Source organism: Salmo salar, chromosome 18, assembly GCF_965601325.2.
Source record: "Salmo salar chromosome 18, fSalSal1, whole genome shotgun sequence".
NCBI classification, from domain to species: domain Eukaryota; kingdom Metazoa; phylum Chordata; class Actinopteri; order Salmoniformes; family Salmonidae; genus Salmo; species Salmo salar.
In genome coordinates this window covers 21688214-21832392 of record NC_138308.1, presented here as the reverse complement: position 1 = coordinate 21832392, position 144179 = coordinate 21688214, and the positions used below count along the sequence as shown (strand labels likewise).

General features: G+C 41.3%; 1 protein-coding gene and 1 pseudogene across 3 annotated transcripts; one reads left to right on the top strand and one right to left on the bottom strand.

Annotated features, from left to right (window-relative positions):
• Positions 1-50229: 50229 nt before the first annotated feature.
• LOC106577076 (DDB1- and CUL4-associated factor 7 pseudogene) lies at positions 50230-51242 on the bottom strand (annotated as a pseudogene).
• A 34585-nt stretch (positions 51243-85827) lies between these two features.
• Positions 85828-143314, top strand: LOC106577029 (protein tyrosine phosphatase receptor type E). 3 transcript variants are annotated; one of them, XM_014154690.3, is made up of 22 exons: positions 85828-85961; positions 86046-86101; positions 111790-111937; positions 125869-125940; positions 126124-126217; positions 126620-126684; positions 127277-127413; positions 127594-127684; positions 128896-128972; positions 129101-129137; positions 129312-129409; positions 129963-130082; positions 130220-130383; positions 130958-131093; positions 131184-131333; positions 131456-131549; positions 131768-131844; positions 131944-132078; positions 139240-139365; positions 139596-139747; positions 140805-140940; positions 141142-143314. In XM_014154690.3, the coding sequence occupies exons 4-22, from the start codon at positions 125874-125876 to the stop codon at positions 141214-141216; spliced, it is 2031 nt and encodes a 676-aa protein (XP_014010165.1). In that variant the 5' UTR covers positions 85828-85961; positions 86046-86101; positions 111790-111937; positions 125869-125873; the 3' UTR covers positions 141217-143314. The 3 variants fall into 3 exon arrangements, with proteins under 3 accessions (XP_014010165.1, XP_014010162.1, XP_014010169.1); XM_014154687.3 differs by having other exon boundaries at positions 85828-86101; XM_014154694.2 differs by lacking the exons at positions 85828-85961; positions 86046-86101; positions 111790-111937; positions 125869-125940; positions 126124-126217 and adding an exon at positions 126354-126503.
• The last annotated feature ends 865 nt before the right edge of the window (positions 143315-144179 follow it).

The following is a 144179-nucleotide window of genomic DNA, read 5'->3' as shown; positions in this document are numbered from 1 at the left end:
TTTTGTGAGAAGACCGATTTTCTGTTACCGCAGATGCGGAAGTGGGACATCAGCGGATGCAGTGGATTGTGACACATCCAATGCAAAAATGTATCTCTAGCTTAAACTGACAGAATGTTCTGGGGATTTGTTTATTATAATAATTAGATTTCCGTGGGGACATGAACATCGACTCTAGGGGGTTAAAATCCATATTTACCTGAACAAATAATTAGATGGCCTGCGTGTGGACCAGAATGAGACTTTCTCCTCACTATTAATTGTTCCTGCAGTGAGGAATTACCCTCTTCAAAGAATGTTTTTTTTAATTTATCAGCAGATAATTGTCATCTGCAGCCCAAAAAGCAGTAGTATGATTATGCAAATCAAGGAGCCAAATTAGTATTTTTCACAGATACGATTCAGTTCCTGATGTTAACCAAAAAACGGTTAGTTCGCCAACAGCCCATCACTATTCTGAAGCACCAGTGTTTACACAACCCAGAGGAGGAGCCATAGGAGGTCTGATCTAATCTTGTCCTTTATCTTAAATGCTCAACATTCAATGCTCAACATCTTTTGTTGTAAATGCAGGCAGGCAGTAAATTGACATTTCATACAAACTAGAGAGGGATGAGACACATCACGGAAAGATACAGCTCTAAGATTTTGGAGACTTTCTCTAAAAGTAAGGGTTTATCTTTTTTTTTTTTTTACTTTGCTGGAAATAGGTGGGAAATGTTTTGAAGCACCAATTGGATGAAAATAAGAAAAAAAGAGCTTAGAAACTTGGCAAAAGACCCTCTGACCAGACTATCTACACTTATGTCTACTGTTTAAAGAAAGTCAGCAACCCTGTTCTGGTCATAGTAGAAGAATATCCCAGGCTAATCTACAGTGTAATTCTCAATGGGATTAACTTGTGTGAGGTTGCACTGCGAATAGCTATTAGTGCCAGATTTCAAGATAGGGTTGTTGTCTTTGCCAATGATACGTCTGTGGGATTTTGTCTGCTTTGTTTCTCTTTTTCAGAAAATATGGATAGTGCCTTTTCTTCCCAGGCTATTGTTGACATGCCAATGATGTACTGAAATGAGCTTCCTCTTCCTATCTTTCTTCAATGGAGTCCTGGCACATGAATTGGTCCTCAATCCTGTCTTCCACAACCTGTCTGTGGGTGGTGTGGTTTTTGTACCCTTGTAACTGAGAACACACATTTTTTATTTTATTTTACACTCTTTGAGTGTCTGCGTGTCTCTGAAGTCAGAGGAGATTTTGTGGTTCCCACAGCGAATGTGATCAATTTCACTAGGGTCTGACCCCTTTTCATGAGCCAGGCATATTCTATATCCATGCTCTCTACGAGCCAAATAAATCTAGGGCTTACTGGAACCAACCCTGCATCCCCTTTTTCTGGACGCTTCAATATTCAGTGACACACTTATTTTTCACTCCTTCCAAGCGATGCAAATCCATGGAGAAACATTGTCTTGGCCAAAGTTGATAAACAAATATAGACTGGTTTTACTTGAGAATTTATTTGCAATGGTTTTACTTGATAATGTGTCGTGCTGGATGGAAAGGTGAATGGTGAACGTGACCGCAGTAAAAGGCTTTATTCAGAATGCCTCACTCAATAAGGTCTTTGTTCTGTGTACATAAAGCCAATGTAATGTAACCAAATGCTACTTTTATTGAAATACTTTTATATAACTTGAACGCACCAGCAGACTGTCGGCTGGCTTGCTAAAACAATAGGTACCACGGTACACCTGCTGGGTGCCGTCGAATGGCTGCTTCTCTCGCCATTTCAACATGTAGCATTGGCCTAGTGAGACATTGAGAGAAGCTTGCTAGCTGAACCAGTCACACTTCATATGAAACAAATGGGATGCCATTGCTAATAATATTTTACATTTAAGTCATTTAGCAGACGCTCTTATCCAGAGCGACTTACAAATTGGTGCATTCACCTTATAATATCCAGTCGAACAACCACTTTACAATAGTGCATCTAAATCTTTTAAGGGGGGGTTAGAAGGATTACTTTATCCTATCCTAGGTATTCCTTAAAGAGGTGGGGTTTCAGGTGTCTCCGGAAGGTGGTGATTGACTCTGCTGTCCTGGCGTCGTGAGGGAGCTTGTTCCACCATTGGGGTGCCAGAGCAGCGCACAGTTTTGACTGGGCTGAGCGGGAACTGTGCTTCCTCAGAGGTAGGGAGGCGAGCAGGCCAGAGGTGGATGAACGCAGTGCCCTTGTTTGGGTGTAGGGCCTGATCAGAGCCTGAAGGTACGGAGGTGCCGTTCCCCTCACAGCTCCGTAGGCAAGCACCATGGTCTTGTAGCGGATGCGAGCTTCGACTGGAAGCCAGTGGAGAGAGCGGAGGAGCGGGGTGACGTGAGAGAACTTGGGATGCCATAGCATACACTGACCTCGTTTTCTCTATAAGCTATCTAGCCACTGTAGTAACACTGTGTCATGACTCTCCTGGCTGAGGATCCAAGGCCTCAGATCAGCTTGGCAAATGGCTGATAGCTAGGCCGGTTTTGATACCTTAATACTCTGTCATAAATTAGGGAGGAGGGTAATTTTTCTCCTGCTCTCCAGTATTACTAAAGAAATGTCCTTTGACCTCAAAGACTTTTGGCGCCCAAACCTTTTTCATCCAAAAAGTGAACATTGGAACATTATTTCTATCATCCGAATGTGGGGAAGGATGACAGTTGACCTAAAGAATAATCATGTCATATTGTTTATTATTTTGTGACGTCATTAAGGATGCTATCAATAGACCCCCTGGTCTAGAGTATTTTAACTTGGCTGATGGCCAATGTATTACGCTATGTGAACACAAAAAAAGATGGACCGACAACATTCTGGTCAGAGGTGCTAAGTACACTGCAGCCGTCATTATTTTTGGTGTACTGTGTCGGTACTAGGACAGCTTCAGTCTCAGCAGGAGTTGCCTCAGTCTAACCAGGAGTGTGTCTCTGCTATTACTCAGTTGGTTCAGTACATTGAGATACAGGCAAAACATGGATGATCACACATCTGAGATCATATAATTAATCTCATCATCTCTAAGTTTTTCACCGTGGGAAATTAAAATGCATCAATCCTGAGTCTTTCCGTGGGAAATTCATTTTTTACTGAACAGCTGGCAACAACAAATTTGCAAAATTGCAAAAACCTACATGAAAACTAGCTGGTAAGATGTTAAATACCCTGTAGTACAGCTCCAATGACGCACAAATATATGAAATAAACTGTCAGTGATTAGAAGATTTTTAAATATCATCACCAATGACTAATGAATAGGTATTACAGTACAGTATTACCTTCCAGCCAACCATTGTCATTCCAATTTGTCTGTTGGTATCTTATTTTCATACAACCTTAATTTCCCCTGAATAATTGTCTAATTTGTAATGATGAAATAGCGTCCAAAAAGCCATTGTTGTATGTTGACATGGAATACTGTTCTGGCTGAGTCTCTCTTCATTATCTAGTGTATTTTATGTAAGGTAGATTTAAACATGTATCCTGCATTTTCATTTATCAATTGCTTCTACATTCCGTTTGCATGGTCATTAATATCTGTGCGAATCAGAGGGGAAAGGGTCGTTGCTTCATTAAACGCAACAAATAACAAGACAAAATCCACATCTAGATCTCTGCTCATCTTCTTCAAGGGGATTTGCAAAATCAAGCTTCACAACGAAATGTGTCTCTGCTTACAGACAACGAAGAAGTCAGACATCAGGAAATCCTTAATTCTATACCCCATCTAGTGAAAATGTAATATTATATGTTTTGTTTAATTTGCCAGATCCACCGGAAATATCGACAACATCTAAAAGGACAGAACATTAGAGAGCGAACCCTTACTGCCAGTTTTTTGGTGACCTCGTCCACGTTCTCCCCCTGTGACATTTATGAATGAACTGTAATTTATTCTGTACCTGTATATAAGTGTCAGGGTTGATATCAGCAGCACGACCTCACTAAAAGGGCGATAACGGCACGCTGACAGCCTCCTCGTCACTTCTTCTCCTTCCATCTCGACACATTGTTATTTAACATCAATATTGAAACAGGACCTCCGTGGCATTTATGCAAGAGAGAGTATCACAAGGGAATGGGTGAAGATGAGGACTGAAAAGAGATCCCTTCATGATACCCAGAAACTCAATTCACTCCACATTGCTATATTTACGTAGTAATATATACCCTTTTTCCTGTATTCAAATAAAACCATAGAATGGTTTTGGGTACTGTAAGAATAGCAGACAAACCTCTCGGACCGGTACATACAGTGCCTTGCAAAAGTATTCAGACCCCTTGTGTAACGAGTGCGCTGAGAATTGGGAAGCAAGTTCAGGGAGTGAGTGTTTAATAAATAAATGCAACTAAATACAAAACAAGAAACACAAACAACGCACAGACATGACACTGGAACAGAAACAATGATGCCTGGGGAAGGAACCAAAGAGAGTGACATATATAGGGAAGGTAATCAAGGAGATGATAGAGTCCAGGTGAGTCTGAAGACGCGCAGGTGCGCATAACGATGGTGAAAGGTGTGCGCCATAACGAGCAGCCTGGTGACCTAGAGGCCGGAGAGGGTGCACACGTGACACCTTGGATTTCTTCACATTTTATTGTCTTACAAAGTTGGATTAAAATGTATTTAGCTGTCATTTTATATCTACAATATACACAAAATACAATAATGTCAAAGTGGAAGAAAAATTCTAACCTTTAAAAAATGTATGATTAATAAAAAATTCAATCTAGTATAAGTATTATAAGTATTCAGCTCCCTGAGTCAATACATAATATAAACACCTTCTTGGGTAAGTCTCACAGAGTAAGACCTTTGTACACCTTGTATTGTGCAATATTTACCCATTATTCTTTTAAAAATTTCTCAAGCTCTGTCAATATGTTTGGGATTATGGCTAGACAGCAATTCTCAAGTCTTGCCATAGTATTTCAAGCTGATTTAAGTCAAAACTGTAAATTGGCCACTTACTGTAGGAATAGTGTATATTTGTCCTTGTGTTGTAGGTTATTGTACTGCTGAAAGGTGACTTCCTCTACCAGTGTCTGCTGGAAATCAGACTATACCAGGTTTTGCTCTACACTCTTAGAAAAAAAAGGTGCTATCTAGAACCCAAAAGGTTTATTTGGCTGTCCCCATAGGATAACCCTTTGTAGAAACTTTTTTGGTACTAGGTAGAACCTTTTGGTTCCAGGTAGAACCCTTTCCACAGAGGGTTCTACATGGAACCCAGAAGGGTTATACCTGGAACCAAAAAGTGTTCTCCTACGGGGACAGCTGAAGAACCCTTTTGGAAGCCTTTTTTTCTAAGCGGGTAGGATTTTTCCTGTGCTTAGCTCTATCCCATTTTTATTTTTATCCTGAAACTCCCAAGTATATGCTGATGTCAAGCATACCCACACCATGATGCAGCCACCACCATGCCTGAAAATAACGAGGCAGTTACTCAGTGATGTGTTGTGTTGAATTTTCCCCAAACATTGGGCCTTGCATTTAGGCCAAAAAGTGTATTCCTTTACCATGTTTTTTTTGTTGCAGTATTACTTTAGTGCCTTGTTGCATACAAGATTCATGTTTTCGAATATCTTCATTTTGTATATTTGTGTTCTTTTCACTCTGTCATTCAGGTCATTATTGTGGAGTCACTACAATGTTGGTCCATCCTCAATTCTTACCCATCACAGCCATTGAACTCTGTAACTGTTTTAAAATCACCCATGGTAACATCCGGGAGCAGTTTCATTCCTGTCCTGCAGCTCAGTTCAGAAGGATGACCGTATCTTTGATGTGTCTGGATGGTTTAATACCTAAACATCAGCTTAGTTATTAACTAGACCATGCTTAAAGATATTTTCAATGTCTGATTTGTTATTGTTACCTATCTACCAATCACTGCGCTTCTTTATGAGGCTTTCAAGAATCTCTCTGGTCTTTGTAGTTGCTTGACTGAGGGACCTTACAGATGTTGTATGTATGGGGGACAGAAGAAGGGTTAATCATTTAAAAAGTGTTTTTACTGTCACGACTTCCGCCGAAGTTGGTTCCTCTCCTTGTTCGGGCGGCGCTCGGCGGTCGGCGTCGCCGGTCTTCTAGCCATCATCGATCCACTTTTCCTTTTCCATTTGTTTTGTCTTGTCTTCTCACACACCTGGTTTCATTTCCATCATTACATGTTGTGTATTTAACATGTCCTTGTCTAGAATTGTTTATTGTAAGTGCTTGTGCATGTTATGTCTGGTGTGCGACGGCACCCATTGATATATTGTTCTGTTTTCCGGTGGTTTTTATTATTAAACTGCGCCGTTGTAAACACAGTTTTTGCTCTCCTGCGCCTGACTTCTCTGCCGCCAGTACGCACCCCTTACATTTACTCCGAAACTAATTTAGGCTTGCCTAAACAAAGGGGGTGAATACTTAACGATGTCTAATACCATACTTAATACATATTTTAGTTATGAAATATTTTATGAATTTTCAAACAAAAAAATGTATTTGCCTCCAGCGGCGGCCCGCAGTCCGGAGCCTCCAGCGATGATCCACGGTCCGGTGACACGAAAGCGGAGGGATCAGCTGGCGGAGCGGGGGCTATGCCCCGAACCGGAGCCGCCTCCTATGCTGGCGGATACCTGGGATGTGAAGGAACCACCTCCGATGCAGGAGGATCCGTGGGATACGAAGGTTCTTCGTCCTGCACCAGAGCCGCCACCGACATTAGACACCCACCCTAACCCTCACAGTTTTTTTTTGTTGTTTAAGGTTGTGCGTTCGGAGTCCACACCTTTGGGGTGGGGGGTACTGTCACGTCCTGACCATAGAAAGCTTTTATTTTCTATGGTAGAGTAGGTCAGGGCGTGACGGGGTTTTGTCTAGTTTATTTATGTCTATGTTGGTTCTAGTTTCTTTTTTCTATGTTGGGGGTTTTGTCTAGTTTCTGTATTTCTATGTGGGGTTCTAGTTTCTGTATTTCTATGTTGTTGTTTTTTGGGATGATCTCCAATTAGAGGCAGCTGGTCATCGTTGTCTCTAATTGGGGATCATATTTAAGTTGTTGTTTTTCCCACTAGGTTTTGTGGGAGATTATATTCAGTAAGTGTATGTTGCACCTCTTCATCACGGTTTGTTTTGTTTTATTAAGTTTATTTGTATGTCTTGCATAGTTTTACAGTTTAAATAAAATGTGGAACGATACACACGCTGCGCCTTGGTCCCATTCTTCAGACAGCTGTGACACTTGTATTGCTCAATCTAATTCATGCTGATAAAAAAATATATATCCATAGGCCTATTGGACACATGCTCAAACTAACACACTTTGATAGACGTGTAGGGGCAATCTGCAGTTGCTACATCCATTTTTGGACTTTTAAATTGATTATTGATTAATATAACTTAAACACGCCTCATGAGCTTAGTTTAACTGTCAGACTCCATGAGAACCCAAAATATAAGCTTTTTAAACATTCTAAATGTAAACAAACACTGATTAGCATCATAACATGGTTAAAGCAATAATGTTGATATCATGGTTGGTCAGTCCTCGCATCCATAGCTCTGTCTATTAATCTGAGAGTGTTTCGATTTCTCCAGGCCCATCCCTCAGCTTTTTACCAAAACAGAGGCGTGGCACCCGTTTGTTATTGTTTCATCTGTGGATTTGCCCTTTAAACAGCTGCACATTATCAAGATATCAATGTGTCACCACAGATAGGTAAACAACAGGCCTATAGCAAATGCAGCACATTCATTTTTCACATGTACTGTAAATAGCTCTTTTCAGTAGTGCTCAAAGTATGCCATTTTATGAGCGTAGCATTTATTTTTCAACTCGAATCAATGATCCCAATCAGTTCTCCATGACAACAAAATCATAAACAACAGAGTATGGCTGGCTAATAAATCCTTAGTTTTGGGGTTATGCTCAGGTAAAACAATTTGCCTAATCCATACTTCCATATTTCCAAGTCCTATTCTTGAAGATCAAGGTGTTTAACATTTATTGGATTTTTTTATGTAAAGATATAACTTAATTATATTATTGTACGTAGTAGAAAGAGATGGGCTAGAAGAAGCCTTCATAACAAACCTATAAAGTAAAATTGAACATCCATATATGGCCAGCTATGTAAACTTTAACATGGATTTATCCTGTAATAGATGTCGTTCAATTGGTAACATACATTTTTGTCTTCTTCTAATGCCTCTTAAGGGGAAAGTAATCTAAAAGTAACTGAATGTAATGAGATTACATTATTGAGTTTGGGTAATCCAAAAGTTATGTTTACAATTTTGGACAGGTAACTAGTAACTAATGGATTACATTTAGAAAGTAACCTACCCAACCCTGCAAATAACTACTGCTGTACACACCTTTTCTATTTATATACTGTCAATATTGTCGTTCTGATTTTTCTTAATTTCTTTCTTTTTCTGGGGGTGGGAGATTTGTATTGCTAGGTATTACTGCACTTTTGGAGCTAGAAACATAAGCATTTCGCTACACCTGCAGTAACATCTGCAAAATATCTACGCGACCAATACAATTCCATTTGATTGATTTGAATCAAGTAACAGGGTTGACGATTTCATCTTAAATCAGCCATTAATCCCCTTGTGACAGCGAATGGAAGCTTGTTGTGTGCAACAGGGATTGGCAATTGAAAGCAAGCTTCACAAATAAAAATGTAATTGTTAGAACAGGTCTAGCCTGTCTATCTATGCATAACAGGGTTGATGTGTTATGCTTGATCCACTCAGTTTCCTACCACAAAACACCAGAAAATAGTCATAATAGGGTTGAACTCAAAATGAGGGACAGACGTACATGAATCACTAATCACATTAAATAAATAATAAGAAACAAAATAACTAGGGCTTTACAATGATGGTGAAAACTTGGATAAATGTTGGGGTTAAGTGGGTTAAAATCTTCCAAGAAGTCAAAGGGTGCACACAGGGGCATGTCAAAATGCTGAATTTTGGCACTTTAGCAAGTCTTTATTCATATAAAAAATTTGACTGACTGAATTCTTCATGTGGTCTATATTAAAGGGCACTTTAATATAACAGGCTTTTACATTTCAATATTGGTGCACAATTTCTACTTAAAACATGAAAGGGACACAAAAAGCACTCATTTCGTGGAACGACCCCGGTGCAAAGTGAGAAAAACCTCTTGGTTGCTGACAGCGCCTGAAGAATTTCCTCATTTCTGTCTTTGATGTTTTCTGATGAGACAGATTTCATATCCTCCAATTGATTTAAGGCTGGGCCTGTGGGCCTGTGCTTTATTTCGGATAGTAAACCTGGAGAAGAGAGGGGATGGCTGACAATTATGACAGCCCCTCACAACATCATATCCGATTTGATTGGGGAAATATTATATTATAAAATATGATGTTAGAGGTGGGAGCCATGAAAATGATCTATTGAAGGTAACAGAACACCAACATGAGGCCCAAGATCAAATGGTTCAAATTAGTTGTCATGAGTGTATGTGTATATTTCCACAACACTATATCCACAAATGTTTCACATTTGTTAGTTTTTATCAGAAATGATTTCTTATGAGTGCCTTCGTGTGAGTGTAAATGTTATGTTCGTCGTAAGAATGAGACCAAGGTGCAGCGTGGTAAGTGTACATCTTACTTTTAATAGATGAACACCGAACAAAACAAAGAAAAATACAAAACGAACATAAAGTTCTGCAGGCTTCACAGTAGCTATACAAAAACAAGATCCCACAAAAACCCAGTGGGAAAAGGCTGCCTAAATATGATCCCCAATCAGAGACAAAGAAAGACAGCTGCCTCTGATTGGGAACCATATCAGGCCAACATAGAAATACATAATCTAGAATGCCCACCCAAATCACACCCTGACCTAACCAAATAGAGAAATAAAAAGGCTCTCTACGGTCAGGGTGTGACAGTAAAATATTACTGTTCTGTTTTAATTAATATATTTATATATTTTTACTTTATATATATATAATATATATATATATATACTGCTCAAAAAAATAAAGGGAACACTTAAACAACACAATGTAACTCCAAGTCAATCACACTTCTGTGAAATCAAACTGTCCACTTAGGAAGCAACACTGATTGACAATAAATTTCACATGCTGTTGTGCAAATGGAATAGACAACAGGTGGAAATTATAGGCAACAAGCAAGACACCCCCAATAAAGGAGTGGTTCTGCAGGTGGGGACCACAGACCACTTCTCAGTTCCAATGCTTCCTGGCTGATGTTTTGGTCACTTTTGAATGCTGGCGGTGCTTTCATTCTAGTGGTAGCATGACACGGAGTCTACAACCCACACAAGTGGCTCAGGTAGTGCAGCTCATCCAGGATGGCACATCAATGCGAGCTGTGGCAAGAAGGTTTGCTGTGTCTGTCAGCGTAGTGTCCAGAGCATGGAGGCGCTACCAGGAGACAGGCCAGTACATCAGGAGATGTGGAGGAGGCCGTAGGAGGGCAACAACCCAGTAGCAGGACCGCTACCTCCGCCTTTGTGCAAGGAGGAGCAGGAGGAGCACTGCCAGAGCCCTGCAAAATGACCTCCAGCAGGCCACAAATGTGCATGTGTCTGCTCAAACGGTCAGAAACAGACTCCATGAGGGTGGTATGAGGGCCCGACGTCCAGAGGTGGGGGTTGTGCTTACAGCCCAACACCGTGCAGGACGTTTGGCATTTGCCAGAGAACACCAAGATTGGCAAATTCGCCACTGGCGCCCTGTGCTCTTCACAGATGAAAGCAGGTTCACACTGAGCACATGTGACAGACGTGACAGTCTGGAGACGCCGTGGAGAACGTTCTGCTGCCTGCAACATCCTCCAGCATGACCGGTTTGGCGGTGGGTCAGTCATGGTGTAGGGTGGCATTTCTTTGGGGGGCCGCACAGCCCTCCATGTGCTCGCCAGAGGTAGCCTGACTGCCATTAGGTACCGAGAGGAGATCCTCAGACCCCTTGTGGGACCATATGCTGGTGCGGTTGGCCCTGGGTTCCTCCTAATGCAAGACAATGCTCGAACTCATGTGGCTGGAGTGTGTCAGCAGTTCCTGCAAGAGGAAGGCATTGATGCTATGGACTGGCCCGCCCGTTCCCCAGACCTGAATCCAATTGAGCACATCTGGGTCATCATGTCTCGCTCCATCCACCAACGCCACGTTTCACCACAGACTGTCCAGGAGTTGGCGGATGCTTTAGTCCAGGTCTGGGAGGAGATCCCTCAGGAGACCATCCGCCACCTCATCAGGAGCATGCCCAGGCGTTGTAGGGAGGTCATACAGAAACGTGGAGGCCACACACACTACTGAGCCTCATTTTGACTTGTTTTAAGGACATTACATCAAAGTTGGATCAGCCTGTAGTGTGGTTTTCCACTTTAATTTTGAGTGTGACTCCAAATCCAGACCTCCATGGGTTGATAAATTGGTTTTCCATTGATTATTATTATTTTGTTGTCAGCAAATTCAACTATGTAAAGAAAAAAGTATTTAATAAGATTATTTCTTTCATTCAGATCTAGGATGTGTTGTTTAAGTGTTCCCTTTATTTTTTTGAGCAGTGTATATATATATATATATTATAGACATCACCAAATGTATAATTTGTACAACTTTTTAAATATGTAGTTATGTTACATTTGACTTTGTTAAACCTAGCAGTACTACTTATTTGTCTGAGAGTGAGGCGGCTATATAGCATTTTGCACAAAACAAACATTATTATTACTCTTTGAAATTAAACCATAAAGTGATTTAGATTTTAAACAAATACAGGTCTGTCATTGAACAACCCCATGCCATGATTAGGTTGTGGAAAAACACACCAATCTCTTTCATAATTTCTTTAAACAATAAAAGCAAATTTACCAACATTTCTGAAAATGGATATACAGCATTTTGAAATGAAACTCTTCATGTGTTCACTCCTAAGTCGTTGATGGTATTAACCAAAGCAAGGGTCATGAGAGCGTGTAGTTAAATCTCCCTAAATCCAGGGAGATTTAGCAAGAAAGATAAGATTATTCTACATGAATGTGAGAACATGATCAAGTAATCTTCAAATTAAATATTTATAACATTTCTAATCCATACTGCCTTTCTCTTTTACAATTCCTGTGTAACCATCATCTGCCTCTTCTCCTTTGTAATGTTAACCATGCTGCATCTGCCTCTTCTCCTTTGTAATGTTAACCATGCTGCATCTGCCTCTTCTCCTTTGTAATGTTAACCATGCTGCATCTGCCTCTTCTCCTTTGTAATGTTAACCATGCTGCATCTGCCTCTTCTCCTTTGTAATGTTAACCATGCTGCATCTGCCTCTTCTCCTTTGTAATGTTAACCATGCTGCATCTGCCTCTTCTCCTTTGTAATGTTAACCATGCTGCATCTGCCTCTTCTCCTTTGTAATGTTAACCATGCTGCATCTGCCTCTTCTCCTTTGTAATGTTAACCATGCTGCATCTGCCGGTATGATTCTTTCCAAGCATGTAACTCTCACAGGCTGTTTTTGTGGAGAAAATTGAAAGGACCGGAAAATAATATGGCAAAAAAGTACACTGGAAGTTTCTCATTATCATACCTGAAAAGAGAGGAGAGGGAGGGAGAGAGAGAGAGAGATGTGCTAGAAGAGAGAGAGAAACAAGAAGACAAATGGGGAGAGAGGTGAGAGAGCAGGAGAGAAAGCAATGGACTGGGATGTGAGTGAGAACAAGACTGGAGAGAAGTGAGCTTCAAACATCCCTATAGCCTTTGCATTTAAGTCCCTCTGTGCTCTTTCCAATCTCACGACCAATACTACACATTTAGAGGTGCCCCTTCAGCCCTAACCCCTCTCAGCAGTCTACTACTCCCAAGTTGGGAACTCTCATTATAGACCTTAGATCGTACTGGGCTAATGGTCAGTCACCGCTAACTGAGGCTGAAGGGTCAGGGGTCATAGAGATATGGATATCTTCCTTACTACTTTTGTCGCTAAGAGGGATTCAGATGTAGGTATCTTTTAGAGAGCTCTATGACAAATTATGAGAGAAAGACAGCGCTATGGAACGGAATTTGAATAGAATTGTTGGAGTCTTTGGGCCATATTCAGTGGAAACCGATAACAATGCTTCCATGTTTGAGTTGTATCGATAACCATTTGCATTTTACAAATGGTAAATATTGTTTTATTAATTAAATGTGCCCAAATGTTGCAATGCATATTGCAAGTACAATGTTGTATTTTTGAACCCAGAGGAACTTTATGTAACTTGTCATGATACATTGACACCGAGACAATACAGCAGAAAAAAATACAATTGTACTACTGTTATTATCTTACTCTCTCCTACTTCAATAATAAGCTAGCAGGCTTGCATGTTTGTGGCATTCTCTAGTATTGACTGATATTGTCTATAATATTGATCCTAGGGCATGATCCAATTTTCTAAAATGTGTGTTACCAAACATGGAACGGTTCAGGCATTAAATAACTACTTGGCAACAATCCTTTGCTGTGTGTATTAGTCTGAGTCAGGTACAATACACAGGCGAGTCCCCAGGGCACACGTTTTAGATATGATCTGAGCTGCTCATATATGCCAGTCCTTATTAAACTTGACTGTATATTATACCCCTTTTATCTTTACATTTTCTAGCTGTTCATTCTGTTAAAAACACATTCAGCCAATCAGACTAAAACTGGAACGTAATCAAGGCTGGTTTGTTGCATGGTGAGGACCTGGTGTCCAATTTCTAAATGTGCATTAACATTTTGTCACCTTATCACTCAAACACAGACCTGCTGAGCTCATATATTTCTTCACACAAGGTTTTTAATTAGTGAATTGGAATTAAATTCATGATAGGAATTAATAAAACATAAGACATTATTATATTATTGTGTTGACCTATTCAGGGTATTAGAGGACTTGTTATTTCCAATACTGATATCTCTACTGAGTGAGACATCGTTTTAGACATACATGTCAAAACGTCCACAGAAGGTGGCGCCTCTCCCCGTTCGGGCGGCGCTCGGCGGTCGTCGTCGCCGGCCTACTAGCTGCCACCGATCTCTGTTTCTGTGTCATTTGGTGATGTCTGTTTAGGTTAGCACCTGTTTTGTGTTAGGTCATTAGTGAGGTATTTAGTCTGTCTGTTTTTGGTTGGGGTTTGTGCGGGATTATTTTGTGTCGTCTTTTAGTAGGTTGGGGATTTGTTTTTCCTCTGCCGCTGTCTGTTTGGGCATTAGGGTTGCTGGGCTGCATCCCGACTCATTCTAGGATTCTATTCCTGTTGTTGGATTTTTGTACCCTGCCTTGTTTCGGCATTTTTGGACTTATTCATTAAATGTGTGTTTCACGTACCTCGGTCTCCTGCGCCTGACTTCACCCCTCCTGCTATTTAGTTACGTTGACAATACATGTGTTTGTATAACCATCTTATGCAAAGTTTCTGGCTATTATACAGTATACAGTGCATTCGGAATTACAATATTCAGTCCCCCTGACTTTTTTTCACATTTTGTTACATTACAGCCTTATTCTAAAATAGATTAAATAGTTGTTTTCCTCATCAAACCACACAATACCCCATAATGACAAAGCAAAAACAGGTTTTTAGAAATTGTTGGAAATGTATTAAAGATGAAAAACGTAATTATCACATTTACATAAGTATTCAGACCCTTTACTCCGTACTTTGTTGAAGCACCTTTGGCAGCGATTACAGCCTTGAGTCTTCTTGGTTATGGTTCTTGGTTATGGTTAAGCTTGGCACACCTGTATTTGGGGACTTTCTCCCATTCTTCTCTGTAGATCCGCTCAAGCTCTGTCAGGTTGGATGGGGAGCGTCGCTGCACAGCTATTTTTCAGGTCTCTCCAGAGATGTTCGATCAGGTTCAAGTCTGGGCTCTGGCTGGGCCACTCAAGGACATTCAGAGATTTCTCCCGAAGCCACTCCTGCATTGTCATGGTTGTGTGCTTAGGGTCATTGTCCTGTTGGAAGGTGAAACTTTGCCCCAGTCTGAGGTTCTGAGCACTCTGGAGCAGGTTTTCATCAAGGATCTCTCTGTACTTTGCTCTGTTCATCTTTCCCTCGATCCTGACTAGTCTCCCAGTCCCTGCCGCTGAAAAACATCCCCACAGCATGAGGCTGCCACCACCATGCATCACTGTAGGGATGGCGCCGGTTGGGATGGCTGCCGTTTTACGGGCTCCTAACCAACTGCGCTATTTTGTTAGTTTTTTCACATTGTTTGTAACTCATTTTGTACATAATGATGCTGCTACTGTCTCTTATGACCGAAAAGAGCTTCTGGACATCAGAACAGCGATTTACTCACCTCGAACTGCACAAAGATGTTTTATTTAATGAGTCTGATGCGAAGGACATACAGCTTTGTCAAGACAAGGGCCAAATCCCAATCATTCGCGTGAAGAAAAGACGGAGGAAAAGGGGAAGGAGGGCGAGGTGCCATGTAACAATTTGCAGATGAGTAGGTAAACCACCACTTCCCTCCATATTATTGGCCAACGTGCAATCATTGAAAACAAACTGGACGATCTACGATTAAGACTATCCTACCAACGGGACATTAAAAACTGTAATATCTTATGTTTCACCTACATGTGGCTGAATGACGAAACAGATAATAAAAAGCTGGCTGTCTTCTCTGTGCATCGGCAGGACAGAGCAGCTACGTCTGGTAGATGAGGGGAGGGGGTGTGTGTCTATTTGTCAATAACTGCTGGTGCTCAATGTCTAATATTGAAGAAGTCTTGAGGTATTGCTCCCCTGAGGTAGAATACCTCATGATAAGCTGTAAACCACATTATCTACAAAGAAAGTTCTCATGTATATTATTCGTAGCCGTCTATTTACCACCACAAACCGATGCTGGCACTAAGACCGCAATCAACGAGCTGTATAAAGCCATAAGCAAACAAGTAAATGCTCATCCAGAAGCGACGCTCCTAGTGGCCGGGGACTTTAATGCCGGCAAAATTAAATCTGTTTTACCTCATTTCTGCCAGCATGTCACATGTGCAACCAGAGGAAAAAAAACTCTAAGACCACCTTTACTCCACACACAGAGACGCATACAAAGCTCTCCCTCGCCCTCCATTTGGCAAATCTGACCATAATTCTATCCTCCTGATTCCTGCTTACAAGCAAAAAACTAAAGCAAGGATTACCAGTGACTCGCTCAATACGGAAGTGGTTGGATGACGCGGATGCTACTCTACAGGACTGATTTGCTAGCTCAGACTGGAATATGTTCCGGGATTCATCCAATGGCAATGAAGAGTATACAACCTCAGTTACCAACTTCATCAATAAGTGCATTGACGACGTCCTCCCCACAGTGACCGTGCGTACATTTCCCAACCAGAGGCCATGGATTACAGGCAACATCCGCACCGAGCTAAAGGCTAGAGCTGCCGATTTGAATGAGTGGGACACACACATGCCCTCAGACGAACCATTAAAATGGGCGAAGCATCAATACAGGACTAAGATTGAATCCTACTACACAGACTCTGACGCTTGTCGGAGGTGGCAGGGCTTGAAAACATATTACGGACTACAAAGTGAAACCTAGCCGCGAGCTTCCAGACGAGCTAAATGCCTTTTCTGCTCGCTTTGAGGCAAGCAACACTGAAATATGCATGAGTGCACCAGCTGTTCCGGACGACTGTGTGATCACACTCTCCATAGCTGATGTGAGCAAGACCTTTAAACAGGTCAACATTCACAAAGCCGCAGGACGTGTACTCAATGCATGCGCGGGCCAACTGGCAAGCGTCTTCACTTCACTGACCGAGTCTGTAATACCTGCATGTTTTATGTTTCAACAGACCACCATTGTCTCTATACCCAAGAAAGCGAAGGTAACCAGCCTAAATGATTACCGCCCTGTAAAGCTCACGTTGGTAGCCATGAAGTGCTTTGAAAGGCTGGTCATGGCTCACATGAACACCATCATGCTGGAAACACTAAACAGACTCCAATTCGCATACCACCCCAACAGATCCACAGATGATGCAATCTCAATTGCACTCCACACTGCCCTTTCCCACCTGGACAAAAGAAACACCTATTTGAGAATGCTGTTCACTTACCACAGCACAAAGCTCATACTAAGCTAATGACCCTTGGATTAAATACCCTCTGCAACTGGATCCTGGAGTTCCTGATGGGCCGCCCCCAGGTGGTAAGGGTAGGCAACAACATATTTGCCACGCTGATCCTCAACCATGGGGCCCCTCAGGGGTACGTGCTTAGTCCCCTCCTCTACTCCCTGTTGACCCAAGCCTGCGTGGCCAAACACGACTCAAACACCATCATTAAATTTGCTGACGACACAACAGTGGTAGGCCTGATCACCAACAACGATGAGACATTCTATAGGGAGGAGGTCATAAACCTGGCAGTGTGGTGCCAGGACAACAACCGTTCCCTTAATATGAGCAAGACTAAGGAGCTGATCGTGGACTATAGGAAAAGGAGGGCCGAACATGCCTCCATTAACATCGATGGGGCTGAAGTGGAACGGGTCGAGAGTTTCAAGTTCCTTGGTGTCCACATCACAAACGAACAATTGTGGTTCAAACACACCAAGACAGTTGTGAAGAGGACACAACAACATATTTTCCCCCTCAGAAAGATTTGGCATGGGTCCCCAGATCCTCAGAAGTTATACAGCTGCATCATCGAGAGCATCCTGACCAGTTGCATCACCGTCTGGTATGGCAACTGCTCGACATCTGAAGCTAAGGCGCTACAGAGGGTAGTGCGTACGGCCCAGTACATTACTGGGGCCAAGCTTCCTGACATCCAGGACCTCTATACTAGGCGGTGTCAGAGAAAGGCACAAAACATTGTCAAAGACTCCAGCCACTGTAGTCAAAGACTATTCTCTCTGTTATTGCATGGCAAGTGGTACCGGAGCACCAAGTCTAGGATCAAAAGACTCCTTAACAGCTTCCATCCCCAAGCCGTAAGACTGCTGAACAATTAATGAAAATGGCCACCCAGACTATTTACATTAACCCCCCCCCCCCCATTTGTTTATACACTGCTGTCCTGTCACTCGCTGCTTATTATCTATGCATAGTCACTTTACAAATTACCTTGACTAACGTGTACCCTGCACATTGACTCAGTACCAGTACCCTCTGTATATAGCCTAGTTATTGTTACGTAACTTTCTTATGTAATTTTTTTTCACTTTAGTTTATTTAGTAAATATTTTCTTAACTCTATTTCTTGAACTGCATTATTGGTTAAGAGCTTGTAAGTAAGCATTTCACGGTAAGGTCTGCACCTGTTGTATTCGACGCATGTGAGATGAAATTTGACTTGATTTGGCATTCAGGCCAAAGAGTTCAATCTTGATTTCATCAGACCAGAGAATCTTATTTCTCATGGTCTGAGAGTTTGGGCAAACTCCAAGCGGGCCTTCGTGTGCCGTTTCCTAAGGAGTGGCTTCCGTCTCTCCACTCTACCATAAAGGCCTGATTGGTGGAGTGCTGCAGAGATGGTTGTCCTTCTGGAAGGTTTTCCCATCTCCACAGAGGAATTCTGGAACTCTGTTAGAGTGAATATTGGGTTCTTGGTCACCTTCCTGACCAAGGCACTACTCAGTTTGGCTGGGCGGCCAGCTCTAGGAAGAGTCTTGGTGGTTCCAAACTTCTTCCATTTAAGAATGATGGCGGCAACTGTGTTCTTGGGGACCTTCAATGCTGCAGAATTGTTTTGGTAACTTTCCTCAGATCTGTGCCTTGAAACAATCCTGTCTCAGAGCTCTACGGACAATTCCTTTGACCTCGTGGCTTGGTTTTTGCTCTGACATGCACTGTCAACTGTGTGACCTTGAATAGACAGGGTTGTCAAATTTCAAATTTCAAATCAAATCAAATTTATTTTTATATAGCCCTTCGTACATCAGCTGATATTCTCAAAGTGCTGTACAGAAACCCAGCCTAAAACCCCAAACAGCAAGCAAAGCATGTGAAAGAAGCACGGTGGCTAGGAAAAACTCCCTAGGAAAAACTCCCTAGAAAGGCCAAAAACCTAGGAAGAAACCTAGAGAGGAACCAGGCTATGAGGGGTGGCCAGTCCTCTTCTGGCTGTGCAGGGTGGATATTATAACAGAACATGGTCAAAATGTTAAAATGTTAAAATGTTCATAAATGACCAGCATGGTCAAATAATAATAATCATAGTAGTTGTCGAGGGTGCAACAAGCACGTCCGGTGAACAGGTCAGGGTTCCATAGCCGCAGGCAGAACAGTTGAAACTGGAGCAGCAGCACGGCCAGGTGGACTGGGGACAGCAAGGAGTCATCATACCAGGTAGTCCTGAGGCATGGTCCTAGGGCTCAGGTCCTCCGAGAGAAAGACAGAAAGAGAGAAAGAGAGAATTAGAGAGAGCATATTTAAATACACACAGGACACCGGATAAGACAAGAGAAATACTCCAGATGTAACAGACTGACCCTAGCCCCCCGACACATAAACTACTGCAGCATAAATACTGGAGGCTGAGACAGGAGGGATCAGAAGACACTGTGGCCCCATCCGATGATACCCCCGGACAGGGCCAAACAGGCAGGATATAACCCCACCCACTTTGCCAAAGCACAGCCCCCACACCACTAGAGGGATGTCTCCAACCACCAACTTACCGTCCTAAGACAAGGCCGAGTATAGCCCACAACGATCTCCGCCATGGCACAACCCAAGGGGGGGGGGGGGGGGCGCCAACCCAGACAGGAAGACCACGTCAGTGACTCAACCCACTCAAGTGACGCACCCCTCCCATGGACGGCATGGAAGAACACCAGTAGGCCAGTGACTCAGCCTCTGTAAAAGGGTTAGAGGCAGAGAATCCCAGTGGAAAGAGGGGAACCGGCAAGGCAGCGACAGCAAGGGCGGTTCGTTGCTCCAGCCTTTCCGTTCACCTTCACACTCCTGGGCCAGACTATACTTAATCATAGGACCTACTGAAGAGATAAGTCTTCAGTAAAGACTTAAAGGTTGAGACTGAGTCTGCGTCTCTCACATTGGTAGGCAGACCATTCCATAAAAATGGAGCTCTATAGGAGAAAGCCCTACCTCCAGCCGTTTGCTTAGAAATTCTAGGGACAATTAGGAGGCCTGCGTCTTGTGACCGTAGCGTACGTGTAGGTATGTACGGCAGGACCAAATCGGAAAGATAGGTAGGAGCAAGCCCATGTAATGCTTTGTAGGTTAGCAGTAAAACCTTTCCTTTCCAAGTCATGTCCAATCAATTGAATTTACCACAGGTGGACTCCAATCAAGTTGTAGAAACAGGATGATCACTGGAAACTGGATGCACCTAAGCTCAATTCCGAGTCTCACAGCAAAGGGTCGTTATTGGTTTGTCATTTTTGGGTATTGTGTGTAGATTGATGAGGAAAAATGTTAATTTAATAAATTTTAGAATAAGGCTGTAACGTAACAAAATGTGGAAAAACCTCAAGGGATCTGGAGACTTTCAAATGCACTGTATATATGCAGTGGCAAGAAATTATGTGAACCCTTTAGAAATACCTGGATTTCTGCATAAATTGGTTATAAAATGTGATCTGATCTTCATCTAGGTCACAACAATATACAAACACAGTCTGCTTAAACAAATAACACACAAACAATGATACGTTTTCATGTCTTTATTGAACACACCGTGTAAACATTCACAGTCCAGGGTGGGAAACGTATGTGAACCCTTGGATTTAATAACTGATTGACCCTCCTTTGGCAGCAATAACCTCAACCAAACATTTTCAGTAGTTGCAGATCAGACCTGCACAACGGTCAGGAGGAATTCTGGACCATTCCGCTTTACAAAACTGTTTCAGTTCAGCAATATTCTTGGGATGTCTGGTGTGAACTGCTCTCTTGAGGTCATGCCACAGCATCTCAATCGGGTTGAGGTCAGGACTTTGACTGGGTCACTCCAGAAGGCATATTTGCTTCTGTTGAGGCATTCTGTTGTTGATTTACCTCTGTGTTTTGGGTCGTTGTCCTGTTGCATCACCCAACTTCTGTTGAGCTTCAATTTAGCGTACAGATAGCCCTACATTCTCCTGAAAGATGTCTTGAGAAACTTGAGAATTCATTTTTCTGTTGATGATAGCAAGCTGTCCAGGCCCTGAGGCAGCAAAGCAACTCCAAACAATGATGCTCCCTCTACCATACTTTACAGATGGGATGAGGTTTTGATGTTGGTGTGCTGTGTCTTTTTTTCTCCATACATAGTGTTGTGTGTTCCTTCCAAACAACTCAACTGTAGTTTCATCTGTCCACAGAATGTTTTGCCAGTAGCGCTGTGGAACATCCAGGTGCACTTTTGCAAACTTCAGACGTGCAGCAGTGTTTTTTTTGGACAGCAGTGGCTTCTTCCATGATGTCCTCCCATGAACACCATTCTTGTTTAGTGTTTTACGTATTGTAGACTCGTCAACAGAGATGTTAGCATCTTCCAGAGATTTCTGTAAGTTTTTAGCTGACACTCTAGGATTCTTCTTAACCTCATTGAGCATTCTGTGCTGTGCTCTTGCAGTCATCTTTGCAGGACGGCCACTCCTTGGGAGAGTAGCAACAGTGCTGAACTTTCTCCATTTATAGACAATTTGTCTTACTGTGGACTGATGCACATCAAGGCTTTTAGACATACTTTTGTTACCCTTTCCAGCTTCATGCAAGTCAACAATTCTTAACCTTAGGTCTTCTGAGATCTTTTTTGTTCGAGTCATGGTTCATTTCAAGCAATGCCTCTTGTGAATAGCAAACTCAAATTTTGTGAGTGTTTTTATAGGGCAAGGCAGCTCTAACCAACATCTCCAATCTCGTCTCATTGATTGGACTCCAGGTTAGCTGACTCCTGACTCCAATTAGCTTTTGGAGAAGTCATTAGCCTAGGGGTTCACATGCTTTTTCCAACCTACACTGTGAATGTTTAAATGATGTATTCACTCTAGACAAGAAAAATACAATAATGTCTGTGTTATTAATTTAAGCACTCTATGTTTGTCTATTGTTGTGACTTAGATGAAGATCAGATCAAATTTGATGACCAATATATGCAGAAATCCCGGTAATTCCAAAGCGTATATGCCACTGTATATGTTAAGGACAACTTCAAGGCATACTGGTAATTACTGTAATAGTGAGGCTCCTGCAAGAAATCCAAATACACATTCGTGCAGTCGAGGTTATTTTGCAGTCTTATCCCGTAAATCATTATCAGATTGCATAGGGCCCTGAGTGATGTCAAACACATCACCATCTATGACATCTGAAAATGACCTCTGCCACAACTCCAATATGAACTTCATGCTTGTGTTCAATATTACTCTGTTAAGCCTCTGTCTCAGCATAAAAGGTCTCTGTATAGATAGTTATTATCTCTATAATGATGATTGCATTTCCAAATGAACAAGAGCTCCTCAGAATCGGCAATTATGTAATTACTAATCAACCCATGACTGGCCTCCTGATAACAAGCAGCCAGCACCAAGTGGAAAATGTTAGCCCCTATGCTTCAAATGATATTAAAGAGCTTTAAGTGCATGGTGTCTTGCTACCAATACCGATAAAGTACTTTTAGCATTATCTGGTTATACTAATGGTACCACTCAAGCTCTGGCTGAAGAGCAGTTGATAATAATAGCTACAGCTGTAGGATCTTAATTTGATCACCCTGTTCCATGAGAACTTGTAGGATATTTGAGGTTTAAGAAAAAGCTTCTGATGTTTTGTAATTTTCCTCTTTGAAATTTCAGACTTGATTTTCCCTGTATGTACCATCAACCCATACAAAAATTAACATGAATTATAATCAACATAATAATGCACACTTCCAGTTGCTGCAGGTTTATTTTCCTGCTGTAGCAAACTGGCTCAAATTATGATCCTATATTTGTAGTACTCCATACTGCCAAGATTGTGTGTAGGAACGGACCAAGGCGCGGCGTGAGTATCGTTACACATCTTGTCACAACGGGTGGCTTGAGTAATCAGGACAGGTGGAGTCAGGCGCAGGAGACGGATGATTCCGGGAATAAAGTTTAATAAAATATTCACACGGAAAAATATGCAAAGAACGGAGTGCAGGGTGTGCAAAAATAAAGGCACCACCCTTTAAAGAACGTTCACCAGAGACGCAGCCCAAAAACAATACAACATAACTCCAAGAGGGAAAAACACAGAACTTCATAACAAACAACCCTGACAATGAACAATCCCGCACAAACCACAAACCTAACTAGCTAGCCTAAATACCCTTCCCTACTAACAATTAACACAAAACAGGTGCGTAACTAACCTAGGCCTAACTAAAAGAACGTGAAACATAAATCGGTGGCAGCTAATAGGCCGCCGCCGACGAGCGCCGCCCGGGCGAGGAGAGGCACCACCTTCCTTAGGTGTCGTGACAGTACCCCCCCCTGACGCGCGGCTCCCGCAGCGCGCCGACGCCGGCCTCGAGGACGCCCTGGAGGACGAGTCGCAGGGCGATCCGGATGGAGGCGGTGGAAGTCCTGGATGAGCGTAGGGTCCAATATGTCCCCCACCGGTACCCAGCATCTCTCCTCCGGGCCGTACCCCTCCCAGTCCACGAGGTACTGCAGACCCCTCACCCGGCGCCTGGAGTCCAAGATGGACCGGACTGTATACGCCGGGGGCCCCTCAATGTCCAGGGGGGGGCGGAGGGACCTCCAGCACCTCATCTTCCTGCAGCGGACCAGCTACCACCGGCCTGAGGAGAGACACATGAAACGAGGGGTTAATACGATAATAAGAAGGAAGTTGTAACCTGTAACACACCTCGTTTATTCTCCTCAGGACTTTAAATGGCCCTACAAACCGCGGACCCAGTTTCCGGTAGGGCAGGCGGAGGAGCAGGTTCCGGGTTGAGAGCCAGACTCTCTCCCTGGGATAAACACTGGGGCCTCACTGCGGCGAAGGTTTGCACTCTTTTTTTGTTGTCCCCTGGCCCGTTCCAGTGACTCCTTAACGGCGTTTCAGGTTTCCCTTGAGTGCTGGACCCAGTCCTCCACCGCAGGGGCCTCCGTCTGGCTCTGATGCCAGGGCCCCAGGACCGGCTGATAACCCAACACACATTGAAAAGGTGACAGATTGGTCGAGGAGTGGCGAAGAGAGTTCTGAGCTAACTCGGCCCACGGCACGAACCTCGCCCACTCTCCTGGCCGGTCCCGGCAGTAGGACCGCAGAAACCTGCCCACATCCTGGTTTATCCTCTCCACCTGCCCATTACTTTCGGGGTGAAAACCTGAGGTCAAACTGACCGAGACCCCCAGTCGCTCCATAAATGCACGCCACACCCGGGACGTGAACTGGGGACCTCGATCCAAAACGATGTCCTCAGGCACCCCGTAATGCCGGAAAACATGGGTGAATAGTGCTTCCGCGGTCTGCAGGGCTGTAGGAAGACAGGGTAAAGGGAGCAGACGGCAGGACTTAGAGAACCGGTGCATAACGACCAGGATTGCGGTGTTACCCTGAGACGGCGGGAGATCGGTGAGGAAATCCACCGCCAGGTGGGACCATGGTCGCTGTGGAACCGGGAGGGGCTGTAATTTCCCTCTAGGCAAATGCCTAGGAGCCTTACTCTGGGCACACACCAAACAGGAGGAGACATAGCGCCTCACGTCCTTCACCAAGGTGGGCCACCAGTATTTCCCACTAAGACCACGCACCATACGCTCAATCCCCGGGTGACCCGAGGAGGGTAGCGTGTTCGCCTACCAACCGATTGCGGACACCGAGCGGGATGTACTTACGACCCACGGGACACTGAGGAGGAGTGGGTTCCGCCCATAACGCCCGCTCGATATCCGCATCCACCTCCCAGACCACTGGTGCCACCAGGCAGGAGGCTGGAAGTATGGGGGTGCACTCGGTGGACCGTTCCTCAGGGTCATGGAGACGAGATAGTGCTTCGGCCTTAGTGTTCCGGGAGCTTGGGATGTACGAGATTGTGAACTGAAATCTCATAAAGAACATCGCCCACCTGGCTTGACGAGGGTTCAGTCTCCTCGCCGCCCGGATGTACTCCAGGTTACGGTGGTCGGTCCAGAAAAGGGTGACGCGCCCCCTCAAGCCAATGTCTCCACACCTTCAGGGCTTTTACCACAGCCAGCAACTCCCTGTCCCCCACGTCATAGTTACACTCCGCCGGACTTAACTTCTTAGAGAAGAAAGCGCAGGGGCGAAGCTTCGGTGGCGCGCCCGAGCGTTGTGATAGCACAGCTCCCACCCCAGCCTCGGACGCGTCCACCTCTACTATGAATGGCAAAGAGGGATCCGGATGCGCCAGCACCGGCGCATCGGTGAACAGAGCCTTCAGCCGACTAAAGGCCCTGTCCGCCTCCGCCGACCACCGCAGCCGCACCGGGCCCCCCTTCATCAGTGAGGTAATGGGAGCCGCCACCTGCCCAAAGCCCCGGATAAACCTCCGATAGTAGTTGGCAAAACCCAAAAATCGCTGCACTTCCCTCACCGTGGTGGGAGTCGGCCAATTACGCACGGCCAAAATGCGGTCACATTCCATCTCCACCCCGGACGTGGAAATGCGATATCCCAGGAAAGAGATGGCTGGTTTGGAGAACTCACACGGGCGCAGACCCCCCTCCTTCTTCTTCACAAAGAAGAAGCTTGAGGAGACGGGTGAGTCAGATGGCCGAATGTATCCCTGCCTCAAGGATTCAGTGACGTATGTTTCCATAGCCACTGTCTCCTCCTGAGACAAGGGATACACGTGACTACGGGAAAGTGCAGCGCCTACCTGGAGATCTATCGCACAGTCTCCTCGTCGATGAGGTGGTAATTGAGTCGCCTTCGTTTTACTGAAGGCGATAGTCAAATCGGCATACTCTGAGGGAATGTGCACGGTAGAGACTTGGTCTGGACTCTCCACCGTAGTCGCACCGACGGAAACCCCTATGCATCTGCACAAGCACTCCCTTGACCACCCCTTAAGAGCCCTCTGTCTCCACAAAATCTTAGGGTTGTGAGTGGCTAGCCAGGGGATCCCTAGTTCCACCAGAAACGCCGGGGAATCAACGAGGAAGAGACTGATACTCTCCTCATGACCCCCCTGCATTACCATTACCAGAGGCACGGTAACCTCCCTGACCAGACCGGACCCTAGTGGTGGACTATCTAAGGTGTGCATGGGGAAAGGTTGGCCCAGCTGAACCAAGGGAATCCCTAACTTAGTGGCGACCCCACGGTCCATAAAACTCCCGGCCGCACCTGAATCGACTAGTGCTTTAAGCCGGGAGTGAGGGGAAAAAGTGGGAAAGGACACTAATGCATACATGTGACTGACAGGGGGGTCTGGGTGAGGCTAAGGTGTCAAAGAAGTGCTCTGCCTGCCATCTAGACTCCCGGGTGAGCTCCTCCAGCACCGGTCCACAGTGTGTCCTCTGCGACCACAGGCGGTACAGGAGAGACCCCCCCCCCCCCCCCTCTGGCCTTCCTGGCGGCAGCCCCCCCTATCTCCATAGGCGTGGGAGCAGGAGGGCTAGGGGGTGGAATGAGCAGGGCCCGGTTCGGACGCCCACGGGCTGGAGGTGCTGGTTGAGGTGCCGGCTGTTGAACCGGCTGGTTAGTGGGGCCGGAAGCGCTTCGGTCCCATCTCTCTAGGCGCGCCAGCACCTGGTCCATGGCAGTACCCAGACGGTGGAGGAGGGTGGAATGTTGGTCAATCCGCTTCTCTATGGACGGGGCTGGTGTTGAAGCTCCTGCTGACTCCATGTTCTGGTGCGGGATTCTGTCAGGGTGGCTTGAGTAATCAGGACAGGTGGAGTCAGGCGCAGGAGACGGATGTTTCCGGGAATAAAGTTTAATAAAATATTCACACGGAAAAATATGCAAAGAACAGAGTGCAGGGTGTGCAAAAATAAAGGCACCACCCTTTAAAGAACTTTTCACCAGGGACGCAGCCCAAAAACAATACAACGTAACTCCAAGAGGGAAAAACACAGAACTTCATAACAAACAAACAACCCTGACAACGAACAATCCCGCACAACCCACAAACCTAACAAGCTGGCCTAAATACCCTTCCCCACTAACAATTAACACAAAACAGGTGCGTAACTAACCTAGGCCTAACTAACAGAACGTGAAACATAAATCGGTGGCAGCTAATAGGCCGGCGACGACGACCGCCGAGCGCCGCCCGGGCGAGGAGGGGCGCCACCTTCCGTAGGTGTCGTGACACATCTTTTATTTGAATGTGAAACTTTGCAAGACAAATAAATAAACTATAAACAAAACACAAACCGTGACAACAGAGGTGCAACATGCACTAACTCAAAAATAATCTCCCACAAACGCAAGTGGGAAAAACAACTACTTAAATATGATCCCCAATTAGAGACAACGATGACCAGCTGCCTCTAATTGGGAATCATACGAAAACCCCAACATAGAAAAAAGAAACTAGAACACAACATAGAAAAATTTAACTAGACAAAAAAAAAACAGTCACGCCCTGACCTACTCTACCATAGAAAATAAGAGCACTCTATGGTCAGGATGTGACAGATACGTCCTCATTGTTGCAGATGTTTGAAGTGTGTTCAACATCCTACAATGCTTTGATGACCTCTGCAAACTGATGGAGGGATTCCAAAGCAGAGGCTGTTATTTGAAATTCATGTCATTGATATTATGTTCATCCATATTAAATATGTTCATCCATATTAAATCAATATTAAATATGTTCATCCATATTAAATATGCATTCCAGATATTTGGGCCAAAGTAACTTTTTATTTGAAGTTATTGTGTATTGTGTCTTGTGTTATTCATAAATTAGATAACTCCATGATGTTATTGTGTGTTGTGTTGAAGAGAGGGTAAAAGGCCTCTTGTATTCACTTGTCATGACGGTGACCCTTAATAACCTCTTAAGTGTTCCACATTTGTCATGCTAAATGACCTTAGTTATGTGTTCCTTCTCCTAAATGGCTTGTCCTTAGTTCATATCCTATTATTGTCAGTCCAATAAATCCCATTTATGGAAAAGTATCAGAAAGGGTCTGATAGTTGGGGTCAGAGATTATTGGCGTAAAAGCAATTTGTTTGGAAGGTTTGGAGGTCGGATTGCATATTTCTTTTCAGGACAGATTCAGACATGCTTTTTGTACTTTTGTGTGCGTGTGCTTGCATATATACCTATCAAATGTATATTTTCCAGTTGTACTGCATTTCCAGACATAATCAAATACATATATCATCATTCTTGAGTTCGCTCTTGTTCACTGACATCAGTGACTGAATGTGTTGCCTCTCACATTCTCAGCATTTCTTATTAGGTGAAGATCCATAGTGGATGAAGTCAGAGCCCACATCTGTTTATGCAGAAGCCCTGAGTGCATCCCCGCAGCCATCTCCCTCCTCCCTACACGGGTTATTCAGTTAATCAAGCCCTGGATTCGGAGATGCTGTCTGATACGAGCCACGGCATGAATAACATGTACTGTTTTGCATAAGGATTAAACAAACTGGACAAATAGTACTGCAGCACATTTCGAGAAAGATCACACCTGGCATTTCCAATGCTAGGCTATATTCTCGCTGTTGCCTTTAGGGAGGGTGTCAGTGAGTTGTTAGTCTATAATGCTGATTTGTAGGCTATACATGTGGCCCTTTTAGGATGGATCTTTGTGTTTTGAATGAAGATTGAAGGCTTTTCTAAAGTCTGTTGTGTAGTTTGCAATGGGTGTGTGATGAAAAGAGAGATGCTTACAGATGGATTAACTCTGGGCTGTCTCCTCTACGGAATACATTTGTTATTAATGATCATTTGTTTGCATCACAAGATGCTTTACCAATACTCCAATCTTACAGTGTTTTATAGACTTTTCAAAATATCTGTTTATTGGACATATTCCAGCTAGTCCCACAAACTACTGTAGTATACTTAAGCAATAAGGCCCGAGGGGGTGTGATATATAGCCGTGGTACACTACATGGCCATTCAGCCGCAAAAGCATTAGTAAGGTCGAGCACTGATGCTGGTCAATTAGGTCTGGCTTGCAGTCTGCGTTCCAATTCATCCCATACGTGTTCGATGGGGTTGAGATCAGGGCACTGTGCAGACCAGTCAAGTTCTTCCACACTGATCTCGACAAACCATTTCTGTATGGGCCTTGCTTTGTGCACAGGGGCATTGTTATGCTGAAACAGGAAAGGGCCTTCCCCAAACTGTTGCCACAAAGTTGGAAGCACAGAACCGTCTAGAATGTCATTGTATTCTGTAGCGTTAAGATTTCCCTTCACTGGAACTAAGGGGCCTAGCCCGAAACATGAAAAACAGCCCCAGACCCCAGGTAGCGTTCTCCTGGCATCTGCAAAATCCAGATTTGTCTGTCGGACTGCCAGATGGTGAAGCGTGATTCCTCACTCCAGAGAACATGTTTCCACTGCTCCAGAGTTCAATGGCAGTGATCTTTACACCACTCCAGCCAACGCTTGGCATTGTGCATGGTGATCTTAGGCTTGTGTTCGGCTGCTCGCCATGGAAACCCCTTTCATGAAGCACCCGACGAACAGTTCTTGTGCTGACGTTGCTTCCAGAGACAGTGTTGCAACCGAGGACAGACGATGTGTGTAGTATAGTATTCTACAGTATACTAAGAAATTCTTTACTACACATGATCAAGGGATACTACAGTGTGGAGAATCATATTCCACAATATACTACAGTTTACTTCAGACTTCAGTAGAATTCTATAGTAAGTACTATATTATTCCATAGTAACCTATAGTAATTCTTCATGTGGGGTATTTTGATAATGAATTCTGACTCATGTTTTGCAAACCATATGGTGTAGTAGTGGAATATCCTTGCACATGGCAACAGAAATGTAAGAATCTCCTTACCTTATATTAATAAAGCACATTAAGACCTACAATTACATTTCTATAAGAGTAGCTTACAGAGACATATTTATGTAGGTAAAATAAAAAGTCAAACATCAAGCGCTCTCCCCTTGGCAAATACTATGTACTTCTATTCAACAAACTGTGTGTTGGAAAAGGACACATTAGTAATAGAATACTAGATTGTCATTTTCTGAGTTTGAAAGTTTATTTACCCCAAGTTGCAGGTTCATTTTAGACAATGACATGGTTCTTTTCCCCCGACTGTGTCCGATCGGTCGGGAGCCTACTTACGGTCATAATCACCAAATGAATTCATCTCATTTTATAATTTGTATTTGATATGTTCACTCGCCCTACTTTTATTGAAGTCATATTTTTTGCAGGCCTGATACAAACCCGTCTCAGATTGGCATTTTTGTGCTGTGTTATTGATAGAGGCTCAACATTATAGAAATTGGGTAATTTTGAAATCGCTTTGCCTGTGTATAAATATGTTATTTTGCCTTTAAGGAACTAAGGGGAACTCCAACACAAGCTTGTAAGTGTGCCACTATAAAGATGACAAGACTCTACTGTAAAAAATATTCCTCCTTTAGGACTCAAGTAATTGCTGTGTAAATTACATTCCCTGTGAAGGTTTGAAATCACAGCCAAGATTTTGTTTGATTCTGTATATCGTTCTACGTTGTGTGTTTGGAGGTACGGTATGTTTTCATTTTTACTTTCCAGTGTGCTCACCATACCACATCCTTGCCACATACCACTGTTCCTCTGCTTTCTCCCCATTGCCCTGATGCTCTCTCCCCTGCTGTACTTGACATTGATAGCACAGCATGCCCTCTCTTGAATCGATAGCTCTCATTTCACACCTCCGCTGAGGAAATGAACACGGTTCTCAGACATGCCACTGTTCTAAATTGGATGACAATAATAATAATTTATCAAATGTATATTGCGCTTTTCACAATCTTAAAGCACTTTAAACAAAAAGCAAGAAAAAAAGCAATATCTCATCATGAGTAGCCTAGTTATATTTAGCTAGATCAACCAATACATCATCATTAGTAGCCTAGTTATATCTTGCTAGTGTGACGGCCCCTCCCGGCTCTGTCTACTGGGTTTTACTGTGCTTACTTCCTGCAGGAGATTGGTGGGTGGAGTAGGAGAGGTGGGAGGAGCTGGGAGGGTTATCAGTGCTGATGGGGCACACCTGTGAAAGCTCAGCTGTTGCTTAAAGCCACTGTTTCCCCATTCAGCAAGAGATTCCTATCTCCATGCATACCTTTGGTTGTTTTGTTGTGACTTTGGCAGTTGACACCTAATTTACTGACTTTCAAGCCTCATCTGATTATTGGTGTGTGTTTACTTTATTTATGGAATTATTTCATTTTGTTATTCCTTTACTCAGTGTGTGGTTTCCCATTGTTTGTTACAATCTTGAGCCAGGTTGTAACAAGTGGGAGCCCCCACTTGTAGTTTGGCTGATAACTGTTGAACTTCTTGGAGAGGTATAGTATGCCACAGGATGTTCAATTTCCTGGCTATCTGACTGCAGCAGAACCGCCCCGGCCCCCACATTACTAGCATCCATCTGCAGTTTAGAAGGTTGCCCCAGCCGAGGACGGGCCAACACAGGAGCAGTACTGAGAAGAGCTTTAGCATCCTCAAAGGACCGTTGACATAATGGAGGCCAGACAAAGTCAGAGTTTGTCAAGGCAACTGTGACATACCTTGGTGAAGTTGTCAGTCAGGGGGAAGTACGGCCGGGACGCGTTAATGTTTTGGCCATTGATCACTACCCACCTCCAACCACTAAAGATCTCCAGCAAGTTTTAATGACTCCAACCTAAGTGTATGTAAACTTCCGACAACCCACTCACCTTTTTACACTCGACGCAGTGTCCGAACCAGAGGTTGATGCGGTGGTGTCTGTACCTTCAAGCTTTACCCCTCGAGGTTCGTCATATTAAGGGGGCGGACAATGTTTTGGCAGATGCATTGTCTCGTGTGCCCTCTCCTTAGCCTTCCTGTTTAGTACTGTGTTTGTTCCATGACAACTTGGTCTCTCTTCTGCTCCTTTTCCTAATTTGCATCCAGGCACCATGGTTGCTGGAGGTGTGGGTTAAGTGATGGACCTGGGTGGTTGGACGTCCAGGGAGTGAAAGTATGTTTGTTTTGTTTTTATTAAAACATTTTGATTTTGTTTCAGGGGCATGGGAGGTCCCTGTTTTATGGGTGGGGGTGTGACTGCCCCTCCCTGCTCTGTCTATTTGGTTTTGCTGTGCTTACTTGCTGCAGGAGGTTGGTGGACAGAGCTGGGAGGGTCATTAGTGCTGATGGGGCATAAAGCCACTGTTTCCCCATTCAGCAAGAGATTCCTCTCTCCATGCATACCTTTGGTTGTTGCAGTTGACCCCTAATTTACTGACCTTCATGCCTCATCTGATTATTGTGAGAATTATTATTTTATTTTTTAACTGGGCAAATCCATTAAAAACAAATTCTTATTTACATTGACTGCCTACCCCAGCCAGCTCTGGGCCAATGGGACTCACAATCACAGCCAGGTGTGATACAGCCTGGATTCGAACCAGGTACTGTAGTGACGCCTCTTACACTGAGATGCAATGCCTTAGACCACTGCTCCGCTCAGGAGCCCACTTTATTTATGGAATAAATTCATTTTGTTATTCCTTTACTCAGTGTGTAATTTCCCATTGTTCCAATCTTGAGCCAGGTTGTAACACTAGATCACGCAATACATCATGAGTAGCTTAGTTATATTTGGCTAGGTCAACCAATACGTCATGAGTAGCCTAGTTATATTTTGCTAGGTCAACCAATACATCAGTAGCTTAGTTATATTTGGCTAGGTCAACCAATACGTCATGAGTAGCCTAGTTATATTTTGCTAGGTCAACCAATAAATGAGTAGCTTAGTTATATTTGTCTAGGTCAACCAATACGTCATGAGAAGCCTAGCTATAGTTAGCTAGATCAACCTATAGAGTCCAAGTATTTGAGTCCATGCATCTTCCAAATATGGAGATTGCAGTTCATGGCTTGACCAGAGGAAGGTGGTCAGGGAGACGGTTGAAGAGTCTTAAGTGATGCAATGAACCTTTTCAATTCACTGGCAGAAAGAGCCTTCATCAATGATGGTTTATAGCTCCACACATGCGCTACAGACACAGACCCACATGTGATAATGTTTTGCCTTTGAAAGGTATACATTTACCAACATTTCCCCCATTTGCTTTTCACTCAGTCAAACCCTGAATTCTAGCTTCATAGATTTGCTACACCACTTACAAACTAAGATTGTTGCCGTAAACTGCAATGATTAGCTACGTAAGTCAGATGTGACCTCGCCACAAGTTGTACATCATTGGGTTTCCTCAATGTTTATTTTTTTCTATCCAACAAAGCCCCTCTCCCCTCACGGAATATGAGCAGGACTGATGGCTTTATTTATCTAACATTTAGGAATTCAGTGAGGGCCTGTGGTCAATTCTCTCTGATTGGTGCAGTAAGTGTGATGCATGAGCAATGGGACTGTCTTAGTAATGAAATCCCTACCTGCGGGTGGCTAAGAAGGGGAGAGGGATCGATAGGGTTAGCCCACTTGAGTGATGTGGACGGGCCGTATAATGAACACATACAGTGCTGTGGGAATTTCCGACCGCTGCGGAGATGGAGCGTTGATTGCCTGTGTCACTCATCATTCCTGTACTAACCCCTGTAACCTGTACTGTCTTAGCTTCAGACCAGTTCAATATGACTGAGCTGAAGCAGTAGGTCTCAGCTGTTCAGGGTTGTCATATTTGAGTAACAGTACATGTAAGGCTATGTTGGTCATTGTATAATTCTTTAAGTGGCATATAACGTCAATGTTGTATCTGTGTTGAGCAGACGAGCTGACTGCAGTCGCTGCCCTGGTCGCTTATTTTGTCATGTGCTGAACACTCAAATCAGTTATACCCACTGAACTTAGGAAATGCTGCAACACAGACACACCGTAAATATGTGTGCATATTTGTATGCGTACACATCTGTCTGTGCTCCATTGGTTGATAAAAAACCCTCACTGCCGAACACAGGTATTTGCATACAATTGATTGAGCCCCACACGTTGCGCTGTGCCCCTGTGATGGTAGTAAAGCCTGTTTGTATTCAGATAAAATGTTATACATAATGTGATTAGTCTCCATGGAACTGGGAAAGAAAATGGGCCTCATGCCATTATTAGGCTCTCTACTCAAATACTAATCTGGAATGGTTTATTTAGCACACAGCAACGCTTATTGTATTTTGGGGTTGTATTGTGTTGTTCTTGAACTGCTCTTGAGGTAAAAGTTAGCTGTTCCTTGCTCTCTGCGGTGTCTCAACCAGCCGTATTATTGACCTACCTCCCAGCACAACATCTATCCTTTCATTTTGTTCTCTTTCCACGTTGTGGTCGGTTTCCCCATCAAACTCATCAGGCCTGAATCCTAGCTACTGCATGTACACCGTTTCCTTTACCTCCACTAGGTCGGACATCAACTCTAAAATTACAGAACAATTCTCTTGGTTTTCCTGTTAATTTCCTGTTTATTGGTGCATTGGAACAAGCCCCCTACGGTTTCCAGGCCACAGTAGGGGGCTTAATAATCAAAGCTTGATGAGTTGGTTATTTGAATCAGCTGTGTACTGCTAGGACAAAAAACTAAACGTGCACCCGGGGGAGGGGGCAAATTTGGGAAGCCCTTAGCTAGTGTGACATTTGGGTCTGGCTCTCACTCAAAGCCATATGTGGTGCTGTATTGCTATTATAAACTGGTTACCAACGTAATTAGAGCAGTAAGAATACATGTTTTGTCATACCCGTGGTATACGGTCTGATATACCAAGGCTGTCAGCCAATCAGCATTCATGGTTCGAACCACCCAATTTATAATGCAATTTACACAGCATCATTAATCTGCCTTGGGCCTGTGCTGGGTGTATGAGCAGGATACCTGTGAATCCTTAGTTACTAAGGATGAGCTGGATCGATAGCCAGCGGAGGCAGTCGAGGGTCAGGTGCCATTGTGCTTTAAATTCCATAGGAAAGATAATACAGGAATCAGGCCTGATGATTTGGCTAAGGGACCTTGGTCTGAGGTCAACCACAAAGTGGAGATAGTACCTGCAGTCTCATCTATGTATTATGTGCTTTGCAGTGTTACAATGTACAGTATATCTAAACCATTTACTCTGTACTATGTCAGAATATTTACAACAATCATGACAAATGGATTACATTTTGCTCAGTTTGTGAAAGGTTCAGGAAATTAATACAATCCTAAGTGATGGGCAGAACAGTACAGTATACAGTATGATGGTTTTCACTCCATATGAGAATGGAGAGTCCCTCACTATCATTGAGGAAGAGCAGCAAGAAATCCCTCTGTCCTTCTACTTTACAGTATCATGGGATTACAATGGGACTTTGACTTCGTCCATGCCATTGGTATTCACTTACTCTCCCTCCCCATGTCTAAAAAGCTCCACCTAAGGCACATTCATGACACACAATTCCCTATAGTATATTTGTCAAGTACACAGCATTGAAGTGGGTTGGTTATAAAGCCATCTTAAGAGACATATCCACTGTATTAAACCCTTGAATATGAAGCAATGAGTCACTCTACATGTTATTTATAAAGAATGCAGCACAAGTGATAAATCGTATCCACTGCAACTCCGTTGTTACTTAATCATTGGAAGAATGTGAGGTTTTCTGTTCTGCTGACTGCTGATGACTGCATCCGTTAAAGTTTCCTCTCAAACAAGTCTTATCAATATTTAATTGCCTCTCTCCTTTGTCGAACACATCCGAAGTTCACCTCAAGTGCAGAGGACTTGTAGAGGATGTTATTAGCTTCCTTGACTACAAGTGTTCTATTATAGCGGTATATCATTACGTTAGTAACCTTTCTTCTCACTTTTTCAGAAACATGATTAAGATTATTTCCATTCATATAATCATAAACCCTTTTTCTAGTCGAGCAGAGGGATTGATTATTCAAATACTTTGACCAAAAATCACACGAATATGTACTCTTACATTATAAGGCTTATAGAGAAAATGGATGCTAGTGTGCCAGCCAGTCAGAGTAAAAAGCTGTCCCTGCACCTTCTGTAACTACTGTACATACAGTAGCCAATGGCAGAGCAGGAAACACAAACCCGGGTCGCTATCGTGAAAGGCAAATACCCTATGCATCGTGCCAATAGGGTTAACCCACTTGGTGGGAATTGTAATGTGGCTCCCATAGCGAGAGACACAACAATGCATAACCAGAGTGCGACTCAGACATGCAACAGAGGACTGTGACTTTTACATTTGACTTTCAACCATGTCCTGTCGGTCAGAGAAATGTAGTCGTGTGAAGCCATTGACAATTGGCTCATTTGTTTATAACTTGTTTATGCATTTTCCAAGTAAATAATTTGGTAAAAAAAAAAAGTATGGGCACATGAATGGCAGAATGAGCATTTGAAGTGCACAACATTTGGAGCTACATGGAATCAGGATTTGGCTATTATGTAAAGTTAGCTGAGCCAGTCTCCAATCCAAATAAAACAAAACGGATGCTAACAATGCTGGTTTACACATGAAATGCTGAGTAAATACCTCTCATGTAGTAAAATTCGAGCTAATAACACTGAGTTACCATGATAAGGCAGTTGCTGTTCTGCCAAGATTCGTAGCTGACTGCTGTAGCTACGACGTTAATGCGTAGGACAAATGTCAGAAAGTAGCGAGCCACACTAGTGCCAGCTGTCAGAGTTAGAGACATGCAGATTTCTGAGGACAGTCTCGTAACTTTGGTGAAGGAAAACTTGATCAGCAAACAGGCAAACTAGCTACCGTAATGGTCATTAAAATAAGCTAGTAGTAAGCTGCTAACTAGAACAAGTTTGCTCAGCTGATTGAGCAGGGTTTGCCATAGTAGCCAGTGTGTCTGTCGGTGTTCCATAGCGAGTCATGGGGGAGTGCAGTAATTTTCAGAAGTTTAGAATTATAATCATATGAGTTCTATGTTTGGCAAGACAGATGGTTCCTGGCAACGAGGTCGCATTAGAATGATGCCATCTTTTGGGAGACAATACCGAAACTGTGGGTGGCACATTCTACCATGGCAACCAATCACAACTTTGAGATCAATAATCTGCATCTTGGACCTGAACAGTGGAGAGGGAACTATTACACATTACTATTTGTTTGTGTACTGCAAAGTCACTGTGAGATTTTCAAGGTGTATTAGGCCCTAGAGAACAGATACATAAAGCTGACCGTTTTTCCTGGAATCTGTTAAAATATCCAACCATTTAATTTGCTCTTCCTCCATAAGAGGGATACATTGCACCGTTTTTAAGACCCAGAATGAATAGTTCTACATTAACCTATTAATCTTATGACCTCGAGGTTAAAAGTTTGACACTGTTTCACTAGTCCCCTGACACCTGCACCACCAAACTCGGTTCCAACATTTCGTAGTATGGATTTAAAAAAAGCACATTTTCGTGGCTTCAGGATAAGCCCTAATGAATTAATTTGTACACAATTTATAGACAAATGATTCAGTATTGACAAATCTATACACTTACTATAGATTGACTAACTAAGGATCCCTTTTTCCAACCATTTAGAGATGACACTGTTACACAAAGAGTTACCATCGGAATATGTTAAACCTCCTAAATGGCCTTCGTTGCCATGCAACAATAAATGACAGTACCAAGGAGGAGGGCTATAAAAAGATATTGGTATCCTGGGAGATGGACGAGGCGGTGGTCCTGACAGAGTTAGAGGGCCGCAGTGGAAATCCCCTGCAATGCTGATGAGGGTTTAGAAAGCAATAGCTCATATAATGGGGGGGATCCTGGGAGACTTATCCAAATCTCTCACTCATCTTCCTTTATTGCTGTTCACTGTGTCCTTCACACAGACTCCCCCCCCCCCCCCCCCCCCCCACACACACACACAGTGGGACGTCTCCCAGCAGACATCTCAAATTCAATACCCATTCATTTGACAACTTGAGGTTCCTGCTTAGTGAAAGTGACAGTTTGAGTGGGAACTTTTTCATTATCTATATATGACATGTGGACAATGTTCAACTTCAGTTAAAAGTTGACTGAAGTCTAGCTGTCTCCCAAATGTGTTGAAAATTACAAACGTTCAACTTTTTGCTTTGATCAGAGAGTTATAAATATTCAGCCTTTCTTAAAGACGCACGTCTACAGAGGTAGATTTTTATATAGTTAGATTAATCTTTGCTAGTCATATCCCCTGGAATAAAACATTAATGTATTTGACAATAAGCAATGAGTTTAAGATGATAAATGCTGTGAACTGTTTTTAGCCTAACAGTTCTGGCTATGTAATTATATCATTTTGGGCCTAATCAACATTATTTTGCATTTTTCTATAGCTCATTAGATGTTATAATGCCATTAATTACTCTGATTGCCACTGTAGATCGGCCCGATCCAATTACATTGTCCCTTGCATGAACAGTTTTATATTTTTAATTTTGTCATCCCTCTAATTTTCTCCACTAAAAAACATTGTATTTTAATGATGACTCAACAGTGATTCAGCATAACTGGCATATGCTTTAGGCACCATGTAAACGTGCATTTTTTTCATACTCTGAATAATACAGAAATATTCTGTCGTCTTCAGTTTCAATATCTTGGAGGGGAGGGGGAGCACTTAGATTGCAGTATCAGAAGTTTCAAAAATATTCACGGTCCTCCTCGATCTCTAGGACATTTGATGTGAGCAAACGCATTCTGTTCACTGATGTTCCATGAATCCTAAACAAGAGGGACAAGGAGATGAGGTGGGTGATCTGAAATGTTCCTCTGACTGACGCCCACTCCTTGTCGGTCTGCCTAGCCTACTTCCTCTGCTGCCTGTCAGCAATCTTGATCTCTACGTACCTGCCATGGTGCTGTCTCCCTCCCTTGGCACCGGTCTAATGATTTTGACAGAGCTGACAAAGGGGGGAGATGTTGAGAGAGAGTGAGAGGGCTAGAGAGGAGTTGAGAGGGCTAGATTAGAGAGGAGGTGTGAGGGCTATGCTAGAGAGGAGTTGAGAGGGAGAGGACTAGGCTAGTGAGGAGTTGAGAGGGAGAGGACTAGGCTAGTGAAGAGTTGAGAGGGCTAGGCTAGTGAGGAGTTGAGAGGGAGAGGACTAGGCTAGAGAGGAGTTGAGCGGGAGAGGACTAGGCTAGTGAGGAGTTGAGAGGGCTAGGCTAGAGAGGAGTTGAGAGGGCTAGGCTAGTGAGGAGTTGAGAGGGAGAGGACTAGGCTAGAGAGGAGTTGAGAGGGAGAGGACTAGGCTAGTGAGGAGTTGAGAGGACTAGTGAGGGAAGGGGCTAGAGAGGAGTGAGTGAGTTGAAGTGAGATAGTGGAAGGCCCACACAACTCATTTGTACCTTGAGGCCCTTGTCTCATTTCACCATCTTTATCTCTCCTCGCTCTGTTGTTCTTTCTATCATTTCTGATAAAAGCACCAGACATGCTTTGATTGATCAGATATATTGCTTTAGTGATACTTAGAAGCGATTATGCTGGATATATGAAAGCACTAGCCAAGCATTTATTGGCTGTTGATTAACCATAATGTTTGTGCTAAATAGCAAGGAACACTGTTAATTTCATACCCCTTTTCTCATCAATCCCCTAATATGGTCAAATCAATAGCTACAAGTAATTAAACTATTTGCATGCACCACATGACTTCAAATGACACAATCAAGTGTCACAGAGGGATTTGTGAAGCCAACCCAGAGTCAGTGTCTTAAAGTGATGACTTCAGCAAATACAGAGGCCTTTATCGAATCACAGCAAGTTCAATAAGGAGGGTGAAGAGTCTGGAAAGGACACACAAATGAGATTCCAATCTGTCTTATGACATTTGAAAAGATTTTCCCAGGATTGGTTCCTATGGTAATGTAGTTTGAGTGGCCATGGTCATACTCTTTGTTACAATTGTATAGTAAGTGATAACATCCTGTATTGGGATTGGGAATAATCACATGTCGTGGTGTTCTATAGCGAGAATGTGTGCCTGGTATAGTAAATTGCTGATAAATGGGGATAATAGTAATGTGATACTAAACTATTGATAAAACCATATGAAACATAGAACATTATGTTATCATTCTACAGCCATGTTATCACTGTCTTAATATACAGCCTTGAAACTGAGGGATTCCTCAAATGTGTTTTTCAAACATGGTAAATATTATATGAGCTCATCCTGATTCAGAGAGAGAATAAAAATCCTCATCAGAAAGCGGTAAAAATGTGGTGAAATCGTATCCTGAGGACAAAGGGAATAATCTCTACTAGACCTAGAGTTATGAGGTAAAAAGTGTAAAATAGAGAGACACATAGTGCTTAGTAAGGGGATTGCATCAGACTTTGAACACATTGGATGATCCCATCCCACACAATGTACTGAAATCACTGACCACTGATTTCTAAAGCTATAAATCTATGGGTATCCTTCACTTGAAATGGAAAATCCTCTGAGCATTACGGTATAGTGTTCTACAGACAAGGCTCTATATTTAGAGACTGACATTTCAAATGTAACCCTCAAACTTTTAGATATCTATTTATCCTCCCTCTGTACAAATGCCAAATGACTCTAATTTCCTGCTCTTCCACTGTGTGTGTGTGTGTGTGTGTGTGTGTGTGTGTGTGTGTGTGTGTGTGTGTGTGTGTGTGTGTGTGTGTGTGTGTGTGTGTGTGTGTGTGTGTGTGCGTGCGTGCGTGCGTGCGTGCGTGCGTGCGTGCGTGCGTGCGTGCGTGCGTGCGCGCGCGCAAGTGTCCTATTAAAGAGAAGTGGGCAGCCTACTGTTTAATGACGGGGACTTTTCGACCTTTGAACAGAAGAGGTTTCCTGTCTCCCTGAGGCTGCTGGGATTTCTCCCAGGGAAGACAGCCAGCCATAGCTGCAGCGATATAGATGTTTGTCAGTAAATAAATCAGTAAAGGTCAGATCCCATCCCCGCTCAGCACTGCAATTAGAGCTGAGCCCTGAACTCCAGGGTCTCCCCAGCAGCAGGGCAGGGGCGGGCAGCACGGCTCTGACCCCTCATTCTCCCAGTCCAACCCCACGGGACCTGCTGTATAGTAGGGAGGCTGTGTGGGAGGCAAATTGAATGGGACGCTTGAGCTTTGTTTTCGTGTTGTATTGTGACTGAGTATGAGAGATGTTGACAGACATATATTCCTTCATGTCTATTGTTTGACTTATGGATTGTTCTGATTCTCAGTCTCCAAGTCCCAACTGATATGACTCATTCATTGACAGCCCTGTTAGGGAGTTTGCTGTCAGACCATGTTTTTGTGTTCTCTGTGTTAAGCCTGCAACATATTTTCCCTGCATTGCCTTAATCAAAGCCTTGATTGTATGCCTGGGTACCTACAGTAGACAGCTTAGCTAGCTGCAGACTGTACTGTATCAATAATTCAAAGAACAGGATTTACATCAACTGAATCAGAGGTCACTCTTCATCACTCTAGTGTTCCCTGATTGTGTGTGTGTGCGCGCGCACTGATGAATGAGTTTCACTCTATCGTGGGATCTCAAGGACATGGGAGCATTTGTGGTTGCTGCCCCTGTGATGAACTTGTATTACACAACAGAGATGCACAGATTCCACTTCTTCTGAGTACATACAGTAACAGTACTTCATCAGAATGATTAACTCAATTAAAAAAGATTGAGCCACTCTGTCTCTTCACTTTGAATATTCATTTTGTTTCACATTGAGAGAATAATTACTCATTGATTACCCATGATTTTACGCCCAAACCGATCGTTACTGTGTAGTGAGAAGAAAGGGGGATTTTAAAGCACTGGGATGTCTGCAACTGAAGTTGCAGCAGCCTTCAATTTGGTTAGGGAATGGAATGCATTTAAACCTGTTTAAATGATGTTTTCCTATACTTTTTTTATGTTTTCACGCTGAAAATCACTTTTTTATTGTTGATAAACAACAAAAATGTGATGTTCTAAGTCCACAACAATGCTTAACCCACATCAGAAGACCATATTTGAGGTCTGGGCAAAATAAGAATAAAATACATTCGGAGGGTGTAGTTTCCCTTCAATTCAATTGTGCACATAGCAAGAGACTGGCTACCCTCCCGACTGATAGAAATCATCATGATATCATTCTGACAGGTAGGCCTACTTTTTAGTCAACATTTAATTGGGCAGGTTTTTTGGGAAAGCCTTTAGAAATGTTCATTCAAACAGCACATGATGACTGATTTTCAGACAAGCCTTCGGACCAAACTTTTTCAATACCTGGTTTGCATACCCATTGCTGCCTTAGTTAGCATTTACTGGTAGTTAACTTATTTCCTACCTACTCTACCGCAGGGCCACTGTCCAAATAAAATATTGAAATATGAATTATTTATTTGACCGAGAAGCGTTCCGACAGAAAGATGCATCAATCTCAGATTAAAGCATCCAAGCGGGTAAAACAGTGCCCCTCTGTCTCAGTATGTGTATCTGATGCTGTCTGAACAAAAACAGTATTGTACACTACGCTGATACTCCAACACACACAAACAAAAAATACAAGCACACACATGCATATTGACGCCACACACACACACATATTCACATTCCTTCATGCTCTTCACATTTGCTGCTGCTACTCTCTGTTTATTATCTATGCATAGTCACTTTACCGCTACCTACATATACATATTACCTCGACTAACCCATACCTCTGCACATTGACTAGGTAGCGGTACCCCTTGTACATAGCCTCGTTATTGTTATTTTATTATGATACTATTTTCGCTGTAGTTTAGTTTTTTTGGGACATTTTTCTTACTTTAAAACTCTGCACTGTTGGTTAAGGGCTCGTAAGTACACATTTCACGGTAAAGGTCTACATCTGTTGTATTCGGCACGTGATAAATGACATTTGGATTTGATGTCATACTATTTCTGTCCAGACAGAATCAGCTACATGGGCTACATATACTGCAGTAAGACAGAGGGTTGCTGTTTTGCTCGCTTAGATTCTTTCTCCAGTGAGATAGTTTCAGATGAGAGGAAGAGGCGAAGCGAGAGGGCTCACTCTCGCCAAAATCTGTCCAAAATGAGCCAATGATTTTTTTTTATGGGCATAATATGCAGACCTAAACTTGTCGCCTGCCATCCCGACTTTGGGACGACTCCAATTGTTAAGACGGAGACATGATCATCTCGTCATTATATACAGATCTCTGGTTTCAGACCGTGGCGAATTGGTGTGTGCACAGTGTACTGTTCGAATGCTGGCTTCCCCTAAAGTAAATTGATGTTTGCCAAAATTATATGAATGACTCCCTTCTAAATAAAATCATTAAAAATACTTCACCAGAGAGCATGCCACAGAGGATCATTAGCTTCTTTAAAAAAAAAAGAGTTGTGGTTTGTTTCAAATCACAAGTGCATAGACCTATGCCTATTTTGGAAGCCTGCAATTTGGGCAGCACGCATGGTAATAGGCCTAGCTGGTTATGGAGTTGTGGTTGTCAGTGAAAAGCATCTAAAATATTTGTGAAGATTATGTGTCTTGAGTATAATTTAAAATGTTGAAACAAGAAGAAGGGGAGGGGTGCGTGGCGAAGATATGGCATGTGTCTCTTCAGAATGCACTCAGCTGTCTCCCCAAGCAGCTCTCATAGTCTCATGTCAGAATTAGATGTTCATCCATGTTTCGCAAACGTCAAATTTCTAAGTTGTTCCAAACATCAAATTTCTAAGTGGTTAAGGTTAGGCATTAACTCTGAATGGTTAAGGTTTGGAATAGGCTCAAAACAAAAAATATGAAAAACAACTTTCTATCACTGAATTTGAACTTGCAACCATAGGCAGATGCTTATTACAAAACCGAAACCTACTTCAAGGTAACAGCGCTCACTGCTGCCCCTAGTGACCAGTTTCCACGTAATCTCCCAACGTCCTCAGACATGGACGGAAGTCGAATACTGATTTGTATCACGGGTGACCTGGCTTGTCTCCTGCCAATTCTTGCACATTCATTGTTCATTGTTTTCCCTTTTGATTGTTCATTTTGATCAATTCCCAATTTACATACTGTATGTCACCAGTAAACCTAGTAAATGTGCTGTTAATCCCTGTCATTTGGTTACATTCATTTCTGTTAATGCATGTAGGCCTATTAATTAATTACAGTCATTTAGCCTACGGTTCTCATTCTCGTGGTGGAAATGTTGTTTGCAGAGTTCACAACCTGCTACATTTTGTGAGAAACAAGTTTTGGTTTATTTCATAACCATCATTTACAAGTTTTGAAAGTGTTTTCATTGTCTTTTGATTGGAGAGCAATGAGCAATGGGAGCAATGAGCATGTGTCTGGTTTCTCTGTCCTGATAACATTGAGGGAGCACGCATAGAAGTAGGCAAAGTGTGCCCGCTGCGAGCAAATTTAGGAAAGTGCCCATTTTGGGGGATCTCTGATTTCTGATTGTCTAAACTCACCACTCCATCACTAATAAGCTGAGCTTCTCAGTCATTTTATCTTCACCTCACACAGTAAGTCAACGAAGTCTGTTTTTTGAACATACATTGCAATCATAATAGTTCATCACAGTATTTGAAAAATCTTTCCAACACTCTCCAGCCTCGATAATCACCAAGACTCGGTGTGAAAGAGGAAAATATCTTGATCTGATGATCCCATATATCCAGGGGAAACGTCGTAAACAGCTGTCTGTCCTGAGCTGTCTGGAGCTGGGCCCAGAATAGGCTAGTTGATACAATGTTGCAAGTTCTCTGGCTACAGCTTCTGGCAGGACCCAGTTGATTGATTTGTTACAATTTTGCACTTCACTAGCTATAGCTCAAGTCAAGACAGAAAGAAAGGGAGGCAGACAGGCGGAGTAGAGAGATGAATGCGATTGAAAGAACATTAATTTTCATCAAGGTATTTTCTACTGTTTTTATTTGTGGGCTTTAGGCCCATGTACACTGAACAAAAATATACACGTAACATGTAAAGTGTTGGTCCCATGTTTCATGAGCTGAAATAAAATATCCCCAAAATTGTCCATATGAACTAAAAGCTTAATTTTGTGCACAAATTTCTTTACATCTGTGTCAGTGAGCATTTCTCCTTTGCCAAGATAATCCATCCACCTGACAGGTGTGGCATATCAAGAAGCTTATTAAACATCATGATCATTACACAGGTGCAACATGAATTCAATGTTCATTTCTCTACCATAAGCCTATGTTGTTTTAGAGATCTTGGCAGTGCATCCAACCGGCCTCACAACCGCAGACCACATGTAACCACGCCATCCTAGGACGTCCACATCCGGCTTCTTCACTTACAGGATCGTCTGAGACCAGCCACCCAGATAGCTAATGAAACTGTGGGTTTGCACAAACTGTCTTCCATGCTCATCTTCCTCACCTGACTGCACTTCGACGTTTGGGATGCTCTGGATTGACGTGTAAGACAGCGTATTCCAGTTCCCACCAATATCCAGCAACTTCGCACATGTCATTGAAGAGGAGTGGGACAACATTCCACAAGCCACAATCAACAGCCTGATCAACTCTATGCAAAGGAGATCTGTCGCGCTGCATGAGGAAAATGGTGGTCACACCAGATACTGATTGATTTTCTGATCCACGCACCTACCTTTTTTTAAGGTATCTGTAGATTACGGCCTAATAAATGTATTTCAATTGACTGATTTACTTATCAATTGTAACGCAGTCAAATCTTTGAAATTGTTGCATATTGCATTTTACTTTTGTTTAGTATATTTTACTTAATTGACGATGGAAGTTATAGGCCTTCTGCTGAATTGGTCTATAGGCTGTCTATGAGTTCTATGCTCTAATTTCTTCAGCTGCCAATGGGTCACAGTGTATCAATGTGTCCATATAGCACAGGCTGGTACTCTCGCAATAATTTCCTTTTAACTTTTTGAGTTTTATCATTTTAATTCAGATTTTTATGATTAACCGCGTAACAATTATTTTATGAAAAGAAAGCGGTATTATTAAATACAAACTGTTAGACAAAAATGCGCAAATAAAAATAATCTCAACTGGCACGCAGATAGGTAGAAATGGTAAGATAAATTGAAAGCTTCCCCAAACTTCAAAATCTAAAGATGCTTATGGAAATCAATGTTCGCCTACCGATCTTTTGTTAGCTGCCTGTCAGATATACAGTATTTGAAGTGCTTTGCGTTTGTGAAAGCTACTTTTTGCATGATTTCTCTATTGAACTACATAATTGATATGGTGTATACCTCCACTACTCTACTTTGTTACGAATCAGTGGGGATTAAGAAGTGAGTATACACAATTCCCACTGCAAAAAAAGGTGGGTATACGGTGTATTCCTGCATATAGCCCCAACTACACCACTGAATATGAGATATATAGATACACACAGTGGCTTGCGAAAGCATTCACCCTCCTTGGTATTTTTCCTATTTGTTGTCTTACAACCTGGAATTAAAATAGATTTTTTGGGGGGGTTTGTAACATTTGATTTACACAACAAGCCTACCACTTTGAAGATGCAAAATATTTTTGAAGAAATAAGACCAAAAAAAACTAGACCATTCATAGAGCCACCTTTTGCAGAAATTACAGCTGCAAGTCTCTGGGGGTATGTCTCTATAAGCTTGGCACATCTAGCCACTAGGGTTTTTGCCCATTCTTCTAAGAAAAACTGCTCCAGCTCCTTCAAGTTGGATGGGTTCCACTGGTGTACAGCAATCTTTAAGTCATACCACAGATTCTCAATTGGATTGAGGTCTGGGCTTTGACTAGGCCATTCCAAGACATTTAAATGTTTCCCCTTAAACCACTCGAGTGTTGCTTTAGCAGTATGCCTAGGGTCATTGTCCTGCTGGAAGGTGAACCTCCGTCCCAGTCTCAAATCTCTGGAAGACTGAAATAGGTTTCCGTCAAGAATTTCCCTGTATTTAGCGCCATCCATCATTCCTTCAATTCTGACCAGTTTCCCAGTCCTGTCAATGAAAAACATCCCCACAGCATGATGCTGCCACCACCATGCTTCACTGTGGGGATGGTGTTCTCGGGGTGATGAGAGGTGCTGGGTTTGCGCCAGACATAGTTTTCCTTGATGGCCAAAAAGCTACATTTTAGTCTCATTTGACCAAAGTACCTTCTTCCATATGTTTGGGGAGTCTCCCACATGCCTTTTGGTGAACACCAAACGTGTTTGCTTTTTTTTTTTCTTTAAGCAATGGCTTTTTTCTGGCCACTCTTCCATAAAGCCCAGCTCTGTGGAGTGCATGGCTTAAAGTGGTCCAATGGACAGATACTGCAATCTCCGCTGTGGAGCTTTGCAGCTCCTTCAGGGTTATCTTTGGTCTCTTTGTTGCCTCTCTGATTAATGCCCTCCTTGCCTGGTCCGTGAGTGTTAGTGGGTGGCCCTCTCTTGGCAGGTTTGTTGTGGTGCCATATGCTTTCCATTTTTTAATAATGGATTTAATGGTGCTCCGTGGGATGTTCAAAGTTTCTGATATTTTTTATAACCCAACCCTGATCCGTACTTCTCCACAACTTTGTCCCTGACCTGTTTGGAGGGCTCCTTGGTCTTCATGGTTTTGCTTGCTTGGTGGTGCCCCTTGCTTGGTGGTGTTACAGACTCTGGGGCCTTTCAGAACAGGTGTGTATATATACTGAGATCATGTGACAGATCATTTGACATTTAGATTGCGCACAGGCGGACTTTATTTCACTAATTATGTGACTTTTGAAGGTAATTGGTTGCACCAGATCTTATTTAGGGGCTTCATAGCAAAGGGGGTGAATACATATGCACGCACCATTTTTCAGTAAAAAAAAAAGAAGTTATTTTCTTCATTTCACTTCACCAATTTGGACTATTTTGTGTATGTCCATTACATGAAATCTGCATAAAAAATCTATTTCAATTACAAGTTGTAATGCACTTTCAATGTAACAGAAGAAAGACAAACTGATGGATAATGTAGCAGTTTGTGGGTGCAGTAAAATTACAAAATGATGCTTTGGTGAGCAGTGATGTGAATTCCCATCTGTTGGATGAAGCGAGCCATGACATAATATAAGCAAAAATATGATGTCAATAACAAACTGCTGACATAGGTCACACTTGAGGCATCTGTAATTACAGATGTGTTTATCACGCCTGCTAATCATTGTCCTGTAAAGAATATAACCAATGTGGGCCTCATGAGTGGCACAGCGGTCTAAGGCACTGATTCGCACTGCTTGAGGCATCACTAGAGACCCGGGTTCGATCGCAGGCTGTGTTGCAGCCGCCCGCGACTAGGAGACAAATGAGGCGGTGCACAATTGGCCCAGTATCGTACAGGTTAGGGGAGTGTTTGGTCGGCCGCGATGCCCTTGTCTCATCACGCTCTAGCGACTCCTTTTGGGGGGCCAGGCGCATGCACGCTGACTTCGATTGCCAGCTTAATAGTGTTTCCTCCGACACATTGGTGCGGCTGGCTTCCGGCTTAATCAAACAGTGGGTCAAGAAGCAGTGCGGCTTGGCATGGTCATGTTTCTGCATCCGTACGGAAGTTGCAGTGATGGTACAAGACTGCAAATACCAATTGGGGAGAAAAAGGGGTAAAACGTACAACATTTTTTAAGAATATAACCAATGCATAGTTTAATAACACTTGTTGGTGTATCATGAAAGGTGTACAAGATAGCTTTACTAAATGGCCCTCAATAAGAAATTCTGGTTGCCACTTTACTTGTGACTGTCACACACCAGGGTCCTCACCCTCCCTACATTTCTCACTCTCACCCCTCCCTCTTATCCCCCATAATTTTTTTAACCTTTATTTAACTAGGCAAGTCAGTTAAGAACAAATTCTTATTTACAATGACGGCCTTCACCGGCCAAACCCAGACGACGCTGGGCCAATTGTGCTCCATCCTATGGGACTCCCAATCACGACCGGTTGTGATACAGCCTGGAATCAAACCAATGTCTGTAGTGATGCCTCAAGCACTGAAATGCAGTGCCTTAGACCGCTGCGCCACTCTGGAGCATAACACTTCAGTCACTTCCCTACATGTCAGATTATCACAGTATAATCATGGAAGGGATCTGGTACCAGCAAACCATTTAAAAAATAATGTTTTTTTTTCACATTAAAATAATTATGATTTCAATGTCTACAACTGGATTTAAACAAGTTCAGAAAGACACCCAGATGACCCTAAATGTCATGGATCACTCCGGAACTTTCATCACGCACACCTATCCCCTATTCCCACTGATTAGTATTTGTATATATGTGCCCTTTGGTTTCCATTGGGGTGTCGATTATTGTTACAATGTCCGTTGGTGCGTGTGAGTACCTGTGCTGTGTGTTTTGGCTTTCGTGCCCTTGTGGATTGCGCAGATGATTATGGGTCTCGTCCTGTCTGTTAATCATTGTGCGCGTGTGTATTTATTCGAGGTACTCCTCGCTCTTTTGTTTGGGTTTCAACCCTGTGTTTTGTGTATGTGTTTGTTTTGTCTTGGTCACCCTTGCCTTTACACGGTACGCCGTAATTTGGCCTGAATAAAAAACCCTATTACGCATTCCTGCGCCTGTCTCCCGAATCATCCGTTGCAAAGTGACACTAAATTACATTTTCTGACACTAAATGTCATTTTAAATCCAGGTTCCTGTCCCTAAATATGTTGTTATATGTCATATCAAACACTCCTAAACCCAAAACATATTCATATTAATCTCATAGCTGGATAAAACAACAAGTTAACCCCACCAAGAGGCAGTCTTCAGTTGGAACTGCACTGTTTCACTCCATAAAGAATTCATCTAGGATGGTTGAACCCAGTGAAAGCACTGATGCATTTTGACGCTGTACAGACACTGATGATGACCTAAATAATAAATAAAGAGGACAATCTATTCCTTTTGACACAGGATTAGTTATATCAAAAACAGAGTAAACCAGGAGATTGTGGAGTGGAACAAAGAGATCACACCGTCTCCCATGCGCGCATCAATCAGCCAGGACAGAGCAGTGGGTTGAGGCAGTCCTGCAAAATTTACTTCCACTCAAAAAAACAAGTCCAAGTTCTGAATACACACATTGTCCTCATCCTCCACCCCTTCACATCCACGCCTCAGGTGAAGGTTGGCTTTAGACCCACAGAATCTCTAGGCAGTTGTTGTAGCCGATGGCGATCCAGTCAGGCTGGGTGGAGGCCCACTGGACGTTGTTGATCTCCCCTCTGCTGTGTAGGCCAGAATAGGGTCCTTGATGGCCCTGGGCATTTGCTGGATGTCCCATATCAGCGCCTGGTGGTCTTTGGCTGCAGTGCAGATGTGACAGGAGGAGTGGGGAGCCCAGGCGAATCAGTTGACACATGCCCGGTGATTGTTGAGGCGGGCCACCGGCGTGCAGGGAACACGCACGTCTAGAATCACAACCTCCATGCCGTCCATAGCCATGGTGGCCAGGTAGTTGGGGTCCTGTTTGTTCCAGCAGAGGCGCAGTAGGGGGTGGTGCTGGGGGTCTTCATAGATGATGGCGCTGTGCTCCAGGTGCCGCTGGACAAACATCCTTACTAAGCCGTCTGCTCTGACTGACGCAAACATGTCCCGACCACCGCCTGCATGGCTGAACGCAATGTCATACACCTCTTTGTCATGAGCAATGAGCTGGGTCTTGACTTGGCCAGATACGAGGTTGGCTTTGCTCAGTACCTGGCCAGTCTCCAACCCCCAGATAGTACAGGTGGTGTCAATGCTGGAGGTGCCCAGTAGATTAGGATCCACTTCATTCCAGTCAAACGAGGTGAATGGTGCACAGAAGTCAGAGTTCTTGTTGTTATTCAGCAAGCATTCCAAACGCGTCTCTGTGTCACTGATCCTCCAGATGCGCAGGTAGTCCCCGCTAGTGGCAAGCAGGTCTAGGTAAACACCCTTGCTGTCCTGGATCCACATGATCTTGGTGGTGGGGTAGGGGTGGTCAAAGGTGTTCCTGCAGATGAACTCTGAACTCTCCTCCTCGAAACCCACAATCTGCATCTTATCTTAACTTACAAGGGCCAGGCGAAAGCGCTTGTCAGGACGAACGCTCCAGTTCATTGCATACACCGTCCATGGCGGTTCGTGTTTGTAGATCTCTTTTCGCTTACAGTGGAGCGACATAGCTCAATAAACGAGCTGTTATATCAAATCCTTAACTATGAAAAAATACAGCTGTTTCCTTGGAACAAAATATACCCCACGGCAGTACCCCACGGCAGAAGTTTAGACTTCTGAATTGAAGATTTGAACAGTTCAGCTGGCTAACAGTTATTACATGGGGCGGCAGGTAGCCTAGTGGTTGGACTTGTACCCGAAAGGTTGCAAGGTCGAATCCCTGAGCTGACAAGGTAAAAATCTGTCATACTACCCCTGAACAAGGCAGTTAACCCACTGTTCCTAGGCTGTCATTGAAAATAAGAATTTGTTCTAAACTGACTTGCTTAGTAAAATACATTTATAAATTAGTGGATACTAGCCCAGTTAACACCATTAGCTAGCTAGTAGCATGGTGTACCGTGTGATAGCTATCGCTGTTAGACAACAAAAGTGAGGTTCATGCTTAAATTAAGCTTCAAGACACCCGTTAGCTGACGGGCAATAGTCTGAATTTGCTATTTATTTGATTTTGACAATCTGGGTGTGTGAGCCTGCTTTCGAATTGGGACCCGTGCTAGCTTTGACCCGACCCCGACTTCAAGCCTTAAAGTAACCCGCAGGTCATTCCATGCGCTAGGGTCACGATAACTAAAAGTAATCTTTCTGGACTCTGTGGAGACCCACGGAACCTCTACAACCAGCCAGTGTTGAGAGCGAGTTTGACGGTGGCTGGATTTCCAATTAAGAAATGAGGTGAGGTAGTATGGGAGTTTCTAGAGTACTGCTTTATATACAAATAGCAGCCAATGTTGCACCCTTCTGACAGTGATGTGTACAAAAATTGTTTCCAGTGATAAAATGCAAGGCTTTTCATAGGACTATTGAGGCCTTTCAATTCCAAGAGAATAGACTGCATTTGCTGCGTTGCCTTTGAAAAACATATTATTAATGATGTAATTGTTTTCTTTAGTAGGCTAAATAAAACAGAAATGTAAGTCTCAACAGTCAAATAGGATGGCTGTAGGAGCAATAACCCTTGATCCATTATTCTCATTATTATTAGCAATAAGGTTTAAATGACCTTAAAACATGTTTAGGTCATTTTGTATAAAGCATTTATTTGCTCTATACTATGTAACAAAAATAGGAAAAAAAGAATGTATGTACTTGAAATGCAGTCGGTTAAAAATCTTCACAATAATGAATCATGGCCAGTAGGCCAAGTCCTCCATGGGAAATAAATTCAGTAGCGTAAACAGAGGTGGACAGCCATCAACAGGAAGAAAAAACTAAAAGGAATCTATTGTACACAGTAGTACAGTAAAAATAGTAGGGGAATAACCTCGAATTTATATTGGCATATTTAGCCCATATTATAGGGATGCAATGTGCTGGTGTCCCACAAGGAAGCAGCCCCAGTCTGTTTGACACTTCAATACAGTGCCTTCTTGTCACGCCCTGACCATAGAGAGCCTTTCTATTTCTCTATTTGGTCAGGTTAGGGTGTGATTTGGGTGGGCAATCTAGTTTTCTTATTTCTTTGTTTGGCCGGGTATGGTCCCCAATCAGAGGCAGTTGTCTGTGATTGGGGATCATACTTAGGCAGCCCTTTTCCCACCTGTGATTGTGGGATCTTTTCTTTTGGTTAGTTGCCTGTGAGCACGCCATTTGCTTCACGTTTCGTTTGTGCTTTGTTTTGTTTGGTGAGTTTCAATGTATTAAACTATGTGGAACTCTACGCATGCTGTGCCTTGGTCTCCTTCTTACAACGAACGTGACACTTCTGAAAGTGTTCATACCCCTTATCTTATTCTACATTTTGTTGTGTTACAGCCTGAATTCAAAATGGATTACATTAATGACAAAGGAAAAACATATTTTTTGAAATTTTAGCAAATTTATTGAGAATGAAATACAGAAATATATCTTATTTACATAAGTATTCACAGCCCTGAGTCAATACTTTGTAGAAGCGCCTTTGGCAGCGATTACAGCTGTGATTCTTTCTGGGTAAGTCTCTAGGAGCTTTCCATACCTGGATTGTGCAACATTTGCCCATTATTCTTTTCAAAATTCTTCAAGCTCTGTCAAATTGGTTGTTCATTGCGAGAACCATTTTCAGGTCTTGCCCTAGATTTTCAAGTAGATTTTTCTTCTGTACAGGCTTCCTTCTTTTCACTCTGTCAATTAGGTTATTATTGTGCTGTAATACAACAATGTAGAAAAAGTCAAGGTGTGTGAATACTTTCTGAAGGCACTGTATATTGTCAATTGTTCATTTATTGGCGTGGTGTCATCATTGTCTAAATGTCCTGGACAATAGGCAATATAATAATAATGAAGACCAATGATCAGCAATAATAATAATAATTGTCCATAGGCTAAGCTGTGTGATTGTGCATGGATAGTATACCTGAATAATGAGCCAGTCAAATTGGGGTTAGCTTAGATCTGTCGGCTTGTCCCCTTGTGATGTGCCTCTCAAAGAAGTCTTGAGCCTCCTTGGCAGTGGAAATCGTGTATGTTGTATTCTGGAAGATCAAGATGAGTATTGCTGAGTGGATGAAGCCCCATCTCAGATTTAGCTTGTTTCAGCAGTTCGGCACTCAGATCTGGGTAGATGCTGATCCGCTTCTCTGCATAGATCAGAGCCGCCTGATTCTGCTGCGAGTTGAACAATTTGCTGTTTGACTTCAAAACTGTGGATTCGTACAATCCTACACTAGATCTGTTGCGGAGAGGACCCATGTGGTGCGCAATGTTTATCAGTGGCATTGGACCCAGCTTCTCTTGCCCAAACAATTTATAGAAAAGATTGCTTATGAAGGAAATTGGGTTGACGCTTCCACACCAGGTTCAAGTCCTGTGACCCGCACATTGAATTTATGGGAAGGATTTTCGAGTGATTGTTTTTTTTGGAGACTGATTTCACTTTCTAGCTTAGTTCATGCTGTTTTCGCCCCTCTGACACATTGGCCGCTGGCTCCAAACTTTCTACTTTAGTTGAGTAGGAATCAACTTTAGAAGTGAGCAGTGCAAGATATTCATTTACCGGGTAAGTCGAGGGCAGAGGTAATTTCCTCACAAATAATCTTTAGAATAGTAGTGGCCAACTCTTTCTGTTGTCGGGAGTCGTGAGTTGTGATGGACAGAATATGCCAGCTGCTGGAGCGAAATATACCTGCTATTGTTCCTTGTAATACAGTGAACATCCCACACCTTAATATGGTGTTATAGGTTGACAATTATTTGAAAATAAGTTTGTTAATTCATAGTTAGGGAGTGGTCGAAATTTACGCAATTGTTACCTGGAGGAAAATGGGGGTATTATACTTTCTCAATTTCAGTCAGCAGGAGGGTTTAGTATCTTTTTTTATTTAGTCCAGGGGAGGGTCATGTAATTTGTAATTAATTAAATGTTATATTGCTCAGTGTTTGATAATTAGTTGCTTATTATATCTCGATGTGTGCAGAGTGCTGCCCATCATCCCTGATTCTCTGCTGGGTGCCCAATATCAAGTGCGTGTAGTGTGGTCTCAGTGTGGTCTCAGATCCATAGCCCATACCAGGGGTGTCAAACTCATTCCATTGAGGGTCGAGTGTCTGCGTGTTTTTGGTTTTTCCTTTCAACTAAGACCTAGACAACTATGTGAGGGGAGTTCCTTAGTAATTAGTGACCTTAATTAATCAATCAAGTACAATGGTGGAGGAAAAAGCCGCAGATACTCGGCCCTCGGTGGAATGAGTTTGACAACTCTGGACATCGAAGCCAGTTCCACTGCATTTTTTCATTGTTCCCCTCTAATTATGGACTGATTTTAGACCTGGGACACCAGGTGTGTACAATTCATTATCAGGTAGAACAGAAAACCAGTAGTCTTCGGACCTTGTAGGGTATGCATTGAATATCCCTGGTATACTATAGGCCAAGGCTAGCGTTTCCCAATCTTGGTTCTGGAGACCCCAAAAGGATGCACATTTAGATTTTTGCCCTAGCACTACACAGCTCATTCAAATAATCAACTAATCATCAAGCTTTAATTATTTGAATCAGCTGTGTAGTGTTAGGGCAAAAAACAAAACCTGCACCCCTTGGGGTCCCCAGGAGCGAGTTTTGGAAAAACTGGCCTAGGCTATATGAAGAGCATGCTCTCAGAAGCACATGGCAAAGTTATATTTCTAAGAAAAGGTACTTTCTTCCCTATTTTTTGCACTGCTGGGATGGTGTTTTATAAAACTAGGCTACACTGCATTACACACTACATTGGATAGGAGTTCCCTGCCCTGCTCTTGCTGATGTAAACCCTTTTGTGCTGCTTAAAACTAATAACTGTGCTGTGTACTTCAGGAGGCGCGTCACAGCCTTCTTCTGAAAAGAATTGTTTCATTTGTCCAAAAATGCAATATCTGTGTGCGCGGTCTTGGCCTACAGGTGTCCTGTTCAGTTTGAGAGGGAGAGAGCGAAGATGAGAAGGAGATCAGGAGGTAAGCTATAACCAGAGGTAAGCTATAATAGATTTTTATAAAACTAGATGTTCTGTTGCCCATAATGAAGCTATTTATCAGAGTTATTGACCTTAGAATAAGCCATATTTGAGTAATTTATGCAACTTACATTACTATGAAGCGGCAGCCGAGGGGATGGACAGAGCATGGGTGCTAAAATTAGTTTAAACAGTCTTCATTTTAATTTGACTTTAGGCTACTAACGAGGGCTTTGTGCTGGAGCCTATTTCTTCCTATTCAAGAAATAATAGGTATGCCTACTTGTTTGACAGACAAAATTGCAGTCCATAGATTTTGTCAGCCAATTCCTTCAGTCACTAAGCATATCTCCGTGTCAGTGAACGGCTGGTGTGTTAAGTTAAAATTGAGGGGGCATGTGAGGGTAGTTTGGCTTTTGTTAAACAAAATGTCTGAAAGCATAGCTTAAGGCCTAAGATTTAGAAGAAGAAAAAATTGGACCTGATTATATAAATCGATCTATATTGATGCTTTAGTCCGCAATGCTAGAAACAAGCTGTAAAATGCCTGGGAAAGATGTGACTGATGCATATGGAATATCTTTGCTTTGTCTATGACATTCAGAAGAGCGCTCAGCATTTCAACAACACATTAATAACAGCACTTCAACAACATGCCTATACATTTTGCATTTAGGCTATATAAAATGTAATTTTAAAAAGTATTACTTAGAATTAAATAATGAAACGAAAAATGACTTATTAGGCTATACAGACGTTTTACATTGCCTTTAAATGTACTTCTAGAAACAGGAATTTGGCCAGTCTTTGGTTTGTTTGCTCTTATATTCCCATGCCCTAATCAGTCAACATATCTATTTTGTAACAACAATATAATGGAATAAATTAGAACATGAAAGTTTCCCAGATTAAAAAAAAGGGCTGTAGCATGCGCTTATTCGTTGTCATGCTCTGTTTGGTATTACAAAATATTCTGGTCATCTTCAGTCATGTAAAGTGACGTAGAATTGTATGAAATGCATTTATAAAAGGACTCACAAGTAAAGTGATAGATTCGTGAAGTCCATTGATTATAATGGAAATCTTTTCACCTACCCTTGTCTGTGAATCCACAACCTTCTGGCTGTTTTGCCATGTAATACTTACAAAATGAAGAACAGTTTGTAAAACTGCATATCTAAGGTTCTGGTCTGTCTTAAGAGTGAGGGTAAACGGTAGGCATGTTCTCTGCTGTCCACTTATTTTGGGTATAGGGGAGGGTTGCTTTTTTTTTTTTTTTTTTCAAGTATATATATTTTACTGAAGGGAGTGCCATCCATTTTAATTTCAGAGAGGTCCAATTTTCTCCAGGTATCCACGTTATAAATAATGTACTGTCCCTTATTTTGCAAAATGAAACCACGAGAATGCCACGAGTTTCAATGCATGCCACCGGAACCGGAAACTTATGCCACTTTTAAAACATGTTTTTGTTATACTGTTTTAATATTGAATACTGCATTGTTGCAAATTAACCATTTCACTGTACAAAGTAGAAACCAAGTGTAGAACTGTTCCCCTCAGTGGTTTAGACTTACCCAGCGACAGTAGTTGATGGATGTGATGATTACATCCCTCTATCATTTCACTTGGGGACAGTCCCTGTTCTTAATCATTGAGAGAAGAGCGAACCAGAGTAGAGACTCTGGTTCTAGTGGATTCGGCTATTTCAGCCACACCCATTTCTGACAGTGTATAAAAATCGAGCACACCGCCATGCAATCTCCATAGACAAACATTGGCAGTATAATGGCCTTAAAAGAGCTTAGTGACATTCAATGTGGTACCCTCATAGGATGCCACCTTTCCAACAAGCCAGTTTGTCAAATTTCTGCCCTGCTAGAGCTGCCCGGTTAACTGTAAATGCTGTTATTGTGAAGTGGAAATGTCTAGGAGCAACAACGGCTCAGCCGCAAAGTGGTAGGTCAGACAAGCTCACAGAATGGGAATGGAGTTCCAAACTGCCTCTGGAAGCAACGTCAGCACAAAAACTGTTCGTCGGGAGCTTCATGAAATGGGTTTCCATGGCTGAGCAGCCTCACACAAGCCTAAGATCACCATGTGCAATGCCAAGTGTCGGCTAGAGTGGTGTAACGCTTTCCGCCATTGAACTCTGGAGCAGTGGAAATGATGAGCGATGAATCACGCTTCACCATCTGGCAGTCCAATGGACGAATCTGGGTTTAGCGGATGCCAGGAGAACGCTACCTGCCGAATGCATAGTGCCAACTGTAAAGTTTGGTGGAGGAGGAATAATGGTCTGGAAGCTGTTTTTCATGGTTCGGGCAAGGCTCCTTAGTTCCAGTGAAGGGAAATCTTAAAGCCACAGCATACAATGACATTCCAGATGATTCTGTTCTTCCAACTTTGTGGAAACAGTTTGGGGAAGGCTCTTCCTGTTTAAGCATCTCAATGACCCTGTGCACAAAGCGAGGTCCATACAGAAATTGTTTGACGAGATTGGTGTGGAAGAATTTGACTGGCCTGCACAGAGCCCTGACCTCAAACCCATCGAACACCTTTGGGATGAATTGGAACACCGACTGCGAGCCAAGCCTAATCACCCAACATCAGTGCCCAACCTCACAAATACTCTTGTGCCTAAATGGAAGCAAGTCCTCACAGCAATGTTCCAACATGTAATGGAAAGCTTTGCCAGAAGAGTGAAGGCTGTAATAGCAGCAAAGGGGTACCAACTCCATATTAATGTCCATAATTTTGGAGATGTTCGACGAGCAGGTGTCCACATACTTTTGGTCATGTAGTGTAAATAACTTGCATGACAGGCCAGAGTTATTTAATGGGAACATATATTTCCCCTGTTAGACTGACATCACATCATTCTCCAGTTCTCTGACGAGAGGAACAGACTCGCTGCAGATGGTCAACGTGCCTCCGGTCATCATTACCAAGACCCAAGTTTAGAATGTTCTAGATTGAAGGTATCCACTACATTACCTGCTATTGCTGTTGGAACATGGGAATTGTGACGTGGCAGGTAGAGTGAGTTAAAAGGCTTACATAGGTACATGCCAGTGCTTGTTAACCGAGATGATAAAGCAGGATGTGTTTGCGTGAGTGTAAGGGTAACCTTTAGATTATCATTACCATAGATTGCCTCTACAGACAGTGAGGCAGTGGACATTGATCAACCTGCACATTGTGCAACAAACAGGGACAACTGCAAAAAAAACTAAAAACATTATCACTCCCATAGATGAGCCGTTTGGAAATACTTCTCTTTTTTCTCTCTTCCTCCGCGCAGTTGAAAAGATGAATCTCTCTATTCAGCCCCCTCAAATTCCATTCTTCCTCCCAGTGTAATGCAAAAACCAAAGGCCATTCATCAAGTCTTTGCATTGCACTGTACTTGTGATACTACTCATCAGCTATACATACTCACGGGTCAATACAACCTACCATTTCCTGGCTGTAACACTCACATCAGAGCTTGCTTCTATTTCCACTCCATTCTGCTCTGCTGTCAAGATTCCCAGTTTCATTAACAATACTGGAGTTATGTATTTACTGTATATCTAGTCTAGACATTGGCAGGAATCTGCAGTTTTGCTCTCTGTAAATAATATTGATTCAATATTGGATACTGCTGATACCGCTTCATAAATCTCAAAATGTTTGCATTCCATCAATGTTCATTCCAGATAAGGTTTGATAAACAACAGTTTGGTGATTTAGCCCTCAAAACCGTCAGGTTGTCATTGATGCCAAATCAAACAGAAACATTCACATCCCTCAATGTTTGAGTTACTTGTTCCAATACCCATGCAAGTTCATTTGACATAAAAATCTCCTCTTATCTATGCCCGTACCCCCCTCACAGATACACTGAAAGTTAATCCATCTGGGTAAACAATGGTTTTGGCCTTCACCCATCAACGCTGTCCCCAATTTCACAGCAATGCATGTTCTGTGATGCAATCTAGCCCACTTCACCTCAGTACACAAGCGGTGTGGGTAGGCCTAATGGTACTCGCTGTAAGCCAAATTATATGTCCAGTATTATTGCCTCCTATTTGGCTGTTTAGTGATGTATCTACAGTTTATCAGTGTGTTTAGTGCTGTTGCAGTACCAGTTTAAAGGGGTCGAAGCTGAAAAGATTTCACTGCGAGCCAAAAGAAAGAGTTTGCGATTTCCATGTATTTTTCTGACTGAAAGATTCACCCTCTCTCTACAGTATGTGACAGTTGTAATGGAGGCTCCGATGTTGTATTTGCTCTTTTATCTGAAACAGTGGAACAGCTCACGGGTGGTATTAAAGGGCTGTATAAAACCAGAGTGTGGTGAGTCATCTGCAGTATGACCCCCCTTCGGCTTGTCCTTATCCATTCACATCATGTCTTACCAGCCACACCTGAACGGAGAGAGAGTGAGGTGTTTTAACCTGTTCAGGAATAATGGCTTGATCTTCCAGATGGGTGTGTGGCTATACCCGGATTTAATACATTTCCTGAGAGGGCCATGAACAATAACCTAGTAATGTTGCATAATGCCAGAAAGATACAAAGCTCACCTTTCTGGTAAAACAAACATATAATAATTAAAAAACACAACAATGAACAGGCTGCTGTAACAATGTAGGCAGACAATAAAGGCATATAAGGAGTCAATACAGCTCTAGTTCTCATGGTAAAAGATTGAATAAAGAACTCAAATATTGTGCTGTAGGTATTGGTAACTCTGTGCACAGGTTGTAGTACAACCTTTAAGGTATTACAATGGTCTGATTACATTGTATCCTGATTTCAAATCAATTTATATTTGTCACATGCTTTGTAAACAATAAAGTGACTAGGCAACAGGATAGATAATAAACAGTAACAGCAGTGTATGTGATGAGTTAAAAGTTTGTGCAAAAATTGTCAATGCAGATAGTTAAATAGTTAACCAATTGCTACCTAGACTACGTTTGCCGTGCGGTAGCAGAGGGAACAGTCTATGACTTCGGTGGCTGTAGTCTTTGATTATTTTTAGGGCCTTCCTCTGACACCGCCTGGTATAGAGTTCCTGAATGGCAAGGAGCTCGGCCTCAGTAATGTACTGGGCAGTACACACTACCCTCTTTAGCGCTTTGCGGTCGGATGCCTAGTATTTGCCATACCAAGCGGTGATGCAGCCAGTCAAGATACTCTTAATGGTGAAGCTGTAGAACTTTGAGGATCTGAGGGCCCATGACAAATCTTTTCAACCTCCTGAGGGGGAAGAGGCGTTGTCGTGCGGACTAAATCACCAAACTGTTGTTCACTGTAACACATTAAAACAACACAAAATAAACTACCATTCTCTATCTTCATAAATATATTCTTGCATACACCTCTCAAATCAAGGATTATGAATACAATTGTGACTATAGAGCAATGTTTTTTTTATACAAAAAAAAGTTATATTGTACATTTACTTATGTGCTACATTGTTGAAAACAAACAATGACTGACATTATTTCAAGTAATAAAACATTCCTTTGGAACAGACTAGACATATTATAACAATCTGAAGTAATCCGAATCCATTCTACTCCAAATGAATAACTTGAACAGGGCCTGCCTTTGGTACAATTCCTTGACAGTTTTGAGTGGTGTTATTAAGGCTTGCTGTGTACACACAGAGGAGAAGGCACCCGATGTTTCTCTTCAGTCAGCGTGGCATGACTGCTAAGAAGCATTTTAATGGCTCTGGCAAATTTTCAGCCATTATGTTTCCTTCTTTTGTGAGTGTATTGAATATATTTCAATCTTGGTGTTTCTTAAATTGACATGAAGGAAACACAGAACACTCAAGTAGGATGCCCCACCTCCAATAAACCTATGGGCATTTCCATGTAAAAGGACCCATGAGCACCAACATGTGAAGTTCATAGGAGTATATCAAGTTGGGTGTCAAATGAAAGCTAAGTATACATATCTGTGAAATGAAGGCATAGGTGCATTTTTCTAACAACATTTTCCATCTTCAATTTTTTTTTGCATAAGTAAAGGCTTTGATTTCTGGATAAACAGATAGAAAAGAAAACATCTACCAGAAAAAGTCCTAATAGGTATCATAAATAGATCAAAATACAATGTTGATGCAAAGACCCCTGCCAACTAATATCAACACTTATATTCCATTTTACCTTGTGTAAGTTTAAGAAATATTGCCTTCCACTTGTAATTCTGTTACCAAAAAGCCACATATCTTTAAAATATTTTATAATTTCTCACCCTCATGAGGAGGGAGGATATTGAAAGTTAACAGAAGTAACAAGTAATGGTTGACCTACTAATCAGTTAGTGATTTTACTGATATCTGTTTTGTTTATGAATTACTGAGTGATTAAAACTGATAATTGTGTTACAAAATCAGTAATGGAATTACTGCAACTGAATTGATCACTTGCTGCTCTCCTCCCTTCCACTTGCATACTGTTATGTTCAGCAGATAACGGTTTTCTTTCTCTTTCTGTCTTCTGGTGGCCAAAGCAAGAGACTTTAAACCGTCTGAGTCTCTCCCTCTCTTGCGCGCTGCCTTTCTTTCTCTCCAGTTAATGTCACCTCTCCCAGCTCTTACTGACACCTACCCATGAGCCCCCTCTCTTTCCATTTATTTTAACCAGCATCCTCACCCACTGAGCACCGACACCAGACGCCCATGGACGCTGAAAAGTAGTTGAAATTTGGTCAGTCCACCCTGGACTTGATATTAATGTCCACATACGGACCAGACTGGACCAAATCTGAACCTATCATAGACGTACAGTACCAGTCAAAAGTTTGGACACACCTAATCATTCCAGGGTATTTCTTTATTTTTACTATTTTCTACATTGTAGAATAATAGTGAAGACATCAAAACTATGAAATAACACACATGGAATCATGTAGTAACTAAAAAAAGTGTTAAACAAATCAAAATATATTTTAGATTCTTCAAAGTATCCACCTTTTGCCTTGATGACAGCTTTGCACACGCTTGGCATTCTGGGGGTATGGCCTTTCTCTTGCACTTCAAAGATGATGAAAAAAAAGCGTGTTTTTTTGTTGTTTGTATTATCTCTTTCACCAGATCTAATGTGTTATATTCTCCTACATTAATTTCACATTTCCACAAACTTCAAACTGTTTCCTTTCACATGGTATCAAGAATATACAAATCCTTGATTCAGGTCCTGAGCTACAGGCAGTTAGATTTTGAGTATGTCATTTTAGGTGAAAATTGAAAAAAAGGGTACGATCCTTAAGATTTTTGAATGACTACCTCATCTGTACCCCATACATACAATTATCTGTATGGTCCCTCAGTCGAGCGGTGAATTTCAAACACCGATTCAACCACAAAGACCAGGGAGATTTTCCAATGCCTCGCAAAGAAGGGCACCTATTGGTAGATGGGTAAAACATAACAAAAAACATACATTGAATATCCCTTTGAGCATGATGAAGTATAAATACATCTAGTCACTACAAAGATACAAGCATCCTTTCTGACTCAGTTGCCGGAGAGGAAGAAAACCACTCAGGGATTTCACCATGTATGAGAGAACTGAGGATGGATCAACCACATTGTAGTTCCTCCACAATACTAACCTAAATGACTGAGTGAAAATAAGGAAGCCTGTAAAGATGAAAAAATATCCCAAAACATGCATCCTCTTTACAATAAGCCACTAAAGTAAAACTGCAGAAAATGTGGCAAAGAAAGGAACTTTATATCCTCAATACAAAGTGTTATGTTTGGGGCAAATCTAACAAAACCCATCACTGAGTACCACTCTTCATATTATCAGGCATATTGGTGGCTGCATCATGTTATGGGTATGCTTGTCATCGGCAAGGACTTGGGAGTTTAAAATAAATAAAAAATAAATGTAATACAGCTAAGCACAGGCAAAATCCTAGAGGAACCTGGTTCATTTAGCTATCAAACATATTCTGAGTCACAAATTCACCTTTCAGCAGGACAATAACCTTAAACACAAGACCAAATATACACTGGAGTTGCTTACAAAGACAACATTGAATGTTCCTGAGTGGCCGAGTTAGTTTTGATGTAATCAGCTTGAAAATCTATGGCAAGACTTGAAAATGGCTGTCTAGCAATGCTCAACAACCAACTTGACAGAGCTTGAAGAATTAAAAAAAAATCATGTGTAAATATTATACAGTCCAGGTGTGCAAAGCTCTTAAGAGATTTACCCAGAAAGACTCACAGCTGTAATAGCTGCCAAAGGTGATTCTAACATGTATTAACTCAGGCGTGTGAATACTTATGTTAATGAGATGTATTTCATTTTCAATACATATGCTAAAATGTATAAAAACATGTTTTCACTTTGTCATTATGGAGTATTGTGTGTAGATTGGTGTTTCAGGCTGTAACATAACAAAAATGTGGGATAGGTCAAAGGGTATGAGAACTTTCTGGCCCAATATCTGCCCTGTTTTCCCCAAAAATATAGTCAAATAAGCAGTGGATTTAATATATTGGCAGCAAACACGAGCTGGTAGATTTGCATACATAACTTTATGCCCTGATACATGATTTATGATGATAGTGGAGAAACAATGATGTGAATCCATGATTGTAATATTGTATGGTTTTGGAGTCAGAGACTGTGCTTCAAATGCTATGTATGAATACCCTCTCTTATTTAACTGTGCTTTTTAAAAAGGTAAAAATGAACTGGTCTAATATACCTTATCTTTGTGCCTAATGTACCCTATCTTTACATTGATGAAGACAGATACTGAAAGAAATAGTGCACATAGAACGGCTCTAATGCTTCTCAGACTCGCTTTCAATGAGAATGACAGATCTATAACTCGCATTCTATGGGAATTTGGTTGGATCGCCAAAAAGCTACATACTGCGCCTTTAATTCAAATTAAAATGTGTTTATGAATATCACACAGTTGAAAGGTACTTGCACAGAAGTTGAAAAGTTAATCATCATCTTGGCATGGAGCTCAAGGACAGTCGAATGGAACCACTGTGAATTTGCACAGACCACTAAGCCAAAGATAACCAAATGTGAAATGGGTCACGCTTCTTACAGTTTTTTCATCTCCAGGTTCCAAGTGGGAAAATTGAATTTGTGTGTACCAAAAGGGGCAGTGCAGTCAAAAATGTAATTTCCATGTGTTAGATTTTACCACACTGAGGTTGGAATAATATTGTGAAAATGATGATAATGTACTTTTAACAGTAAGAGCTGTTTGAAAAGACCGCCTGAAATTTCATCTTGTTTGGCTGGGTGGGGTTTTGGACCATGCGGTAAATTAGTTAATAGACCAATAACAAAAAGTTTGCCCTCTGCACTGCCAATAACAGCTCGTTTTCAGGTTACACATCCCTCCTATTAGGATCCTACAGTTAGGCCCCTCAGACCACTCCCAGACAGTCCTAGCAAAATTCTTGATTGAGAAAATGCATTTTGCTAAGAAGCTATTTTGTTTCTTTTTGATAATTTTAATTGAAAGCAATCACAGTAAGGTACTTCATTGTTACTCAGAAATTATTTGATATTAAGATATTAACTGCTACATTTGGATCTTTAATGCAAGATCACTCCTGGTTTCAGGAACGAAAAGCAGTCATTTTCATAAGAGGATGTGCCAATTGGAAAGGTCAGAAGTGTCTATAGAAAACAAATTAAGCCAGTAATGGTCATTCCTCAAGCCTTCCACAGACACATAAAAACTAGCTGCCTGTCGGAATCCTGATGATCAGCTCAGAGACAAATAAAATAAATGCACCTGGTTTTTAACAGCTCATCTTATACTACATTGAGCAAATCACACTGTCATACAGATCTTTCGAGTTTAAGAGTTCTTCATTTGTTGATAGATTATAGAGCAGGAGTTACGCTTCCGCAAGCAGGAAACCTACACTTCAGAACCAGAGGTATACAGAATACCATTATCTAAGTGTCACAACAACAATGTTCCCACACGCCCAAATAATCTTTGCCCGCAGACAGTCACCAAGTGCCTCTCACATTTATATCTTATTCTTTAGAATTCGTTAACTATGTGACAAGACTGTTTACTATCAGGGAAAGTGTTCCGTGGCCCCTGTCCTGCCTGGCAATCTCAAGGTCGTCAATGGCTGTGTGAAGCTGTTTGTTAGGGAGATTATGGACAGCGCTCAGCTCTAATGAAGGCCTCTGATGAGGAGGCTGCATTGTCCCCCAACCACAGATCACACGCTTCCATTTGCATTTTCATGGGTGCCCAGACGCATCGCCAACGGAATTTCCTTTCTGATTTGTTGATCTATATGCACTAGTGTGTGTGTGTGTGTGTGTGTGTGAGACATACAAGACGGATTAGTGTGTGATCCTGCCTAAAAAGAGAGATTTGTCTGATATTTTTGTCTTAGTAAAATGCATGTATAATCAAATGTGTAGGGATCTGTGCACAAAAATATGACAATACAGTGCATTCGGAAAATATGCAGACCCCTTTGCCTTACGTTACAGCCTATTCTACAATGAATTACAGTTGAAAAAAATCCTCATCAATTTACACACAATACCCCATAATGACAAAGAGAAAACAGGTTTTTAGAAATGTGTGCAAATTTATGTAAAAAAAAAAGTTACCTTACGTAAATAAGTATTCAGTTTCTTGGAGTCCACCTGTGGTAAATTCAATTGATTGGACATGGTTTGGAAAGGCACACACCTGTCTAAGTTCCCACCATTGACAGTGCATGTCAGAGCAAAAACCAAGCCATGAGGTCGAAGGAATTGTCCGAATAGCGCCGAGACAGGATTGTGTCGATGGGGAAGGGTACCAACATATTTCTGCAGCATTGAAGGTCCCCAAGAAAACAGTGGCCTCCATCATTCTTAAATGGAAGAAGTTTGGAACCACCAAGACTCTTCGTACAGCTGGCACCCGGCCAAACTGAGCAATCGAGGGAGAAGTGCCTTGGTCAGGGAGGTGACCAAGAACCCGATGGTCACTCTGACAGAGCTCCAGAGTTCCTCTGTGGAGATGGGAGAATTTTCTAGAAGGACAACCATCTCTGCAGCACTCCACCAATCAGGCCTTTATGACCAGACTGAAACCACTCCTCAGTAAAAGGCACATGACAGGCTGCTTGGAGTTTGCCAAAAGGCACCTAAAGGACTCTCAGACCATGAGAAACAAGATTCTCTGGTCTGATGAAACCAAGATTGAACTCTTTGGCCTGAATGCCAAGCGTCACGTCTGGAGGAAACCTGGCACCATCCCTACGGTGAAGCATGGTGGTGGCAGCATCATGCTGTGGTGATGTTTTACAGCGGCAGGGATTGGTAGACTAGTCAGGATCGAGGGAAAGATGAACGGAGCAAAGTACAGAGATCCTTGATGAAAACCTGCTCAGGACCTCAGACTGGAGCAAAGGTTCACCTTATGGTGTATTGTGTGTAGATTGATGAGGGAAAAAAACGATTTAATACCTTTTAGAATAAGGCTCTAATGTCACAAAATGTAGAAAAAGTCAAGGGGTCTGAATACTTTCCAAATACACTGTATATCTACTTTATCATTCACATGGTTAACTAGCAAATACATTTGTTTTCCCCTCGCATCTAGTAAAGCTGCCTGATGAAGCTAGCCAGTTGATAGGGGCTAGGATGAATGTCAGAGGCCAGCTAGCTAATGCAGTAGTGGCTGTCAATGCAATGACTGGTCTGGAGTTTGTCTGTAATGTATTATTATATTTTACATGATAAACAAACTACTGTCAAGGCTTTTCACAAAAAAAGAGACAATTACCTTCAAGATCGTTTTGGTTTTATTTACCCCTTCCTCTTGCTCATGTGGGCAGCTATTTCCTGAGATTTGATTTATGGAACTGTCCAGCCAATGGTTTTGGCAGTGGGGATGAATTGGTCATGAGTAAAAGGCCCTGCCCCCCGAGCAGCATAAAGCACATTTTCACTTGCAAATCTATGTCTACAAACGTACAAAACTTTCTACAAGCTTACGAATCTGTTGGTAACGTGGCAACAGTGACAGAACTCGAGTGTGCTCAGATTCAAAATTTGCAGTGTATTTTTGATTCACTGCAGAATATTCATAGAGGTAAATGGCCTAAATTCTGGAAATAAATTGCTCTTACATATCTTATTGAATCTATTCGAATTTGAAGTTACAAGTTTGCAACGGTTGTTAAATCTTTCACACATCATGATACACATGATATACATGATTTGCGAATCCTACTTGCAACCACGAATCTCAATGTGTGACCACTAAATTCCAAATACAAACTCATAGTTCTGTCATTATTATAATCCTATAGAAATGTAACAAACCTAAGCTGAAGTATTTAATATGTTGAATCATCATAATTATGTTGAAATGTCCACCTCGCATTGATTAAGATTCAAAATGTTATGGCCCCCCTTAACTGGTTCTGTGTCCCACCTTGGACACCACATTCAAATATACCCACACTGTGAAAGTTAAGAAAGCACTTTGTCATCACAGTAACTCATGTCTGATCTGGCATTTGCGCCGACATGCAGCTAAAGAAGAGGGATTCGGTGACAATGGTCACTTCAGAACCACTTGTCTTAGCACCCTACTTCTGAATACTTTCATTGAGCATTACAAGTAGTTCAGCTAAATATTTGAGGTCTTTAAACAACAGTTTATTCTACCAAAAAGCAATCAGTTTTGGACCACTGGTTTGTTTCTTTGCTGAGGCCAAAACATGCAGCATGTGTCATTGTGCCTTTTATATCACACATAAAAATGTAAAGCAAATTGAATTTGCAATCTCCTACACTGAAAACACTCCCCTTTAGAAATAAAAAATAGATATAACTCAGGGATTATTTGGGAGTGTAATCTATTTGATATGCAAGTGAAACATACAGTACCAGTCAATTTTGGCGCCACCTACTCATTCAAGGGTTTTTCTTTATTTTTACTATTTTCTACATTATAGAATAATATTGAAGACCTCAAAACTGTTAGATAACACATATGGAATCATGTAATAACCAAACAAGTGTTAAACAAATCAAAATATATTTTATATTTGAGATTCTTCAAAGTAGCCACTCTTTGCCTTGATGACAACTTTGCACACTCTTGGCATTCTCTCAACCAGCTTCATGAGGAATTATTTTCCAACAGTCTTGAAGGAGTTCCCACATATGCTGAGCATTTGTTGGCTGATTTTCGTTCACTCTGCGGTCCAACTCATCCCAAACCATCCCAAATGGGTTGAGGTCAGGTGATTTTGGAGGCCAGGTCATCTGATGCAGCACTCCATCACTCTCCTTGGTCAAATAGCCCTTACACAGCCTTGAGGTGTGTTTTGGGTCATTGTCGTGTTGAAAAACAAATGATAGTCCCATAAAGCGCAAACCAGATCGGATGGCGTATCACTGCAGAATGCTGTGGTAGCTATGCTGGTTAAGTGTGCGTTGAATTCTAAATAAATCACCGACAGTGTCACCCAGGAAAGCACCCCCACACCATCACACCTCCTCTTCCATGTGTCACGGTGGGAACCACACATGCGGAGATCATTCGTTCACCTACTCTGCATCTCACAAAGACACGGCTGTTGGAACCAAAAATCTAAAATTTGGACGTATCAGACCAAAGGCCAGATTTCTACCGGTCTAATGTCCATTGCTCTTGTTACTTGGACCAAGCAAGTCTCTTATTATTGGTGTCCTTTAGTAGTGATTTCTTTGCAGCAATTCACGCAGTCTCCTCTGAACAGTTGATGTTGAGATTTGTCTGTTACTTGAACTCTGTGAAGCATTTATTTGGTCTGCAATTTCTAAGGATGTTAACTCTAATGAACTTATCCTCTGCAGCAGAGGTAACTCTGGGTCTTCCTTTCCTGTGGTGGTCCTCACAAGAGCCAGTTTCATCACTGTGCTTGATGGTTTTTGCAAAAGCACTTGAAGAAACTTTCAAAGTTCTTGACATTTTCCGGATTGACTGACCATGTCTAAAAGTAATGATGGACTGTCGTTTCTCTTTGTCTTTTTGAGCCGTTCTTGCTATAATATGGACTTGGTCTTTTACCAAATAGGGCTATCTTCTGTATACCACCCCTAACTTGTCACAACACAACTGATTGGCTCAAAGGCATTAAGAAGCTAAGAAATTCCTGTTTGCATTCCAGGTGACTACCTCATGAAGCTGGTTGAGAGAATGCCAGGTGTGTGCAAAGCTATCAAACTTTGAAGAATCTAAAACATTAAATATATTTTGATTTGTTTAACACTTTTTTCGGTTACTACATGATTCCATATGTTTTATTTCATAGTTTTGATGTCTTCACTATTATTCTACAATGAAGAAAATAGTAACAATAAAGACAAACCCTTGAATGAGTAGGTGTCTCCAAACTTTTGACTGGTAATGTATGTCCCTCTCAAAAGGTCTCCTGGGCCCTTAGGGGAGTGGATGTACTCCATTGCATCTCAATCCCTTTCTAGACCATGTCTTTCTCTACTGTAGTGATATTTCCACAGAGCCAAAGTGCTGTGTCACTGTGATGACAGTGTGGATGTCTCCACAAAAGTCTGAATCCTTCAAATTTGCATCTAACTGTTTATGATAGGTAGGGCTGTGACAGTCATGGGATTTTGGATGATGTTCATTAGCCAGCCAAATGACCGCTGTCTCATTAATAATGTTTGAATATCCTCCTTTCCTCCGCTCCTGACTGCATCTGCTGCCATAGAAATATAATGAATTGAACGGAGGTCCCCATTCAAGTCAATGATGACATAATGGGTGGACTGGCAGCCATTGCGAATGTACCCATAGGAGCAAAGCAGGAAGTAAAAGCAGGAACTGTACCCATAAATCGTTGCTGTGATTTGTTGATTCAACTCAACTGACATTACAAAAAATACATTCCATTGCATGTGCCAGATTCGTTAACAATTTGAATGAACATTCTACATTATTACGGAAATGATTGCCTCACAATACCAGTCAGCCATTGCGGTGTACCCATGAGTTTAACAGTCAATTTTCCACGGTTAGAAGTTCCAAACCTATTATTTTAATAATTTGCTACAACCCCTGGCTTGTTTAGGGGCAGCAAAGTTTCATCATGTTTTTAAGAGTCCATATTGCAGAAAGGATTCAACCGCACGAATGCCCGGCTGTCCCATCAGTTTTTTTACGGTTATGATGGTTATTATTTTCATGGTCTTCATCCATAACCATCAGTTATACCGTAATTGTGTCAGCCGGGGACAACGTTGCAACCCTTTGACTTTTACCAGTACAAGGTTTGCCACTGTAAATAACTGTGTGAAGGATTACAAGTTTCTTACACTACATTATATTGGGATCATGGGTTAATGTTGTGCGTTTAGAGCAGCGGTGTTGATTCTCTGGCCGTCAGTGACATTAATTAGTTCATCACAAGTAAGAGATGGAATTAGAGTTGTAATATGTAATTATATGGAATCAGCTGACATTGTGGCTCTCATTTTACAGACGAAAGCCATTTTAGTGTCACATAAATGTTGACCTCTACTAAATGCTGCATTGACATGGAACTATACAAAATACTCAGGGGAATCCCTTATGCAATTCCTTACATCATCAAAATACATTATCAAAATGAGTAACCTACTTATCACAAGGTTCTCAAATAAATAGTGCTTCCTGAACATACTGTTGAAAACAGTTTTACTAGGTTAACACTGCCCTCGTCTGGCACATGTTATGTACTACAGACAAAATCATACCGATGCCCTGAATGAATGTTGAATTTGTCAGCCATTAGACAGGTACAACATCAATCATTCCAAGTCTGATATAGCACATATTTCAAACTGATCTGGATGTATAATACTTCCACTCCCTGTCATTCATCTCCATTGCTGTCCTATTGTTATGTTTTTGTCTCTGCCTGAGATTGGTAGGTAGATATGCTGAATTGAAACCAGACAACCTGGAATTAACTCATGGTATCAGAATGACCCTGAGAAGAGCACCTTGATTGGCTACAGACTACTAGAGAATCGTTCTATGACATTGGAGTCTCAATGGTTTGTGTTATCCCTTATTGCATAAAGGCCTACAGCAAATTAGGTTTAGTACTAATTTAACTCTAATACAAAACTGTGCAGCTGTATTCATCGACCTGGCTAAGGCTTTTGACTCTGTCAATCACCACATTCTTATCGGCAGACTCAACAGCCTTGGTTTCTCAAATGACTGCCTCACCTGGTTCACCAACTACTTCTCAGATAGAGATCAGTGTGTCAAATCGGAGGGCCTATTGTCCGGACCTCTGACAGTCTCTATGGGGATGCCACAGGGTTCAATTCTCGGGCCGACTCTTTTCTCTGTATACATCAATGATGTTGCTCTTGCTGCTGGTGATTCTCTGACCCACCTCTATGCAGACGGCACCATTCTGTATACTTCTGGCCCTTCTTTGGACACTGTGTTAACTAACCTCCAGGTGAGCTTCAATGCCATACAACTCTCCTTCCGTGGCCTCCAACTGCTCTTAAATGCAAGTAAAACTAAATGCATGCTCTTCAACTGATCGCTGCCTGCACCTGCCCGCCCGTCCAGCATCACTACTCTGGACGGTTCTGACTTAGAATATGTGGACAACTACAAATACCTGGGTGTCTGGTTAGACTGTAAACTCTCCTTCCAGAATCACATTAAGCATCTCCAATCCAAAATTAAGTCTAGAATCGGCTTCCTATTTCGCTACTAAGCATCCTTCACTCATGCTGCCAAACATACCCTCGTAAAACTGACTATCCTACTGATCTTCGACTTCGGCGATGTCATTTACAAAATAGCCTCCAACACTCTACTCAGCAAATTGGATGCAGTCTATCACAGTGCCATCCGTTTTGTCACCAAAGCCCCATATACTACCCACCACTGCAACCTGTACGCTCTCGTTAGCTGGTCCTTGCTTCATATTCGTCACCAAACCAACTGTCTCCAGGTCTTCTATAAGTCTTTGCTAGGTAAAGCCCTGCCTTATCTCAGCTCACTGGTCACCATAGCAGCACCCACCCGTAGCACGCGCTCCAGCAGGTATATTTCACTGGTCACCCCCAAAGCCAATTCCTCATTGGCAGCCTTTCCTTCCAGTTCTCTGCTGCCAATGACTGGAACGAATTGCAAAAATCAGTGAAGTTAGAGACCCATATCTCCCTCACTAACTTTAAGCACCAGCTGTCAGAGCAGCTCACAGATCACTGCACCTGTACATAGCCCATCTGTAAATAGCCCATCCAACTACCTTATCCCCATACTGTTGTTTATTTTTTTTGCTCCTTTGCACCCCAGTATCTCTACTTGCCATTCATCTTTTGCACATCAATCACTCCAGTGATTAATTGCTAAATTGTAATTATTTAGCCACTATGGCCTATTGCCTACCTCCCTTATCTTACCTCATTTGCACACACTGTATATAGACTTTTTCTCTATTGTGTTATTGACTGTATGTTTGTTTATTCCATGTGTAACTGTTGTTTGTGTTGCACTGCTTTGCTTTATCTTGGCCAGGTCACAGTTGTGAATGAGAACTTGTTCTCAACTAGCCTACCTGGTTAAATAAAGGTTAAATAAAATAAAAAATTTATGAAAATTTAAACAACAACAAAAAACAGTCTAAATACTGACCACAACAAAGCATTCATTTGACCTGGCATGTCACAATTGCATCTACTATCCATCAAGTGTTAATTGGGAGGTGTTGTGGCAACTCTAAGGGGACAAACTCAACATGATGGCTTAATTCCTAACCGGACATGAAGAGAGTGATGGTGTAACACCAACCCACTTGTGGTCTGACCTCAAAGTGTCCATTTGATTAAGGCAGCAAACTGTGTGTATGTCTGAAGGGGTCCGAATTAGGAGCCGGGTTGACGTTTCAGTCTCTGTATCAGTGTTTGAATAACTGCTCTGCTGCTTGATAGTAAGCATTGAATCTGTTATTTTCTGTTGGCATTATGAAGGTTATTTGGTGCCATAGATGTGTGCTCTCCACCTTTTCATACAGACTTATATTCTGGATTTAAAGATGGTTGATTTGTGCATAAAAAACGAACATACAGGAATCTACAGTTAAGTTATGATGTACAGAATCTCTCTCCATTAAGATTCTAGGGGACGTCGGGTGAAATTGTTGCTTCCGTACGACTAAGAAAATGATGCTCTAAAAAGTGATCATGCATTTATACATTTGGATTGGAGCAATTTCATGCTCCACCCTCTCACTCAGGTTAAAAAGCATATCAACCGCATATGAGCATTACGCATAATTACTGAACTCTGATGCTGTGAATATTCATAGAATGACTGCTTTTCAAGCCGCACGCAATTGCAAAATGATACTAATGATGCAGTGGGTGAAACTTAATCTCCCCAGTTTCAGTAAGATTCATCTGGAATGTTTAATATGAGTAAGGATGAGAATATTCAATATGAGAAAATCATGGTTGGTATGGTTTAAATTAGGCCTATACAATTTGAGAAGGAAGTGTAGGCCTGCAACGTCATCCATTTCACTTATATTTGCCACCAAGCAGATTGAAACATGCATAAGCTACTTATGCATTAGTTACTTGCCCACAGGCCCATGACCAATGTAAATTGACTAAGTATTAGGCCTCTGATGTAGCCTACATAAATAAAGTGTGTGTGTGACTAGTGCGCCATTTTCTCTACTCTGTGTAAGCTACACTTTACACTGAAAACATTTTGGCTACAGTTTGCATAGATTTTTCAAATGCTTTTTGCAACTAATATGAGCAGACTGCGATTGGCAACATCATGTCTCAGCCATATCCTTTGTAGCCCATTACAGTAATGTTTTTGTTGATATATCATACTGAAACACTAATTGCATTTGAGTCATTTGAGTTACCATTCCAGTATTCAAGAAATTACTTGTATCATTACCTGGTTCGCCAGAGGTAATTTCCTTGGCGTGCACTCCCAGAAGAGCGCAGGAAGTCGTTTGGGAATAGAGGCGGAGTCAATGGAACGCAGACGTTCCATTGACCAGATTGGCGCACAGTCAACAAATCTGATCTAGCGAAGTAGATATTCGTCAAATCTGTCATGATTTATGTATTGTAACTGGCCCAGAACTTCCGCCTAAAATGACATGCCCAAATCTAACTGCCTGTAGCTCAGGACCTGAAGAAAGGATATGCATATTCTTGATACCGTTTGGAGGAAACACTTTTTGTGGAATTAATGTAGGAGAATATAACACATTAGATACAGTAAAAGATAATACAAACAAAAAAACATTTGTTTTCAATTTTATTTTAATCTTCGAAATGCAAGAGAAAGGCCATTCAATTAGATACGTGTTTAGGTATAATTTAGTCTGACTGATCCTGTGAAGCATTACATTACTACACTATATTTTGTATCAAGTCTGCCAGGAGCTTGCCCAAATGTGCCAAATTGGTCAATTGATATATGTGACTCACCACCTGGATTCGGTCTGATGTAGAAAAATGTGAAATGTTTTTTGTTTTACATTGGATAAGAGTAGAGACTCAGAGCAACAAAATTATATATCCTACACAGCATTTTTGAGGAATAATGGGAAAGTAATTCTACTTTGAAAGTTGATACACTTGTAAACTCACTTTTGAGAAAAGGGCCTTTGAATGTTTTGGTACATACTGGACAGCTCTCCTTTGTCTACACCCATTCAGCATTGTTCAGATCCTCTTAAGACAGCCCCACCCATCTCTTTAAGGATTCACATAAACAGTGAGTAGTGTAGTAAAGATTAAGATTAAAATTGGTAGTAGCCTACAATAAGGAAAAATTCCAGGTAAATGGAAAGTGTCCAGATAAAAATGACCCAAATACACTTGTCAAAATTGATGGGTCATGTGAAATATATGTTATAACCCCCAGCCACATCCAGTGGTGGAAAAAGTACTAAATTGTCATACTTGAGTAAAAGTAGAAATCATTTCAAATTCCTTATATTAAACCAGACGGCACAATTGTTTTTATTATTTTTATTATTGACAGATAGCCAGGGGCACAATATACTTAAGTATCAAAAGTTAAAGTACAAATATAACCCATTTCAAATTCCTTATATTAACAAAACCAGATGGCACAATTGAATTTTTATTTTTTTCATTGATGGATAGCCAGGGCCACGCTCCAACACTCAGACATCATTTACAAATTAAGCATTTGTGTTTAGTGAGTCTGCCAGATCAGAGGCAGTAGGGATGACCAGGGATGTTCTGTTGATAAGTGAGTGAATTGGACAATTTTCCTGTCAAAGTGTTACGAGTACTTTTGGGTGTCAAGGAAAATGTATGGAGTAAAAAGTACATTATTTTCTTTACAAATGTAGTGAAAAGTTTCAAAAAATATAAATAGTAAAGTAATGTACAGATACAAAAAAAAACTACTTAAGTAGCACTTTAAAGTATTTTTACACCACTGCCCAAATGCCTTCACACCAGTACATTAGCATGCTTTATATACTGTTACACATGCACTTATCACATAGTATTCCAAACATAAGTTAAGGCCATGCAACCTGAGTTGAAACGGGAGTGAGTTGTTTTTTTTGCACACGTACAGTATATAAACAGATGCATGCACCATATATTTATGTGGTGGACACTTGATACGGTCACATGATATTGTTGTGGTATACATAACACAAAATCATGTTATGACCAAACATATCAATATTCATTTTATATATCAATATTTAGCTAAGTCTTGCTAAGTGGAGGGTCTACAGAAGGTGTAAACGGTACAGCCAAATGGTTACTTGCATAGTAGCAATATCAGAAATAGTGTCAATATAAATCAAATATACAGTATATACAAGAACAATATGAATAACGATATCAGTGATAGATGATGTAGTTATATGCATACAATCAGGAGTAAAGTGGTTGAGCAGCAGGATAAAAACAAAGAGCAGCAGCAACGTATGGCGTGTGTTAAGAGAGAGTCATGTGAATAGAGGTACTGCAGATAGTGCTGATGACTGGTCCGTCCAAACCACGCATGAACAAGGGAATCTATATTTGGAGAGCCTGTTTCTGTTCTGCCCTTGTTTTTGGTGCAGGGCATGTGATCTTGTCCCTGATCTTGTCAAAAATATAGTTTGTCTAGCTGTGTCCAGTCCAGGTGGTGCTTTTAAAGGCAGACCATCTATGGGAGGAAGGATGTCAGCGTTGCGCAGCAGCTGAAACCTGGTGCGGACAGTCCGAAAGCTCCTTGGCGACAACACCAGGCTCCAGAGCATGAAAGCTGTAAAACAGGGAATACCAAAACAAAATCAGGAGACATTACAATCCTGTACAACATCAATTCACCTCCCAAGTTTAGATAAGAATAACCTCATACAATGAAAATATTTTTTTACCTGAAGTGCTGGTACTGCTTGATCTGTGGCAGCGGCTTGAAGTACAGAGTCAGGTGTTGTTTCCAGCCATAGCTTTCCACCAGCACCGTGCCATCCTCCAGTCCAACCAGCTGTGGGATATTGACCCCGTCACAGTGCTGTCCTTCACAACACCAGCAATCTCAGACAAAGTGTTCGCTCTAATCTTTCTGAAGCGCTGCTTGATGAGGCCGAAGCACCAGTCAGGGACAAACTTGGTGAAGGTCCAGATTGTGGTGGAGCTTTTGCATGGTCCACCAGGCACAATACCAGAGCACAAACTTGTTCTTGTTTTGGCCACTGCAGTTATCACATTTCAGGTCCACATGTGTTTTCCCCAACTCCATACTTGCATGCATAGTTGATGACTGCGCTGCTGCCTTTGCTTGCTTGCGCCAGCTTTCTTTTTGATGACTGTATGGCTGGTGGATTAGAGTCAGGCATGTTCTACTAATTGAAGCTGAAAGACAAATACCAGATACAAATATTTTTGCATTATTATACAAATAGATGTGAAATGGCATTCTGAGATATGACTACACACAGTTCATACAAGTAATGTTAGCTACTGTAGCTAGCCAGCCATCTAACGTCAGCTGGCTAGTTAACAGCAAGCATTAACTAGCAATACAAACTGATTGTCATAGCTAGCTAAAGTTAGCCAATCGGTTCAATGTTAGCTAGTTAGCTAGCTAACATTAGGCTATAACTAGCAATGCAAAATGGCATTCTGAGAAAATATCACTAACGTCACACACACCTCATACACATAAGTTAATGTTAGCTAGCAAGCAAACTACCTAACCTCAGCTAACGTTAGCTAGCTAACAGCAAGCTGGGGTCTTTTGTTTAGATATGTCACGTTGACATTAGCTAGCTAAAACATGAACTATAATTTCAATCCATAGAGTAACGTTACTAGCAATACAAACCGATTGTCATAGTAAGTTAAAGTTAGGTTCAAATAACGTTAGGTTCAATGTTAGTTGGCAAGCCAGCCATCCATCAAACTCCAGCTCGCTAGCTAACAGCAAGCTTTAGCCTGCAATGAAAACAACTTTCTGACAAAATTAGAAATGCATATCATCTGTAGCTAGATTCTTACTTGTATACATGGATGAAAGCTTCACGGCAGGCTGCAACCCCTTTCATAAGACATCCTGTGTTTCCGTTTAGTTTGCACAGCTTGTTTGGCCTGTTGTGTTCCACTGATATCAAAACGTGTTATTTTCAGGGTAAGACAGAGTCAGCATTGCATGGCAGACAGCAGGGATCCAAACTGTTGATCCCAGTTCCTACATTTAAATATAACAATTGATTTTATCAAACAAAACTATGCTACATTTTATCTCTGGGACCCTCAGGATGACAAATCAGGCCTCTGAATGTAAGTACATTATTTACCTTGCAGTGATAAAAGTGTTTTGTGCACTCTCCTCAAGCAATAGCATGGTATTTTTTCACTGTAATAGCTACTGTAAATTCGACACTGCAGTTAGATTAACAAGAATTTCAGCTTTCTGCCCATATAAGACATGTCTATGTCCTGGAAAGTTGTGTGTTACTTTCAACGTCATTCTAGCCACATTAGCGCACGTTAGCAACAAATGTCCCGGTTTAGGGACACCGATCCCGTTTAAGTCCGATTTGGATATATTTGCCTGTTTTCACTGCAGAACAATGAATGGAATTAATGAATTAATATTTTTCTATTCGTGTCAAATTGCCAATTAGCAACCCATCCCTTATGGGATTAATTGACACATAAACAAACATTACAATAATTCACTATGGTAATTAAATGATCATTCTTCTTCTGGTGTTCTCTACATTGCACATCAAATAAAAAGTGAAAAAAAGGGTAAAAATCAATACATTATAGTAAATAAGGTTATCCAAACAATAATAACATCCATAGAGCAGTAAAATAATATACATACATACATACATACATACATACATACATACATACTGTCACATCCTGACCATTGAGTGCTCTTATTTTCTATGGTAGAGTAGGTCAGGGCGTGACTGGGGGGTTTATTCTAGTTTAAATTTTCTATGTTTGGTTCTAGTTTCTGTTTTTCTATGTTGGGGTTTTTGGATGATCCCCAATTAGAGGCAGCTGGTCATCATTGTCTCTAATTGGGGATCATATTTAAGTAGTTTTTCCCACCTTTGTTTTGTGGGAGATTATTTTGAGTTAGTGCATGTAGCGCCTCTTCATCATGGTTTGTTGTTTTCTTTATGGTTTATTGTATGTCTTGCATAGTTTCACATTAAAATAAAATATGTGGAACGATTCCCACGCTGCGCTTTGGTCCATTCATTCATACATACATACATACATACATACATACATACATACATACATACATACAGAAAAAAGGAAACAGAAGTCATTTGAACCCAGTCTGGTAAAAGAAGATTCATGTAGAAGTTGTCCCTTTCAGGTTTAGAAGAAGTGACTGCTAAAGGCTAATGTAAAGGATGCCACGCTGCTTGCTTAGCGAGTACCAGTCGGTGCCAAGCAGAAACTAGCTATTCGCTAGTGCAAGTGGGGACAGTTCAGGCACACACATCCCCATGTGCTGTATTCACCTCTCAAACTTACTCGACAGCAAACCAGCGCAACTGTAGATCCGAGTCCTGCAATTCTACGTATTTTGACATGGCTTAGGCCTATGACCAGGGTGGGACATTTTTTTATAGAAACCACAGGTTAGGTATATTCAGGATTCTTGGAACATTAAATGAACACACAAAATGTGACTACTTTTAGATTTTTGGGGAATGAAATGTAAAATATGCTAATATTTTTTTAGGTGGTTTGACACTATTCAAACAGTAATGAAATAAGACAGGCAAATGGGAGTAAGTGTGGAGGTTGGAAGTAGGGACTGATCCGGTTCTCAGGTGGAAATTATGCCATATGTGCCGGGGAGTGTTACCACTACCTCAAGGCTCTGCACAGGAAATAGCCCTGCTAGTATTAATGGTTGTTGGCAGTGGGTAACCAAATCATAGATTGCAGTCTCCTTGGCCATAGACTGCTTGCAAAGTAAGGACACAATCATTTTGTAAGAAAATCCTGCTTTCTCCCCAGGAGGGTTGGCCACGCCTGATCTATGTTTCCCAAGTACTAGGTGTTTGAAAATGTTCTTGTTATAACAATTAATTTCTCTAAATCACCTAACCTTCAAGAAAAATATAATGAATATCAATATTCAAGTGGTTCATGCCTACTAGTTGAAGATCCTTGCCATGATCTTACTCTGTGAGTCCCCTTACCATCTCTGCCTAGCATGTGTACAATACTAAAATGTCAAATTATATTTGATTCTAGGAACATTTAATATCCAATGCTTATTTGTATGACTTATTCAAAACTGTCCATGAACGGCTGCAAAAATACATTTATTATGGCAAAATTGTGAAGAAGTGGAATAATAAAATAAGTGTGGGGAATAACAGGAATGTTCTTGCTGACAAGCACACTAATTACCATATATTTTAGCCCATTGTTAAGAGTGAAATTGTTCCACTGATCAGACGAAATAAAGTAAATAAATATTAAAATCTCCTGATGACAAGATGACAATCTGCATCTCACCCTAACCAAATAATTGTTCTATTTATTGTCCCCCCTCTAGAAACGTATACTTTTGGGTTAGCCAAAATTATGTTCATTGTTACAAATCAGGTCACCCTACCAAACTTCCCTGCTAATACATACAGCAGGTCTCTGTCTGCTGCCTTTTTTGTTGTCTCAGCCTAACTGCCAATCACCAAACAAGGGGAGAAATTGACAATTTTTTTTGTATTTATTTAACCTTCATTGAACTAGACAAGTCAGTTAAGAGCAAATTCTTATTTTCAATGATGGCCTACCCCAGCCAACTGTGCACCGCCCTATGGGACTCCCAATCACAGCCAGATGTGATGCAGCCTGGATTCAAACCAGGTACTGCAGTGACACCTCTATGCACTAAGATGCAGTGTCTTAGACCGCTGCGCCACTCGGGAGCCCCTAAATGCAAGTGTGGATTAAATCGACTTTAGTACATGCTGTCAAAAGGCTGCATTCTGCAATAGGGACGGGAGTAACAGCAACCTAATTTTGTTGACAACATTGTACATAACACTACAGAAGTCCAGAGAGGTAATATAAATAAAAAATGATTCCCTTGTTATGTCGAGATCACAATTTAATTCTCATGATCACGACAAAACAAAAAGTTATTTTGTCTAGTTGTTTAACAAGATTACCTAGCTAGCTAGCTCGCTCATAAGACTAGCCAAGTTAGCTATGTTTGCTTGCATGTGATTGACTGTGGTCTTCGGGGTGGCACACAGCCTGGGAGACAGTGCTGCATGTCAGACATGTTCACTGCTTAAATGCCCCATGAGGGCTTAGTTCCCCCATGAGCTCTTAGCTCAAGGTAAGGGACATTTAACTTGCTAACATTCTAACGTACAATATAAACGGATAATGAGCTCCAAACACAAATGAAAGCATGATGTTAGCATGAAATGTACCATCCCACTGTGGCAATCAATAAAAACATATGCACTGATCCACCGTGGCCTCTGCTGCTTCAGCCATACTGTCAATCTATCATCAATAAGCCCACTCCTATTTATAGTTTATCTCATGATCGACAAAATAATTTTCTCGTGATCAAGACATAACAAAAGTTATCTTCTGATCTTGACAAAACAACTTTTGTTATGTTGTGATCATGATAAATAATTTGATCTCGACATAACGAGGGAATCATTTTTTAAATTCATGTCCTCTCTGGACTTCTGTATAAAACAGCGCTAATGTGCTACTCTTTTTACAGTTTTATAAACTCAGCTGAGAATATTCTCTCACTCCATTCAGCTCCTCTGTAGTCTTGAGGGGCATTTCTTTAAAACATGCATCCAATCCCCTTGATCCCTTGCATAACTAGACCAATCATATGCTTCAATGTACCATGGTTGACAGTGCTGTGCCAGGACAGGACAATGATAGACGTTCCGCTCGGCATATTTATTACATTTCAGGCGCAGATGCTCTGTTTCAAAACGATTTGGAGCACAGTTGAAAAAGTTAATGCGCTTACTATAAAATGGACTAATTTGAAAAATAAAAGCAGTAGTTTTCAATGCGTGAGATATAAGAGGTGTGCCGTGAGAGCGTGAGAAGAGGGTCAAATGCGTGTCTCACGGCCTATGCGGGAGAGTTGGCAGCTCTGCTACTTAGCCTACCTGATGCAACCTGTTTACAGAATGGGGATAGTAGGCCTACAGAGTACCACAGTATAAGTCATAATATCCATAAAACCAAAAGGTCAAACAGGGAAATGGTTCCAAAAATATTTCTCCATTAAGGGATTTTAGAAATAATTAAAATAAAGGCTGTGTTTCGTGTAGGCTTACCCTGGTGTTCTGTTTTGATAACCGTGTAAATCTCTCTTGGATATCCTTGATATCAATTAGTATTTTGGATTCTGAGATTAAATAGAGCTGAATATATTGATAAAAGTAACCTTGTCCGAGAGATTTACATGGTTATCAAAACGTCATGCCAGGGTAAGTCTACACGAAACACAGCCCTTATTTTAAGTGTTTCTAAAATCTCCTATGGGATAAAGGAATGGTGGAAAAATGATTGGAACCATTCCCCTGTTTGACCACTAGATTTTATGAGTATTATGACACCTCCAATGTAGGGCCTATGTAAAGTTAGGCCAATTTATTTTGCTCTTTTTTTTTCTTGCTTTCTCCTTGGTCTTAAGCACATTAATGCAGTTGCCAATGATAGCTCCCTAAACCTTTGTTCAATAAATTCGGCACCTATTGGAAATCCTCTTGCATCCTGTTCTACCAACCTATCACCTCCTTTGGTCCTGAGACACTGGAAGATTGGGAGAATCTCAATTGTATACTCCTCACATCCTCTCTCCTCACCTTCTCAAAACAGATTGGAGGAGAAAGCCAGTCCCTCCCCTCTGACCTTCTCCTCCAATGGGTCTTGAGAAGGAGATGAGGAGAGAGGACACATGCAATTGAGATTCTCCCACAGTAGGCCTATCGTGTGTGTGTGTGTGTGTGTGTGTGTGTGTGTGTGTGTGTGTGTGTGTGTGTGTGTGTGTGTGTGTCAAATCAAATATAATCGTATTGGTCACTTAGGCTTACACATACTGTATTTTGCTGATGCTGTCACAGGTGCAGCAAAATGCTTATGTTTCTAGCTCCAATAGTGCAGTATTACCTAACAATACACACAAATAAATAAAAACATATCAGTACGAGCAAGGTCCGAGTCCGGAATAAAATTAAAAAATTTAAAAAATATATATATATAGACAGTACCAGTCAAAGGTTTGGACACACATACTCATTCAAGGGTTTTTCTTTATTTATATACAGTATATATATTCCGGACTCGGACATTACTCATTCTAATATTTATTTAAAAAAATGTGTATTGTTAGGTATTAATGCACTGTTGGAGCTAGAAAACTAATAATTTCGCTGCACCTGCGATAGCATAGGCAAAATACACTACATGACCAAAAGTATGTGGACACCTGCTCATCTAACATCTCATTCCAAAATCATGGGAATGAATATTGAGTTGGTTCCCCTTTTGCTGCTATAACAGCCTCCACTTTACTGGGAAGGATTTTCACTAGATGTTGGAACATTGCTGCGGGGGACCAACTGCTGCTTGCTTCCATTCAGCCATAAGCATTAGTGAGGTCGGGCACTGATGTTGGGCCATTAGGCTTGGCTTCGCAGTAGGCATTCCAATTCACCCCAAAGGGGTTCGATGGGGTTGAGGTCAGGGCTTTGTGAAGGCCATTCAAGTTCTTCCACACCAATCTTGACAAACCATTTCTATATGGACCTCGCTTTGTGCACGGGGGCATTTTCATGCTGAAACAGGAAAAGGCCTTACCCAAACTGTTGCCACAAAGTTGGAAGCACAGAATCGTCTAGAATGTCATTGTATGCTGTAGTGTTAAGATTTCCCTTCACTGGAACTAAAGGGCCTACAGTAGTCCAAACCATGAAAAACAGTCCCAGACCAGTATTACTCTTCCACCAAACTTTACAGTTGGCACTATGTATTCGGGCAGGTAGCGTTCTCCTGTCATCTGCCAAACCCAGATTTGTCTGTCAGACTGCCAGATAGTGAAGCGTGATTCATCAGTCCAGAGAACGTGTTTCCACTGCTCCAGAGTCCAATGGCAGCAAGCTTTACACCACTCCAGCCGACGCTTGGCATTGCGCATGATGATCTTAGGCTTGTGTGCGGCTGCGGAAACCCATTTCATGAAGCTCCTGATTAACAGCTCTTGTGCTGACTTTGCTGTTTGGAACTCGGGAGTGTTGCAACAGAGGACAGACAATTTTACTCGCTATATGCTTCAGCACTCGACAGTCCCTTTCTGTGAGCTTGTGTGGCCTACCACTTTGCGGCTGAGCTGTTGTTGCTCCTAGACATTTCCACTTCACAATAACAGCACTTACAGTTGTCCGGGGCAGCTCTAGCAGGGCAGAAACTTCACTAACTGACTTGCTGGAAAGGTGGCATTCTTTGACGGTGCCATTTTGAAAGTCAATGAGCTCTTCAGTAAGGCCATTCTACTGCCAATGCTTGTCTATGGAGATTGCATGGTTGTTTGCTCGATTTTATACACCTGTCAGCAACGGGTGTGGCTGAAATAGCTAAATCCACTCATTTGAACAGGTGACCACATACTTTTGTATATATGCTTTTATTTTATTTAACTAGGCAAGTCAGTTTTAAGGATAAATTCTTATTTACAATGACAGCCATCCGCACCAAACCTTAACCCAGACAACGCTGGGCCAATTGGGACTCCAAATCAAAGCCAGTTGGGATACTGCCTGGAATCGAACCAGGGTCTGTAGTGACGCCTCTAGCACTGCCTTAGACCGATGCGCCACTCGGGAACCCTATATACAGTGTATGTGTAAGCCTATGTGACCAATAAAATGTGATTTGACACACACACACTGTAGGCCTACTGTGGGAGAATCTCAATTGCATTCTCCTCGCATCCTCTCTCCTCACCTCCTTCTTAAACTCCATTGTAGGAGAAGATCAGAAGAGAGGGACTGGCTTCCTCATCCAATCAGTTTTGAGAAGGAGGCGATTGGATGATGGTGTGTGTGTATAGACAGTATGGATAGCATATGAATAGAAAGTGTGTGTGTGTTGTATAGTTGCTCTCGATTTAAGTAGGCCTAATCCTACCAGCAGATGGCTCTGTTGATATTGTAATATAGGTTTTGTATGAGAACTGGATGACAACATTAATTATACTTGAATAAACTTGATGTTGGCTAATAATTAAGTGTGTAGCCTTAATTACTTATTAATATACAAAAACTTTAGATAGGCCTTTACATAAAACGTCACATTTAGGCTACCAAAATAATAATCTCATTTAAATTTGCTTCACTTTGGGCTAGGCCCGTGTGCCTTGTGCCTGCTTATAATATATTTATTACACTTATGCTGGTACTCGTACGATATCACTTCAAAGCGTAAGGCAAGGTGGTTACAGCAAAAATACTTAATCATAGAGAAATTATTATCATGGAACGTCCAAGATCCTATCAACATCAGGAATGTGGATGATGCGTTGCTCTGCTGCGGTGCTCACTTACTGATTAATGTATGCACCCCGGGGAGGGACTAGTTCGCTCGTATTTCTAACGTAGGGACTGTCAGAAGACTTCTCTATCGGCCGAATAGCAAGAGAAATCCTCTCCTAAGAGGTTTGCGTCATGGAAGATAGGCTACATTTTCATATCCATAAACACCCGTGAATAAAAACATTAACGGAGCTTTTTTTTCCTCAGACAAGAAACCATATCATACCTCAAGACGCCGCGAGATCACATTTTCTACATCTACGGTAAGAATGCCTCTGCTTTGATGATGCCACTGTTATTCATATGCCAGCCTGAGCGTCGTTAGCATAAAACCAATTGAAATTGTATTATTGAGATATCACTCTAATGTAGGCTATCCATAGTCCACCCAATCATGTTTGACAATTAAATCCGTGTCAACGAGCTCTGTAAATAGGCCTACCGCATTAAGGCTAACGTTATATGGCAGATGTCAAAACATGTATTATCAGATTGTCCATGTAGCCTAGGTATATTGTGTGCTATCTTCGAATGCAACATGAATCAATCGATATTTTGCATACCGCTGTTCCTTAAATTGGCATGAGACAGAGGTTACCCCATGTAGGCAACGCCTACACACAGCCATACAGTAGCAGCCTACGCTACAGTAAATGTGGGTTAGTGGAGCAAGCCCGCGCCGCTTGCTCCCACCAAGAATATTCACAAATGCATTAATTGATAACGTTTGATAACTGTGAATCTAAACATTTTTAAATGGCACATTGCTGAGCCTTCAGTAGCTCATATTCACCAGCAGTAGACTCTCACAACCAGGGCCGGCTCCAGGTATAAGCGGTCTCTTTGGGCCCCCGCAACTCAGTTGGGGTCTCCATTTACAGTTGAGAGTTAGAATAGGAGAGTACACAAAGTGCAAGTTCAGAATTTGGTTGTGCATCAGAAGTTGTACTCTTGTTTTGTCAGCTACTGACAGTCGCTCAATTAGCCATGTCAGCTACCAATTTTTAGATTGGTTAGTTAGTCTAGCCAATTATCTACACTTTTAGTAATCATGCCCTAATACTGACCGGGCACAGGGCACATGCCCAGGAGCCCTGACATCCAGGGGGTCCCCATTTTGATTTTGTGAGTTATCTCACTCAGATATCATTAGTATGGCATAAGTCGTGACAAAATGTTAGAATTGCAGGAAATTTGCTTTAAAACTGCAAAAATATGTCTCCACCCGATGGCAAAATATGTACAATTGCAGGAAATTAACTTAAAATGTACATTTTTCTCTCCGCCGTCAAGAGGGGGACCACAAAAATATTTGCCCGCTTGGTGGGAGGGCCTCTCAACCAAATATTGCTTAGGGCCCCCAAAAGGCTAGAGCCAGCCCTGCTCACACCTTCAGTGAAGGAGGTTGAGGTTAGTCCACCTGGTCTAGACAGAGTTGTGAAGGGGTGAGGAGCAGAGAACACATTAATGCATATTTATTAGTAGGCTACCCAATACCGCAGGTTGCCTAAAGCGTCTAAAAATGTGCTTGGTACTGTAAATTGTTAGGGGTGCAGTAGATATGTTATTGTCAAATAAGTATTATACAAATGATTACTCTTCATTTTTGTCAGTTAAGAACAAATTCTTATTTAGAATGACGGCCTACACCGGCCAAACCCGGACAACGCTGGCTGGGCCAATTGTGCTCCACCCTATGGGACTCCCAATCACGGCCGGATGTAATACAGCCAGGATTTGAACCAGGGTGTCTGTAGTGACACCTCAAGCACTGAGATGCAGTGCCTTTGACCGCTGCGACACTCGGGAGCCCCGAGTACATAATACATAAGGACATGGAATTGTGTAAATACTTCAGCAATAACTTGTGCTCAACTCTGCATATGTTTATGTGTGCTCATCAGTGAGGTAATGTTGACTTTTCCATCTTGTGCATAACAGGAGCCTGCATTTAGCCTATCAGACAGCTTTCGGGGGGATTGGTTGATTGAATGAGTGAGTGGATTTGTTTGCATACCTTTCTAAAATCCAATCCTCTTAACAAAGGCACATAATTGAAAGGATATACCATATGCAACGAGTAATTGCTCTGTGTAATGTAAGGTAAACTCTATTAGCCTGTATAACAGTAAATAGACTATGCGGCCATATTTGGCAGTAATTGGTCCATTATTTGACATAGGCCTAGCATTCAAATGAATCAATGTTCTAATGCATGAATTATAGATGTTGTTCATTCACAATATCAGTGTAATGTCCTTCAGCACTATCCCTGATCAAATGACCCAATAAAGCTAGATAATTTTAGACTGATATACAGACGCTTTATCCAGAAGTCTATGAATAATATATTGGCTGTGACCTTCTTTCTCGACCTGGAGATATGTGGGATGGGATTAGATACAATGTGTTGCTCAAATGGAGATTATTAATTTCATGATTACTTTTTTTCCCATGTCCTGATTCACAGTCCGGGGGTTGGTAATCACTTCAATAACAGTGTCTTGCAGGTTTGTCTTTTTCTCAATTGCAATCCAGTTAGGCTGCGTTTAGACAGGCAGCCCAAATCTGATAGTTTGTTTTTGCTAATTGATCTTTTGACCAATCAGATCAGCTCTGAAAATGTGATTGGAGCCTTAAATACTTTATCTGAGACATTTCAAACACATGGCATAGTACGTGTATTTTGTGGGGAACTTGGACCTTTGCAAATGCGTACTATTCCCATGGAGTAACAACAATACCCTTTATGCTTTTGTTTGGACAAAAGATTTTACCAACTGGTTTGGTATCTCCTCAGCATTCAATATACTATGTCTACTCTTACAAGAAAGCAGAAGGAAAGGCTGATTGAAACAGCTTAGCAGACGTGTCTATTGGTTTGAGTTTCCTCAAAATGGTTTAGCATTGAGTAAGCCTACAGTGTCTTCAGAAAGTATTCACACCCTTTGACTTTTTCCATATTTTGTTATGTTACAGCCTGAATTTAAAATGTATTATATTGAGATTTGGTGTCACTGGCCGACACACAATACCCAATCATGTCAAAGTGCAATTATGTTTTTAGACGTTTTTACTAATTATTTTTAAATTAAAAGCTGAAATGTCTTGAGTCAATAAGTATTCAACCTCTTTGTTATGGCAAGCAAAAAATGTGCTTAAGAAGTCACATAATAAGTTGCATGGACTCACTCTGTGTGCAATAATATTGTTTAACTTCTTTGGGATGGGGGCAGTATTTTCACGGCCGGATAAAAAACGTACCTGATTTAATCTGGTTACTACTCCTGCCCAGAAACTAGAATATGCATATAATTAGTAGATTTGGATAGAAAACACTCTAAAGTTTCTAAAACTGTTTGAATGGTGTCTGTGAGTATAACAGAAGATTCTTTACAGGAAGTGCCCTGTCTGACAATTTGTTGTCCTTCTTTTGCATCTCTATCGAAAATACAGCATCTGTGCTGTAACGTGACATTTTCTAAGGCTTCCATTGGCTCTCTAAAGCCGCCAGAAATGGAATGGGGTGTCTGCTGTCTCTGGGCAAAGAACAGCAGCAGAATTTATAAGTGGTCAGCCTGGGGACAGTGAGACTGGAGATGCGCGGTCACGAGACTACTCCATTTTTTTCTTTCAGCCTTTGAATGAATACAACGTTGCCCGGTTGGAATATTATCGCTATTTTACGAGAAAAATAGCATAAAAATTGATTTTAAACAGCGTTTGACATGCTTCTAAGTACGGTAATGGAATATTTTGAATTTTTTTGTCACAAAATGCGCTCACGCGTCACCCTTCGGATAGTGACCTGAACGCACGAACAAAACGGCGGTATTTGGATAAAACTATGGATTATTTGGAACCAAAACAACATTTGTTGTTGAAGTCCTGGGAGTGCATTCTGACGAAGAACAGCAAAGGTAATCCAATTTTTCTAATAGTAATTCTGAGTTTAGTGAGCCCCAAACTTGGTGGGTGTCAAATTAGCTAGCCTGTGATGACCGAGCTATGTACTCAGAATATTGCAAAATGTGCTTTCGCCGAAAAGCTATTTTAAAATCGGACATAGCGATTGCATAAAGGAGTTATATGTATCTATAATACATAACAATTCTTTTAAGAATTTTGTGAACGTTTATCATGAGTAATTTAGTAAATTCACCGGAAGTTTTCGGTGGGTATGCTAGTTCTGAACATCACATGCTAATGTAAAAAGCTGGTTTTTGATATAAATATGAACTTGATTGAACAAAACATGCATGTATTGTATAACATAATGTCCTAGGAGTGTCATCTGATGAAGATCATCAAAGGTTAGTGCTGCATTTAGCTGTGGTTTGGGTTTATGTGACATATATGCTTGCTTGGAAAATGGCTGTGTGATTATTTGTGTCTATGGACTCTCCTAACATAATCTAATGTTTGGCTTTCGCTGTAAAGCCTTTTTGAAATCGGACAATGTGGTTAGATTAACAAGAGTCTTATCTTTAAAATGGTGTAAAATAGTTAATTGTTTGACAAAATTGAATTGTGGTATTTTAGTTGGTTTTGTATTTCGCGCCGTGCGATGCCATTGGCTGTTGGCTAGGGGTTCCGCTAGCGGAACGTCTGTCCTCAACAGGTTAACATGATTTTTGAATGACTACCTCATCTCTGTAACCCACACATACAATTACCTGTGCGGCCCCTCAGTCTAGCAGTGCATTTCAACCACTAAGACCAGGGAGGTTTTCCAGTGCCTTGTAAAGAAGGGCACCTATTGGTAGATGGGTTAAAATAAAAAAGCAGACATTGAATATCCCTTTGAGCATTCTGAAGTTATTCATTAAACTTTAGATGGTGTCTCAATACACCCAATCACTAAAAATCCTAACTCAGTTACCGGAGAGGAAGGAAACTGCTCAGGATTTCACCATGAGGCCAATGGTGACTTTAAAACTTAGAGTTTAATGGCTGTGATAGGAGAAAACTGAGGATGGATCAACAATATTGTAATTACTCCACAATATTAAGCTAAATGACAGAGTGAAAAGAAGGAAATTATCCCAAAGCATGCATCCTATTTGCAATAAGGCGCTAAAGTAAAACTGTAAAAACTAAAAATGGCAAAGAAATTAACTTTACGTCCTGAATACAAAGTGTTATGTTTGGGGCAAATCCAACACAACACATCACTGAGTACTACTTCATATTTTCAAGCATGGTGAATGGTGAACTTACTAAATTGAATGAGATTTTGACTGTGTGATAATAGGTTGCTTCTTGTGTAAATATTTTCTGTCTGGATTTGAATGATTTGTATGGCTGCATCATGTTATGGGTATGCTTGTCATCGGCAAGGACTATGGAGTTTTTTAGGATAAAACAATGGAATAGAGCTAAGCACAGGCAAAACCCTAGAGGAAAACCTGGTTTGGTCTGCTTTCCAACAGCCACTGGGAGACAAATTCATCTTTCAGCAGGACAATAACCTAAAACACAAGGCCTAAAATACCCCGGGGTTGCTTACCAAGACAACATTGAATGTTCCTGAGTGGCCTAGTTACAGTTTAGACTTAAATCAGCTTGAAAATCTAAGGCAAGACTTGAAAATGGCTGCCTAGTAAAGAGCAACACCAAACGTGACAGAGTTTGAAGAATAAAACAAATAATAATGTGCAAATATTGTACAATCCAGGTGTGCAAATTTCTTAGACTTACCCCGAAACACTCACAGTTGTAATCGCTGCCAAAGGTGATTCTAACATGTATTGACTCACGGCTGTGAATACTTATAGTTGAAGTCGGAAGTTTACATACACTCAGGTTGGAAGCATTAAAACTCGTTTTTCAACCACTCCACAAATTTCTTGTTAACAAACTATAGTTTTGGCAAGTCAGTTAGGACATCTACTTTGAGCATGACACAAGTAATTGTTTACAGACAGATTATTTCACTTATAATTCACTGTATCACAATTCCAGTGGGTCAGAAGTTTACATACACTAAGTTGACTGTGCCTTTAAACAGCTTGGAAAATTCCCGAAAATTATGTAATGGCTTTGGAAGCTTCTGATAGGCTAATTGACATCATTTGAGTCAATTGGAGGTGTACCTGTGGATGTATTTCAAGGCCTACCTTCAAACTCAGTGGCTCTTTGCTTGACATCATGGTAAAATCCAAAGAAATCAGCCAAGACCTCAGAAAAAACATTGTAGGCCTCCACAAGTCTGGTTCATCCTTGGGAGCAATTTCCAAATGCCTGAAGGTACGACGTTCATCTGTACAAACAATAGTACGCAAGTATAAACACCATGGTACCACGCAGCCGTCATACCGCTCATGAAGGAGGCACATTCGGTCTCCTAGAGATTAATGTACTTTGGGTGAAAAGTGCAAATTAATCCCAGAACAGCAGCAAAGGACCTTGTGAAGATGCTGGAGGAAATAGGTACAAAAGTATCTATATTCACAGTAAAATGAGTCCTATATCGACATAACCTGAAAGGCCACTGAGCAAGGAAGAAGCCACTGCTCCAAAACCGCCATAAAAAAGCCAGACTACGGTTTGTAACTGTACATGGGGACAAAAGATCATACTTTTTGGAGAAATGTCCTCTGGTCTGATGAAACAAAAATAGAACTGTTTGGCCATAATGACCATTGTTATGTTTGGAGGAAAAAGGGGAAGGCTTACAAGCCAAAGAACACCATCCCAACAGTGAAGAATGGGGGTGGCAGCATCATGTTGTGGGGGTGCTTTGCTGCAGGGACTGGTGCACTTCACAATATAGATGGCGTAATGAGGACGGAAAATTACGTGGATATATTGAAGCAACATCTCAAGACATCAGTCAAGAAGTTAAAGCTTGGTCGCAAATTGTCTTCCAAATGGACAATGACCCCAAGCATACTTCCAAAGTTGTGGCAAAATTGCTTAAGGACAACAAAGTCAAGGTATTGGAGTGGCCATCACAAAGCCCTGACCTCAATCCTATAGAAAATTTGTGGGCAGAACTGAAAAAGTGTGTGCGAGCAAGGAGGCCTACAAACCTGACTCAGTTACACCAGCTCTGTCAGAAGGAATGGGCCAAAATTCACCCAACTTATTGTGGGAAGCTTATGGAAGGCTACCTGAAACATTTGACCCAAGTTAAACAATTTAATGGCAATGCTACCAAATACTAATTGAGTGTATGTAAACTTCTAACCCACTGGGAATGTGATGAAAGAAATAAAAGCTGAAATAAATCACACTGAAACACATACAGAACATTCCCATGGTTGCACAGAGTTGTTATATGAATTTCAAGATCCACTTCCATGCTCTGACATTGTTTGCTGGAAAGATTCAGAGTGCAATCTGTCTAAGGAATAATTCAATGGTTGCCATAGATGTGCAATTATATTACAGCTATAAAATCTCTTCCTGCTGCCTTTACAGTCCCATCAGGCATGAGGCTGGACAATAGAGCATTAGGGTTGGATGGATGAAAAAGGTATGGTAGGGGAGGATGAGAGGGAGAGATTAGATGAGAGGAAGTGGATATCGATGAATTGGCCATCTCTAAGGAGAATGAGTCCAGAGAGAGGTCAAACAAGCCATTTTCCATGCTAATCTGAAATGGGAATTGGCTGTAAACTCAATCAATCAAATGTATTTATAAAGCCCTTTTTACATCAGCCGATGTCACAAAGTGGTATACTGTTTAACATTCCATGATATGTTGTCAGTGTTATCAGATTTACAGACAATAACACTAGGGAACACTGGGAACCATGTTGACATCACTGTCTGCAAATGGCAGAAAATAAACACAGAGGCTACCTCATCCATCTGTCATTATTCATATTTTAGAGTATGCAGAAGGATTTTGTGTTTCAGTCATTCAAATCTTTGCAAAGATTAAGTTGCATAGTATTGGCAGGAAGTGTTAAGGTGGCTCGCTTATATCAAAATTGATTAATTCTCAAAGAAAATTGACCTTTTTATTTTTAACTGCCCTGTATACACAAAGGTGCTGATACAATCCACACTGTTTATTTTTCAACCCCTGGTAGTAAGCAATTTGGCAAAATATTGCAGACCATACGTATTGAGTGACGCTTGCAAACCACCCTGGTATGTGTTCTACTAAAGCTGGCATAGGGGGTGCATCTGAGCTTATTGCTACTTTAAATCTGTCTTTGAGCGGCTGGTAATTAAAATTGGGAGGATAAAGTTAAGAGGCTCTAGAATGTTGTTACGCATTTGATTTAGTCTGCCTTGCGTCATTGAAATAAGTTGCTCCTGTCGATAGGAGGCCTGTTCGCGTGAGAGAAAAGAGGGAGAGAAACCTTGTATGCACTTGTATGCACGTGCATAGGCTACATCTGTTTATGGGGGAGTGAAAACATGACGCGTTGAAGTATCAACCTCAATGTGCATTTTACAATGCATTAGTCACCCTGGAGCAAACCGAGTTGATGAGGTACGCCTGGCCTTGCACTGTCCCTGGAGTATAAGCCGTGGGAGGAGGTTGGCTTGCCAAAGGAACACACAACAAAGTTTCCTTGTTGTCATAATGATACATTGTGTGGGAATGGATTTGCCTATGTTCCTTATATGGATTGTGGGACTGGGACATGTTGGTATACCAACCCTATATCCTCTGGTATAATAAATGGACTTTGCCATAACATTACTTTAATAGACAGTTAGTAGCAGCATCACAGTGAGGGGCAAGGTCATCAACAGGATGACCACCGTCAAGTCGTGATTTCATGTTGTGTGTTTTACATCAGATATCATTCACCAACTTGATGTGTGCTGATCTGACTCAGTGGAGAGGATGTTCATTAATAGGGGATGCCAGTGGTTTCAATGAGTAAATGATGGGGGAGAGAAGGAAATGTCTATTCACTTTAATGAGCCCGTCTGCATCATAACACGAAGAGCTGTTTAGCAGTCATGAATCCCAACTGTGAGAAGCTAACTTGGAACATTAGAGACTGAAACTGTAAAGTGTGTTTTATTATTATGACACTAGTTACCATGCATTTCTGTTAAAGTTGAAACCCACATTGTAGGATGATTTGTTCAGTTGTTATGCTAATGATCATGTTTTCCGGTTCCTGGTCCTGCCTTGGCTGTGGCCTAGAAGTGTCATTTTTGGTCCGCTGAAACTCAAGGGTGGGGATCTCTGGAGTCAATGGTTGAGGTTTGCTCTTCCATTCACACTCTAACTCAATCACAGACATTCATGACATGATATGCAATATCTGTGATGATAAATATGTATACCATTAGCATTTCAAATGCACACATCCACTTTGCAAAAACTCCACAAACTTCTCCACACATCCGTGTTCAGTATCTCTCTGGAAATGGCAGACCACAACTACAGATGTTGTTAGTAGCTTATGTTATACACCTGTCATTTACTGTAAAATACAGATTCAGATTCTCCTCATACATGTACTGGGATGAGGAGAATCTGAACCTGTATTTTACAGTAAATTACTGTGTAACTTGTTTATTTACATGTCACAAATTCTGCTTGGTAACTGCTACGCCATTTTTGCTGTCAATCTTCACTATAATTTCACAGGATGCAATTATATACACGCATCAATCAATATCGCAGTTCTTATCTTGTCATTGAGGTTTGGACCATGAGTAAAATAGCAAATCAAATTGTATTTGTCACATGCGCCGAATACAACCTTACAGTGAAATGCTTACTTAAAAGCCCTTAACCAACAATGCAGTTTTACGAAAAATGCCTGTAAAAAAATGAAATAAAAGTTACAACTAATTAAAGAGCAGCAGTAAAATAACAATGGCGAGGAAATATACAGGGTAGAGATTGACCGATTATGATTTTTCAACGCCGATACTGATACCGATTATTGGAGGACCAAAAAACCCGATGCCGATTAGTTGGCCAATTTTTTTGTTATTATTTTTTTATTATTATATATTTTTTTATATATATATTTGTAATTATGACAATTACAACAATACTGAATGAACACTTTTATTTTAACTTAATATAATACATAAATAAAATAAATTTAGTCTCAACTAAATAATGAAACATGCTGCATTCGCGTAACAGGTGGTCAGTCTGCCACGCAGTGTCTTCGTGGATTGCAATGTAATCGGCAATAATCGGCGTCCAAAAAGGCCTATTACCGATTTTGATAATTAATCGGCCATACAAATAGTTTGGTTAGCCATTTGATTAGAAGTTCAGGAGTCTTATGGCTTGGGGGTAGAAGCTGTTTAGAAGCCTCTAGGTTACCAAATTATGGTAACCTCTCTAAGTATACTTTATGCCACGCTCTTGATCAAGCTAGAAGTTCACCAATGTGAGAATGTAATATATTAATATTACATGAGATTATATCACAAAAGTATGGAATCATGTGACTTGCATAAACACTTACCATAAGATCAGCAGTTCTCTGTGAACCTATAGCCTGATTTGCTATTCTGCTTACCAGAAACGTATGGACAATTGCACATGGAATAGCACTTTTAACTCTTACTTCAACTAGCAAGACACTTCTCATAAAATAAAACAGAATCGTATGTCATTAGCTAAGAAGGCTGTAATGCCTTTTTAATCCATCACCGGCATGTAAAATGTCACCATTATTCAGAAATATTTCCCAACATATTTTGGCTGCTATGTGTAGGCTACGCATGGCTTGTGCACTACTTGATGCTGCGTGCTTGTGAGTATGAATTAATAATCGAGTCACAGAGGAGTGCTGCATGATGACTGCCACATGTCCTCTCTCTTCGTCAATGGGCAAATTGATTCATTATTTTGGGCTATAGCACATGCCTACTGTACACTGTAAAACTTTTCCCTGTAAATTTACAGCAGTATACTGGCAGCAGAGTTGCCAGCTAAATACTGTAATTTTGCTTTACAGCAGGGATGCTGTAAAATGATTTACAGTGAAAAAACAGTGCTGTATTATACAATATAGCATTATATTGTAAACGAATACAGTAACACAGCTATATTATATAATTACAGTCATTTGCTGGCAACTCTGCTGCCAGTATAATGCTATGATCTCTTGTTGATGTAACCTGTTAAATCCACTTCAATCAGTTAATACAGTATATGAAGGGGAATAGACAGGTTAAAGAAGGATTTTTAAGCCTTGAGACAATTGAGACATGGATGCATATGTGTGCCATTCAGAGGGTGAATAGGCAAGACAAAAATGTTTAAGTGCCTTTGAATGGGGTATGGTAGTAGGTGCCATGCGCACCGGTTTGAATGTGTCAAGACCTGCAATGCTGCTGGGTGTGTGTATTAAGAATGGTCCACCGCCCAAGGAACATCCATGACACAACTGTGGGAAGCATTGAAGTCAACATGGGCCAGCATTAATGTTCCCTCCAATTTTTGGGGGCCCTGAGCCAATTTTAGGTATTGTGAGCGGAAACTTGAATGTTGTAAGAAGACCGTAGCCAATAGGCTATTCTGGCTATTTGAGCATAATATAGGCCTACCAACAAAACCAATGGAGCAAATCTCATAACATTTTCACATGGAAATAGCTTTTGATTTCTATAATATCATACAGTAGCCTGTATGTGATGTTCAATGCAGGCCTACATTGCATGAGACTTTTAAAAACCTTTTTACATTATAAAGGGCTTGACATTAATTCAGGATTTTTTTTACTTGTTCTGTAACAAATGTGCATATGCACAGCTCTACGCTCTGATCTGAACTGATCTGAAAAGCGCATTCACTCACAGGTGATTGAAAGACCGTTAGTGGGCTACCCCAGCCAATAGGATTCTACTCTGTTGCGCTCTGGCTCTGCCTGGAACAAAATCACAGACTTAATCTTACAACAGAAATATCTAATTTACTTAAGTATCCACCATAAGTATTTACATAGACTAGAGGTCGACCGATTATGATTTTTCAACGCCGATACCGATTATTGGAGGACCAAAAAAGCCGCTACCGATTTAATTAAAAAATATAAAAAATATTTGTAATAATGACAATTACAACAATACTGAATGAACACTTATTTTAACTTAATATAATACATCAATAAAATCAATTTAGCCTCAAATAAATAATGAAACATGTTCAATTTGGTTTAAATAATGCAAAAACAAAGTGTTGGAGAAGAAAGTAAAAGTGCAATATGTGCCATGTAAGAAAGCTAACGTTTAAGTTCCTTGCTCAGAACATGGGAACATATGAAAGCTGATGGCTCCTTTTAACATGAGTCTTCAATATTCCCAGGTAAGAAGTTTTAGGTTGTAGTTATTATAGGACTATTTCTCTCTATACGATTTGTATTTCATGTACCTTTGATTATTGGATGTTCTTATAGGCACTTTAGTATTGCCAGTGTAACAGTATAGCTTCCGTCCCTCTCCTCGCTCCTACCTGGGCTCGAACCAGGAACACATCGACAACAGCCTCCCTCGAAGCAGCGTTACCCATGCAGAGCAAGTGACGTTTGAAATGCTATTAGCACGCACCCCGCTAACTAGCTAGCCATTTCACATCGGTTACACCAGCCTAATCTCGGGAGTTGATAGGCTTGAAGTCATAAACAGCGCAATACTTGAAGCATTGCGAAGAGCTGCTGGCAAAACGCACGAAAGTGCTGTTTGAATGAATGCTTACGAGCCTGCTGGTGCCTATCATCGCTCAGTCAGACTGCTCTATCAAATCATAGACTTAATTATAACATAATAACACACAACTTAGGTCATTAATATGGTCGAATCCGGAAACTATCACGTTTATTCTTTCAGTGCAATATGGAACCGTTCCGTATTTCATCTAACGGGTGGCATCCATAAGTCTAAATATTCCTGTTACATTGCAAATCCTTCAATGTTATCTCATAATAATCTCATAATACCGCTCCTCCGCTCTCTCCACTGGCTTCCAGTTGAAGCTCGCATCTGCTACAAGACCATGGTGATTGCCTACGGAGCTGTGAAGGGAACGGCACCTCCATACCTTCAGGCTCTGATCAGGCCCTACACCCAAACAAGGGCACTGCGTTCATCCACCACTGGCCTGCTGGCCCCCCTACCTCTGAGGAAGCACAGTTCCCGCTCAGCCCAGTCAAAACTGTTCGCTGCTCTGGCACCCCAATGGTGGAACAAGCTCCCTCACGACGCCAGGACAGCGGAGTCAATCACCACCTTCCGGAGACACCTGAAACCCCACCTCTTTAAGGAATACCTAGGATAGGATAAAGTAATCCTTCTAACCCCCCCCCCCCCCCCCTTAAAAGATTTAGATGCACTATTGTAAAGTGGTTGTTCCACTGGATATCATAAGGTGAATGCACCATTTTGTAAGTCGCTCTGGATAAGAGCGTCTGCTAAATGACTTAAATGTAATGTAAATATAATTACGTAAAATTCTGGCAAATTAGTTCGCAACGAGCCAGGCGGCCCAAACTGTTGCATATACCCTGACTCTGCGTGCATTGCACGCAAGAGGACACAATTTCACCTGGTTAATATTGCCTGCTAACCTGGATTTCTTTTAGCTAAATATGCAGGTTTAAAAATATATACTTCTGTGTATTGATTTTAAGAAAGGCATTGATGTTTATGGTTAGGTACATTCGTGCAACGATTGTGCTTTTTTCGCAAATGCGCTTTTCTTAAATCATCCCCCGGTTGGCGAAGTCGGCTGTCTTTGTTTGGAAAAAATAATCTTTACACTTCATATACCCTGACTCTGTTGCAAGAGAAGTGACACATTTTCCCTAGTTAAAAGAAATTCATGTTAGCAGGCAATATTAACTAAATATGCAGGTTTAAAAATATATACTTGTGTATTGATTTTAAGAAAGGCATTGAATCTGTCATTGAAAATAAGAATGTGTTCTTAACTGACTTGCCTAGTTAAATAAAGGTGTAAAAATAAAAATAAAATCGGCCAAATCGGTGTCCAAAAATACCGATTTCCGATTGTTATGAAAACTTGAAATCGTCCCTAATTAATCGGCCATTCCGATTAATTGGTCGACCTCTAACATAGACGCACCTTTGGCAGCAATTACAGCTATGAGTCTTTATGGGTAAATCTCCAAGAGCTTTCCACACCTGGATTGTTAAAAATCCTTCAAGCTCTCGTTGTTTATCATTGCTAGACAACCATTTTCAGATCTTGCCATAGATTTCAAGTAGATTTAAGTTAAAACTGTAACTCACCCACTCAGAAACATACACTGTCTTCTTAGTAAGCAACTCCAGTTTATATTTGGCCTTGTCTTTTAGGCTGTTCTGCCTTATCAAGCAAAAAAGCAGTAATTGCTCATAGCCTGGTCCTGAGAAAATGGCTTTTATTTACCTTGGTTTCACATTAACATTATGCAGTTACTGCTAACATGACCCGAATTTTCTCCAAAACACAATACAATAGAGGCAGGATTAAACATGATTAAACATGTATTTAGTGTAGCAAAAATGACATTAGCTCATTTTCGACCAAATGAGCAGTTACTGCAGTTTTGCTTGGTAGGGCAGTATTGTCCTGCTGAAAGGTGAATTCATCTCCCAAGTGTCTGGTGTGAAGCAGACTGAACCAGGTCTTCCTCTAGGATTGTGCCTGTCCTTAGCTCCATTCCGTTTGTTTTTTTATCCTGAAAAACTCCCCATGTCCTTAACGTTTACAAGCATATGCATACCATGATGCAGCCACCACTATGCTTGATATGAAGAGTGGTACTCAGTAATGTGTTGTATTGGACACTTAGCATATAGGACAAAAAGTGAATTGCTTTGCCACATTTTTTGCAGTATTACTTTAGGGCCTTACTTCAAACAGGATGCATGTTTTGCAATATTTGTATACTGTACAGGCTTCCTTCTTTTCACTCTGTCAATTAGGTTAATATTATATTATAATTACAATGTTGTTGATCCATCCTCAGTTTTCTCTTATCCCAGTCATTCAACTCTGTAACTGTTTTTTAAAGTCACCATTGGCCTCATGGTGAAATCCTTGAGCGGTTTCCTTCCACTTCGGCAACTGAGTTAGGAAGGACGCCTGGATCTGTATAGTGACTGGGTGTATTGATACACCATCCAAAGTGTAATTAATAACTTTAGCATTTTCAAAAGGATATTCAATGTCTGCTTTTTTTATTTTACCCATCTACTAATAGGTGCACATCTTTGCAAGGCATTGGAAAAACTCTCTGGTCTTTGTGGTTGGATCTGTGATTGAAATTCACTGCTCGACTGAGGGACCTTACAGATAATTGTATGTGTGGGGTGCTGAGATGAGGTAGTCATTCAAAAATCATGTTAAACACTATTATTACACACAGAGTGTATCCATGCAACTTTTTGTTTGACTTGTTAAGCAAATATTTACTCCTGAACTTATTTAGGCTTGCCATAACAGTTGAAAACTCATTGACTCAAGACATTTCAGCTTTTCATTTTTAATCAATTTGTAAACATTTCGAAGAATAGAATTCCACTTTGACATTATGGGGTATTGTGTGTAGGCCGGTGACCAAAAAAATCTATTTAATCCATTTTAAATTCAGACTGTAACAACAAATTGTTGAAAAAGTCAAGGGGTGTGAATACTTTCTGAAGGCACTGTGTATACACATGAATATTTGGTCTTTAATTTCACTTGTACTTCTAGAGGCCTTAACAAAAGCTTCCAAAGTTGCCGTAACTACAGGGCAAAACAAACTAAGGACATGGCAAATAGACGTGTTAGCTGCTGAAAACGATGTGCACGCTTCAATGGGGCAGAAGCCAGTGTGTTGTGATTTTTGAATGGCAAGATCGGGCCAGATAGCTAGCAACAATGACAAGAAGCTGCCATATGAGGAATCGTAGGTGGCTCGTTTCGGCTAATTTTATCTTGTTCATGATAACATGCCTTCCCTGTAGCTCAGTTGGTAGAGCATGGTGTTTGCAACGCCAGCATGGTGTGTGCAATGCCAGGGTTGTGGGTTCGATTCCCACGGGGGGCCAGTACAAAAATAAATGCATGAAATGAAATGTATGCATTCACTACTGTAAGTCGCTCTGGATAAGAGCGTCTGCTAAATGAGTAAAATGTAAATAACATGTCTTGTTTTCAGGTGTTTTGACTGATGACATGTCTATGCTAATATAGCTAAAATTCACTATCTCATGTAATGGGTGCATGCTGGTGGCAGGGAAGTCAGGCGCAAGAGAACGAACTTGGTATAAACGGAGTTGTTTAATAAGTGCTCACAAAACTCCGAAAACCAAAATATACAAAATAATATAAGTGGGTAAAAAACCCGTCGCGCACCAGAACATAACTTGCACATCACATACAAACAATCACCGACAAGGACATGAGGGGAAACAGAGGGTTAAATACACAACATGTAATTGATGAGATTGGAACCAGGTGTGATGTAAGACAAGACGAATGGAAAATGAAAAATGGATCAGCGATGGCTAGAAGGTCGGTGATGTCGACCACCGAACACCGCCCGAACAAGGAGAGGGACCGACTTCGGCGGAAGTCGTGACATCTCAGGGGTCTTAAACCTTTTCCTGGCCAGGGACTCCCTCCCAGGCAAACCAGCGACCTAGGGACACCCATCATACGTTAGCAAAACATTTTTTTCACATGTCTTGTCATCAGGTGAATGATAATTTCAAGGAGTAATCAACATTTTAAAATGAATTGAATTGGTAGATAGTTTTTCATTATTTTGAACTCACCACATTATAATTGGAAGAGGAAGTGTAACTCTAACATAGCCTATTAGCGAGACTGTTAACCCCAAACACATTTTCACTTAGAGTAGCTGTTTAGCTGGTTAATTATAGGTTAGTCATGTGTTGGCAAAAATGTATGTTCAAGTCAAGAAAGCTTACCAGCAGCTAGCCTCTTTGCTATGGGAGACATGTATAACATTACACATTGATCTGTAGAGATCTCTCGGAGCGAAGAGGCTAACCAACAATCAGCGGCACTTGCCGCACTCAGGGGTGTCATGCACCAATTATTTTAGAGGTGGCACAAAGTACGTGAGGATGGAGGGAGGGTGTTTGGAGATTTTAGAATTTTCAAACACCTGAAACAGCATTTTCCTCCAATCTAGAGCCACAATTATTATGCCTAATTCTATGTAAAAAAATATATTTATATTTTTCTGCATAGGTTATCTAAGCATACCTCTTTACCTGTTCAATTGTGATTCTAATGAGGGTGTCTTTCAGATTGTTATAAATCACACAGTATTAATCTGCAGGTAAAGTTAACCAACCAGCTAGCTAACAGTAGGCTTTAAATAGCAATGCAAACGAATTTCTGACAAAATGAGATACGATTTATAACATTAGCTGGCGTTAGATACCAAGTAACTAACATTAGCTAGCTAGCTATGTTTAATGTCGGCTAGCTAACATTAGCTAGCCAGTCAGTTAACGTTAGCAAGCCTGTCAGTTAACGTTAGCTAGCTTGCTAACAGTAGGCTTTAACTAGCAATGCAAATAACATTGTAACAAAATTAGATACAAATAATATCTGTACACAAATCTAATGTTAGCTGTATACGTGGATGAATTCTTCCCCAGCAGACTGGAACTCCTTTGATTAAGTAAAATGACCTGATCAGCTTTTATCATGTTTTTCCTTGCTTGTTATTGTTCATCTACAATTTAGTTTTTCACAGTCTTGTATGGAGTGTGTCAGTAATTACTATATTTGTGACTTTCAGTGCTGTTGTACTTGTTTGAAAAACTCACTTATTTGTCATGGGGCAATCCTTTTTATGTAATTATGTTGCCATTACAAAAACTCAACTCACAGAATGTAAAATCACATCCATCTTTTTTTGTGGGGGGTCCAGGGAGATTAGGTATGCTTTGGCTATTCAGAGTATTTCATTAATTGTTAGAAACATCCTTTGTCATGGTATAGAAACAGACACAATGTTGTAATGTGTATATTTAAATTCTTAGGACATATACTAGGACCTCATTGTGATTTTTAGTAATGTTGCTTTATTTCAGACATGTATGTTGTAGTCTCATCAGTAAACTGGTCAGATTAAGATATGGACTTAATCCACACTGCTTCAATTCGAAAAATGTATACTCCAGCCCAAAAAATGATTGCATTAAGAATATGTAGATTTATTAGTTTATGTATTTTTGTTCTGCGATTAGTCAGTGTACAAAGATGGGAAACATTCAGCCAGGGTCAATCCGCTTAAAACCATTTTAAGAATATAAAGTAAGTTTTATGTTTTCATACATTGAAGAATGTAAACAGCTGTCTTATGTTGTGTAGTTAAATATAGTGCATTCGGAAAATATTCAGACCCCTTGACTTTTTCCACATTTTGTTACGTTACAGTCTTATTCTAAAATGTTTTAAATACATAAAAATCCTCAGCAATCTACACACAATAACCCATAATAACAAAGCAAAAACACGTTTTCAGAAATGTTTGCACATTTATTCAAAATAAAAACAGATACCTTATTTACATAAGTATTCAGACCCTTTGCTATGAGACTCGAAATTGAGCTCAGGTGCATCCTGTTTCCATTTATCATCCTTGAGATGTTTTTACAACTTGATTGGAGTCTACCTGTGGTAAATTCAATTGATTGGACATGAGTTGGAAAGGCACACACCTGTCTATATAAGGTCCCACATTTGACAGTGCATGTCAGAACAAAAACCAAGCCATGAGGTCGAAGGAATTGTCCGTAGAGCTTTGAGACAGGATTCTGCCGAGGCACAGCTCTGGGGAAGGGTACTAAAAAAATTCTGCAACATTGAATGTCCCCAAGAACATTGTGGCCTCCATCATTCTTAAATGGAAGTTTGGAACCACCAAGACTCTTCCTAGAGCTTGGGAGGTGACCAAGAACCTGATGGTCAGTCTGACAGAGTTCTAGAGTTCCTCAGTGGAGATGGGAGAACCTTCCAGAAGGACAACCATCTCTGCAGCACTCCACCAATCAGTCCTTTATGGTAGAGTGGCCAGACGGAAGCCACTCCTCAGTAAAAGGCACATGAAGCCCGCTTGGAGTTTGCCAAAAGGCACCTAAAGACTCTCAGACTATGAGAAACAAGATTCTCTGGTCTGATGAAACCAAGACTGAACTCAAATCCCTTAATGCCAAGCGTCACATCTGGAGGAAACCTGGCACTATCCCTACGGTGAAGCATGGTGGTGGCAGCGTCATGCTGTGGGGGTGGTTTTCAGTGGCAGGGACTGGGACACTAGTCAGGATCAAGGCAAAGATGAATGGAGCAAAGTACAGAGATCCTTGATGAAAACCTGCTCCAGAACACTCAGGACCTTAGACTGGGGCAAAGTTTCACCTTCCAACAGGACAACGACCCTAAGCACACAGCCAAGACAATGCAGGAGTGGCTTCAGGACAAGTCTCTGAATGTCCATGAGTGGCCCAGCCAAAGCCCAGACTTGAACCAAATCGAACATCTCTGGAGAGACCTGAAAATAGCAGTGAAGTGATGGCTACATAGCATATAATAAAGTAGGTTTTCATTTGATTTACAATTTTAAAGATGCACTATGCAGAAATGGCTTCACCATTTCCTGGTTGTTAAAATTCTAATAGTTCGCCTAATTTCCATTCATGTGACAAAACAAACAAGTATTGTATAGAGAGCAATGCTCCCTCTAAGCTGTGCGCGTGCACAGCCGTGCACCTCCTCCAGAACTGCCACGCAGAAGAAATGCCAGGCCGCACAGATACGCAAGAGTTTGAACTTCACTGAGTTCGCCCCATATGTTTTTACTATATAGATCAAATGTTTTTCTGTCATCAAATAAACATTATATCAGCCCCTTTTCAATGCAACAAACCAAAACAAATCTAACTTTGCAGGATTTAGTCTGTTTTGTTGTAGGCAAAGCCAGAGCACAATGGAGTAGAATTCTATTAGGAGCTGTATTTCAATTACACGCAAGTGAATGTGCTTTTCAGATCAGTTCCGATCAGAGTGCAGAGCTGCAAGTGTGCACATTTGTTGACATTATTTGCTTGTTAGCGAGTTATTAGCCCAGTTGTAGATAAGTGTATATAGTAGATCAGCAATGGGGAGTTACTCCTTCATACAAGAGCAAGACCTAAAAGTTGCTCAGTGCCCCAAATAATTAGAGGGAACACTAGTAGAGAATCATTGTACCATCTACAGTGCTTTCGGAAAGTATTCAGACCCCTTGATACTTAATACTTTCCGAATGCACTGTAAACCGACCTCTGTGAAATATTTCCATAACCAAAAATATTGTGTTTTCAACCGTTAGAAGCTGGTGTAAAAAACACAAAAATGAAACTAGAAACTGGTGTACAAAACCAAAAGTAAAAAACACAAAAATGAAACTTAAGAACTGGAAGCATATAATTAGCACTTCTTAGACTTCTTAGACTCAATGAGAGTGACAAATCTATAACTAACTTTTCTTAGACTTCTTAGACTCAATGAGAGTGACAAATCTATAACTAACTTTTCTTGCACAAAAAGCTTGCACAAAAAGTTACATATCGCAACTTTAATATGAAAATGCAATACCAAGCTTTAAAACATGATCCTAAATATACGCATCAACTTTATGAATACCGTTGATCAGTTAAAGCTGTTTTAATATCGGCGTTTCAGCATTAAATACTCTGAGATGATTGTTTCATCCTACAATTAAAACACTTGATGAAATGAATTTGCTAATCACCAAGACCTAGAGTCAGGTGTGTTAGGGCAGTTAAAATATCTGCACACCCACTTCCAGGGAATAAGATTGAATATCAAATCAAATCAAATGTTATTTGTCACATGTGCTGAATACAGCAGGTGTAGACCTTACCGTGAAATGCTTACTTACAAGCCCTTAACCAACAATGCAGTTTTAAGAAAAATAAGATATTTACTAAATAAACTAAAGTAAAAAAAACAACAAAAAACAATAACGAGGCTATATACAGGGGGCACCTGTACCGAATCAATGTGCGGGGGTACAGGTAAGTCGAGGTAATTGAGGTAGTATGTACATGTAGGTTGGGGTAAAGTGACTATGCATAGATAATAAACAACAAGTAGCAGCAGCGTAAGAAAGGGGGGGGGGGGGGGGGGGGGGTCAATGCAAATAGTCCGGGTAGCCAATTGATTAGCTGTTCAGCAGTCTTATAGCTTGGGGGTAGAAGCTGTTACGAAGCCTTTTGGAGCTAGACTTGGTGCTCCGGTACCACTTGCTGTGCAGTAGCAGAAATAACAGTCTATGACTAGGGTGGCTGGAGTCTTTGGCTATTTTTAAGGCCTTCCTCTGACACCGCCTAGTATAGAGGTCCTGGATGTCAGGAAGCTTGGCCCCAATGATGTACTGGGCTGTATGCACTACCCTCTTTAGCGCCTTGCGGTCAGTTGCCAAGCAGTTGCCAAACCAGTCAGGATGCTCTCAATGGTGCAATTGTATAACATTTAAGGGATCTGAGGACCCATGCCAAATCTTTTCAGTCTCCTGAGGGGGAATAGGCGTTGTCGTGCCCTCTTCATGAACGTCTTGGTGTGTTTGGACCATGATAATTTGTTGGTGATGTGGACACCAAGGAACTTGAAGCTCTCAACCTGCTCCACTACAGCCCCATCGATGAGAATGGGGGCATGCTCGGCCCTCCGTTTACTGTAGTCCGCGATGATCTCCTTTGTCTTGATCACTTTGAGGGAGAGGTTGTTGTCCTGGTACCACACTGTCAGGTCTCTGACCTCCCTATAGGCTGTCTCATCATTGTCTGTGATCAGGCCTACCACTGTTGTGTCGTCGGCAAACTTAGTGATGGTGTTGGAGTCGTGCTTGGCCATGCAGCCATGGGTTCAACCGGGAGTACAGGAGGGGACTAAGCACGCACCCCTGAGGGGCCCCCGTGTTGAGGATCAGCGTGGCAGATGAGTTGTTGTCTACTCTCACGATCTGGAGGCGGTCTGTCAGGAAGTCCAGGATCCAGTTGCAGAGGGTCTCAGGGTCCTTAGCTTAGTGATAAGCTTTGTGGGCATAATGGTGTTGAATGATGAGCTGTAGTCAATGAACAGCATTCTGGATACCAGTGGTTAAGAACACGGAAGCCCTTTCATGTGGAGGCATTTCAAATAAGTTAATGAAGATGGAGGGTATCAGTTAATGTGCAATTACTGCTCAAAAAAGTTTTGCAAAAATGATACAAAGTTGCAGTTTCATTTGAACAACTGTAAAAATTGCCCAGAAAGCTTTAAAGAGAAGTCACTACAACCCTCTACTTAACCTTCAACTCTCAGCACAGACAACCAAGATGACACAACATCAACATCTGAGTCAGCAGCAACTACCCATGGTATGGATAGGGCTCCCGAGTGGCGCAGCGGTCTTAGGCACTGTATCTCAGTGCTTGAGCCGTCACTACAGACACCGTTGTTCGAATCCAGGCTGTATCACAACTGGCCGTGATTTGGAGTCCCATAGGCTGGCGCACAATTGCCGCAGGGTTTGGCCGATGTAGGCCGACATTGTAAATAAGAATTTGTTCTTAACTGACTTGCCTAGTTAAATAAAGGTTAAATATAAAAACAAAAAATTATTTAAAAAAAACAAGCAGAAAGCAGATGAATGCCTGGCTTGAGCCATCTATGCCACATGCTCCCTTCTCATGCTTACAATCAATGTTCACTGGAAAAGATTCTTGAACATTCTATGTCCTGCATACTCCCCTCCAACCAGGCATGTTTGTCAACCAACTTGTTGCAGTCAGAACATGTCAGTGCAAGAAAAGGTCAATGTCATTATTGACAAGGCAGAATGTGTTGCTATGATAGATGCTCCAATGTATGTGGGGAAGGTATTATCGATGACATTTTCTGCACTCCCCAGCCAGTGTTTTACAAAAGCATTGACACAAAAATCAACAGACACATAAGCAAATTCATTGCAGATGAGCTGATAAGTATGTTTTGCCGTAGTTACAGACAATGTGGTATATATGAAAGCAGATTGGAGACAAGTCGAAGAAGCCTTCCCTCACATCACTCCAATTTGCTGTGCAGCACATGGTCTCAATGGTCTCCTGGGAGACATCATGGGCCTGGAAACCATGCAGACCTTGTACAATAAAGCCTACAAGGTAGTGAAATATGTCAAAGGGAAATGGATGGCCTCAGCAATGTTTGGAGAAAAACAGTGTGAAAACCAGAAAAACACCTCTCAAACTGCCCTGCAAAACCAGATGGGGCTCCTCTGTAATAATGTGCACAAGCCTTCTAGAAGGGAAAGTGTCCCTGCAAGATATGGCCATCTCAGAGTCCATAGAAATGAATTCTACCATCAAGAAGACATTCCTTGACGATGTGTTTTGGGAGCACGTTGGCATCAACCTGACCTTACTCACCCCAATTGCATCTGCCATTAACCAGGTGGAGGGAGATGGGGCAGTCTTGTCAGATGTTTAATGGTTCTTCACAGATCTGCGTGAGCAGATTGGTGCTGCACTGACAACGTCTTTGCTGGATGAAGCAGAAGAAGAGGCAATTTTGGAAATTATTGACAAAGGGCAAGACTTCTGCACCAAGCTCATCCATGCAGCTGCCTTTTTGCTGAATACAAAATGTGCCTGAAAGCCTCCAATTGTATCTGCAGCGCAGATAATGTCAGCATACGACATGACTTCATCCATGGCACACCACCTTCAGCTGGATGAGGGGACGGTTCTGGGGAGTTTGGCCATATTCAGGACGTAGGATGGCTTGTGGAAAGATGATGGGTTTTGGACTTCCGCTGAACACATCTCTGCGTCAAGCTGGTGGAAGGTACTCTGTAGCTTTGAAGCCTTGTCCTCCATTGCCTCAATTATACTGCAGATGCTACCTACATCTGCTGCATCAGAGCACAATTGGTCACTCTTTGGGATTGCGCACGCCAAGGTAATTTTAGTTTTTATAATGAATTGATGATGTGCTGGTTTTATTGTCACTGTATTTGTGTATTTTTTGGTGTTCTATGTATTGTACGCATCTTTTCTTGGTGTCCAATAAGCTGACCACCGAAAGGGTCCAGCAAATGGTGGCATTTCATTCCAATCTGAAACTGTTTGAGCCAATAACAGATGTCACAACACAAGATGAATGTGACTCAAAGGAATATACACTTGAAAGTGACTCAGAAGAATATACACTTGAAAGTGACTCAGAAGAATATACGTACACTTGAAAGTGACAAAAGATACACTTGAAAGTGACTCGGAAGGAAATAAGGATGATGGAGGCCAGTCCCCCGAGAACTAATGTCTGGAAAGGAGAATGCAATAAAAAAAAAACTTTATATATTTTATTTAATTTAAGATTATTTTCAACAAGAAAAGCCACCATTTCCATATATCAGAAATACCTGTATACTGTATTTCTAAAAGCTATTTTTATTTTACTATGTGGATATATCTTAGTTGCAAATGTTTTGTGCCTGCACTGGTGGCAGTAGTTAAAATTCATGATGTTCTATATGATCTATCTACTCATGGACAAGATGGACACAGATGTAAATAATGTGAACAAAATATTAATAAATATATTTTTTAAAGGATTCAAATATAAATTACCGAAGTTACAAAAGATTGCCATCAAGTCCATGTGAATTATCAAAGTTACTGAATATTCCGGTAGCTTTAGTAAACAACCGGTAGCTTTGCAACCCTAGTCCCACCCTTGTTCCTAGAGGCCCCATTCACCCATCACGGCTTTGTATGAGTGGGCTTCTCCAACTGGGATCACTGGTTCACCTCTGCTCTGACTCAGTGGCCGGTCGCTAAACAATCTGGCTTTGTGTCTCCACCTGTGGGTAGAGGAACCCTGTGTTGGGAGAGAGGGAGTATGTGGGCACTCAGAGCCATGTTCTCTCCTTCATACATGGCTAGAGCCATAGAGTAACGTCATAGTCAAGGCTTTGTTTTGGGCACTCAGATTCCAAAATGCTACAATGTGTAGCAATACTTAGCTTTTTAGACCATATTGGAATGAAGCACTGCCAATTCCAAATATGTATAGAATTGGATGTGTTTTGTCTATGCCATGACAATCACAGTATTGTAAAGGTGTTAGTCTTGGCTATTGTGTATATTTTTTGTGAGTATTTATTGTCTCTATTGTTGAGAGTTAACATAACGGATTGTATATTCCTCACACTTTTCCTCTGAATTTCTGTCCGTGGGTGGGATTAGATTGGTAAACTTAACAATTAATATCTCTTGAAATTGACATGTATTTCTTTGCCATGCTGTGTGGGCTAGATTAAAGTGGTTTGTCACAGTCCAGACAAAGAAACAGAATGACGCACACACAGAAACACACACACACACAAACATACACACACACACACACACACACGTGTGAACACTACACCACTTCTCTCTTTCTCTCGCTTTACCACTCTCCCTTCTCTCTCACCCACAATGTCTAGAATAGTACAATCTCTCTCTCTCTACGGTACAGTTCACTCAAATAGACAGACTCCCACTCCTTCTGTACACAGGAAGTAGCGTTATTAGTTTGTTCATCCCTTAGACTTTTCCTCTGTCAGGCCCAAACAATGAACAGGAGAAAAATCCCTATGACTAACAAGCAAACAGAGTGGAGTCCAGGTCATGACTTCATTCATTTACTTCCCTGGTCTTTCTAAAGCTACTTTGAATGTACTATTTCTGGGGGTCTCACCATGGTGAGGAAGCAATAGAGCTTTCTATAGCTCCTTTAAAAGCAGCAACCATGGTATTAACTGGGATCTAACCTTTTTTCTTGTCCTGTCTTTCTTCAGGTGGTATGCATTTATGTAGGTCACTGAACTCGAGCCTACTTTACTCTGTGACATGGCCTAAAACCCTGAAGTCCCCTGAAACCCAGCTACTGGACCTTAGCTACAGGAATAGTGTGTCCTAATCACATCTACTACTCTCCCACCAGACCCAGTACCTCCTGAGACAATGTGAATGTGGACTGGGTTGTGGGTACAGAATCCCAGGGGGCCGGTCAGGAAGAGAATCAGACCTTCTGGCTGCTATGGACTATTGGATTAACTCCTACTGAATCCGGTCAGCTCTGCTTTTAAACTGTGAGTAACCCCTGAGTCGATTTCATTTCAACTCAGGCAATTTAGGACATCAATCTAAATTCATTATTTTAATGTAAAGGGACCCTTGTTTTCAGTTAGGATTTCAATTCAATTCCTGAATTGACTTTTGACCCTGACCATGCTCCCGACCATAATGATTAGTGATGTATAGGAGATTATGGAAATAAGATTATGTCACAGCTTCAATATTAATGCATTTTATGCTGTGATGACTTGCATGTATGGATAAGCTTAGCGCATGTTGGCTGAAAACAAAGCCCATAACCGAGAGGCTCAATACAGTATCATGCTTCTGAATAGACAAATATTCAACCTTCCTTCATACCACAACAACAGAAATATAGCCGTTCTTACGACAATGGATTTCATCGAGTTATGAAGCGTGGAGTGGTGATCCAGATACTTATCTGTAGCATGGCCTGCTACTTGCCAGTGAAGCCACCCTTCGCTTTAGTACTGTTGCTGTTTGTCTAATAGGGACGTTTCTCATTATAGCTGCTAATACATAGCTTCTGAAGCCTCTCATCTCATCTCTCCTCTCATCCTCCCCTCCTCTTTTTACTTGCTCCACTGACATGTATTTGTTCTCCAGGTCCAGTGTCTGCTCTAGCAGACAGCCATGCTTCTGTGGTTGCTCTCCACTGTCTTTGTTCTTTCTCTCCTTGTAAAAAACTAACATTTTGTGTGTCATCCATCTTTAATCCCTGAAGCAAAGATGCTGCTTTTAGGTTTTATTGATTCATGAAGAAACCTGAACTTCAATGGATGTGGGTTGGGATGTCACATAAAGATGAATGTTTTCTCTTTGTTTCCTAAGACAAAGGGTACACTAGTCTAGCCTGTCCGATGGAATCTCTTTGAAATTGGAGATAAGGAAAGATTTCAAGGGCAGTAAATGGATTGCTATATTTTGGGTGCCTTTTTTATGCTTGGATCAAATTTTACAATCCCTGTATGCTTGTATCACCATGTCCATTGTTAAAGAACATACACAGAACATATTTATATGCCTGTGAGTACAGTATCCATTGTCCTCTGACATTGGAACCCGTAAAATATGTTTTAATAATTTATAAATCATGATGTATTTAATCTAAGGTTCAGTCATCACTATGTGCTCTTCAGCTGGGTTAATTTGGATTCATGTCAAGCCGTAAACCATATTGTACCTATAGCCACTTCATGTCAGGGTGGATATTGTGGTCATGTGCAATTCGGAATTCAATGCATCCTGTTTGAACGATGAACGCTCCGTTCAGTTGTGTGTGCAGATGTGTGTGTGTGTGCAGATGTGTGTGTGTGTGTGCAGATGTGTGTGTGTGTGCAGATGTGTGTGTGTGTGTGTGTGCAGATGTGCAATAGCTTTTCAGGGCTTCCTGGAGTAAAGTAATGATGAAAAATAGGATTTTCCACTCAGGGTTATGGCTGGGATTAATATTTACCCACCTATAACCGTCAGTATTTCTGAAGGTCAAAATAGATTAGAGTGGATTCATCACATTTGAACACTTACTTTCACATCATTTGAAGCACATACTGTACATTTGGCCACAGTACAAATTTACATGAACAATTTTTGCATAGCTTAGTGGTGAATCAAGTGAATGAAGCCGGTCATTGGCCATCCAGAACGAATGAGATGAAATGTGACTAAAATATGAACGAATGTTCTGGGTGATTCCATGCCAGGAAGGCCCGAAAATATTTTGGGGTATCTCAGATTGTTCTGGAAATTATCACATAACTTTTGTATCGCAAACCATTTTTGAGAAAATCATGATGAAAGTGGCAATTTTAGGCCCTTTTTAAACCTGTACACATGCCTCCTATAAGACCCTATGATCTTTGAACCCGTACATGATACAGACAACATCATTGTGTCATTATACTCCATATAGTGTGCGCTAAAATATGGAGTATGTCTGGATTCTGAAATACAATTTTTCACATTAATTTATTCAACATAAAAATATTGTAATATTAATATCTCAAATGTACCCTTTTAGATTTTGTTCATTTATAGACATTATTTCAAACAATATACTCTACAAGTACATCACATTTCCAGAGTGGGCGCACTGCTAATTTTGCAGTTATGATACATTTTATCAGCACCACCAACACACTGAATGGAAAAATGTATTCAAAGGGTACTTACACCCTCTGCTGGTGATTTGCTCAATGTGATTGGTGAATGACCTAATGTAAATTTCTGTGTAGAAAATGTATAAAAATAAGCAAAATCTAAAAAAGATATATATCAAAGAATAAGGCACAAGAGCTAGTGCTATGTAATGAATACAGTCACAGGTAAATTGTGTTGTTTGCATCAGGCCAGTCAATCCATTTACCTTAGTGTATTAATTATATAGCACTGACTTGCATGCCTTGTTGCTTTTATAAAACTGTTACCAACATATTAAAATAACAATGATTTACATATTTTCAGTAGAACCGTAATTTGGATAAGTTAATTCATACAATTTCATTCTTCTACCCGAAGTATCTGGTTGTCAGTTTTTTTTGCTTATGTTGCTATGCAAATCGAATCAAATCAAAGTGTATTGGTCGCATACACAGTTTAGCAGGTGTTATAGCGGTGCAGCGAACTGCTTATGTTACTAGCTCCTAACAATGCAGTCAAATGGCAAACAGCTAAAATGTAAACAGAAATACAAAAAAGACAGGCAATAAAGCAAGAAAGGCAGGACAAATCCAATGAACAGCCCAAATAACACTGTAGCAGTATCAAAATGCAATATATTCATATATATTCATATATATATATATATATATATATAGAGGAAATGTACACAAGATAAACTAAGAATGATATGTACAGCAGTAGATATATTAGAGTGAGTTATGTCAAGAATCCAGTATATAAATAATTATGCGGTGCATAAACAGTGTAAATAAAATACAATATATTGTAGTTGAAATATTAGAATAAGTTATTTTCCTAAGATTTCCTCAGAATAAGTGTTTTCCTCAGATGTCTTTTACTCGGGATAGGTGGTTTCAAGTTTGCACATAGTCCAGTTCCTTGAGAGCAGTTGCGTGTCTGCTTGGGAGGGAATGCAGGCTGACTATTCAGGCTGACTAACGTTCTTGTCATTTACAAGTAGCCAACTTCAGCTAACACAGTCATGTCAAACATTGCACCTAGAATTACAGTAAACTAGCCGTGTTTACTTGGACATATCCATAATAATGACATTAATGCGTGATTTCGCCTGGCTCAGAAAAGTTAAGGTCTCGTCGGGACAACAGTCACTCTATGGTACAGGGGAGATTGCATTTCAAAAGTGAAACATTGTTTCTGAGGTCGGACAGGCAGACAGCAAGGCTTATTTTAACCCCCGCTTATACAAACCAATTGGTAGCCTAGAAGCAAAGGGAATTAAAGATGCACTATGCAGAAATCGCTCCACCATTTCCTGGTTGCTAAAATTGTAATAGTTCGCCTTTCAGTTTGTGACAAAACAAGCAAGTATAGTGTAGATAATCATTGTACCATCTAAACTGATGTGAATATATATTTTCCCTAACCAAAAATATTGTATTTTCAGCTTTTTGAAGCTGATGTACAAAGCCGAAAGTAAAAGACTCAAAAACGAAACTTAAGAACGGAATTATAGAAATAGCGCATATCTATGTGAATTTGGTCATCATCCAAAAAGTTACATATTGCAGTTTTAATGTGCAAGTTGAGATAAATTCAAGAGGTGATTCCAACAGCAACATGAACTAGATTATATTGTTATGGAGGTGCAGTGATAATTCAGATGGAACTGTTAGCAGGCATATGTGTGCCTGTGTTGCAAATACAGCATGGCTTGGAAGGCTGCTCGTCCAATCAGCATCCAGGATCCCAACAACTCGTTTTTCGAATAATATGTAAAATACATTTCTTTTGGAAAAATTGTATTATTACATTTCCTTTAAAAACAGCTCATATATATTTTTGTACATCATTTTATACACATAAAAACATAACACATTTAAATTTGTTAAAAAGTACATGTTAAAGACAATAGAAACAACCATGAATAAAAGTACTTTTCTTTGTAAAAACCTCAAATCTATAAAAGCCATTTAAAATGTGTACAAATGATTTAACAAAAGTAAAACAAAAAGTCACATTGTTAAAAAGCTGTTTTCGGTCCTTTTGTACAGGAGCGGGGTGAGTGCTTATCAAACTCGCCTCCTCCTGCTCTTCCGAATCAATTACCATCCTGTCCTTCGGGGCCCAGAGGAGATCCCTCCCCTAGGCGCAACGCCCTAGGCACCGCAGCGCTATCAGGCCATGGCTGCCGGGACCTTGGGTGTTGTGGGGAACCCTTTGCTTAGGGTCGAGGCCCCCTTTCTTCTGTACCACCCCAGGGCTTCCATGGCTACCATGGCCACTGCCTGGGGGGTGTACTCTATTCGTTTCGCTACGAGCAGGTTGCGGGAGGACCACAGTGCTTCCTTCAGACACGTGAAGGTGGGCCAGAGCTTGGTGAAGGCCTTTTATGGAATAGGCCTTCGGCCCACCCCATACAGCACGAGCTGGGCGTTAGGTCCTCCCCTGCTGGTAGACACGGGGAGATCAGGGGGCCTGCTTCCTTCCACAGGTCCCTGGCGGCTCTGCACTCCCAGAGCAAGTGCCTCACCGACTCCTCTTGGCCTCAGCCTGGTCGGGGGCACCCGTTATGCACTCCCCGGGCCCTGACCGGGAGGATCTCGTGGGCAATCATATATATATGTATGTATGTGTATGTATGTATGTATGTATGTATGTATGTATGTATGTGTATATGTGTGTGTATATGTGTATATATACGTATGTATGTGTGTATATACGTATATATGTGTATATACGTATATATGTGTATATATACGTATGTATGTGTGTATGTGTGTGTATATATATATGTGTATATATGTGTATACATATACATACATACACATATATACACACACACTGCTCAAAAAAATAAAGGGAACACTTAAACAACACAATGTAACTCCAAGTCAATCACACTTCTGTGAAATCAAACTGTCCACTTAGGAAGCAACACTGATTGACAATAAATTTCACATGCTGTTGTGCAAATGGAATAGACAACAGGTGGAAATTATAGGCAATTAGCAAGACACCCTCAATAAAGGAGTGGTTCTGCAGGTGGTGACCACAGACCACTTCTCAGTTCCTATGCTTCCTGGCTGATGTTTTGGTCACTTTTGAATGCTGGCTGTGCTTTCACTCTAGTGGTAGCATGAGACGGAGTCTACAACCCACACAAGTGGCTCAGGTAGTGCAGCTCATCCAGGATGGCACATCAATGCGAGCTGTGGCAAGAAGGTTTGCTGTGTCTGTCAGCGTAGTGTCCAGAGCATGGAGGCGCAACCAGGAGACAGGCCAGTACATCAGGAGACGTGGAGGAGGCCGTAGGAGGGCAACAACCCAGCAGCAGGACCGCTACCTCCGCCTTTGTGCAAGGAGGAGCAGGAGGAGCACTGCCAGAGCCCTGCAAAATGACCTCCAGCAGGCCACAAATGTGCATGTGTCTGCTCAAACGGTCAGAAACAGACTCCATGAGGGTGGTATGAGGGCCCGACGTCCACAGGTGGGGGTTGTGCTTACAGCCCAACACCGTGCAGGACGTTTGGCATTTGCCAGAGAACACCAAGACTGGCAAATTCGCCACTGGCGCCCTGTGCTCTTCACAGATGAAAGCAGGTTCACACTGAGCACATGTGACAGAGTCTGGAGACGCCGTGGAGAACGTTCTGCTGCCTGCAACAACCTCCAGCATGACCGGTTTGGCAGTGGGTCAGTCATGGTGTGGGGTGGCATTTCTTTGGGGGGCCGCACAGCCCTCCATGTGCTCGCCAGAGGTAGCCTGACTGCCATTAGGTACCGAGATGAGATCCTCAGACCCCTTGTGAGACCATATGCTGGTGCGGTTGGCCCTGGGTTCCTCCTAATGCAAGACAATGCTAGACCTCATGTGGCTGGAGTGTGTCAGCAGTTCCAGCAAGAGGAAGGCATTGATGCTATGGACTGGCCCGCCCGTTCCCCAGACCTGAATCCAATTGAGCACATCTGGGACATCATGTCTCGCTCCATCCACCAACGCCATGTTGCACCACAGACTGTCCAGGAGTTGGCGGATGCTTTAGGCCAGGTCTGGGAGGAGATCCCTCAGGAGACCATCCGCCACCTCATCAGGAGCATGCCCAGGCGTTGTAGGGAGGTCATACAGGCACGTGGAGGCCACACACACTACTGAGCCTCATTTTGACTTGTTTTAAGGACATTACATCAAAGTTGGATCAGCCTGTAGTGTGGTTTTCCACTTTAATTTTGAGTGTGACTCCAAATCCAACCTCCATGGGTTGATAAATTGGATTTCCATTGATTATTTTCGTGTGATTTTGTTGTCAGCACATTCAACTATGTAAAGAAAAAGCACATTCAACTATGTTATTTTAGTGTTCCCTTTATTTTTTTGAGCAATGTGTGTGTGTGTGTGTGTGTGTGTGTGTGTGTGTGTGTGTGTGTGTGTATATATATATATGTGTATATATATATGTGTGTATGTGTGTATATGTGTGTATATATGTATGTATATGTGTGTGTGTATATATATATATATATATATATATATATATATATATATATATATATATATATATATATATATATATATTTTTGTGTGTGTTTTATTTTTTTAGATTTATATATGTGTTTTATACATAGAAATTGACATTATAGGTCATTAACCAATCACATACAGAAAATCACAAGCAGAGGGAGTAAGTACCCTTTGAATCTATTTTCCCATTCACTGTCTTAGGGGTGCTCATAACTTTTATCATAACTGCAAAATTAGCAGTGCAACCACTCTGGAAATGTAATGTCATTGTAGAGTATATTGTTTAAAACAATGTCTATAAAATGTTTTATTTTGAATAAATTAATGTAATAAAATTGTATTTCAGAATCCAGACATACTCCATATTTTAGAGCACAGTATACAGAGTATAATGACACAATGATGTTGTCTGTACATTATACCTTGAAGCTATTTTATCGCCCCCAGAAACCTGCTCCTTTCACTCTCTGTTCTGGACCTCCTAGACGACCAATTCTCATTGCTTTTAGCCGTAGCCTTATCCTACTGCTCCTCTGTTCCTCTGACGATGTAGAGGTGAATCCAGGCCCTGCAGTGCCTAGCTCCACTCCTATTCCCCAGGCGCTTTCTTTTGATGACTTCTGTAACCGTAATAGCCTTGCATGTTAACATTAGAAGCCTCCTCCCTAAGTTTGTTTTATTCACTGCTTTAGCACACTCTGCCAACCCGGATGTCCTAGCCGTGTCTGAATCCTGACTTAGGAAGACCACCAAAAACTCTGAAATCTCCATCCCTAACTACAACATTTTCAGACAAGATAGAACGGCCAAAGGGGGCGGTGTTGCAATCTACTGCAGAGATGGCCTGCAGATTTCTGTCCTACTATCCAGGTCTGTACCCAAACAATTTGAACTTCTACTTTTAAAAATCCACCTCTCTAAAAACAAGTCTCTCACCGTTGCCGCCTGCTATAGACCACCCTCTGCCCCCAGCTGTGCTCTGGACACCATATGTGAACTGATTGCCCCCCATCTATCTTCAGAGCTCGTGCTGCTAGGTGACCTAAACTGGGGCATGCTTAACACCCCAGCCATTCTACAATCTAAGCTTGATGCCCTCAATCTCACACAAATGATCAATGAACCTACCAGGTACCACCCCAAAGCCGTAAACACGGGCACCCTCATAGATATCATCCTAACCAACTTGCCCTCTAAATACACCTCTGCTGTTTTCAACCAAGATCTCAGCGATCACTGTCTCATTGCCTGCATCCGTAATGGGTCAGCGGTCAAACGATCTCCACTCATCACTGTCAAACGCTCCCTGAAACAATTCAGCGAGCAGGCCTTTCTAATCGACCTGGCCCGGGTATCCTGGAAGGATATTGACCTCATCCCTTCAGTAGAGGATGCCTGGTTATTTAAAAAAAAAAATGCCTTCCTCACCATCTTAACTTCTATGGGCTACGTGGGACGCTAGCCTCCAGTGAAATATCAGGGCGTCAAATTCAAAAACAACAAAACATCCGGTGGATGTGCACATCAATTTACAAAAATACACATCATAAACATTGCCAAAATATATAACAATTATTTAAAGGATTATAGATAGACTACTCCTGGATGGAACTGCTGGGTCAGATTTTAAAATAGCTTTACGGAGAAAGCACAACTATATTCTGAGTACGTAGCTCAGCCATCACAGCGAGCTATTCAGACACCCGCCAAGTTCGGGGCAACCTAAACTCAGAATTAGTATTAGAAATATTCTCTTACCTTTGCTGATCTTTGTCAGAATGCACTCCCAGGACTGCTACTTCCACAAGAAATGTTGTTTTTGTTTGAAATAATCCATATTTATGTACAAATACCTCCGTTTTGTTCGTGCGTACAGATCACTTATCCAAAGGCATAACGCGCGAACGCGGCACCAGAGACGGAAAGTCAAAATGTTCCATTACCGTACTTAGAAGCATGTCAAACGCTGTTTAAAATCAATCTTTATGGTATTTTTTACGTAAAATTGCGATAATATTCCAACCGGACAATAGCATATTCATTGAAGAAGAAAAAGAAAAAGAAGGAACGGTGCGCTTGCGTGCCTGCGCATATCCAATCCCTTTGTTGCCAGGCAGTCCACTCAGAAACTGAGCTCCTATTATCTGCCCAGTAACAGGAGAAGGCTCAAACCACTTTCTGAAGGCTGTTGACAGCCAATGGAAGCCTTAGGAAGTGCAACGTAACCCCACAGAAACTGTAGTTTCGAAAGGCACTAGAAAGAAGAACTACAATTCTCAGATCCTCCACTTATTGGTTGACTTTTTCTCAGGTTTTTGCCTGCCCTATGAGTTCTGTTATACTCACAGACACCATTCAAACAAATTTAGAAACTTCAGAGTGTTTTCTATCCAAATCTACTAATAATATGCATATTATAGTTTCTGGGCCAGAGTAGTAACCTGCTTAAATTGGGTACGTATTTTATCTGGCCGTGAAAATACTGCCCCTAGCCCAGACAGGTTAAATAAGCATGCCCCATTCAAGAAATGTAGAACCAGGAACAGATATAGCCCTTGGTTCTCTCCAGACCTGACTGCCCTTAACCAACACAAAAACATCCTGTGGCGTTTTGCATTAGCATCGAACAGCCCCCGTGATATGCAACTTTTCAGGGAAGTTAGAAACCAATATACACAGGCAGTTAGAAAAGCCAAGGCTAGCTTTTTCAAGCAGAAATTTGCTTCCTGCAACACAAACTCAAAAAAGTTCTGGGACACTGTAAAGTCCTTGGAGAATAAGAGCACCTTCTCCCAGCTGCCCACTGCACTGAGGATAGGAAACTCTGTCACCACCGATAAATCCACTATAATTGAGAATTTCAATAAGCATTTTTCTACGGCTGGCCATGCTTTCCACCTGGCTACCCCTACCCCGGTCAACAGCACCGCACCCCCCACAGCAACTCGCCCAAGCCTTCCTCATTTCTCCTCCCAAATCCAGTCAGCTGATGTTCTGAAAGAGCTGCAAATCTGGACCCCTACAAATCAGCTGGGCTAGACAATCTGGACCCTTTCTTTCTAAAATTATCTGCCAAAATTGTTGCAACTCCTATTACTAGCCTGTTCAACCTCTCTTTCGCGCCGTCTGAGATTCCCAAAGATTGGAAAGCAGCTGCGGTCATCCCCCTCTTCAAAGGGGGGGATACTCTTGACCCAAACTGTTATAGACCTATATCTATCCTACCCTGCCTTTCTAAAGTCTTCGAAAGCCAAGTCAACAAACAGATTCCTGACCATTTCGAATCCCACCCCACCTTCTCCGCTACGCAATCTGGTTCAGAGCTGGTCATGGGTGCACCTCAGCCACGCTCAAGGTCCTAAACGATATCTTAACCGCCATCGATAAGAAACAATACTGTGCAGCCGTATTCATTGACATGGCCAAGGCTTTCGACTCTGTCAATCACCACATCCTCATCGGCAGACTCAATAGCCTTGATTTCTCAAATGATTGCCTTGCCTGGTTCACCTACTACTTCTCTGATAGAGTTCAGTGTGTCAAATCGGAGGGCATGTTGTCCGGGCCTCTGGCAGTCTCTATTGAGGTGCCACAGGGTTAAATTCTCGGGCCGACTCTTTTCTCTGTATACATCAATGATGTCGCTCTTGCTGCTGGTGTGTCTCTGATCCACCTCTACGCAGACGACACCATTCTGTATACTTCTTGCCCTTCTTTGGACACTGTGTTAACTAACCTCCAGATGAGCTTCAATGCCATACAACTCTCCTTCCATGGCCTCCAACTGCTCTTAAATACAAGTAAAACTAAATGCATGCTCTTCAACCGATCGCTGCCTGCACCTGCCCGCCCGTCCAGCATCACTACTCTGGACGGTTCTGACTTAGAATATGTGGACAACTACAAATACCTAGGTGTCTGGTTAGACTGTAAACTCTCCTTCCAGACTCACCTCAAAGATCTCCAATCCAAAGTTAAATCTAGAATTGGCTTCCTATTTCGCAACAAAGCATCTTTCACTCATGCTGCCAAACATACCCTCGTAAAACTGACCATCCTACCGATCCTCGACTTCGGCGATGTCATTTACAAAATAGCCTCCAATACCCTACTCAATAAATTGGATGCAGTCTATCACAGTGCCATCCGTTTTGTCACCAAAGCCCCATATACTACGCACCACTGCGACCTGTACACTCTCGTTGGCTGGCCCTCGCTTCATACTCGTCGCCAAACCCACTGGCTCCAGGTCATCTACAAGACCCTGCTAGGTAAAGTTCCCCCTTATCTCAGCTCGCTGGTCACCATAGCAGCACCCACCCGTAGCACGCGCTCCAGCAGGTATATCTCTCTGGTTACCCCCAAAGCCAATTCCTCCTTCGGCCGCCTCTCCTTCCAGTTCTCTGCTGCCAATGACTGGAACGAACTACAAAAATCTCTAAAACTGGAAACACTTATCTCCCTCACTAGCTTTAAGCACCAGCTGCCAGAGCAGCTCACAGATTACTGCACCTGTACATAGCCCATCTATAATTTAGCCCAAACAACTACCTCTTCCCCTACTGTATTTATTTATGTTGCTCCTTTGCACCCCATTATTTCTATTTCTACTTTGCACTTTCTTCCACTGCAAATCTACCATTCCAGTGTTTTACTTGCTATATTGTATTTACTTCGCCACCATGGCCTTTTTTGCCTTTACCTCCCTTATCTCACCTCATTTGCTCACATTGTATATTGACTTATTTTTCAACTGTATTATTGACTGTTTGTTTTACTCCATGTGTAACTCTGTGTTGTTGTATGTGTCAAACTGCTTGCTTTATCTTGGCCAGGTCGCAATTGTAAATGAGAACTTGTTCTCAACTTGCCTACCTGGTTAAATAAAGGTGAAATAAAATACATTTTAAAAAATCATGTACGGTTAACAGATCAGGAGGCATGTGTATAGGTTTAAAAAGGGCCTAAAATGGCCACTTTCATCATAATTTTCTCTGAATTGGTTTGTGATACAAATGTAAAAAGCATGTCAAACATCATTCCTCCCAATGAAGTTTCTATGTGAGAATTTCCAGAACAATCTGAGAACTCAAAACAATGTGGGTCTTCCTGGCGTGGAATCACCCTTGTTCATTGGCTGTAATGGACAGGAAGGAAAAACCTCTCAAATCTGAAAGCTCCAGTTGGAATGGAATACGTACTTTTAACTGCACACCTCTGCTTTAATTAATAATACAAATAAATGAAAAGGTTACAAGTCTTCTGTAGGTAAAGATACATTTGTATGAGCATGCTATTTTTAATGGCAAGCATTTTTCTCAGGGTCTGTCATGCTCACTTAGGTTTGCGTGTAAGAGTTGAGGTGAGACCAAGCTGTTCCTTTTTTGGATGCAGCTGGCATCCGTTTCTCCACCACCTGCATCTTTCTTATAAATACCATTCATTTATTGAGTTACTTTATGATGTTGTGTTTTGCAACTTTCTCTTTTTGGTTTTGATGCATTGTTGTAGATATATACATCTATTAATATTTAATGAATTTCATTATGTATTAATAACATTACCTGCATGGAGAAATCCTTGTTAGGTAAATGCATTTTTGATTATGGTAATAACTACTGCAGCTTGCTAAATACCATTGAGGCAGTCTCATTGAGTTTGCGAGCTTTTATAATCAGCAATATGAATTACATTGTAGTTCTGGGTCCAACTCTTAACATATTTTTGCTAGCACTGAGAAGGACTGCTGAGTTGAAGGATTTAAATGAAGTAGCTTTGTCCTCCTTCTTTCCCAGTTATCCTGCCATAGCCCAAACCTGTTTCATAACAGGGCAGAATTCAATCAAACATGCACTCTGGCAAACAAAGACTGCAGTGTGGGAAGGAAACCTAAATGTGCCTAAACCGTGTGATATACAGTGTTAGGCTGTATAGGAATGGCAGAATCATTGATGCCTTCATGGTTAATGTTGTGTGTAGCCCAGTATGGTGGAATGCCAACACTGTGAGTGAATGTGTTTTTGCCCAGTGGAGTTCTGCAGAGAGCAGGTGTTGACACTGTCAGCTTGTTAACACTGGGGAGAGATTGGGCACCTTCAACACAGTGTGGCACATATGCAGTACATGCCCCTTGGCTTTGAACATATGTGTGTGTTTGTGGGGGGTGAGATTGAGAGAGTCATGTGTTTCCAAAAAGTCATGAATTATAGGCCTTTCAGGATGACCCACTTCTAGTGAAGCTACTAGATTTGAAGTATGAATGATGATGTCTATGCCAAACAGCTTTTTCTAAGGCTAAGGAGACATGTAATATAAAGTGATGCTCTCAAGTCTGCGCATGGATAAAACACTGGGCAATAACTGTTCTCGTATTTAATACATTGCATTTAAATAGATTTGCCCAGGAGTGAGGGAATTATAGACAGACTGCCAGCAAGATAAAGGCTACAGAGAGGTAGAAATGCATAGTTTGTGATAGAGACGCAATGCAGGTAATAGTGATGAAATTGAGAAAATAAAGCCATGATGACAGGACAGCTATCAGTGTATGAAGAAAGAGTGAAGATTCTTGGCTCAATGTGGCTCAAAACAGATGGCCTTGTTCTCTCAGCTTCTGCCCATTGACATGAGTGATCCTTTTCTTTTCTCAGACCCCGTGTTTCATATATTAAACTCTCCATTTTCAGTTAAAGTGCCTATGTATCCTTGTAATTGCTTCACGCTACATAGTGCTACTCAATTGGACCAGGAGTTTCCTCATTCCTCTTCCTTCAGCTGGATCGTTCTGGAAAAATTATATTTTTCTCTCTGTTTTCACTGTTTCTCACTCCCCCTATCCAAGCACTTCTCATTGCTATTTCTCTCTGTGTGAGACTGCAGTGTGAGATTCACATCCCTTGAGCTTGTTTAGCTCTTCTCCAGTCTGTCTAGGACTACAGGGGATCTGATTTCTGCCGTCTATGAGATAGTGCTTCCTGTTACCTTGATATGTGTATTTTAGGGATGTGAGATCAGAGATGATGCACCATACTGCTAAGTGGACATGCTAGGACAGGACAGGAAATGGATAGGATACAAGGAGTTACACAATCATACGGTCAGAGGGCCTGACATCATCCCCTTATTTTCACAGACAGCACTGTCATCACCAGGCCAGGATTTGCTTGTATCGTGGGCGCCCTCTAGAGGAATTAAGGAAGCATCACAGCTTCTGCATTTTCTTACAGTATTATGTATTCACTCATGTTCTGTTTATCTCCACAGTCACAATGGTGTTGTTTCTGATTGCAACTACAATAACCTTAAATAACTCCTCTCATGACAACCAGACTTCAGGTAACTAACTCCCGCACGAATAGTGAATTAAACAGAACAATCAGCATTAATTAACTTGATCATAACTTTAAACAATTGGTAGACCAATAGCTCAATTATCTATTAAAATGGTTACATCTAAATATTGACAACACTTGTTGTATATGTAGTATACAAAATAATGTGTGCATCTTTGTTTCCCAGAAAACCCCACCTCCCAGGGTGCCCATGTCCTTCCCTCTACGCTGATCTCTCTTCTTCTCATCATCATCGTTCTCCTGACAGTATACTTCCTAAGGTAACAAGCAGCATTGGATGGCTTCACCCCACCCCCACCGTTTTCTTGTCAGCCCAGCCTACCCCCATTGTGTGTGTGTGTGTGTGTGTGTGTGTGTGTGTGTGTGTGTGTGTGTGTGTGTGTGTGTGTGTGTTTCAACAGCTGCTCTACCAGTAGAACAGAAAACAAATGGCTAGCTGGGTCATATCAGACCATGCTTTCACCCATTCACTCACTATGTTAACTCCTCTCAGTGGTGAGGATACTATCTGCTTCTCATGAGAAAGAACAGCTTTCAGTTCAGATGGTGGGTTTCTATTTCTACTGACTTGTTGAGCTGAAATATTCTTTTTCTGGGGTTATGGTCAGATAACGTTTTTGTTTCGTTTCCTTTTTCTGTTCTCTCTCTCACTCTCTGGTTAGGTTTAGAAACCACAGGAAGGCTCTTGTCTCTCAGAAGACTCCAAATGGCTTCTTGGAAGATCAAGGTATGTCTCGACTTCATTATGTTGCACATTGCCACGTACATCTTACGTATACAATATTGCATTTGAACCGTTGAGTATGTGTTGTGGGATGTGATGCAAGTCTTAGGTTGTGTGTGTACAGTAGTCCTTTTTGAAATTCCATACTGATTTGAATCTGTGCTCTACATAAGTCATCACAATCAAAACAGAAAGTCAAGTCTATTCTGTAGAGATATCCTACTGTTGGCGTATGCTGGTATTGAGAGCTGTCAAGACATGAACCAACAAGTCTAAATAATGATAAGATTCATAGTCTACATTGCCACAGTTGAAGCAAAATACCTTGTAATAAATGTAACTTTCACATGTAAAGTACAATGTTGAGTAAGTGAAATGTGAGTGAAGAGTTGAAGGCCCAGACAGTTGTTTATATACATCTCTTGTATGAGGTCACCTCATCATTTTTTACATTTTAGTCATTTAGCAGATGCTTTTATCCAGGGCGACTTGCAGTAGTCACCTGCGTGTAATGAGGTGATCTTTATTTATTTATTTCACAATTCTTGTACTGAATGTAAAAACATTGACGTTCCAATGTTTTTGTTTCACACAGGAGAGCAGACAGTGGTCCTCCTCCCACGATCCCCCTGTCCATCCAAGAGGTACTTCCCCATCCCCCTGGACTCGCTGGAGGACGAGTTCCGAATACGCTCGGCAGACGACTGCAAGCTTTTTAGAGAGGAGTTCAATGTAGGTTCCTTTTCAAACAACACACAGTGCTTACAGTAGTAATGTGATACCTTCATAGTGTGATACCTAATAATGTCATGAAGAGTTGATACTTCTTTATGCTGTTACATATTATGCTGCATGTCTGAAGGCTTCTTGACTGACTTAGTTTGAACCCCTGTGTTTGTGTTGTCTGTGTAGTCACTGACCTGTGGCAACCATCACGGCTCCTTTGAGGAGGCTAGCAGGGAGATCAACAGGGACAAGAACAGATATCCAAACATCCTACCATGTGAGTGATGGAATTGTTATGGGAATACATTTTGTAACCATTAAACCCAGTTAAAGGGCAATTCCTCTACTTTTCTACTTCCTATTCATTGTCTCAAAAGCATACGTGAAAACGGCGTGTTTCTATGGTATTTCTGGTTAAAAAGATAATAAGAAAGCTCCTACAAAATGCTTATCTGTGACATCACATGGTGGGACTAAAAGTAAGAACAGGGATTTTTCAAAACCTGCAATGCATTTCTAGCCAGAGGGAGGGTATTTTCTTGCTGATGTCATCGTGTAGAACCTTTTAACTTCATTTATTTTCTACAAAACTTCGAAATGCGCCATTTTCAAATATGTAGACACTGTTACATGGAACCCAAACCGGCTGCGTGCGTGCGCCATCGTACATACATTTATTTTGTCCCCCCACACCAAACGCGATCACGACACGCAGGTTAAAATATCAAAACAAACTCTGAACCCATTACATTAATTTGGGGACAGGTCGAAAAGCATTAAACACGTATGGCAATTTAGCTAGCTAGCTTGCACTTGCTAGCTAATTTGTCCTATTTAGCTAACTTGCTGTTGCTAGCTAATTTGTCCTGGGATATAAACATTGAGTTGTTATTTTACCTGAAATGCACAAGGTCCTCTACTCCGACAATTAATCCACACATAAAACGGTCAACCGAATCGTTTCTAGTCATCTCTTCTCCTTCCTGGCTTCTTCATCTTTGAACTTATATGGTGATTGGCATCTAAACTTTCATAGTATTACCATGACGACTGGCAAAACAGTTTGTCTTTCAATCACCCACGTGGATATAACCAATGAGGAGATGGCACGTGGGTACCTGCTTCTATAAACCAATGAGGAGATGGGAGAGGCAGGACTTGCAGCTCGATCTGCGTCAGAAATAGGAAGGACTTCTATTTTAGCCCTTGGCAACACAGACGCTCATTGGCAACGCGAGCAGTGTGGGTGCAATAATTGAATAACATGGATTTCTAAATTAATTTTGCAACGCACGTGACGTGTCCGGTCTGGTCAGCATGTTATTGTGTTGGAGATAATGAAAATTACGTTGAAAATTGTGGAATTGACCTTTAAGAGTAGCTTGAACTTTTTTGAGATAAATCCGTTTGATAACATAATGAAATAATTGTAAACAGGCATACTTATTTTCCTAGTACAATTTTGTCTCTTTCTTCCATTTTAAACAGATGACCATTCCAGGGTGTTGTTAACTCAAATAGATGGGCATTCTTGTACGGACTACATAAATGCCTCATACATAGATGTGAGTTGTTGATATTTACTATGTATTTCGTTCCGTCCCATTCCAGATAATTTAAATGCGTCCAGTATAACTTCCTTTCTCACTACGGTCTAATAAACTCAGCAAAACACATTTTTCTTTTTAACCAGGGTTATAAAGAGAAGAACAAATTAATTGCAGCTCAAGGTGAATATAACTTTGTACAACCATTTTGTGCAAAGTGCTGTACTACTAGAGGATTACTGAATGGAAATAAACTTATTTTATGTCAGCGTATAATTTTTCTAGCACCATAGGCCTATTGTATAACTAGGATGTCCACTTACATCTATGTAGTAAGTGTCAGTCTCTTTTCCATAGGCCCAATACACGACACAGTGGCTGACTTCTGGCGGATGATTTGGGAACAGAAGACTGCTACTATAGTGATGCTCACTAACCTGAAAGAGAGAAAAGAGGTGAGTTTCTCTTCTCTCACTTTGGCTGCTCCATTATCTGCTTATACAACCTGTAAAGAATCTTCAGATTTGCTAATGGGCTCTCATGTTAGATGTTCTTAAGGGCCTTTGCTAGGCTCTTTCTTGTCTTCTCACACCTCAAGGTCATGAGTATAATTGATTTGACCCTTTCCTAACTTTCCCAATCCATACAATGTGTCACCTCAAATTACTTGGCATCACATTTTATTGAACCTCAAGGGGCTGATCAATAAAGAACAAAACAGGGGGTTTAGCTCCACCAAACAGAGATGGGGGATCGATAACTAAATAATTGTTGATAAAGTTGTCCAAGGCTTGATTATAATTAGTCTGAGACTCTCATTAACGGTCTAGAAGATCAGAGTGATGAACTTATTGACTGACAGACAATCACCTATGTCACGTCTATCACCTATAAATAGAGTTTCTAGTCAGTAATATGAATTCCCATAAAAGTCTCTGCCATTCATATTGGTGAACTATAGTTTGTATTTTTTTTGCTTTGCTGAATGTCCATTTTGCCTCTCTTCAGGACAAGTGTTACCAGTACTGGCCAGACCAGGGCTGTTGGATGTATGGGAATGTGAGGGTGGCAGTGGAGGACTTTACTGTACTGGTGGACTACACCATCCGCAAGTTCTGTGTACAATATGTAAGTATCATTGTATGTGCCTACGTGACAACCCTGCACAGGATCCCTCACTTTGAAATACATGATGTGAGAAACCCTGTGACATTTACAGTATATTTTTTTTAACGATTGATGTGTTTTCCTGTTGTTGTAAACAGCAGGGGAATGATGGCCCAAGGGCCCCCCGCTTGGTCACCCAGCTCCACTTCACCAGCTGGCCAGACTTTGGGGTGCCCTTCTCCCCTATCGGCATGCTCAAGTTCCTTAAGAAGGTGAAGACAGTCAACCCATCCTATGCAGGACCCATCGTGGTGCACTGCAGGTACTGAACCAGGGGAGGAGACTGGGGATTCTAACTTGAAATTCTCGTCTACAAGCTGTACTCAATGAAGGCTATAGTAGTTCATTTAGTTCCTTATGACATGTATAACTTAACACAATCGTAGTGTCAAATTGACCGATCGTGGTGTCTAAAAAAGTATGCCAACCTTCTTCCCTTTATTTGTATTTGTATGGCTGGAATTTTAATGCACATGTCATGTAATATGAAACCACCACATCACTGAAGTCAGAGACATGCAGGAACAGCTGTTGAAACAGGTGTTGGTATTGGGGCTTTGCTTTCTGAATGGGCCTCATTGATTGGTCTCCAACACCCTAAGCTGGCATCCCTGACTGCTGTCTGTGTCACTGGCCCTTAAAACACTATGGATCTTGTTGGCTTGTGGACATGTAGCAATTTAGCATTTTTATGCCGTACCATAGTCAACATTCCTGTGGAAAACTCAGCCACAGAAATACAGTGCATTTGCTTTGAATTGAATCATCAAACATTCCTTGGAGGTCTATGACAATGTAAGGATCACTCTTCTCTCCTGTCCCTTGTCTTTCCCTAGTGCTGGGGTAGGTAGGACTGGGACGTTCATCGTCATAGACGGCATGATTGACATGATGCATGTAGAGAAGAGGCTGGATGTCTTTGGGTTTGTGACCAGAATACGGGAGCAGCGCTCTCAGCTCGTCCAGACCGATGTAAGTGTTCCCTGACAGTTCAATGTGTTAATGCAGCACAAACAAGCAAAGATGCCTCATTTACCCCATCTCACTCTGTCTCCCGTTCAGATGCAGTACTCGTTCATCTACCACGCTCTGTTGGAGTATTATATGTATGGGGACACAGAGCTGGATGTGTCCTCTCTGGAAGGCCACTTGCAGAAACTCCACAACACCAGAACACCCCTTGACAAGCTGGGCCTAGAGGAAGAGTTCAGGGTAAGTCCCAGTCACACAATTTTCTCTCCTTTTCTAAGTTGTCTCCCAGTTCTAGTCACATTTAAATGACGGTAGCCATCTCTCTCAAGTAGTCCTAATTTCACCCCATATCCTCTCCTCAGAAACTGACCAATGTACGCATAATGAAGGAGAACATGAGGACTGGAAACCTTCCTGCAAACATGAAGAAGAACCGTGTGCTTCAGATTATTCCATGTAAGGAATACTCTAACACTCTTAACTTTTCAGTAATACATCACAACCCTACCACCATCACACTCTTTAGTGTTGTATCAAATATTATACATTTTAGACCAAGTTACCTCTCTGAAGTAGTTTTACTTTTGGAATGGATTTACTGTAGTTAAATGACACAAGTAATTAAACTATTGTTGGAAATAAAGTAAGTTGTTAAGTTATTTGCTTGAACACAGATGACTTCAACCGGGTTATATTATCAATGAAAAGGGGCCAAGAGTTCACGGACTACATCAATGCATCATTTATTGATGTAAGTATTTACTGAGCACATTTTAAGACTTAAGTCCTAACTTTCTCCAGAGCCCTTTATGTAAGTATATGATGCGCTAAACAGTATGTTATTTTCCAGGGATACAGACAGAAGGACTACTTCATCGCTACCCAGGGTCCCCTGTCTCACACGGTGGAGGATTTCTGGAGGATGGTGTGGGAGTACAGGTGTCACTCTATCGTCATGCTCACTGAACTCAAGGAGAGGGAACAGGTACAGACCCCACTGTGGCAAGAGTTAACTGCAACCTAATCATTAAAAGCTGTGTTTTACTTTAGTAGTTGAAAATACTATTCTAATAAATGCAACAGTTGGACAATGGATGAAGATACTCCAAACTTTTGAATGTTTTTAAATCCATCAGATATTGACAGAAATATAGCACATAAAACATTGTACTAACACAGACAAATAATTCATGGAGTTCAGCTATTTTGATGAATGTAAAAAAGCTTTTCTAATGCACTCATATGTGACCAACCATCTTAATTTGGTCTTACAGTGGTTCCTCTTTTAAAAGTTGCGTCATACTGCAGCACACCTTGCAGGCTGCTGCAGCATTCTGTGGCACATTATTTCATTGTCAGCCATTTTTTCGGGAAAATGCAAGTTAGTGCTAGTTTGACCACTAGAGGACATCTTTGAGAAGCATTTTATAGTCTTCCATATTGGCATTACCGGAGATTTTAAAACCTTTTTTGTAATAACATAGTATATGGGATTGATTTTAAGAAATTTGGCTTTATTAATTTGATTAATATTATGGCGTTTCTATTACGAGAAAAAAAGAAAAAAAAGAAAATATGGCGCTGTACAACGTGACGGTCAGGAGTAGGCCACAGCATAAGAGGATTGGAGGATTCTAAATTGTTTGCCTTCATTAGACAACTTTGTTCAAATATTTCTGTAAATCAGTGATATTTATTCCCATAGTAATTCATTATGGATCCATAACTAAATCCACATCTGCATTTTGAAAGAGTATTTTTATCATTATTTATTTTTTAATGAAAGCATAAAGATGCTGATGAAGAAATACAGTACTGTGCAGTATATGCTTTTACATTTGGATAATAAAGCATTTAAAACATTTTGAAGATATAAGCCACCTGCATTTGTTTATTAGCCTACTGTGCAGTCTGACAAGTAAACATAGCCTACAATACATACTGTAGTAAACATGGGAAAGTGCCTAATTCCTTACATAAGGGAGAGCAGGCCATGTATGTACTAGAGAATACGGGCACGCGGGAGACTGGGGTTCAATTGCCTGACGGGGAGGAAAGAGTAGGCTGTCCTTGTAAATAAGAATCTGTTCTTAACTGATTTAATATGTGTTATTTCATAGTTGGGATGTCTTCACTGTTATTCTACAATGTAGAAAACAGTAAAAATAAAGAAAAATCCTGGAATGAGTAGGTGTTTCCAAACTTTTGACTGGTACTTTCTTAATTAATTTGATTATTATTATGGTGTTTATATTCCAAGAAAAATTAAAAACCCTCTGGGTTTCTGTTAGGAAGGAACGGAAAATATGGCGCTGTACAACGTGACGATAGGCAGTACAGTACAGAGATATTGTGTCGTGCAGGCAGGGCACGCGGGAGACCAGGGTTCAATTCCCCGACTGGGAGGAAGGAGTAGGCTGTCCTTGTAAATAAGAATTTGTTCTTAACTGACTTGCCTAGTTAAAGAAAGGTTACACTAAGAGCATATCATTTCTGCACCCAAATGTTCTAATTCTAGTCTAACCAATACCCAAACAGAGATTAAGTGAAAATTAAAATCTCATTGATTTATCAAGACCAGTCCCCATGCTTGTCTCAGAGCAGCGCGAAATAGTGCTAAAATAACTTTTGCTTCAAATCCTACTGCTTCTAACTTCAATATGCTCTTTAAATAAAAAAGACCTACACCACTTTTAACAGCACATTACTCAACACTAGTGAGACTCATTTCACCTATGGTAGGCCTACAGTATATCTACAAATATTTTTTTCAATGACGTGACTCTCTGCCAATAATTACATTTAGAGGATTGGAGGATTCTTAATTAATATCTAAGAGGCAAGGGAAGCTGAGGGTTGGGATGTGGAATTGGAGACATGATGGTCAAAGAAAAATAATGATGGTCAAAGATAAAGTATAAAAAATAAAGTCAAAATAAAACATAATAAAAAGTACGTTTGAATGACACTGAGGGGCAGTGTTTTTACTGCTAATGCCGGTTTGCCTGAGGCTGATGCTGTGCAGGTGTTTGTACACATGCATATACACACACTCTCATTGAAATACACACATACACGGACACACACATATGTAAATAATGCCAGACATGCACTCAAACATATACAGTTGGCCTTGCTGTTATGATTTTAGTTGTCATTGATGTCCTATTTTTGCATTGTTGTTTTCTGTTTTTACTGTAGTCTTTTTCTTTTTTCTCATGAGTTCATTTTCTTGCTTGTTGGTGCATTTTGGGGGTTCTTGGGGAATGGAATTAATTATATTTTTTATTATTATTAATATTTTTTTCTTGGGGGGGTGACTGTGGGAGGGGTCTCGGGTGGTTGAGGGACAGCTGTGGGGGGGGGGGGGGTTCTTGGTGGGTTCGCGTCCCTGCTTTTTTTGGCCTTGTGGGAGATCTGTCGAAGTTGACCCTGGATGCTTCTGTGTGTCGCTCTGAATGGGAGTCTGTTGGATGACTGGTGTGGTGTAGTTGTTGTGCGGCTTCACTGCAAGTATATTGTATGTTTTGAATATTCAATAAAAACATTTTAAATAATAACAAACAAAAAAATATATATAAAAAATATCTAAGGGGCATTATCCATTCAGTTATATTATACAGGTCTAGGCTCCAAAGAAATAGACTCCAATTAAGCCCTCTTGTTGTTTGTAAAGTCAAATTAAAATGAAGATTATTGTTGAAATGAATTGCTCGACTGGTGTAGGTTTTCTCCGTCTGTCGGTGTGCAACACTTGCGTAACAAGTTAGCTATATTTTCAGCACCAGCCACTGTTCACCTCCTATTGATTGTGCTGCGGTTGCCGCCAGTTGTTTTTTAAATGTAACCTTTATTTAACTAGGCAAGTCAAGTAAGAACCAATTCTTATTTACAATCACGGCCTACCCAGGCCAAACCCGGATGACGATGGGCCAATTGTGCGCTGCCTTATGGCACTCCCAATCACAGTCGGATGTGATACAGCCTGTATTCGAACCAGGAACTGTAGTAATGCCTATTGCACTGAGATGCAGTGCCTTAGACCGCTGCGCTACTTGGGAGCCATGACCAATATAAACTCAGCAACAAAAAAAAAGTCCCTTTTTCAGTACCCTATCTTTCAAAGATAATTCCAAAAATACAAATAACTTCACAGATCTTCATTGTAAAGGGTTTAAACACTATTTCCCATGCTTGTTCAATGAACCATAAACAATTAATGAACATGCACCTGTGGAACAGTCGTTAAGACACTAACAGCTTACAGACGGTTGGCAATTAAGGTCACAGCTATGAAAACTTAGGACACTAAAGAGGCCTTTCTACTGACTCTGAAAAACACCAAAAGAAAGATGCCCAGGGTCCCTGCTCATCTGCGTGAACGTGCCTTAGACATGCTGCAAGGAGGCATGAGGACTGCAGATGTGGCCAGGGCAATAAATTGCAATGTCCGTACTGTGAGATGCCTAAGACAGCACTACAGGGAGACAGGATGGACAGCTGATCGTCCTCGCAGTGGCAGACCACGTGTAACAACACCTGCACAGGATCAGTACATCCGAACATCACACCTGCGGGACAGGTACAAGATGGCAACAACAACTGCCCGAGTTACACCAGGAATGCACAATCCCTCCATCTGTGCTCAGACTGTCCACAATAGACTGAGAGAGGCTGGACTGAGGGCTTGTAGGCCTGTTGTAAGGCAGGTCCTCACCAGACATCACCGGCATCAACGTCGCCTATGGGCACAAACCCACCGTCGCTGGACCAGACAGGACTGGAAAAAGTGCTCTTCACTGACGAGTCACGGTTTTGTCTCACCAGGGGTGATGGTCGGGTTCTCGTTTATCGTTGAAGGAATGAGCGTTACACCGAGGCCTGTACTCTGGAGCGGGATCGATTTGGAGGTAGAGGGTCCATCATGGTCTGGGGCGGTGTGTCACAGCATCATCGGACTGAGCTTGTTGTCATTGCAGGCAATCTCAACGCTGTGTGTTACAGGGAAGACATCCTCCTCCCTCATGTGGTACCCTTCCTGCAGGCTCATCCTGACATGACCCTCCAGCATGACAAGGCCACCAGCCATACTGCTCGTTCTGTGCGTGAGTTCCTGCAAGACAGGAATGTCAGTGTTCTGCCATGGCCAGCGAAGAGCCCGGATCTCAATCCCATTGAGCATGTCTGGGACCTGTTGGATTGGAGAGTGAGGGCTAGGGGCATTCCCCCCAGAAATGTCCAGGAACTTGCAGGTGCCTTGGTGGAAGAGTGGGGTAACATCTCACAGCAAGAACTGGCAACTCTGGTGCAGTCCATGAGGAGGAGATGCACTGCAGTACTTAATGCAGCTGGTGGCCACACCAGATACTGACTGTTACTTTTGATTTTGACCCCCCTTTGTTCAGGGACACATTATTCAATTTCTGTTAGTCACATATCTGTGGAATTTGTTCAGTTTATGTCTCAGTTGTTGAAACTTGTTATGTTCATTCAAATATTTACACATGTTAAGTTTGCTGAAAATAAACGCAGTTGACAGTGAGAGGACGTTTCTTTTTTTGCTGAGTTTATATATATATCTACCTACACATGTTCTGAAGAAGAGAAAAAAATATATATATTTTTTTTTTTCTTCTTCAGAACATGTGTAGGTAGATACGTGTGTAGGTAGATGTGGAAAGATAGATACAAATTATTTGTTGCAAGTTGGGTGGGGGGGTTCACACCTAGCTCGCCTATTAGTATTAGACAATTCTTTAGTAAAGGAGGTTGAATAGTCTATTGTTCAGCTAATAGCCCATCCTAGAAGCGTTGTTAGCAGCATTCACAGCCTGCTACGCTTGTGAAAAACGAATAATAATACTTTTCCCCCTTTCCACTTGTTAAAGCTTCCAATTGATAAAGTGTTTTTAGCCGCAATCGGCCCCAACCCCAATTAATACATTTGGGCACAGTCGATAGTGTGCTGGACTTCAGGCTAGAATGTTGAGGGTGCAAAACCTGCTCCCTGCTTGTTTCATTACATTATTATGCCGTTCTCAGAGCAAATACCCTGGATTGTTACTCCCATCTCGTTCCTTGCTCTCTTCCACGCGTCATTCTCAGCCTGAGTGGCTCGCTTGTGGGCGTGCTGGCAGGATATGGCAGCACCCTCGGTTGTGCGTCAAGAATTCAGCATAGCAAGTTTGTATGAAGGTCTGGTTATTCACAGGCAAATAGTAATATGCTCTAAACTGCTCTGGTGACAAACACACTTTGCTGCCCTGTTTTCAATCGTCCACATGGCTGGGAGAACCTCCTCAGATGAATGCAGATGAAGGGAGTTGATATGCATAGGAAGTGTAGTGTACTGTTTTTTTCTGTATATATGAATTACAAATCAGCCTTTACTTAAATCATGTTTCCAGTCTATTGCATATTACAATGTGTAATCATTGATGTCCCAGGAGCAGGAGTGGTAAACACTGTTGAAGTGTATAATTGTAATACATACATGCAGACACAGCATCATTCAAAGAATGGAGTTTGATACACCTGGTATTGGATATGACTGAAAAAAACTTGCTAAATAGTGATTTTCGTAAATTAACTTTATGACAAAAGAATATGTACAATCATTTGTCTCTACATTAATTAACTAACATATTCCTCTCAATTGTACATTTTTTGCTTGACTCGTTATGACGTTATAATTACTTACATTTGCTTCCACCGTAATGATTTTGTCAGACATCTGGGTGGTCTATACGGGTGGTATAACGTCAAATTCGTCCTTGGAACCACTTGAGCCACTCGATATGATTTGTCGTATAAAAACCTTGGGAACCAAATGCATAATGGGTGCTCTAACTCTACCCTGCGATGGTCTGGAGCAATGAAGCCGTGACGCTGGGTCCCGCAGCGTAAGCTCGCAACTTTTAAAGGAGGAACCGCTGTATGTAGCAACATTTGAACGTTTTTTTTACATTTTTTTAAAAGCAGAGACACAAAGCTACAAAACGGAATATCATACATTGCATTTGAGGAACAATGGCAAAGTAATTCTGCTTTGAAAGTTGCTAAACTTGTTACCTCACTTTTGAGAAAATGTCTTTTGAATATTTTGGTACCTACTGGAGAGCTTTTCTTTGTCTACACCCATTCAGCATCGTTCACACCCTCTTACCCTTTAGCTCCCACCCAAACTCTAACCATTTTACTTGCCCTAGCAGAACTGGTTAGGCTCTTTTCATGTTGGTGACTAACTGTGCTGCTGGTAACAATTTAGTTTAAAAAAAATTGCTGACGTTTACTGACACCGACCATTCATCAGTTATTCTGCGCTCTGGCACGCTCAGATGAGAGTGCTCTGAAATCGGAGTAGATGGCCAGACTGAATTTACGAACGCAGCTGAAATGATTACTTGCATAGTGAAGTATTTTGTTAAGACATGTAGTTAGCTAGCTAGCTAAACAATTAACCATAATCACAACTCATGACGTTACTACCCTGCATGAATCTGCAGGTAGCTAACCAACGTTTATCAACAGTTGTTGCAGTGACATTCTATTGAAATGGATACTTGCATAGTGGAGTCTTTTGTTAAGACATGTAGCTTGCTAGCTAGCTAAACAGTGGACCATAATTTCAACTCATGACATTACTACCTTGCATGAATCTGCAGGTAGCTAACCAACCAGGTTCAACGTTAGCTAGCTCACATTAGGCTATAACTAGCAAAGCAAATGGCTCTAAGATATGAATAATAAGATCATATACGTAACGTTAGCTAGCAAGCTAGCCAGCTAACTAACGTTAGCTAGCTTACAGTACACTTTAACTTGAAATAAAAAACAAAATTAGAAACGTGTAATATCTGAAAATGTAGCTAGCTAGACTATCTTACCCGTATACATCATGGATGGATGGTCTCCTGTCGGATGCCATGGTTGCCCTTAGTTTGATGTAATCCGGAGACCGGTGTTTTCTCCATCGCCTTAGGTATCATACTCGAATTCCACTGATTTCAAAAGTCTTCCAGAAAGTCTTCCAGAAAGTGGAGAGCAACACTTATGCAGTTTTACTACGCAATACATTTTTTTTAAGGCCATATGTGGGCCATATGTTTGACACACCTGCCTTTCATCAATCTGTCACTTTCCCCAGGACAAGTGTTTCCAGTACTGGCCAGCAGAGGGCACTGTGACATTTGGAGACTACACTTTGGAGCTGAAGGGGGATGCACTATGTGATACTTTCACTCTGAAGGACATGGTGCTCACATATGGACCAGTGAGTTTCCTTCACATAAAAAAGCTACCTGATGTGCATTTTAAATATATTATTTGTGATGTAAGTCATTTTTGTCCTTGTGGATGACTGGGTTTGGTCCTCTAATCAGTGGCTTTCTGTTATCCCAATTTGTGTCTTATCTTGAGCATGTCAAGTTCATGTTATGTTTATTTTTCATTATCAGGTATACTAATGTATGTAATGATGAAACACATGTTTCCAATCACCAGGAAAAGCAGTCACGGCACGTCAGGCACTTTCATTTCCACGGCTGGCCTGAAATCGGAATACCGGCAGAGGGAAAGGGAATGATCGACATCATTGCTTCAGTGCAGAGACAGCAACAACAGTCTGGAAACCACCCTATTATAGTGCACTGCAGGTAAGGAACAGGTACTGTAAGCACAAACCAAATCTGGGAGCCGGAAAACACTCCCATCACTCTTACAACTTACCTTTTTTTCTGACATAAAATATTAGGATCATACCAAACACAAAATTATGTTTCAAAGAATATAGATCACTTTTTACATTTTTGGCACTCTGTAATATCGGTTTCAATACATTATACAGTACATTTAGCCTTTGTAGACTCTGTTTTATAGCCCAACTCTTTATAAAGACTTTGCTGTGAAAGCTATGATCAGAACGTACATAGCTCCAGGTGAAGTACTTCTAATGCAGCACGGCCCGCTGGGATTGATCCAATCCACTGATTCACAGTCAATTAAAACCTCTCAAAGTGAAATCTCCAACGACTCCTGCTTTGATTAATCTGATAGAATGAGCTAACGACAGGAAATGGTGTCTTCACTCTCTCTCATATTCATTCATCAGGGCCTGTCTAAAGAGGGGCTTTTTAAAGCTTTTTCTCCTCCGCTGGGAATGGGGGCTTGCCCATTACAACCCCCCTCTCTCGTCTACCTCTCTCGCCGGCATTGTAAGCACTGACTCAATCCAAAGAGACTGAGAGAGGTACCAGACGCGTTAGTGTTAGCGTTATTAGTACTATTAGTCAAAGGTCACCTTTTCTCCAGCTAATTTCTTTCAATACAAATGGGAAAGACTGGGGTAAGCTGTAGGGTTCACAGTATAGCCCTATGACTAGGGGAATGGGAGACTAGGAAGCTATAGATCCATCAACTCTACTGTTAGAGATCTCTCCTATCAACCACCAACTAGACAACTTACCTGTGTTGTTGAGCACTAAGGAAATCCAGCACTGTAAAATACATAATATGTTGTAAAATCGTAATGAAGTGCAATCGGCATGATGGCGAACTAGTAGACCCCTGACAGTGTACAGAATGTAGTATACTCTGACTCACGTTCAGTTCTAAGCACATATTAAAGGTCCTCTAATGGTAGTTACTGGGCTTTAGAGCAGGCGTATCTGTAGCTGTAGATACTGATGGTTCTGTCCTGGGTTTATTTCTCAGTGCTGGTGCGGGTCGGACCGGTACATTCATCGCCCTGAGTAACATTCTGGAGCGGGTGAAAGCAGAGGGCCTACTGGACGTATTTCAGACAGTCAAGAGCTTACGCATGAAGAGACCACACATGGTTCAGACTGTGGTAGGTATTATATATTGTAGTATAAACACATTGTTTTTCATAGTAGGATACCATTTAGTCATAGAGATTCAATGCATGAGATAGAGGTGAAATGCATTCAAATTATCTTCAAAAGATTGACAATGACGCTTTATTCAAATATTGGTTTGCCAACTGTATTTTAAGTGATTTATGGTCACGTTGCTATGTTTGTCGTTTCAGGAACAATATGACTTCTGCTACAGAGTGGTTCAAGATTTTGTTGACATTTTCTCAGACTATGCCAATTTCAAATGACAATATCTGCTATATACCCATGTATATTTCCACGTAACATATGCAATTTTGTCAGAACCTTCTTTTCTAAGCTCTTTCGAGCTCTTTTTACACTTTGCACTTACCCACAATACTTAAACATATTGTACCATATTTTATTATACAGGTAACTGACAAAATAAGGAAACGAGGGATACAAAGTATATTGAAAGCAGGTGCATCCACACAGGTGTGGTTGAGTTAACTAAGCAATTAACATCCCATCATGTTTAGGGTCATGTATATTCATCCATTATTTTGGCTACCATGGCTATGCCCCGATAGGATGACAATGCCCCCATCCACAGGGCATGAGTGGTCACTGAATGGTTTGATGAGCACAAAAACAATGTAAGCCATATGCTATGGCCGTCTCAGTCACCAGATCTCAACCCAATTGAACTTATGTGAGATTCTGGAGTGGCACCTGAGACAGCGTTTTCCACCACCATCAACAAAGCACCAAATTATGGAATTTCTTGTGGAAGAATGGGGTCGTTCCAGACGCTTGTAGAATCTATGTCAAGGTCCATTAAAGCTGTTTCTGGCTCGTGGTGCCCAACGCCCTAATAAGACACTTTATGTTAGTGTTTCCTTTATTTTGGCAGTTACCTGTATATGTTTGCTTGTCTGTCTGTTTGTTAAAAAGAGTCCAAATGAAAATGTATTATTATCTCTATTTAGTCACGGATGTTTCAACTAGCTTTGTCTCCTCAGCATTTATATGTCAAATGTTTTGAATTGAAAATGTAAGACCAAAACCGGTGTGAAGGGTTTAATTGAATAGGTTCTCGGACTCAAGACAATACTGGAAAGTATGTTATTATGTACATACTGTGTGTATTAATTAACTTATGCCTATAATCTTTTTCTATTTATATAATGTAGAATTTTATGTACATTTTGAGTTTTACTGATAGTCTATGTTGAAAAAATGACCATGAGATTGCCTTTTGTTGCCTGTGGTCTGTACTGTAGCCATGGCACATACTGTAGAACTATTGCTGTTGAAAAATACACAACCTGTCATGAGAGTTTGTGACAAGTGACTTAACAAATGAACATTCAGTATTTGGTGTGTATGTTGTCAGTTTCATCATAACAGTCTATTGAGTATCCAATGGAAAACAATCAATTTGGACAACTTTGAATTGCCATCTGTTTCAAACAGCAATTTTGATCTGACCTCACTAACAAATGGCTGTTCATATGTACACGGTTGTAATAACTTTTGTACATCTTTTTTTAAAACTATATTGGACCTACCATTTCAGCATTTACATGTTTGAATGAAACAGTGCCATACAAAGATTAGAAAAATGTTCTGATCAAGTTAAAATTGTCACCAAGTGACTTCAACTTCAATATACATAGCTAAGGCAGCAGATTGTTTTATGTTTTTCAAGACTAACCTACAAAGGAAGAAGATTTCAATAAAATAAGTAGATTTTCATGATATCTTTATAGTGTATAGAACATGATTGGGATTAAGGCAAATGATTATAATGCTTATATACCCCCCAAAATGTGTATTGAATGTATAGAGTTCTCAACTAGAAAAGTGTAATTTAGAGCCAGGCAGCAATTTTCCGCTTGGTAAGTGTTTATAGCCACAGTGCTCTCATATCACTAAATAACTGGGTTATTGATAATAGCAATTGATTCATGGAAGTTTCAGGAAGATTATTTTATTGAATTTCATTGTGCTGTAGTTTACTGTGAAATCTATATTTTAGCAATGATCATAAATAAATAGAATTTAAATTCAAATTACCTGGTTACCCAGTTATTAAGTGTTAAGGCACTCCATAGGACTATCCTTTTCATGCCAAAGGTACATTTATGGATTCATAGCCTGTTAGGTAAAGATACAAGTGTAAGGATTATGTAATCACATAAGGGTCTTCATACAGAACATTTAGAATATGTCTTGTGTACAGAGTATGAAATTGAGGTATAATGTAGCACTCAAGCATCTTGTTCCTGTATATCTCTTGTCATAAGTCTGTATGAAGTTTAAATTTCATTTGTAAAATCTGTCCGCATTAAATGCATTGAAAATAAACAAATTTGCCATTCATTTCTGAATATTTGTAAAAGATGCAGAACATGGGTATCAAAGTCACTTTTTTGTTGACCAGCAGATATTGTTTCATTTACAAACATTACATACCGTTCAAAAGTTTGGGGTCACTTAGAAATGTCCTTGTTTTTGAAAGAAAAGCAACATTTTTGACCATTAAAATAACATCAAATTGATCTGGAATACAGTGTAGACATTGTTAATGTTGTAAATGACTATTGTAGCTGGAAATGGCAGATTTTTAATAGAATATCTACATAGGCGTAAAGAGGCCCATTATGAGCAACCATCACTCATGTGTTCCAATGGCATGTTGTGTTAGCTAATCCAAGTTTATAATTTTAAAAGGCTAGTTGATCATTAGAAAACCCTTTTGCAATTATGTTAGCACAGCTGAAAACTGTCGTCCTGATTAAAGAAGCAATAAAACTGGCCTTCTTTAGACTAGTTGAGTATCTGGAGAATCAGCATTTGTGGGTTCGATTACAGGCTCAAAATGGCCAGAAACAAAGACCTTTCTTCTGAAACTCATCAGTCTATTCTTGTTCTGAGAAATGAAAGCTATTCCATGCAAGAAATTGCCAAGAAACTGAAGATCTCGTACAATGCTGTGTTCTACTCCCTTCACAGAACAGCGCAAACTGGCTCTAACCAGAATAGAGTGGGAGGCCCCGGTGCACAACTGAGCAAGAGGACAGTACATTAGAGTGTATTACATAAGTCCTCAACTGGCAGCTTCATTAAATAGTACACGCAAAACACTAGTCACAACGTCAACAGTGAAGAGGTAACTCCGGGATGCTGGCCTTCTAGGCGGAGTTCCTCTGTCCAGTGTCTGTTTTCTTTTGCTCATCTTAATCTT

Bases quoted from the DNA above. Each gene is read 5' to 3' on its own strand.
- LOC106577029 (XM_014154690.3), top strand. From the start codon at position 125,874: ATGGTGTTGTTTCTGATTGCAACTACAATAACCTTAAATAACTCCTCT. The intron at 126,685-127,276 runs GTATGTCTCGAC...TGTTTCACACAG, and splicing joins TGGCTTCTTGGAAGATCAAG to GAGAGCAGACAGTGGTCCTC. The intron at 127,414-127,593 runs GTAGGTTCCTTT...TTGTCTGTGTAG, and splicing joins TTTTTAGAGAGGAGTTCAAT to TCACTGACCTGTGGCAACCA.